Source organism: Vipera berus (genome assembly GCF_964194415.1).
Source record: "Vipera berus genome assembly, chromosome: Z".
NCBI lineage: Eukaryota > Metazoa > Chordata > Lepidosauria > Squamata > Viperidae > Vipera > Vipera berus.
This window is the reverse complement of record NC_138205.1, coordinates 46,710,992-46,825,339: the sequence shown is the minus strand read 5'-3', so window position 1 is coordinate 46,825,339 and position 114,348 is coordinate 46,710,992. Positions and strand designations below refer to the sequence as shown.

Sequence of the window (114,348 nt, the reverse complement as noted above, 5' to 3'; positions counted from 1 at the left end):
TACCCAACCAAGACCAAAGCTAGAAATGCATAGGCTACTATGTATTTTTATTTCATTCTTCTTCCGTGTTAGATCAAATTTTAGACTGCCAGAATGAAGCCACCATCTTGGCTTGTCATTGGCAAAAATAAGTCATTATCAATTGATATTTCTTAGTAGCCAACATATCAGCAGATGGGCCAAGCTCTGCATCTCTCCACATTCACACAGCATGTTGCTATCTGCTAAGAGGGTCCTCCAAGTAGTATAAGCAAGGTCAAATGCTTCAGCCATATCCTCCTTTAATGTTATTCCTTGCTTCTTGATCTCCTTCATCCATCTTTTAGTTTGATTTTGTTCTTGCATACCTTCAAGAATGTTTGTCCTTTGCCATAAAGCTGTTCCTAGATTGGAGTCAGCTGGCTTGGGGCACATGTCAATTCAGGATCATTCTCTTGCTTAGCTCTCTCAGCATCTATTGCTACCTCAATTGGGCTCAGGTGGGCAATGCCAGCGAGAGGGTATATTTTCTCAATTTTTTTATATTGTGTACTTTATGTATTTTGTTTTATTATAAGCCATGTAGGATCAATAAATGGGTGGCTAAATAAATAAGCAAGCTTTTTGCTGAATAATTATTGCTAAATGAAGGTTATAGAAAGAAGGAATAGAGCCAAAGCTTAGCAGCAGACCTATAATTATAGCTACATGGCTCAATCCTCGTTATCTCTAGTTAAAACTACAGCTTTGGTAAGAACAGCTGATAATGGCCGCTCCAGATCCTAAACAAATGTTGCAATCCTAAATAATTATGGAATCCAATTCAATAAAAGAGAGTTTTGCTTGAATTTTTGGCCTCTATTTTCAGATGGAAAAATATCACTAGCAAAATTCAACAATAGAAGTAACATTTTGAAGTGGACCCATTGGCCTTTCAGTATAATTCTGAATGGTACTGGTGGAAGGAGAGATTTCTTTCATTCCCACATATAGAAATGAAACCAAGAATTAGACCCAGGCAGGTATATTTCAAGACATAAAAAATATTTATTCTCTTTATTCCTACATCAAAACCTAAATCAGATGTCCAAAGTCAAACTTTGATGAATTAGGGATAGCAAGAAAGATGGGACTTTATACATTTGTACCTCCTATTAACTTTAACAGGACAGTAAATGTTCTCTTATATTGTTGAGTTCTCCATCTTTCACAATCCAAACAGTATTTGGCAGTAAAGAATCACCATGCTACCACTGTGAGCAAGCTGGATTATTAAGTCACAATACAGTTGGAATGGAAGAGACTAATTTTTTCCCCAATCTTTCAAGCAGCTTGGTATTGTTTTAGAAAAAGATAAATTAACACTGGTTACAGATTTTTTTTTCTAAAAAAAATTGAACACAATTGAATGGGTTTGAAATTATGCTTTTCCAACATAGTAAATCGAGTACATGAGCACAGCTCAGTTCTTTAAGGGAAGGTACAAAGCCTTATTGAAGAACGAAGTAGGATGATCGTCAAAGTGGTTTGTTCACAACAAAGCTGGGATCTGCTCTTATAAAAATTGGTATGCCAAAAATCTGTCTGGACTATGGGATAGTAGCAGAAAGAATAAAACAGTGTTGCTGGGAACATGCTACTATGTGAGAGAGGAGGAGGAACTGAGCCAAATCCAGCATAATCACATGGGATAGTTCAGTACCACATCCTGTTTGGCCAATTCCAACAACATAGGGTCATCGAAGAACTTGCTGATGCTCACGTCCTCACTTAGACCCTGGAGGAAAAATAATGAATGGTGATCATTACATGGGGGAATGGGGAGAAGGCAAGAGTCTGAATTCCATTGCAGTGAAAGAACTGCAGAAATCAAGAGATAAATTGGCTTCTCATCTATATCTTACCTTCCTGCGTCTAGTTTTGATCATAAATTCTCTGGCCAGATGGGGGGCTGGCTGTGGCTCAAGAGGTCTGATCACGATGCTCTTGTCCAGGGGATCACCTGGCACAATCTGTAATGTCAGGCATATTTAGTAAATGTTAAGCTGAATTTCCAAATCATGACACACATAAAATGTTCAAAATCTTCATGCTGGAATATTAATAAAATAATAATTTAATGTTTACCACATGTGTTTCTACTGAATGAATGAATACACACATGCAGACTTATATATATGTGCATGTCTGGCACTAAATGAATGCTTTTTAAAGCATTCCAAAAGAGTCATGTCCACATCTCAAAATCACAGATATGCATTTAAAACATATTTAATGGACTACCTATAGTTCATAGATCTCTTCTACCATTGTAAAAAGTGTTTATAGATCTTTCTTTCTATTGTAGTTGTAGTTAAATATGGCAACCATGGAACAGGTTTGTAAAATGTTTACTGTTCAAATTCAGAAGGAAACTCAATATTGACTTCTTAATGGCTTAGGCAGGAGATGTTATAGAAAAAAAGTTAAAAAGGCTGAATGGATATCCCAATGACCAGGGATTTAAGGTTATCAAGCAGGAATCTTCTTCTACATTAGCAAAATTTCTGCCTTTCCCCTCATACCAAAAATAGAACTTAACAAAAAAACAAATATATCAGTAACATAGCATTCAGAACATGCCATTTGACCTCTTCCCCTGTAAAAGCATGTGGGATAATTTATCAATTTATATACATTTTACAAGGTCTCTTACATAAATCCATGGCACTTCTTTAAAGAATTCTGCCTGGCAGGCTGTGAATTCTAATAAAAATTTGAGAATTTTCGATCTTAAACTCTTTCTCATGTATATGCTTACAATATGCCTCCATACCACTTACTTGCCAGTGGTGAAAGACAGAGAGTGAGAATGCTTGTCCCTGGGTATGTGTCCTGAGGTCTGTCTCAAATCCAAATGAGTCAATAGCTGGGATAAAGGCTTTGATAGTATAGAGAGGGGATCCTGGGATTGGTGCATCTTGGGTCACATGGCCTCTGCAAAAATACAAAAAAGAAAGCAAACTCATTTGATTCACATTTGACCCAATTCTGAACTGAGAGATATGTTTGCCTCAATGTGACACAAGGAAACAGCCAAGTTTTATTATACAGAAAAATTGGTGGGGTATCAAAACATAGGTAGGGGTGGGGGGAAAAGAGAACAGATCAAGTGGGATGTGTGTAGTTTCTGAAAAGGAAAAAGGAAGAATGTAAACATCTGTCTTGGCAAAGACAACCAGCTCATTGCAAAATGAATAAACAAGGCATGATGGAGATAAATTTCTCATCTGTCTTCAGAAGCAGATTTCAAGTCAGAACCATCATTACAAAAAATAAAAAATAAAATAAAAAACAGCATCAGCTACTTCTTCATAAGAGGAGGCAGAAAAACTGAGCATATTCTAATGCTTGTTAATATTATTGCCATATATAAAGTACCTATATTTCCAGGTTCTCCCAAGCATTTCATCTTTCGTATTGCCTGATGCAAGCATCATAATGTATAATGTTGCAAAATTATATGATAGAATTCATGATCAGGAAGATGTTGCTCCCAAATGTTGCTAACAAATTTGTTTTTTCCTGAGCAAAATATCCCCCCTTCTTTCTAAAAACTTTTCGGAAGTTATTTTTATATGGTTTTTGGTTTTGGTTGGGTATTTAAGATTCACTTTTTAACGAACTGATATTTTCCTATTTTATTGTCTTGTATCCTTTTATATAAAAATAAAATTTTATAATATATAATAATAAAAAAATAAAATACAAGATAAAAATTTATTTTATCTTGATTTTATCCATTTCATCTCTAATCAGGATTTAGCTTGTCTAGTATATATTCTTATTGCTTTGACTTTTTACCATTTTGGTTTTTACCATTTATTGTAGCAGTTTTAACTATATCCTCATTGGTTTTGTGTGTGTGTGTGTGTGTGTGTGTACGTATACACACAAACACACATTGTGCGCTATGCTGATTTTTGCAATAAAAAGTTTCAAGTTTCAATATCAACAATATGTAATTATTGGAGTGGTGAGCCCTTTGTGAATACTTTTAAAAAGAACTATATATCCCTGGACATGACTGTAGCCTGAGATGGAAACAGAGAAATAAACAGTGCATAAATCAACAGTTGCCAAGAGACCAGTTCTTTTATCATTCTGGTACTTCTTTCCCATTTCTTTTTTCTAGTGAGAAAATACCTAGTTTGGTCCTAAAACAGCAGTGAGAAGTCAGCCTGGCCAATATCAGAGATGTTCAATAGAGCCCTTCCTCACTCTTACATGAGAAAGGACAGTCCCTCCCCTCCTTTCAATCCTTCCCCTCCTTCCCCCCCCCAGAAAAGGTTAAAACAGTGCCTGCTGCATTATGAACAATCTGCACTTCAAATACTAAATTCCAAGAAACTATGTACCATGTTTAAGAAATATGTCACCAGAGAGTATTTCAATTAATATTATTTTAAATTTTAAAATAGCTTAAAATTGCCACTTACCTACGTCTGGCCAGGACAGTGTACACTGCAGAGACACAGTCAGCAGGAGCCTGGACCTCTACGAAATAATATGGCTCCATTAACCGTGGCGTGGCCTGAGGAAAACACCATGCAAGAGAGTTTAGCTGGAGATAAATGCTCTCCAAAAAGTTCATCAGTAGTAAGGTTCTGTTTCTCCAAGACTGAATATATAGTCCCCATATGGTTAAGACTAACTAAAACATAGCTTAGTGTGTCTTGCAAATCAAGTCACTGAACCAGGATAGTTAGTGTTTGTTTCTATGTTAGAAGTTTCTTACCATGAGGAAGGCAGAATACACCACCCGACGGGCTGTTGGAATGATCTGTCCACCTCCCCGATGTAGTGGTTCCTGAGCAATAACAGCATCCAAGATCTTAAATTTCACATTGCGGATCACTAGCGAAAAAGGGAGCACAGAATATAATAAGTAAGAACAGATTTGTTCATACGATTAAAAATGCAGTATTAACTTAGGAGGCTGGGAGAGTAAACAAATATTCTTTCTTCATATAAACAGAATATATCACATTGTTATTCTCAATGTACTTGTATCCCAAAATGTACACATTTTATATACTGGGCTCCAACAAAGGCTTTGAATGTCATTCATATGTTGACTCACAACCATAAAAGGGACCATAATTTGTTGTTAGTGGTTGTGGTCGTATGTTGAGTTGGACCGAACTTTACAACAAATTTTACAGTGGTCACTAGCCAAATAACTGCAGTCATTAAGCAAATCTAGCTTCTCCAATGGACAATTGGTGAAAAAGTTTGCAAATCATGATTATGTGACTACAGAATGCTGCAACTAGTTTTAAGTGTGAGCCAGTTGCCTAGTGCCCTAATTGCACTCACATGACTATGGGGATGGTATGACGATAGTATACAAATGAATACAGATCATAAGTAATTTTTTTCTTGTCACTTTGCACCATTGTTAAGTGAATGATTATAGGTTGAGAATTATCTGCAGGCTCTTTCAGTTGCTTGAATTAACTTTTGACTCTGAATAAAAAGAACCTAAAGCAATGGATGCTAATGGAGCATTCTGGCCAATTGTCATGGTTCCGACAGATGAAACTCTTTGAAGAACTTCGAGGTATTGTTTACCTTAAAGAATCTTTGAGTAGCATAGCATGGGCACTAACATAATCGAAGCCAAAAACTGAATTCCCCTCCCCTGAGCACATAGTATCAAAGCACAATTCCCTCCTCCAGTTAACAGTCATAAATCACAATTAGTTTAGAGCACGGGCTTCCCCTCCAAGCCTGCCATTTATCATCTCTTATTTCAACAACCTTGGTTCTCACACTAGGTCCAGTGTTATTAGAAGATAAAAATGGCTGCATCTCCATCTGTTGTCAATGCAAAAACATCTGATGTTAGCAGCATTGACACCAATATTATACGATGGATATTTTCTAAGACTTTGATTCATCTGAAAAGTGGTAGTGATGATAAGATAATTTTTTTAAAATATCTGAAGAAATTCCCTGAGATGTTTTTTCCTGGAAAAATATTGTTTGTTAAATAAATGAGTAATCTACACTACTGAGCAGAAAACCACAGTTGCACAGAGTAATCAAGAGTGTGGGAACTTTCTGAAGAATAGTAGTACTGGGTATTCCACTCTCACCAGGACTGCGGTAATTTCTGATGCATTAAGATGTGTCGCTTTATGAGCTGCAAATATACTGTCAGCAGAATGGGCCTGAGAACATTGAGAACAGCTTGGTTGTTTTGAACACATTTACTTACATTCATCACACAGGGGCCCTTCCCTTGTCCCCCACTGGAAGCCTTGCACAATACTGTCCTTCACAGAACCTAAGAGGGTTTTGTCAACCTGAACAAAAGAAGCAGCAGAGAAATCAGTCTATTGTATATTAAGCCCACAATATGTTAATTAATCTACGTGGATTACATTATGCATGGAACAGATCATAAGGGATTGTTCAACAAGCTATGGTGAAATGAAACTGTGATCTACAATGTGCGAATTCAGTTGGAAACACATTCCCAAAAGCAAATATCACAGCATTATATTTTAGAGCTGGAACAAAGTGATTCCACGCTTTAAAGCTCCAGATTTCTTTTTCATGACACTCCATGTTACTAGAAGTGTAGACCAGGATCAATTTTCCTACATTTATTCATTGTGACAGCAAGAAAAACAGTGCCTTCAGACAGTGGAAGGTTTCAATATATCTTGCATTTTGCTTGTTTAGTTCTCTGTTACCATAATTTCCATTCCATATTTCAGAGATACGGGATTACATATTTGGACTATACAATGCTTTGATTCAGTTCCAAAATTTTGCTTTGCAATGTCTGATAAAATGTAGCACGTATCTTAACTTTTTAAAACAACCATCTCTTTTCTCAAGATTATGTGGCAGCAATAGCATGATCCAAGGGAAAAAGCAGCTATTTCAATGAGTTTGCTGCTGAGTGCTATATTCATACTCCTACAACTGAGCATCTTTTTTTATTTAAAATGGGCCTGTTTCCTGAATATTGCATAGCTTTATTAAATATTCCTAGATATGAATATCCACTTGGGATGCTTATCTCTCTTGACACCTAAAGTGGTAAAAACGGAAGTAAAGAAGAAAAAGAAGATGCTGATCACAAGCTCAAAACCATCTACTGTAAATAGCTTCTGCAGAATCCTTACCTCTGAGGGTAAAGTATCATCCACCAAGATGTTTGGTCCAGTAGCATCTGGTCCAAAGGCCCAGATAGAACGAGCAGCCAACAAATCCCAGTCATATTTTGTCTGGAAAAACTCACCCAGCTTTTTCCTAATAGGAGATATATAAATATTGATGAGCAAAAGGGAGAGAACGGTCAGACAGCTTAATATTCTTCTCCAACATGAAAATACACCATAGTTTTTCTGACAGATATTTGTCAATTCCTCCTTATATTTTTTCAAAGGAAAGACTGCTTTTCTTAGCATCCTGGCATAATCTCTAGGCCTCTTAAAGGATGGGCTTGTTTTCTATAACAATGGTTTATGGATTGAATGGCTAAGCATTTTAACCACATTTTTGAAAGAATTAAAGTGGCCTTGACACATCAAACAAAGCTGCAATGGTAGGGTAATGCCTATAGACATAAACATATTTTTAAAATATGACATTTTTAAAAAATGGCTCAATTTATTCACAGCAGTGTAAACAGGAAATGGAACTGGCAGGTGTAATAGTAGAACCCTTATGAAAACCATAAACTCACATCTCAAGTGGTAAAGCTGGACCACTGGGCCAAAATTAAAGGAATTATTTACTTCATGAATTCTCCCACCTTGGCAGATCTCTAGAAGATTCATACCTGTTCCATGTTATTTGCACAACTTCATTCTCAATGTCTTCAGCCAGGCCCTTTTCTAGAGGCTCAGCAATCATTGTAATCTTGTTTCTGAACAAAGATACAAATGTTATTTGGCTGACAAAGGAAAACAAAGGGTAGACGAGATAGTTTCTAAAATGAAGGCATTGATTGATAAATGTCAATTTGGAGCTTCTTTACTCAGAACTGTTTTCCCATTTGAAATTATTATAATAAGGAAGAATCTAACTTAATTTTTACTCAACTCTTGGAACCTGCAGGTGAACTGGGGTTCTTTATCTGGTTGAAGTCTTTTTGAGTTTAAAAAGTAGTCTGTATTCCTCAAGCTACACATATGCATTGAGCTAATTAGAAACAATCACTTTAAACTATATCAATTCTTCTCCAGCAATTTAGTGAGAACAGAACAATGGGGAAAATGACAAAGAGATGGCACCACAAAATGTGGCTCTCAATAGATTATTTGCAAACCTATGCAGTCGTTCTCTTTTTGAAATTTACTGAAAGGAGTCAAATAACAACTATGAGTAAGAGGGCCTGTGGACATTTCAGAATACCTTACTCTACTTTTTTCTAGGCAATATTATACTTATATTGTTGAAAAACTGTAAAAACTGGAGAGAAAATACTTTGACCCAAAGAAGGAACAGAAATAACTTACTAATTTGGATAACTGTGACGACGGAGGATTTAAAATGGTTTTTGTAGTTCAATGTATAGGCCTCCAAAAATACTTTTCCAAATCAATTCTTTCCCAATTCATTTGAGGGATTTTAAAGACAAGAAACATAAATAACTAAGTAATTAAGTAAATGGCTTCTTGAATGTTTCCAGATCATTTTGAGCATAACAAACACTACTCTTTATATTGACTCATTTTTAAGACTCTCATCAAAGATCTTACTTCTTATTGGGTGTCTCAGCAAAACACTTCAGGGAAGATGTTTCCACAACTGTCTCACAGAATGTGACCACAGGATCAGCTACCTTTGAAAAACAAATTATGAGAATAGGTAGACAGCCCATAATCCAATTTCCCAAACTCATTTTAAATGGAAAGACCCAGGAAAAACCACATATTGAAGTCAAATTCAGGGGTAGTATTAAAAAGGCAAGCACCTTTGTATCCCCAAGTATCTATAAGAGAGGAGATTAAGAGGTGTATAACAATGTCATCATGCTGGTGCCACCATTCAATACAGATGTTGAGGTGTGAGTGACATTTGCAGGATTACATTACTGTGCACATGGTATCACTGTATTTTGCTGTGGGTGCATTATTAGTACCTTGATATCAATCTCTGAATACATTTTCCGAAGATCATGCATTACACAGTCAAGATAAAGCTCTCCTGTTCCCAAGATCACATGTTCCCCAGATTCTTCCACCTGAATAAGGCACAGATAGAACATAAAATATAAGAAAATAAATAGATTACCAGCCTTACCTAGCTATAGTGACAGAAAAAAGATATGGAGATTAAATATTTACCAGTTTCCCAGATGCATGGACTTCAGCTCCCTGAGTTCTCAACTGTAGTCATGCTAAACGGGGAATTTGGGGAACTAAAGTTCCCACATTTATGTGACATGCAGATTAGTGAGGGACTGTATAGACAGCTAAACTTTTCAACAGCAACATATATTTGAATGATGGAACGGCTATTAGTGATAGCTCATACAAATTTTAAGAAAAGATCTAATACACAGAAATGTCCAATGTTAAAGGCCCATTAGTAAATTTCAAATGGCAAATGGCCATGGCAAATCTAGACAGCACACTAAAAAGCAGAGACATCACCCTGTCAACAAAAGTGCGTATAGTCAAGGCTATGGTCTTCCCAGTTGCAATGTATGGCAGTGAAAGCTGGACCATAAGAAAGGCTGAGCGCCAAAGAATTGAGGCCTTTGAACTATGGTGCTGGAGAAGACTCCTGCGAGTCCCTTAGACTGCAAGGCGATCAAACTGGTCAGTCCTAGAGGAGATCAACCCTGACTGCTCTTTAGAAGGCCAGATCCTGAAGCTAAAACTCAAATACATTGGCCACCTAATGAGAAGGAAGGACTCACTGGAGAAGAGCCTAATGCTGGGAAAGATTGAGGGCAATAGAAGAAGGGGACGACAGAGAATGAGGTGGCTGGATGGAGTCACTGAAGCAGTAGGCGTGAGCTTAAATGGACTCCAGAAGATGGTAGAGGACAGGAAGGCCTGGAGGAACATTGTCCATAGGGTCGCGATGGGTCGGACACGACTTCGCAACTAACAACAACAAGTAAATTTCAGAGAAAAACCAGTTACTGTTGCTGCACACAAAGCATGTCCCAGCATTCTGACTTTCAGTATGATGAGTGTGTCCAGTAGAAACATACCAGAAACAAACAAACAAACAAAAAAGCTAAACTGCCACAAGACCTTTCTTTGCCACAGGCTTCCCATGTTAACTTCTTATTGAAACATATTCCAAAACTAAGTCAATTTAACTATTATCAAATTAGTTTTCCAAGTATTAACATTTCTTCATTGGAGCAGGAATTTAAATTTCAGGATACAGATAGTCCTCACTTGATGATAATAGGGACCAGAATTTCTGCACTGCTTGATAGCAATCCTAGCAATGCCTGTTGCTGTTGTCAGGTGAAAGTTGTCAGTTGCTAAATGAGGGCCTCAGATGCAACTTGGGACTTGCAATTTTCTGCCAGCTTCCCCAGAGCAACGGAAATGGGAAAGCTGGTTGGAAATTACAAGTATATGATGATTCACAAGCAGGTCGGAGGCTGGGTGAGTACTAGGGAGTGGATGGGGGAATGCTGTGCGAGTCCATGCAGGCTGGAGAAGGGATGCTGAGTTACTGCATAAATGTGTGTGGGCTGGAGGCGGGCTGCTGTGGTGGAAGTGCCTTATGGAGTACAGGACCCTTGGGACCACATTCTTTATAGGGAGTTCCATGGGAGAAAAAGCAGCAGGAGCAACTTATCACCTTCCTTCCAGGTTCCTCATTTATTTTGCTTGTGGGAAGCCTCCAAATGGTGAGCTGATGACTATGGAATGCTGCAAACATTGTGTGAGCTGGTGGCCAAGCCAGCAGATTGGAGCACATGACCAATGGGGTAGTGCAATGGCCAGAACTTTGAGATCAATCGTAAGTTCCACTTGTTAGGTGTTGTTGCAACTTCAAAGAGTTGTGGAACAAGGGGTTATTAATTGAGAACTACCTGTTAGCTAGTGAATGTTACAATCTGCCATTTTTTTAACATTTCCCATTTACTGTTTCCCCCCCCCCCATCAACTTTCTGAACTGAACATGTACCTTGGTAGTGAGAGAGGGATAGCTCTTATTGACTTTCCGCAGGCCATCCAACATTTTGGGCAGCTCAGATGGATTTACAGGCTCCACAGCTATTTTGATCACAGATGTGGTGTTAAACTTCAAGGGACGAAATATTTGAGCCTGAACAAAACAGGTAATTATTATAATTCATCACATTTGAATTCCCCCAAAGAGCTTTGATGGTAAATATTTACCTCCCAATTCTCCAAAAACATTGTGTATTTTTTCTAATTGTAAGAACATGGAAACTTGGACCTTCAAATAACATGAGACTACAATGCCCATTACTATATCCACTGGCCTGATATGTCTGGAGACCAAGGCTTCCCACTGTGTCCTAGGACAAATGAAATCTCTAGAGAAGATTTATCATCTTATAGGGTAGACATGTCAAACTCGCGACGTCATGTGACATTGCACAATATATCAGAGCTTTTTCCCCATTGCCGGGAATGGGGTGGGCGCGGTTTCCTCATGATGCGTCTGGCCCTATGTTATAGGGCAATAATAACCTATAAGTCAATTTAACTATTATCAAATTAGTTTTCAAAACATCAAAACAAAAACAGAGCAAATCCTTCCCACAAGGTATCAGATTTCTTCACTCAACCCTTTCCTAAAACATTGGGGAGGAGAATCAGGAGTTTACAATCTAGAAGATTAAAATAATAGAGGACCCTTGAATCTCAGATGGAATATTATTTCACAGGGCTAGGATGACTACAGACAGTTCAAAGTTTGCTTCAACATTTCTAGAACTTCTGTGCCTTTGGTCAAGAATAGTTCTTTAAGAAAAAGGCTTGTGAATTTCATCTCATGGTTCAGTGTTCCATGCAAAATATTGTAATTTTTTTCACCCATGCTCTCCACCAAAACAACTTTTCCAAAGGGGGAGAGCTTTAATATCAGAATGAAAAGGCGTAAAGACTGGAGCTAATTGTAGCTGGAGGAAATGGGAAATGATCATGGAGCTAAAAAATATTATGTATTATGTAGACAGAAAAATAGACTATATTTTATTTCAGTTGTATCTAACCAGCTAACCAAATTATTTACTAATCCTCAATATCTTGCTTTACTTAATATACAAAATGCACAGCAAAGTTGATAGTTTGTTACATTAAGCTAAAAATAGTCATGATGAAGGGACAGGCAAATGAGTATCAGGAACATTGTTTTTCTCGCTATCTATGATAACCACTTTATATTAACTTTGATACCTCTTCATTGCCCCTGGGCTCAGTGACAGTGGCTGTCTTCACAATAGGCTGGTCTACTCCCTCAATAAGCACCCAGTTACCAGCTGGCACTCTATTAACTTCTATATGGTACCTGAAAGAAGACATTAGTTAATGCATCTCTAATATTCATTGATTCATGATCACAGAGATACTTTAGCAGACTTTCTTTGACTAGAAATTCCAAACTCTCTTAAAAGGGCTAAAGAGATCATTATACAATTATATAACTTAAAAAAACCTGCATGTGAAATCTTCAAAAATAGATTCTTAAGTAAATAATTGTTGTAATTGTATCATTCTTGGTCTTCCACGCCAGGCTCCAAGAACATTCAGGAAAAAGCAGGAGAACATCCCTTACTGCTTGAAGGGGGAAAACCCTAAATATAATAGGTAATATTGAAGAGCACCTAAAGCTGTGTGGGTATAGGTCAGGAAACACCCAGAAAAACATAACAAAACTTTTGTTCAAAAGCAATTTTCTTCCTTTCAGAAGTAAAAAATTTAAATTGGCTGAATGAAGGAAGAGAGTCTTGAGAATGATGCTCAGCAGTAGGTCTGGATTAGTCAAATACTACTAAGGACACACTAAAATTCTCAACCACCATTGGAAAGCTTGATATAATTATCTATCTACTCTATCTATCTATCTGTCTATCTGTCTGTCTGTCTGTCTATCTTCTATACTACCCATCTCATCTAAGTGACTGTGGGCAGTTTATTACAGCATAGTAGCAATATAATAAATTCTAATGTGGGATACAAATAAATAAAGAAAAAAAAACATTTCTAAGAAATATTTACCTTGCTACAGAGATCCAAAGGCGACCCACAGTGCAAATCTGTGAATCTTCTTCATCTTCTAGAGTGTAGTTTTCTCCAAGTACCTTGACAGGTTGTTCTGCATGGATAGTTCCACTTAACACCCTGCCAAATGCATGGAATTGGACCCCATCGTCTGTACTATACATTTTTGTGGTGTGGCACATAAGTGGACCCTTTCAAAAGAACGTTTATTTTTAGTAAAAATCACCTTTTGATTTACCATATATAATTTATTTAAATATCATCATCATCATCATCATCATCATCCAAATCTTGAAACCAATAGTCACAGTGACATTTTGGTTTACTGAATCCCAAGGCTGCATCTGAGAGGTTTTGAATGGCCAATGCTCATTATCAAGGCTGGTATCACTTCAATAGCCTATTTATCTTATGGGATTGTAGCATTCTGAATTGAAGGAACCATTTGTGAAAGAAGCCTGGAAACTGTAATCCTGTTAAGTCTGGTGGGAATGGTCCTTTGATACACAAAACGAGCCATACGTTGATGTTGGGATAATGCTTCCTTTTAAAAATATAAATACTTGGTACAGCCATACCTTTCTTCAGGATGGAGTCTAAAAAAAAATCCCCGGGCATATGCCTGTTGCAGATTCCTAGCAAATCATAGCCTCATTCACTCTTCAACAATCCCTGCATCCTGATCCTCTTTATACATCACTAGAACAAGCATGTGACTAAAATTTGCTACCCTACATAGCTGTTATAGAGACTCCACGTTTCTGAGAGAAATAACATGCTATACCTGAAGCCAAGGCATTTAAAATGGACTACTATAAGCCATCTCTGCCCAACTGATCCCTTAGCAAAAGGATGAGGTAGAAAATGCTGACTGGTAATTTTCAGCACTTAACACAGTTTAAAACAATTTTTGCACACATCCCTCAGAAAACTGATTTCCCAATTGTAGATGCAGCACATATACAACTTAAAACACTATATTTTAGAGCAGGGGTCCACAACCCCCAGTCCGTGGACCGGTACCGGACTGCAGCATACCAGCAACTGGGCTGCACAAACAAGTGAAGCCCCATCCACTGGATGCAGGCAGCACACAAAAACCACATTCCCTCTAGTCCGTGGAAAAATCTTTCTCTGCAGAACCAGTCCCTGGTGCCCAAAAGGTTGGGGGCCTAAGCTTTAAAGGAGCAATGAATTACATGATATTTTGCCAGTGAGATTCAGCAATTCTATTATCTATCTAATCGCAAATATTTTACATAATTTGCAATGGAATAAAAAACTGCTAAAGTGAAGCAAGCAACTTACACACAGCTGCTTTGAGAAAGGCAATGCTTCAGTTTAATATCTGCTTCCCTTTTCTTCTGTGTTATTTCTATTTTTATTTAGTAACAATAGTGTATTAAAATAAAATAAACAAAATGCTACTCAAGCACAACTGCACAAACCAGACTGATGCTAAATACAAAGGAAGAGTAAATAAAACTCTTACATCAGGGTCACATTCACTCATGGCCTCTCCTAGATCAGAGTCAACTCCACCGGTATAAGTATGCTCAATCTTGGTCTTTGCCCCTATTTTAGGGGAGGGGATGTGTTGCACACACATATCCACAAAACCTGGAAGAATAAAGGTAAATGAAACAGCAATACATCCATATTTGGAAAAGGCAGATGGAAGCTTCTGCCAGTTTCTAATTTTCCATTGGATTATAGTCTCTTATACCCACTATATTCAGCTGTGTGATTTATTTATTTTTACACAATAGCATCTGTTCTAGAATGGCAACTTAATCTTTTTCTTCTTTAAGATGAGATTATATTGTTTATAATTTATAAATTTAAATTTATAATACCTTCCAGTTTATAAAACTGGAAGATATCAGTTTATAATGATGTTTAGGACCAACTGATGTGTGGATATAAAGTTCTAAAATTATCTAAAATATAAATAATTGAGGATGCACCTCATGTCATGCCAGTCCATTCCCTGCATAGTTTTCTGATAAGATTCATCTTCAGATTCTTTGATTAGAAGAGAAAAAACCTTCCCTACAGTGAACGCATTTATCCTTTCTCAACCATGGAATACTGGAGGCTAAAACATACAAGGAACGGCTGCTGGAATTGGGTATGTCTAGTCTAATGAAGAGAAGGACAAACACTGATAGCAATGTTTCAATATATCAGGGGCTGTCACAAAGAAGAGGGAGTCAACCTATTCTCCAAAGCACCTGAAGGCAAGACAAGAAGTAACGGGTGGAAACTAAGCAGAGAGAAGCAACCTAGAACTGAGGAGAAATTTTCTGACAGAACAATTAATCAGTGAAACAACCCGCCTCCAGAAGCTGTGAATGCTCCAACACTGAAAGTTTTTAAGAGACTGGACAGCCATTTGTCTGAAATGGTTTAGAGTTTCCTGCTGAGCAGGGGGTTGGACTAGATGACCTCCAAGGTCCCTTCCATCATCATCATTATTAATAGAGGAGTGCATTCTTGGCACCTGACAATCTTTCCAAAGTAAAACTAAATTGTTTGTGTTCACCTGGGCATTAGTCTCTTATGTATGAGTTTAAGATTAAAAGATTTTGACTGCAGTAGTATTCTGTATTTTAATGAATCATAAATAAGAGCTGTAAATAGAATAAGAAATAAATCAACATTCATATTTAAAGAAATCAGAAATTAAAACAGAAATGCAGAGGATTCGATATACACAAGAGAAATAACACTTTGCAGCATATATAAATTGTCTTGCAATATGTTGTATGTGTAGCATTTCAACTTTAAAAGAATCAATGGAAGTTTTCATTCCATTTTAGGTTAATCACTCTGCAGTGATTAGAAGTTTAGCACTTGTACAGTTCCTTTTAATATTCTGATTTGTATGTTATTTTTTAGTGTTTTAAAATCTTTTGAAAACTGTCGTATTCCGAAAGGAGCCTAATAGATTTTCGAATACATAAACTAACACAAGCAGTATAATGTTATTACTATGATGCCCACTCTAATAACAATTATTTTAATCTATAAATAGTGCAGTAATGAACAGACAATATAACTGAGACATCTAGGATAATACAGGTTATGTGCCAGTTAAATTCATGTTATCCTGAGAGAAAATGATTGCCCCAAGGGCACTTAATGAGCTAAAAACACTATGTAACATCAGGGATAGGCTTACATCCAAAACGAACTGCCTTTCTTTCTCCAGAAAAAATAAAGTAACTTACTCGGGAACATCTTTGCAGTAAAATAAGTATTGTTTCATTTCTCTTCATTCTGTTACTTTGATCTTTAATTCATAGCGTTTTATGTTAGTATGTCTCAAATCAAGGATTCTCTCTAGTGCTCTCGTCAGGTTACACTGAACAGTTATTGCAACACATGTTTAGTCTGGGAAGATTTAGGGAGTTAGGAAAAATAGAATTAATTTTACCTGTGAACTCTCCAAAAAATTTCTTGCACACAAGCCTCAAGAGGGGGCGGATATTTAATTTCAACTCTTCCTTGGTCAGATGAATTCCCAGTTCATCCAAAGTTCGAGGCAAGGTGGTATCTACATCTCCAACTACCTGTGCAAAATGGATGTAGAACAATAAATGAAAGATGCAAGTAGTGAAGATTATATTCACTGGAAGGAGTGACTATGTGATTTACACTGACAATACGAATATGACCCACACTTCCTCTCTTCCTGTTTCTGTAACTTTATTTTCTAAGCCAAGGATCAATAAACAATTATAGACTGAAGGGCTTCTGTTGTTCCAGCAAACCTATTAATTTGAAGATGATAACTGATGAAGTCCTCTAAGCTGTACTTGGTTACGCCATTTACCATTAGATAATTTCTTTTTAATTCATAAGTAAAGCTCAAGCAAGAAGACCCTGGACAAATTTTGAAAAACTGGTACTGAACGTCCCAGATTCATGTAAAAGTCTTGTTTCTAATTTATGAAACATTATGGAAAAAACTACTACTTCCTAATTGGTCTAAAACTGGTCTTAGAAAATGATTTACAATACAAGATTAACAAAATGATTATCAAAAGTGGAGTAAGGCATGAAATGGAAACCAGTAGCTTCTTATTTGGCCCAAGTTAAAGAATTTCTTCTGAAACTGTGTCATAGATGGCATTTGTAAAAAAAAAATAAACTATCAGGTATCAACAAGAAAATCTCTTTATGTTCGAATAGCTGTGCAGAAAATGATACATATTTCAATGTGTGATAGTTTTTTCCCCATTTATTCTGGGTTGTTCTTGGATATTTCAAAAGTTATGAATTAAATAATGTGTATCTACAGTTTGCTGAATATATTTCTGGGTTCAATGCATACAGTATATTCTGTTTAAAAAAATCAGAGGTATTTTTTCTGACTACAGACTGAATATCTATAACTAAACACTGGAAAGATAAAAATATATAACTGGAGCTCTGGTTTCAGAACAATTGGCACATAGAATAGAAGAGAAGAGAAACTGCCTTACATTCTTCCGCCTTCATGCTTATCAAGCTTTCTTTAATATATGGTCTGGTTTTACTTTTATGCTAATCAGGGAAACTGTGACTGATTTATGTCATAATGACCTGTTGTTTTTCTTTTTCACCTCCTTGCAGAGAAATTGGAGAGGAAAGGATTACAAGAGAATAAATAATTTTTTTTAATTTAATTTAATAATATTTCTATACCGCCCTTCTCCCGAAGGACTCAGGGCGGTGAACAGGGCAAGAATAAAAATACAGATTACAAAAGTTAAAACTAGATTAAATAAACGCCCACATACTAAAATACATCTATAAAACCTAATAAAATAACAATAAACCCCCCCCCAATCCCCTCATCAGGCCAGGCCAGCTTGTTCAAAAAAGTATGTTTTTAGCTCGCGGCGAAAGGAGCGAAGGTCGGGTGCCATCCGGAGCTCAACCGGTAGCTGGTTCCATAGCTCCGGGGCGCCCACAGAGAAGGATCTCCCCCTGGGGGCCACCAGTCGACATTCTCTGACCGGTGGCACCCTGAGGAGGCCCTCTCTGTGGGAACGCACAGGGCGGAGGGAAGTCGATGCCGGCAGCAGGTGTTCCCTCAGGTACTCCGGACCCCTGCCATGTAGGGCTTTGAATACCATTACTAGTACCTTGAATCTCACCCGGAAGGCAACTGGTAACCAATGCAGCTCACGGAGCAGAGGTGTAACGTGGGAGTATTGGGAGACTCCCAACACAACTCTCGCGGCTGCATTCTGTACCAGCTGGAGCCTCCGGGTGGTCCTCAAGGGCAGCCCCATGTAGAGAGCGTTGCAGTAGTCTAGTCGAGAGGTCACGAGCGCATGAGTGACCGTGAATAGGTCATCCCGGCTTAGATAGGGCCGCAACTGGCGCACCAGGCGAACCTGGGTGAAAGCCCCCCTAGTCACAGCTCCTATATGGTCTTCCAGGGTGAGCCGTGAATCTAGGAGGACTCCCAAGTTGCGAGCCCTATCTACGGGGGGTAATAATTCACCCCCCATAGTAAGAGGTGGAATGTCCGAATAAATCCGGGATGAAGGTATGCAAAGCCACTCGGTCTTGTCGGGGTTGAGTTGAAGTCTGTTCCTCCCCATCCAGACCCGAACCGCCTCCAGGCAACGGGAAATCATGTTGAGGGCATCACTGGGGTGGTTTGGGGTCGAAAGGAAAAGCTGGGTATCATCAGCATACTGATGATACCCAACTCCAAAACCACGAATGATCTCACCCAGCGGTTTCATATAGATGTTGAACAGGAGAGGCGAGAGGACCGACCCCTGAGGAACTCCACAAATGAGAGACCTCGCGGTCGACCTCTGCCCTCCTGCCAACACCGACTGCGAACGTCCCTGGAGATAGGAGGAGAACCACTGTAAAACCGTGCCTCCCACTCCCAATCCCCTGAGACGCCGCAGCAGGATACCATGGTCGATGGTATCGAAAGCCGCTGAGAGGTCTAACAGGACCAGAACAGAGGAATGCCCCCTGTCCCGAGCCCTCCAGAGATCATTCACCAGCGCGACCAATGCCGTCTCCGTGCTGTACCCGGGCCTGAAACCCGATTGGTACGGGTCTAGATAATCCGCTTCATCCAGGACCAGAGGGAGCTGATGCGCCACCACACTCTCAACAACCTTCGCAAGAAAGCGAAGGTTGGAGACAGGACGAAAGTTGTTCAATACAGCTGGGTCCAAGGCAGGCTTCTTGAGGAGAGGCGTCACCACCGCCTCTTTCAAGACGGCGGGGAAGCTACCCTCACTCAAAGAAGCCGATATAACTGCCTGGAACCAGCTGCGTGTCCTCTCCCGGGCTGCATAGACCAGCCAGGAAGGGCACGGGTCCAGTAAACATGTGGTGGTGCTCAGCCTCCCCATGATCCTGTCCACTTCCTCCAGAGTCACAGAATCAAACTCCTCCCAGGTGATATCGACAAGACCGCCCGCGTCCTGCTCGACAGACTCTGCCCAGTCAGAGTCCAGACCGGTCCGAATCCGAGCGATTTTGTCCGACAGATGCTGGTTAAACTCCTCGGCACGACCCTGCAAGGGTTCCTCCCTCACCTCCTGATTCAGGAGGGAGCGAGTCACCCTAAACAGGGCGGCCGGGCGATTATCTGCGGACGCGATAAGGGTGGCGAAGTGGTTAGACCTCGCCTCCCTTATCGCAGCGAGATAAGACCTAGTATAGGTTCTTAGTCGCAATCGGTCGGATTCAGATCGGCTGGATCTCCAACCGCTCTCTAGGCCCCGTCTCCGACGCTTCATCTCCCGGAGTTCCGCGGAGAACCATGGAGCTCGACGGGATCTGCACCGGGTCAGGGGCCGCAGGGGTACAACTCGGTCAAGAGCCTCAGTGGCTGCCCTTTCCCAGGCTTCCACTAAGGCGTCTGCCGAGCTGTGAGCAAGGGAGGCAGGTGGGGACCCCAGCGCCGCCTGGAACCTCTGGAGATCCATTAAGCGTCTGGGGCGGTACCATTTAATTGGTTCCACACACCCACGGCGGGGGGTGGCAAAATGGAAGACCAGCCGCAGGAGATGATGATCGGTCCATGACAGGGGCATAACAATTGGGGAGCCCCCACCAAGATCATCTAACCACCGTCCAGATAAGAAAACTAGGTCAAGAGTGTGGCCTCCCTCATGAGTCGGTCCCGAAATTACTTGCGTCAGGTCCATGGCCGTCATGGAAGCCATGAACTCCCGAGCCAACTCAGATGATCCTCCCAGCGATGGTAGATTGAAGTCCCCCAAAACTATAAGTTTCGGGAACTCAATCACCAACCCAGAGAGGACATCGAGAAGCTCAGGCAGGGCTGCTGCTATGTGACTAGGCGAAAGGTACACCAGCAGCAAGCCCAACTGCGCACCAGGGCCGCATCTCAAAAAGAGAGACTCACACCCGACTATCTGGGGAACGGTGGCCTCCCGCGGACATAAGGACAAATAGTCACACAATGGGGAATATACATAAGAAGCAATGCACTTGCACTGGTACTCCATGTACATACTCTGTTTTCAGCCAGAAAGCACAGTCTCTGTCAATTCAGCAAGTTGCCAAATCCAATTGTGGCTGCTACACCAGGACTGCCTCTATATGTATTTGTTTTTTAACAAAAACAAGAAAAGCAGTTTTGTCTCTGAGAAGAGACAAAGTAAAGGGATAAAGTATCTAAAATAACTGAAGGAATGTAAATTTGTTTACATTCCACCCCCGACCTTCGGTCCTTTCGCCGTGACCTGAAGACATGGATGTTTCAACAATCAGGCCTGGACTGACTATGGTTTTAAATTTGGTTTTATGGGGTTAAATTACTATGTATTGAACATATCTACTGTTTAATTCTTTTTTAAATTTTGTATTTTCATGTTCTTTTTTAGTTTTTATTGTTGTGAGCAGCCCTGAGTCCTTAGGGAGAAGGGCGGCATATAATCAATCAATCAATCAATCAATCAATCAATCAATGAACTTGTATACCAAAATCCTCTTCGGAGGGTCAGCTCTGACTACACTTCCTGCTAAAATGCAACACGTGGCTAACCAGGTGTAGGCCTTTTCAGTATTAGTCTTCTGACACAGTAATGCCAACCCATCTGAGGAATACCAGCATTATCTTCATTGTCTTGTCTGTGCTTGTAAAAGGCTCTTTATTTATCCCAGGCATTTTAATTCTGTCATTTTTTTAAAAAAAATTGCTGTGGTTTTTACTGTTATTGCTTTTACTGTATTATTTTCAGGCATATTTAATACAATGTATGCTTTTGTCAACAATTTTAACCTATTTGAAAGTACCTTATATTTGAATAGTTTTATTACGGCTATAAATTGTTTTAAAATAAATATATATTAAAAGAAACAGCCTGTCTTCTAACTTCCTCTTCCACCCAGATTGATGCATCCTCTCAAATTTGTTTGCTACATTGCAGGTTGTCTTAGGTTGTCTTTTCTGCTGCTCTAGAACAATTCTCCCTCAGAACATTTAACTACTTGCCTTATTAAAAAGCTTTGTATATATCTTCCTACTCACTAGCTTATCCCTCACTATAGGAAGCAATATTAGTTTTTGAACTAAGGAAGAAAAACAACATTTTACTTTCTGAAGTTTATGCAAACAGGACAGATGTCAGATAAAGAATCCCAGAGCTAAAAGGGTTTTTGGAAGTCTCCTCCCTAGATATAACCAGACAACTGCTGACAGATGGCTGTCATATTGCTGTTTTAAATACATATATCAAAGTAAAGTATACAACTGCTTGAGGCAAATATCCCAAATGTTTTATTCTTGGAAATGAAGAAGTTTCTTTTCTGCTCCATCTTTCTTCTTGAAATGACATGACTCCCATATTGTAAAAATAGCGCACAAACAAAAACAGGAATACGTTTTCCAGAGTTAACAACATACCTGGGCCAGTATTTTGTAAAGAGGCTCAAGAATAAATTCCACAAAGCTTCGCTGGGAACTACTTGTTGGTGCTTTTTTAGTAAATTTTCTCCTAGAATGTACAAAATTATACATAATTGAACATGCATGACAGTTAAAAATCCTATTCTGGTGTTGTACTAAGAGTCTTAGGAACATTCTAGCCACGTATCGAAGTAACTGGAAATCAAAACTCAAAAATGCCTCCATTTTATTCTCCCAACCATACCAATCAGAGTAGTAGTTACAATTTCATTTTTTCCCCCTCTTGAATATCAGATGACTGAAATTGGAGATTAGATGCAAGATGGAATGCAACCACAGCTATCAAAATCTCTCCTGGAATGACTTAGGTTCTGAATACCTGAGAAAGCAGTTTGATTTGCTTGCCAGAATAACCAGAAATGCATTTGTTCATATATATATATACCTCAATAACTGTCTGGTTTGGCACAGCAACCAAACAGGACAGGTACAGACTTCAACGGATAGTTAGGACTGCAGAAAAAAACCAGCCTACCTTCCAGTAAGGACCTCTACACTGCAAGAGTCAGAAAAAGGTCTGAGAAAAATATCTACATCCTGGACATAATCTATTTCAACTTCTTCCCTCAGGACACTACTAGAGAACACTGCATGCCAAAACAACTAGACAGTTTTCCCCAGTGCCATCACTCAGCTGAACACTTAATTCTCACAGCACTGTCTTATTTCTCGTCTTTTCTCATCTTTCCTACTATCTTCTCCTATTGGTTTCTTATGATTTATTAATTGTTGTTTGTAACTTATGATTGATTGAAACTATGATTATGACCTATGACATTACTTGCTGTCTATATGTACACTGTGAGCTTATGCACCGGAGACAAATTTCTTATATATCTGATCACACTTGGCCAATAAATAATTCTATTCTGTTCTGTTCTAATTTCTATTTCTGTTAATATATTCCACCCCAAATCTGCGTGAATGTGCATTTACAGAAGAGAAAATCCTTTGCTCCCCTCATAGACCGAGATATCCATTCACCCTACTTACTCACCATGTCAGCAAAAATACCACAAACTATCTCTTGCCAATTGTTTCTACCTTCTGGTGTTGTACCAATATGTTTAGAAACATTATAGCCATGTCTTAAAGTAATGGGAAAGCAAAAACTCAACAATGCCCCCATTTTATTCTCCAATTCAATCTACCAGGAGAAATACACTCAGTTCTATTCACTAAGAAGTCTTGAACTGACAGGGCCCAGAACACAGCATTTTTTTGCTATGGCACTCAGTCTCTGGAATATCATCCCGCCTCCGCCCCGCCATAGATAGATTGACCCTGTCTCTATTGGCCTTCTGTAAAGCCTTGAATACTTGATTCTGCATTCAAGCTTGGGGCCACAGGTGCGTAACAAAGCCTATTTGTTGGTTGTGTTGATCAATTTTTTAAAAAATTTCTGAGTTATGTTTTATCTTTTTCTATGTTTTTAATCATTTTTAACATTGTTCATTGGTCAATATATAAATCTAATAAATAAATAGATAAATAAAAAACAGCTGCTCCTTACGTCTTAGTATTGAAATAGATATCTCCCCACAGTCGCTTAGCAAACTCCTGGTAATTGATGTCCCCTGCAACAAGCAAAAAGAAATGGAATCTCATTTCAGTTCTAACAATCTTTACAACAGCCAGTTTCTAGTAGTTTCTGTCTCTGTTCCACTCTAATGTAATGAGAAAATGAAGCAGAACTTAATGAGGTAGCTGCAATGAAAATGGAAATGCTGTTGCCTGAGGATTAAAACTCTGAAGATACCATAGAATTCAAATTCTTCTTATGGCTACCTTGAAATTTCTCCCTCAATAAGCAATTGGGCAATTTGCAAAAAGTTGCAACCCTTCATGATGGATGTAACCCCTGACCATTAATGAAGGAAGTAACCTGGAATTAAAAGTCTGTGTGTTGTCTATATTTTAAAGCATCCCATTCGAGTCTTTTTTTACTAATGGCCCTTCTCTACTCATCACAACCTGAAATACTGTATTACTATCTGAAACTGAACATAGCAGACATGTATTACAACTCCAAATGTAAGGCTGCTTACTGATCAGAACTGGGAGACTATGAAAGTTAGGTATGTAGTCTGGATGACAAGTGAAGGAACAAACTGAGAGGATGCTAAAATGATTTCATAAATGAGAAAAAATAGAGAAGAGTGTGACAATGCAAAAGAGACCAACATACGAAGGTGCAGAAGATCATAATGGCCCAAGAGCTTATATTTGTATATGTGCGTATCATATACATCAGAGGTCACCAACCTGTTGTTTGGTGGACCGGAGTAAAAAGGAGGGGGAAGCATTTTATATGCGTGCATGCGCACACGCACTGGGCTGTGAGCACATGTGCACCTCAAAAGGGGCAGGCTAGTGCCCGTGCGATACTCGCTAGCCCTGCCCCATTCTTGATGGCGCATTGCTGTTTTTGTGCCCCATGGCGTGGTGGTGGCCATTTTTGTGCCTTGCAGCACTGCAGTGGCCCATTTTTGTGCCCTATGGCGTGGCAGTGCCCCATTTTTGCACCCTGTGGCAAGGCGGTAGCCTGTTTCCACGCAGCATCTATTTTTGCACCTTGAAGTGCGGGAGCGGTCCAATGGTGCCCATTTTTGTGCCCTGAAGCATCGTGGCAGCCCATTTTCACGCCCCAAGGCGCAGAAGACAAACTCAGGATCCAAAAAGATCTTGACAAATTTGAGCAATGGGCCCTATCCAACAAAATGCGTTTCAATGCGGGGAAAAACAAAGTTTTACATTTAGGCAGGAAAAATCAAAGGTACAAGTACAGATTGGGCAAGACTTGGCTCAAAAACAATAACTGTGAGAGGGACCTTGGGGTCCTAGTGGACAACCACTTGACATGAGCCAGCATTGTGCAGCAGCAACCAAAAAAGCTAATGCAATCCTGAGTTGTATAAACAGAGGCATAGAATCAAGATCATGCGAGGTATTAGTACCGCTTTATAAAACCCTAGTAAGACCACACCTGGAATACTGCAGCCAATTTTGGTCACCCTATATCAAAAAAGAGAGTTTGGGAAAAATTCAGAGAAGAGCAACTAAGACACGGGTCGGCAACCCGCGGCTCCGGAGCCGCATGCGGCTCTTTGAGCTGTCTCCTGCGGTTCCCAGCCACCCGGTGCGCGCGCACCTCTCCAAATGGAGTGGCACCGCCCATTTGGAGAGGTGCGCGCGCACCTCTCTGAATGGGCGAAGGTGGCACGCACCTCCGCGCGAACGGGCAGCGGCGCCGCTCTTTGGGAAAGCTGCGCTGCTGCCCATTCCGAGAGGTGCACGCGCACCTCTCCGAACGAGTGGAGGTGCGCGCGCACCTCCCCAAACCTTTGGAGAGGTGCTTGCGTACCTCCACGCGAACGGGCAGCAGCGCCCTTTGGGAAAGCTGTTGCGGCACGTTTGCAGGCTGCCGAAGGTGGTAGCTTTGCAAACGGGCCATCGCCGTCGCGCAACCGGGAACCGGTTCCATCACACATTTTAAAAATGGCAACTGCGTGCGTCTGCGCATGAAAAACCGTTTTGCGCATGCGCAAAACATTTTTTGTGCATGCGCATGCATGGACGCACGCACGCGGCTCCCACTTTTTTATGTGTGATGGAACCGCTTCCCAGTGGCTCTTTTCCTTTTTCAGGTTGCCGACCCCTGAACTAAGATGATCAAAAGGCTTGGGGACTAAAACATATGAAGAATGGCTGCAGGACTTGGGTTTGGCTAGTCTAAAGAAAAAAAGAAATAGGGGAGACATGATAGCAGTATTCCAGTATTTGAGGGGCTGTCACAAAGAAGAGGGGGCCACCAAAGAGGGAAGGATGAGAGACAATGGTTGGAAACTGATCAAAGAAAGAAGCAACCTGGAATTAAGGAGAAACTTCCTGACAGTGAGGACAATTAACCAGTGGAACAGCTTGCCTCCAGAAATCATGGGTGTTCGATCATTGGATAGACACTTTTCTGAAATGGTATAGGTTCTCCTGCCTGAGCAGGGGGCTGGACTAGAAGACCTCCAAGGAACCTTCCAGCTCTATTCTATTTTAAAATATTTCAAAGAAATTTGGTGACTGTCCGCACAAGTCCCTGGCTCAAAGTTACCTAGCTGGCTTCTTGCCTGAAACAGGACTAGAATTCACTGTCTCCTGCTATCTATTCTTAAAGCATTACACCAAATGAATTTTCCTGTTTAATTACTCACTGTAAGTCTGGCTGAGAATGTACTTTTACATTTTTCAAAATGCTGCTTCTATTCAGACTAGCATTAGAGATACCTTGTTGAAATTCATGCTCATTTAGTTTGCCAGTTTGTAATGCCTGGCCTGAGAAATTGATTGGCACTGACTTTCAAATACGGAATTTCAAGGATTTTTTTCTACAAGTAGCTTTTGCATATGGCATTGTGTCTAGATTTATCAACTATGGAACATTGCCACATGGCCTATATCAGAGGTCCCCTTTTGGGCAACAGGGACTGGTTCCGTGGAGAAAGGTTGTTCCGTGGAATGGAGGGAGCATGGTTTTGTGTGCTGCCTGCATCCCACAGATGTGGTTTTGCTTGTTTGTGTGGACTGGTTGCTGGCATGCTGCAACCCGATACTGGTCCATGGACCGGGGGTTGGGGACCCCTTGCCTATAAGGCAAATTTCTGTTGAACACTGACAATATATTGCCATTTTGACAGCATACAGAACCATCCTGGACAACAAAATGGGATGACTCAATGCTGCTAGCTTGGCGTGGCCAGCTGGGGACAGCCTTCTAAGCACTGTCAAGTTCCCTCTGCCAACTTGCTGCACCCATTTCTTCGCAGGACATCTCAACACCAGAAATTTGCTGTGGGGATAACTCCCTGTGGCTGCCAGATGGAGAGGGGGGCAAGCAAGCAGGTAAGGAAACAAACAGGCTGTCAGAGGGGAACAGCAATGGGCAGAGTGCTGGATGGAGAGCCGGGCGGGTGGGCAAGCGAGCGGGGTGTCAGAGGATGGCTGCAGTATTCCAGGTGTGGTCTTACTAGGGTTTTATAAAGCGGTACTAATACCTCGCATGATCTTGATTCTATGCCTCTGTTTATACAACTCAGGATTGCATTAGCTAAGAGAAAATCAAGCAAAGCTACTGTGTGGATTATAGATTATGGAAACTAATAGTTAGTGATTGTTTAATATAAACCCAGGCAACACGCTGTTTACCAAATATTATGGCGATTATGTTAAATAAAATCAATAAAATATATTAAAAAAAGAAGTTCTTATTCAATAATAGTTCTTTAGGTGTTCTCACATGGGATGCAAAGAGTTAAGGGGAAAAAGATAATAAAGAAAGTCGCAGACGTACAAAGGAAAATACTTCAAAAATCATTTGGAAAATTTAATATTCTATTATTTTGTAATCAATTTAATTTAATTTAATTTAATAATTTGATTTCTATACCGCCCTTCTCCCGAAGGACTCAGGGCGGTGAACAGGGCAATACACAATAAAAATATTATACAAAAATTAAAAAGTCATTAAACATTATGCCCTTAAATTAATACATATTACAATTAAAACTATTTATAAAAACCCAACCCCATCCCATCAGACCAGGCCAGCTTGTTCGAAAAAGAAAGTTTTGAGATCGCACCGGAAGGAGCGAAGGTCGGGGGCCATCCGGAGCTCAACCGGTAAGCTGTTCCAAAGGTCTGGCGCGCCCACAGAGAACGCTCTCCCCCTGGGGGTCACCAATCGGCATTCTTTGATCGGTGGCACCCTGAGGAGGCCCTCTCTGTGGGAGCGCACTGGACGGAGGGAAGTTGACGCCGGCCGCAGGTGTTGCCGTAGGTAATCCGGACCCATGCCATGAAGGGCTTTGTAAGTCATCACTAACACCTTGAACCTCACCCGGAGAGCAACCGGAGAGCAATTGATCTCCAGTTTGAAAGATTCCCCAAATCTTTGCTCAGCAGCTTTTGGAACCTGTTTTTCATTTTAAAATATGGACAGATGGACAGCTAGTTAAAAGATTCTGAACAAAATAGCAAGACCTTGTAAATTTTAATACAGAGATGAACTTCTGAGAACACACTGCTCACTAAGTGATGAACAGAATCTCAACACTGTTTCTCAGGGAGCATCATAGTGAGGAATGTAGGCCATGGCCTTTAAAATCTACATGTGCTAAACTTTATGGCAATGGAGGAATGTACAAGGATCATTTATTTATTCAAGTAAAGTTTTCCTTCAGAGTTATGATTGGAACAGCAAACAAACCAGATTCCTGTTTCTGCTACCTTCAAGTTATACAGCTCTATTAACAATAGAAATCTTCTACTGCTGAGCTTGTTGAGTGTGATGCAAAATTTCCAGCTGGTAAATCTAAATACATACAGACAATCCACACATCAACACTGAAAAAAATAAAAATGTAACAAATATTTACTTGGATAAAGAACATCTGGATTTTGCAATTGCACTTTTGGATAAGAGGTTATCTTTACATAGTTGACAGCTATTTTGTCCAACACTTACCATACATGTCAGCATAAATTTTGGCAAAGGAACCCAGTGTGAAACAAATGCTATACTGAGAGCTGGCAAAACAGACATTGCCCAAAAGAGGTGAAAGGATCAGGTTTTCATCTGTGGAATACATGCTGAAAACAAGAAAATATAAAATCAAACAACTTCATCAAGAGAAACAGTTAGATATGAACCTACATTAAAGCTTTTGCCAAAAACTTTTTGTTTTGAATTAATTAGTATCGTTGCCAACTAAGAGACAAGTTTTAATCAACGAAATTGAGATGTAAGAGCAATTTTTACAGCAATAAGAAGTAACATTATATGACCATAAAATGAATTACATTCTAGGTGTAATTTTAAAATCATATTTTTTTAAAAAAACAAACATATATTTTAAAATAGAATCTTCCCAAATTTAACATTTAAAAAGTTTGATGTTTAAGGAAGATTGTTGTTCTGAATTGATAACTGTATTAAATGTTGAGGCAGCAGGATTCAAGCAGTATCTATTACAAGCATTTCTGTACCTAATTAACCCATTGACTTCATCCACTATGTGCCGCAGCTTATAATAGGCATCAGTAGGTGGCAGCTTCAGTTCTAATATCAGCCGGTCAATCTTGTTAATGCACACTGTCACTGCCAATCTTTCCTGCACTGCATGCTTGATTAACCGCTCAGTGTTGAGCATGACCTAAAAGGAGACATAATAGATGAGGACATCAGGAAGGACTTGCAGAATAAAACAGTGAACCTTATCTGATAGAGGAGCAGCCTACATAACAAGTATGCTCAACTATAAGCTTGCCTGGCTAATCTATGTATCTATCAATCTAATATAAATATTAAAATAAAACTGTTCATTGTAACAGACAATGACTTTTCACAAAATAGATCTCTATACCACATAAAAGTCAGCCAGTAAATGATGTAATGGTAGTGCATTATATTTTATAGTACACTGACACCTAAGCCTATGCAAATATAGGAAAAAAAGTCAGAAGGATGCCATTACAAAAAAAGGCTATTAGTACCATCTTTCTATTTTTGCCCTGGGCAATCTTTACGCTTGGGTAAAACCTCATGTTTAACAGATTGAGCTACCAATTCAAACAACTCAATAGGAAGAGGAAGAAAGACACTTGGCTCTGTAGTCTCCTTGAAATTGTGAGAATAGAGATTTTAGAAACCATCTTGAGGCTCAAATGCCTGATTACTTTAAAAATTCCATATAAATTTTATTAACATAATTCAAATGGTTCAGACTTTCTTGGCTCAAGATACCCTTAGTGTCTTAGTAATTTTTTCTTAGTTCCCTAGTTCAAAATTGTGAATGATTGTATCTCAAGCTGAAAGTTTACAATCTTGTGAGTGCCCCAGTGCACCGTGATACAGTTTGGGAACTGTAAATGTAACATGTTTCTTTTCCTGATCTGAGTAGATATTTGAAACAATAACAATCTCCTTTTCATTTTGTATAATCATTTAGGCTGGAAACATCCTTCTTTCAGAATTTGGAAAGAAATAGCTGTGCTGGCTATAATTTTTAACAAAAGAACTTCCTTTCTGTCTAGACAATCTGTGTACAGCTAGTCCTCGATATACAACAGTTTATATAGAAAGTTACAACATTACTGAAAAAGTGACCATTTTTCACATTTACCACCATTACAGCATTCCCATGGTCATGTAATAAAAATTCAGATGCTTGACGTCTGACTCATACTTAGGACAGCTGGTGTCCTGGGGTCATATGATCACCTTCTGAAATGCCCGATTCACTTAACAAACATGTTGCTAACTTAACAATTACAATGATCCACTTAACAACTGTGGCAAAAAAGTCATAAAATGGGGCAAAACTCACTTAACAAATGTCTCACTTAGCAACAGAAATTTTGGGCTTGAGATTGTAAGTTAAGGACTACCCGTACTTGTTTATCTGCAATAGTGTGTCTTTTTCCAATGGAAAAAATCGCAGCCTAACAGAATACACACACTTACCCCCTCAGCTGCATCAATGAAAAGTACCACGCCATCAGAAATGCGAAGACCTGCTGTGACCTCATCGGAAAAGTTTACATGGCCTTTAACAGTTAAAAAAAATGAAAAACTCAAATTAAAAAATAGAAAATCAGTACATTTTTTTGCTTAGGAAATTAGGTTAATTAGAACATGAGAAATCAATCTACTGTGCTTCAAAGCTTTGAACATTACAAGTCAAAGGCATTTTTTACATCCCACAGTGAAACAGAGAATACTGTTGACATCAAAATATTATAAAAGAGTGCTGATTTTCAGTGTCCAGAAATTCATGGAAACATGTCCCCCTGGATCAGTAAACCTGAAAAGGGCTTGGCTTGAACTTGTAGACAGAAATTTGTAGCTCTGTGATAGAATATCTGCAGACTTCATATAAGTACAACCTATAATATCCCTAAGTAGGTTTAGGAAAAAACACATTTAAAATCCTGGACACCTTTATTGTACCTTCATGTGCTAATGAGTAGGGCTACACCTGTACCAAAAATTTGGAAGATCTTCAAACTTTGTCCAAGCACAATAACTCTCTGCCATTCATTAAAACTGAACTAGCCTTTAAAAAATGCCACTATTTTAAGGAATCAATTCTTTAAAGTAAATGCAAGTCTCAAAGTAGTAGCACCATTTTCTTTACGCTGGTCCAGAAGCCTGAAAATTATGATCATGTGAAATCCAAACATTTGTACCGCGCTTGGCGGCGGCGGCGGCCCGAGTCTGGCGGCGACGGTGATGGCGGCATGCTTTGGATGCTCTTGGAATTTAACAGCTGACGGGTCGTTTCTGGGGCCTGCTTTTGGGCCGTTTCCATCGGCACCGGCGTTTCTGGGACTGTTGCCCCGTCTGCGGGGGCCGGCTGCTGGCTTTGGTGCTTTTTGGGCTTTTGGCCCCTTTCGCCGGCAGTGGGACTCCCATGTTGCCCCAGGCCGCCTTGGGCCGCTTTCGGCGGTGGTGTCGCCCTCGGGCCGTTTTGGCGGCGGAGAGGGCGACTATTATTCATCTCGGTGGCGATGGTGGTCTCTATCCTTGCTTTGGGCCGCCTTTTGCGGCAACGGTGTCTTCGGGCCGCTTTGGTGGCGAAGAAGACGACCGTGGGTCATCTTACTGGAGCAAGGACGACATGGGGCTCCTGCATCGCCTTTGGACTGCTTCTGCAGCGACGACGGCGACTTTAGACCATCCCTACTATCCTGGCCTGCCTACCCTTTTTGCCTTGGACATACATACTTATCATCTGCCTGCCTACCCTCCCCCCTCTCCCCTTGGATTTTGGACACACCTGGGTACCGGCCACTGTGGGAGAGTGGCTTGACTTTTCCATTTGCAGCCCCATAGAGGTGCGAGCTCTATGGGGTTTGCCTACCCAGAGGATATCTGGTCCACCCCCAGGAAGAGTCGCAACCCGTCGTGAGAGGGCGGGGGGCGGCCCGTCTCTGGGGGCACCCAACTGAGTGGCAGTGAAGTTGGGTGGGGACCCAGATATCTGTCTCCATGTTCGATCCTCCCATGGACAACTAATGGGATGCCTATCCTGGACTTCCTAGACTGAGGCTCTTGACCGAGTTGTACCCATGCGGCCCCTGACCCGTTGCAGATCCCAGTGGGCTCCATGGTTTTCTACGGAGCTCCGGGAGATGAAACGGCAGAGACGGGGCCTAGAGAGCTGTTGGAGATCCAGCCGATCCGAATCCGACCGATCGCGACTAAGGTCCTTTACGAGGTCTTATCTCGCGGCGCTAAGGAGGGCAAGGTCTAATTACTTTGCTGCCCTTATCGCATCCGCAGATAATCGCCCGACCGCCCTGTTTAAGGTGACCCGCTCCCTCCTTAATCTAGAGGTGAAGGAGGATCCCTTGCAGAGTCGTGCTGAGGAATTTTGCCAACATCTGCTGGACAAAATCGCTCGGATCCGGACCAGTCTGGATTCCAACTGGGCAGAGTCTGACAATGAGAACATGAACAGTCTTGTTGATGTTATCTGGGAAGAGTTCGATCCTGTGACTCTGGACGAGGTAGAAAGGATCATGAGGAAGCTAAGCTCCACTACATCCTTATTGGACCCGTGCCCCTCCTGGCTGGTTTATTCGGCTCGGGATGGGACACGAGGCTGGATCCATGCAGTGGTAACTGCTTCATTGAAAGAGGGCAGTTTCCCCGCAGCCTTGAAAGAAGCGGTGGTGAGACCCCTCCTCAAAAAGCCTTCCCTGGACCCAGCTGTTTTAAACAACTTTCTCCCGGTCTCCAACCTTCGCTTTCTTGCGAAGGTTGTTGAGAGCGTAGTGGCGCATCAGCTTCCTCTGTTCCTAGAAGATACTGATTATCTAGACCCGTACCAATCGGGTTTCAGGCCCGGACACAGCACGGAGACGGCAATGGTCGCTCTGATGAATGATCTCTGGCGGGCTCGGGACAGGGGTCATTCCTCTGTCCTGGTCCTATTAGACCTCTCTGCGGCTTTTGATACCATCGACCATGGTATCTTACTTCGGCGTCTCAGGAGATTGGGAGTGGGAGGCACTGTTCTTCAGTGGTTCTCCTCCTACCTCCTGGAACGTTCACAGTGGGTGTTGGCGGGTGACCAGAGATCGACCCCGAGGCCTCTCATTTATGGAGTTCCTCAGGGGTCAGTCCTCTCACCTCTCCTGTTTAACATCTATATGAAGCCGCTAGGTGAGATCATCCGTGGTTTTGGAGTGGGTTATCATCAGTATGCTGATGACACCCAGCTTTTCATCTCGACCCCAAACCACATCAGTGATGCCCTTGACGTGATGTCCCGTTGCCTGGAAGCGGTCCGGGAATGGATGGGGAGGAACAGGCTTCAACTCAACCCGGACAAGACTGAATGGCTGTACATACCGGCATGTCATTCAGAGTATTCCATCCCTTAATATTGGGGGCAAGTTACTGCCCCCCGTAGATAGGGCTCGCAACCTGGGTGTCCTCCTAGATTCACAGCTCTCCTTAGAAGATCACATAGGAGCTGTGACTAGGGGGGCTTTCACTCAGGTTCGTCTGGTGCGCCAGCTACGACCCTATCTGGACCTGGATGCCTTACGTACAGTCACCCATGCACTTGTGACCTCTCGTCTTGACTACTGCAACGCTCTTTACATGGGGCTGCCCTTGAGAATCACTCGGAAGCTTCAGCTGGTACAGAGTGCAGCTGCACAGACGCTTTTGGGGGCTCCCCGATACTCCCATATTACACCTCTGCTTCGTGAGCTGCACTGGCTTCCAGTTGCCTTCCGGGTGAAATTCAAGGTGCTAGTGATGACATACAAAGCCCTACATGGCATGGGTCCGGAATACCTACGGGAGCACCTACTGCCAGCGTCAACACCCCTCCGTCCTGTGCGCTCCCACAGAGAGGGCCTCCTCAGGGTGCCACCGGTCAGAGAATGCCGGCTGGTGACCCCCAGGGGGAGAGCATTCTCGGTGGGTGCGCCAATCCTCTGGAACCGCTTACCAGCCGAAATCCGGATGGCCCCGACCTTCGCACCTTTCGGCGAGATTTAAAAACCTATCTATTCCAGCAAGCCGGCCTGGCCTGATAGATTTGGGGTTTTATTTGTAGATCTGGGGTTTTATTTGTTTTATTGTATACTTACTTTGCTCTGTACACCGCCCTGAGTCCTCCGGGAGAAGGGCGGTATATAAAACGAATAAATAAATAAATAAATACACCAGCACGGACTTGTACGCCCTCAGGGGTGCCCCCCTCTCCTGGGTGCGACCCGCCTCCTTAAAAACTCTTAACCTCGATGACGGACCCGAGTTTTGGGACCCTGAGAGATGGCTGGGCAGGGGCAGGGGCCGTCAATACAAATTTAATAGAAGGCCTCTGATTAATTTTTATCGAAATTTTTTATGGGGTTAGGGAGAGGGGTGGGAGATAGGGGTTGTCTGGCTATGGGGGGTGGCCAATCAACCATGGCTCAGGCCAGACTTGGGTCCGACCGCTCGGGGGGAGAGCGGGGTGTGGTTGTCTCCGGGGCTCATGAGCGGGTCGTGGGATTACCGATTCCCACGACGGGGAATGGCAGCAGGTGGATAGACAGAGGGCCGTATCGTTACCGGGAGGGCCGTCTCTGCTATTTGCAAGCGGTGAGGCGCTCCGACCCTCTGCTTCTTCCCCGAGGCTCCGGGAGCGAGGATGTGCAGCCTCCTGAGCTCCGGCTGGTGTACCTGAATGCCAGGTCCGTGGTTAACAAAGCTCCCTTCGTTAGGGATTTAGTTGAGGGTGAGCACGCGGACCTGGCTTGCATCACGGAGACTTGGTTGGGCCCAGAGGGTGGGGTCCCTTTGGTTGACCTCTGCCCACCAGGCTTCCGGGTGCTACATCGGCCACGAGCTCATGGTAGGGGTGGGGGTGTGGCGGTGACTATTAGGGAGACCTTATGTCCGCGGGAGACCACCGTTCCTCAGATAGTCGGGTGTGAGTCTCTCTTTGTGAGATTTGGTTCTGGGGCGCAGTTGGGCTTGCTGCTGGTGTACATTTCGCCTAGTCGCGCAGCGGCAGCCCTGCCCGAGCTGCTCGATATCCTCTCGGGGTTGGTGGTTGAGTTTCCCAAACTTATAGTTTTGGGAGACTTCAATCTACCATCCCTGGGAGGTTCATCTGAGCTAGCTCGGGAGTTCATGGCTTCCATGACGGCCATGGACCTGATGCAAGTAATTTCTGAACCAACTCATGAGGGAGGCCACACCCTTGACCTGATTTTTTTATCTGGACGGTGGTTGGATGATCTTGGTGGGGGCTCTCCATTTATTATGCCCCTGTCATGGACCGATCATCACCTCCTGTGGATGGTCTTCCGTTTTGCCACCCCCCGCCGTGGGGGTACGGAGCCAATCAGATGGTTCCGCCCCAGACGCTTAATGGATCCTGATAGATTCCAAGCAGCGCTGGGGTCCCCACCTGCCTCCATTGCTCACAACTCGGCGGATGCCTTAGTGGAAGCCTGGGAAAGGGCAGCCACTGAGGCACTTGACCGGGTTGTACCCTTGCGGCCCCTGACCCGGTACAGATCCCAGCGAGCTCCATGGTTCTCCGCGGAGCTCCGGGAGATGAAGCGTCGGAAACGGGGCCTAGAGAGCTGCTGGAGGTCTAGCCGATCTGAATCCGACCGGTTGCGGTTAAGAACCCATATTAGGTCTTATCTCGCAGCGATGAGGGTGGCGAGGTGTAATTACTTCTCCACCCTCATCGCGTCCGCAGATAATCGCCCGGCCGCCCTGTTTAGGGTGACTCGCTCCCTTCTTAATCAGGAGTCGTGCCGAGGAATTTAGTCAAAATCTGTCGGATAAAATCGCTCGGATTCGGACCGGTTTGGACTCCAGCTGGGCAGAGTCTGGCGATCAGCACACGGGCGGTCTTGTCAATGTTATCTGGGAGGAGTTTGATTCTGTGACCCCTGATGAAGTGGACAGGATTATGGGGAGGCTGAGCTCCACCACATGTTTATTGGATCCGTGCCCTTCCTGGCTGGTTTATGCAGCTAGGGAGAGGACACGAGGCTGGCTCCAGGCGGTTATATCTGCTTCTTTGAGTGAGGGTTATTTCCCCACCGTCTTGAAGGAGGCGGTGGTGAGACCTCTCCTCAAGAAGCCTGCCTTGGACCCAGCTGTATTGAACAACTTTCGTCCAGTCTCCAACCTTCGCTTTCTTGCGAAGGTTGTTGAGAGTGTGGTGGCGCATCAGCTCCCTCTGGTCCTGGAGGAAGCGGATTATCTGGACCCTTACCAATCGGGTTTCAGGCCCGGGTACAGCACGGAGACGGCATTGGTCGCTCTGGTGAATGATCTCTGGAGGGCTCGGGATAGGGGATATTCCTCTGTCCTAGTCCTATTAGACCTCTCGGCGGCTTTCGATACCATCGACCATGATATCTTGCTGCGGCGTCTCAGGGAATTGGGAGTGGGAGGCACAGTTCTTCAGTGGTTCTCCTCCTATCTCCTGGGACGCTCACAGTCGGTGTTGGCAGGGGGGCAGAGATCGGCCCCTAGGTCTCTCGTTTGTGGAGTTCCTCAGGGGTCGGTTCTCTCGCCTCTCCTGTTCAACATCTACATGAAACCACTGGGTGAGATCATTCGTGGTTTTGGAGTTGGGTATCATCAATATGCTGATGATACCCAACTTTTCATTTCGACCCCAAACCACCCCAGTGATGCCCTCGCTGTGATGTCCCGTTGCCTGGAGGCGGTTTGGGTCTGGATGGGGAGGAACAGACTTCAACTCAACCCTGACAAGACTGAGTGGCTGTACATTCCGGCATCCCGGGACATTCAAAATGTTCCATCCCTTTCTATGGGGGGTGAGCTCTTACCCCCCGTGGATAGGGCTCGCAACTTGGGAGTCCTCCTAGATTCACGACTTACCCTGGAAGACCATATAGTAGCCGTGACTAGGGGGGCTTTCGCCCAGGTTCGCCTGGTGCGCCAGTTGCGGCCCTATCTCGACTGGGATGCCCTATGTACGGTCACTCATGCGCTCGTGACCTCTCGCCTAGACTACTGTAATGCTCTCTACATGGGGCTTCCCTTGAAGACCACTCGGAGGCTCCAACTGGTACAGAATGCGGCCGCGAGAGTTGTCTTGGGAGTTTCCCGGTACTCCCATGTTACACCTTTGCTCCGCGAGCTGCATTGGTTACCAGTTGTCTTCCGGGTGAGGTTCAAGGTCTTGGTTATGATCTTTAAGTCCTTACATGGCATGGGTCCGGGATACCTCGAGGACCACCTGCTGCCGGCGTCAACTCCCCTCCGCCCTGTGCGTGCCCACAGAGAGGGCCTCCTCAGGGTGCCTCCAGTCAGGAAATGTCGACTGGTGGCCCCCAGGGGGAGGGCCTTCTCTGTGGGTGCCCCGGCACTATGGAACCAACTGCCGGTTGAGCTCCGGATGGCATCAGACCTCCGATCCTTCCGTCGCGGGTTGAAGACCCACTTGTTCGAGTTAGCTGGTCTGGCCTGAAGGGGTATTTGGGTTTTTTAATTGGTTTTATTATTTCACTATTGTTATATTTTAATTTGGGCATGGTTTAATTTTCTTTTAATTTTTGTATACCTATTTATATATGCCCTGTGAACCGCCCTGAGTCCCTAGGGAGAAGGGCGGTATAGAAATCCAATAATAAAAAAAAATAAATAAATTTTAAAAGATGTTAAAATTTTAACATCTATATGAAGCCACTACGTGAAGTCATCCAATAGTCTGGTGAAGTATCATCAATTATGTTGATGGCACCCAATTTTATATTGCCAGCTCAGGCAATATGGGAGACTGTCAATATCCTGTCCCAGTGCTTGGAGTCTTGAAGGATCTGGATGGGACTATAGTTGAACTTTAATGAGATGGAGTTACTGTTTATACAAAGGGGTTCTCTCTGGATGGATAGGCATTGTCTTAGAAATATCAAATCCATTGTAAGAGGAGTGGCAGAATCTGGAGGAGTCAAAAGAAGAATCAACCTAGAATCTCTATATAGCCACAAACAGATTAAGCCTTGAATTCCATTGTCCCTCATCTTACATTAAGATAGTGCTAACATTACTTGAGTAGATTCTTGTACATAGATATGGCTAATAATAAATCAGTTTTATTCCAAAAGTTTAATTGGAACTTCACATTTGGTCCTGATTTTTTGTGCCTGATATTTATCATATGGTAGTCCTCTTGGACTTATTGTTTATACTAGGAGAGCAGATGGAGGCCATAGCTGAGGGACCTTTCCTGGCTTTGCGTAGTGCAGCAATAGTGACCCATTTGGTGTGATAGGATTTAGCAATCTCCATTTGATTGGATTACTGCAATGTACATTACATGGGATTGCCCTTGGAAGAAAATTTGGAAACCACAACTGATCCAGAAGGCAGTGGTTTGCATTCTTATTGATACCTGACACTGGCAATTTGTAACACAAACACTGCAACTGATTATGTTTCTGAGTGTAAATTAATATGCTGAGATTAACCTATAAAGACCTTCAAGGCATGCCTTGGCTCCTGTGTATCTACAGGACTCCCTTCTCCCAATTAAACTGGCCAGGCCTATCAGTTCTTGTAGGAAACAGTGAAGAACACCAACACTCGGCAACACTGCTTTTTTGTATCAGCCCTATTGTTTTGGAATGGCCTTCTACTAGAAATTAATCTCACCTTCTCTTTAATAACTTTAGGAAATGATTAAAAATCAAATTATTTCAGAAAGCATTTTCATAATCTTGCCAATTTAATTTTGAGTTACTTTTATTATTTATTATATGTACTCATTTATTTATTGTACTTTATGTGTTTTCTATGTAGATGTTTAAATTGTCATTTCGCTGCTTTCACTGAAGCCTACTAAGACTTGTTTGAATATGGCTGATTTATTTAATACAGAACTTCAATAAATGCAGATGTCAAGAACTGCATGTCATTAAGTATAAAAAACTGAGGTTGTTGTGTGTCATATACAAATGTACCACCATTTTAAAATATTTTCTTTTTAAATAAAAAGGGTCAAAACTTACTAGGCCAAATTTTTGCTGTTTTCTAGGACTCTTGACGATTCAACTTACCAGGTGTATCCATGATATTGAAAAGAAATGATTTGCCCTTGGTGTCTGGGAGGACAATGGTCACTGGTGTGCTTTTAATCCCAACACCCCTCTGAAATGAAAACAAGATCATGATAGGGATGGAAATAACTCTTTAATATGAAACCAAGGATCACAATTTAGTATAGTGGATAGGAAGAAATGACAAGAGAATCAGCAAAAATCTGATGTCTGAGACTATAGCACTAAAGCATAAAATTAGAGATATCTTGTATGGTATTTGAGAACATGAAAACCCTTGAGCCCCAAGGTAAATAAAATTATGAGAACTTGGAACTTTTCCTCTAGATTTTTGTGCCAGAATTGAAGCAAAATCTATTGTCTAAAATACGGTATTTTAATACCTCAAGACATAGTAGGAATATAATGAAACAGTTAATTCAGAACAGTATGCAAGAGGAAAAGATGAGGGTGAAGGTTCGTTGTCCGAGTTTGTGTGTTCGTTTTATGAACGTTTCATTACCAGGCTAAGTAACAACTTCAGTGGAGTTTAGGGAATCCCTAAAGTCCACAGAAGATGTTACCTAGCCTGGTAATGGAACATTTGGAAACCAACCCACAAGCTCGGACAACACAACTTCACCCTTTACACCTGAGCTACAGACATTCACCACTATTGTAAGATGAAAAGAATCACAGATATAACTTTCAAAAGACCGTAAATCAATATGTATACCTAAATATACTTACCTCTTGCTCAGTGAATAGAATATCTGTATAGCAAAGCTGAAAAAAATAAAATAGAAATAGCATCATTCACACTGGATTAACTGAGGCAGAATATTTTCATCAGATATCTAAGTAAAAGTTGTTTCCTTTACTTCTGCTTTTCCAATCTATCCTCAATAAGTGATATAAGACAGGGGTCCCCACCCCCGGTCCTTGGACCAGTACCTGGCCATGGCATGCCAGCAACCAGTTCACACAAACAAGCAAAGCGGGATGCAGGCAACTCACAAAAACCCATCCCCTCGGGTCTGTGGAAAAACCTCTCTCCATTTAACCAGTCCCTGGTACCAAAAAGGCTGGGGACCTCTGATGTAAGAGGTCTCAGTCTTGTGAAGCTGTGCTGTGTGAGAGAGAAGGGCCCAAAATGACCATCAAATTTCCATGGCAGAGGATAAACTTGAACCCGTGACTTCTGGTACAAAAATCCCAAGGCCTGGATTATAATGATGTACTTGGACGACTGATTACTTTTATATACTTTATATGCTTTTTATATATAAAATGTTTTATATGCTTTACCATACACCTATTTCCCACAAGAAATGAAACAGCATCATGGAACTTACATCCTGGTCATATCGCTTCCTGATCTCAGGATGTGTCTGTTCTATCAGGCAATCCACAAAACAAGTCTAAAGGCATTAGAAAAGGAAAAAAGAAATAATGTGCCAACTAGTTAAAATACACTGTCCAAGAAATATAAAGATGTGGTTAAATGGCTCTTTTTACAATTAGAAACAAGATGACCCGATGTTCTGGGAGAACTACTAAGCAGCATGGGAGCGGGGAGTGTTAAAAAAGTCAAGATATTATTGGGATTATCATTTTCAATTTTCTCTCTTTCTCACTCATTCACAGGTACACACACAAATATTCTTTAGATACTCTTGTTCCATATATTTCAGAGGTATATTTTTTATTTTTATTTTTTTTATTTTAATTGCATTTATATCCTGCCCTTCTAAAACCTATTAAAATCTCTTCAGACTTTTCTATTTAAGCATAATGTGTATACCACTAATGTCCAAAGCTGTTCTCAAACCCCATAATCGTTAAGAGATGGAAGGAGGTATTTAGACCATTAAGTTCAACAATACAGGAAACCAGTTTACAGTATCTTCATTGGTCTATCTGTCTAATAAAAAGGAGCTTTTCCTTTCTCTGTTTCTACTAAAAAAAGGCTTTCATAATATTCAAAATGTTATGAAAAGCAATGTAAGCTTTTACTAAATTATTTAAAAACACACAATTCATTTCAAATTAATTAAAACCCCGAGACATCAGATTTAACTCTATGATGAATAACAAAGCTTAGAATGATTTCACAGATTCTTTATTACCTTTATTAAATAAACTAACCGACCCTATGAGTGAACATTTTAACTGATGCTCACCTTGCCATGGTGTAGGTGTCCACAAAGTGTAACATTCCGGATGAGTTCTGAGTTGTCCATCAAATCTGCAAGAAAACTTAAGAGAAAAAGATCAAAGAGAGGAAAAATTGTTAGTGATGATCACTGCCAAGGAAAAGTTCCTTACAGATGCATTGATTTCCCACTTCATCCTTGTCAGAGATGGAAATCATTACAGCCTTATCAGTTTTTGAGAATCAATATTTTGCAGTTGTGTATTTAAATGAACCCCCAATACTGGAGTGATAAGGATATGTTTCCCCAAAATCTCTTCACAAAGTGGAAGCTTTTCTCATATTAAAATGTACACAGCAAGATTATTGCCCTATGAACTGAGATGGGAAGAGAGCAATATGAGCAGCTGGATATTTTCTATATTAATATTAATTAAAGTTCAGTGAAATTTGTCTGTTTCTAATATTTTAACTTAATTTATGTTGACAGTATTCTGCATTTCCTCATTTCTCTTTCATATTACTGGCCTCCTGCAGCAAACATTGAGAGTAGGGAATAAAATCTGCTACAGTGCTGATTGTAAGTTCTGCATACTGAGATAAGTAGGAAAGAGTTAGTATATGGCAAAGAACTGATGATTGGTAAACAAAAAATGAGTACAATATAAAGGATAGACATTAAAACAATGTAAGCGTGATTACATAAAACAGATTAAGGGGCTGATGCTTAGAAGAGTACTGCAGTAACACAAGAACATAATACAAATTAAAATGGATACTGTAACAACTAAATCTTTCAGTGGCCAATTTGTGAAGAAGCTGTGCAGAAAAGAACAGAACAGAAAGAAGCAAAAACAGTAGTAAGTGTTGGAGGGAAAAGAAGAGGGAAAACAAACAAATCCAAAGTTTTACTCACTCCATTTCATATACAGTAACTGGCAATGTTTGCTCCATGAGGGAAAATTTCTTGGTCTTCACTGGTTTAATAATAGGTTCTGTAGGAAAAGAAAGCATTGAAATAATACTGTCTTTAACGGGAAAACAAGGCATTTCTAACTCAGTGATCAGTGAGAAAAGATTCAATAATGCACGTTTCACATGCCACAAATTTTAAATTGAATTCCATGGATTTCTGATTTATGCTTGACAAATAAAAAGTATATTTTTTGCTTAAAAAGAGGCTGGGAATATTTACCAAATATCAAATAGTGAATGTAATTAATAGCATATTAGATAGAACAATATATTTGTCTTAGTTCTCACTGATGTATAACATCTGGCGTAAAATATAGCATGGCAAATCATATCCATATATACTGTTCTGTGCAAAAGAATAAATACAAAACAGATCTCTTGATCAGGGTTAATATTAGAACTAAAATATAGCATTATATATCAGTATCAAAATACGCTGTTCTGTGCAAAAGAATAAATATAAAACAGATCTCGATATGGGTTAATACAACAACCTTTATTATTGTTAACTAGATATCCATGATATCTAGCTTCACATGTGGTAGAATTTCATATAGTTTTTTAGGCCAGGAAGATTTACTTAGCAGTTCTATTTATGTCTCTTTAGTATCAGGAGGTTTTTTAGGTTTTTTTCTTTTTAAAAAGTGTATTTTAATACTCCCCAAAGAAGCAAAAAATATTCTTTTATGCCAGTTGCAACATTTAAATTTCTCACCTGTAAGAGGCTGTGTATCTTCTTCCTGCACTATAGTTTCTACTTCTGGACCATATACCTCCTCAGCTGTTGGATAATATTTCTTATCCTCATGCAACACTACATCCATCCCAGGGTGGTCTTCATCATGGTCTCCCATATCATCGTCATCATCATCATCATCAGGCTGAAACCAAAACAAATTGCCCTCAGCCAACTGTTAATAATAAACTTCCACTTACAGAATTTAGGGCTGATATCTACATTCAGTTATAACTTGCAAACGTATGTGCATATTGGATAGTTTGTAAAATGCTGCCAAAAAAGAAAGTACTTTCTCAGCCTGTAGTTGATAGCTACTCTGAAAATTAAGGCTCTCACTGTTTTCAGGACCAAGAGTTGCAAAATATCAGCTTAATCTTTAATCTGTTCATTACAGAAACTGAATTACAGAAGCATATAAAAAACTAAGGATGATCTTAAGCATGAATATTGTTTGTAGCAGAAGCATAAAATCATACCTCATCAAGATCTTTTGATTCACGACCCATTTCATCATCATCATCATCAGAATCAAGCTCTGGACCAATATAATTTCCAAATTCATCATACAAGTCTGTATCCATGTTGCTGGGTCTTGAATATAAAAATAAATAATTAAATAGAGCTAGTTTGATTTCTGAAAATATTACTTTAATATCTGATTGCTTTGCTATTTATTTAATGTGCCTTACCCCTGCTTACAGGATTCATATTGGGATACTTTTCAATTTATTATCTTGATACCTTAATTTTATTGCAAGCTTGATACTTTATCAGCATTTAATACTACTCCTTTAAATAGCTTATTCCTTGTTCATAGTTTCCATTTTATTTTCAGGTTCTCAGCTATAAGCTATCAATTCATTAGCTTTCTGTCAGTATTAACCCAAGAGTATTTTTTATTCATCAACCCTAACAACTTCCACAATTCTCCCTGATTTTAATTATCAGGTATAATTATCAGGCATGAGCTTAAATGGACTCCAAAAGATAGTAGAGGACAGGAAGGCCTGGAAGAATGTTGTCCATGGGGTCACAATGGGTCAGACACGACTTTGCCACTAACAACAATAACTTGCAACTCCTTTTAGCCACAATTGCCCTCATTTCACAGCATTCACCTTATCCAGAATAAGAAAAATTATTCTTAAGTATTAATCTTTCTAATTCAACAATATCTTTTTTAGAATTGTCAGTTGCAACTTCTAGTTTTAGAATATGATAGCTTTCTGTTATAAGTTAAACAAAAAACAGCATCTTATCAGAATTCACATGGTAGCTGTAGCTTTATTTCCCACAACAAACCTAGTCTATCTTAATGCCTGTGGTTTTACTGTTGAGTCCTTTTGATTTCAGAGGAAGATTAATTATATATTAATCTCTTTCGTACTGCAATTAATAAAGACAGGGACGTATGTTTCAATAAAATTTTGTCTAAGATGTATAGACATTTATTCTCTACAATTTGAAACTGTAAAGTCTTGTTTTTTTAAAAAAAAATCCCTAAATCTGTTTTCCCATTAGCTTCCATACGGTAGGTAGAGTTCTCTCAAATCTCTAAGCGTTGCCATATCCGCTTATTCGAATTCCAGCACGTTCATTCAAAATATGAAGCGCGTACTTTAAAGCCTACTGAAAGACATTGTGCGATCTAGCGGCCGTTTATTGCTTTAAAAATAATAATTTTATTTTATATCGTAAGGCTTTACAAGAAATAGTAACGCTCGCACACATTTACCTCTTTTTGTTCCCTTCTCAGGAAGCGCGCGTTACTCGAGACGTTCCCCTTGGTGGCGCACAATGCGACCATGGCACAAAAAGTCCCTTCAATTTCCTCCGGATAAAGTTGTCCATTTAGCAGCCTGATTGATTTTTCACACTTTTCCCTCTGTATGATGCTGTAAAGTGAGAGAGATTTAGAGATTCGGTTTGGATTCTTTTCGGGCCGTAGAAAAATTGAAATTTTTCATAAGCATTGACCGCGCTCAGGCTTATATTATAGACTGCCCCGATCGCTATGGGTCCATCTCGCCATTTCGTTTTTTAGTTGTTATGGAAACCTAACTGACGCTTAATTGCTATAGAAAGTGGAGGCCCAGGCTAAAAAAGAAACAGTCGAACCCCGTTTCCACAAACGTGGAAAAATCTTCCCTTCTATTTGGTAACGGTCGGGTTAGCGAGAGAAATCTAGAACAGTTTTTGCGGTATGTATGGGATAGTAAAATAAAACATAAACCTGTAGAATCCGTCGGCACTGAGTATGGAGTGGCCAAAAGTTTATTAGTTCGGGACGACTTGTTTACCATTTTCTGGGAGAGTTGGTTAATATGTTCTTGCTTTCTTTTTTAATATTTTATATTGACGTACTTCTTTTCCGTCAGTGCCTGATCCAAGAATAGAATAGAACAGAACCTTGGAGGTCTTCTAGTCCAGCCCCTGGCTCAAACAGGAGAACCTACACCATCTCAGACAGGTGACTGTCTTGCCTCTTTTTAAAAATCTCCAGCGATGGAGCGTGCACGATTTTTGGAGGCAAGCTGTTGATTGTCCTCACTGTCAGGAAGTTTCTCCTTAATTCCAGGTTACTTCTCTCGTTGATCAGTTTCCAACCATTGTTTCTCGTCCTTCCCTCTGGTGCTCTGGTGAACAACCTGACCCCCTCTGCCTTGTGGCAGCCCCTCAGATACTGGATTACTGCTATCATGTCTCCCCTATTTCTTCTTTTCTTTAGACTAGCCAAACCCAAGTCTTGCAGCCGTTCTTTGTATGTTTTAGTCTCCAGGCCTTTGATCATTTTAGTTGCTCGTCTCTGAATTTTTTTCCCAAACTCTCTTTTTTGTGATATGATGACTAAAATTGGCTGCAATATGCCAGGCGTGGTCTTATTAGGGTTTTATAAAGAGGTAGTAATACCTCACATGATCTTGATTCTATGCCTCTGTTTATACAATCCAGGATTGTATTGGCTTTTTTGGTTGCTGCTGCACGTTGCTGGCTCATGGTTAAGTGATCATCCACTAGGACTCCAAGGTCCCTCTCACAGTTACTGTTTTTAAGCCAGGTCTTGCCCAATCTGTACTTGTACCTTTGATTTTTCCTGCCTAAATATAAAACTTGGCTTTTCTCCACATTGAAATTCATTTTGTTGGATAGGGCCCATTGTTCAAGTTTGTCAAGGTCTTCTGGGAAGTTGGCTACTCCTGCCAGTTTGCTGTCATCTGCAAATTTGATAAGTTCCCCTTCAATTCTGTTATCTTCATTGATGATGATATTGAAGAGTACTGGGCCTAAGATGGAACCTTGTGGTATCTCGCTGCTTACTTCTCTCCATGTGGATGTAGTGCTATTGAGGACTACTCATTGAGTACAGTTTGCGAGCCAGCTACAGATCCATCTGGTGGTGATGTTGTCTATTCTAGCTTTTTCTAGCTTACCAAGGTGTAGGTTGTGGTCTACTTTATCAAATGTCTTATTGAAGTCGTAAGTATGTTATATGTAGAATGTTTTAAATGTGTTATGTATGTGTACACTTTGAGAGGAATCAACAAAATTTCATTTTTAATGTGTGCCATTGTGCCCACAGGAAAAAATGACAATAAAGGTTATCTATCTATCCATCTATCTATCCATCCATGCTACTTCCACAGTATTTCGCCGGTCTATTTATTAGTTTACTCACTTTGTCGAAGAATGAAATAAGATTGGTTTGCCATGATCTGTTTTTAACAAACCTGTGCTGGCTACTAATTATAACTTCGTTTGCTTCTAGTTGTTCGCAGATCTATTTTCCCAGGTATCGATGTTAAACTGATTGGTCTGTAGTTTCCTGGGTCCGTTTTTTTCCCTTACTTCAAGATGGGAACCACATCAGCTCTTTTCCAATCCTCAGGTACTTCCCCAGTGCTCCAGGATTTTTGAAAGATGTGGTATAATGGTTCTGAGATAACATCTGCCAGCTCCTTCAGAACTCTGGGATGTAATCTGTCAAGCCCTGGTGATTTATATTTGTCAAGGTTGGATAGGTGTTCTCTTACCATTTTCTTGCTTATTTTAATTTTTGTTTCTGGAGAAAAAAATGACCCACAAGAAGGGTGCATTCAATAGGAAATCTCTTATATGTCAGAATCTACTAGCAAGGATGTAATGGTTGAACTGACTCTAAAAAATTTATAATCTACCAATCTATTTATTTTGACTGATTTTACTGAATATGTTGACTCACCAGCTTCATAAGAAGCTGATTCTTTTTTCTTATGCAATTATTTGAGAGAGATACATAGTTTTTCAAATTAAATATCTAACGTATTGGGTAGCTGTGTTCTTCTTAGGTTTCCAAAGTGGAAGGCATGATAGATTTCAATGCTTTGGAGAAAGAGCTGGAAGAAGCTATTGCCACAGATGAGAAATACCAGAGAGAAAATAAGGCTAAATTCCGAGCGGTGCATCAGAAAGTATCATCTTATGAAGAATTCAGGTTTCTTGATTTTCAGATTCCTTTATTGATTTTATGCATATTCTGATGCAGAATATGCATAAAACATTTAATTATCCATGAGGGCAACTTCCTTTGAATTTAGGAAATTTATAAACATATAATAATTAAATAAATAACACTTACATATAAGTATTATAAGTCTGGTTATTTTTAAAATCTGAATTTTTCTATTAATTTTCATATTAACAGTTATTCTTCAACTGCCTTCCCATTGTTCTATTAGTGCTGAAAAAATCATTTATTTTATAGTAGCCTATTGGTCTATTAAAACTGGAGAATAATACTTGTCTCATAACATTAGTAGTTCTTTAATGTTTATTTCATTGTATGTAGAATGTTGGATGATATAGTACACATTGAATAGCAACTTAAATGTTAATCATGGAATATAGACATTAGAAAGCAATCTAGGAGACTTTCTTGTCCAGTTCTTTTATCTTGTGCAGGAAATGTAGTACAAGACTGCAGAGATATTCATTTCTATGATATATGATAGCAATATAGTGCAGCTTCCATCACCTTCAATTTTAACTTCTGCATACCTGAGAGAAGGGAGCCAAATAACTGACAATGAGTATTTGGTAGCTTTAAACCAAGTTGCTGTTGCTGAAATGGTTATCTAAATATATCTAGAACCTTCCTCCATTCTGTTTGCAGAGATATTGTTCTAGCCTCCCATTTGAAACCTCTGGAGAAAAAGGATAAAATGGGAAGTGGCAGAAATGTGTTGTGGAACTCTTGTGCAGTTAAAGCAAATCATAAACAAGAGAGTAAGATAGACTTGCCTCAGGTAAGAGCAATTCTGTCCATGAACTGAATTTTTTTTTAAATTAAATCTGTTTTATTTTATTTAGGAACTAGAAGATTGTTTTCTCAATATTTGAATAAATCTAATAATAATATGAAATTATTATTTTTCTATCCTATCCATCTTTCTAATTTTTATTGTTCTGTTCAAAAATTATATTCAAAAATGTACAGTGAGAGCATATATTTTAAGAGGTGATGCTTTTGTATTCTGATTCTCTCCTTTTGAGTCCTTTCTACTTCTGATTGCTCATCATTAATTAATATATTGTGCCATTGTTTTGTTTTAAAAAAATCAGTTTCTACCAGCCCTGTTTAAATTTCAGTTTCCATATAATATGCAATTAATATTTTAAAAATGAAGCTGAGTTCTTAATTGTGGAGCTGGAAAGTACAATAATATCTAGGTGGTGGGATTCTGTCATTTTTAAAAATTCTCTAGGAATTGGAACGCCTGCCTGAGACTTCTGCAGAGTTCTACAGAGATTGGCGCAGATGTATGAAAAACAATCAAGATCGCTATCTCTTCCTCCTCCAACTTGGATCCCAAAACTTGGGCCGCATCTTCCAAACAGATCTTGCTTTTGGCCTCTTGGGTGAATTTCTAGTGGTGCTGAATCAAAATGCTAACATCAAAGACTACAATTTTATCTTGGATATCTTGGAGAATTTATCAGGCACAAAACGTTTTGGACTAAACATTGAACTTCTGAGTGAGATAGAGAAAGAAAATTGCAAGCAGTTATTTGAAAAATTGCAAAAAGTAGAAACTGGCTTTGACAATTTTTCTGAATTTGAACAGATTTCAAATGAAGATGGTAAAGATGCTACTCAAATCCATTGTCAAGCAGGTAAAGGAACTGAAAAAAAAATGCTAAAACTGATCAAACTTTACCAAATGTCCTTGATCAATTCTTGACTTTATACTAGTAACTAAGGATGGGAACATTCTAACATAAAGAAAGGACTACCATGCTATTAAGAACATATCTATCAGCTCTTTAGTATTTATTGGAAAAACAGAAGAGCATATGAAAAATAGATACCTAGTGTGCTCGCCTCTTGCTTTTTGTCTCTCTTGCAATAAAATGTATCATCAGTTTAAAAGTATGCATTATTTGTTTTTTGAGTACTTTTGTCATATTTCTTATCACACATCTTGATTTTCTGCTTTAGTTACAAGGCTTAGTCCTGGAAGTATCAAAGGCACTACTGACAACTCGGATATTGGCATCTTTGAGTATATTTATTTAAAGGTTTTTTGACTAATAGGTAAGCATAGCAAGCAACTCAGCTGAAAACAGAGAGAAGAACTTTCATTTCAGACTGAAGAATCTGAAAGCAAGTATTAATCATAAACAGGATGTTATTAAGACAATGTGAGAGAATGCACTTTATTCTTTAGAGCTAAACAGCATCAGCAATGATAGATATGATAGATTGCTTGTCTGCTCTATTTCTAGATGCTCACCATAGCAATAATCCAATTAACAGTTTGGAAGCAAGCTTTTGAGTATCTGCAATATTCTGACATATTCTGTCACAGCAAGAATAGTATTGTATTTCCAGGCTCATATTAACTTGATACAATATTAGGTGAAATTTCAAATAACTTAGTCTTGATAGAGAAAATTTTAAAAAACTGTGTTATTCCCAGCAAAGCAATAAAATGTTTTGAAAGGAAATTTTAAAGAAATTGTTTTGGATCATGGTATCAGATGGAACTGTCCTATAGGACAGATGGAACTGTCCTAACTGTCCTATCTGGACCTACAGTATACAGTACTTTCTACTTACGGTAATCTTTACCCTATGTATTCTCTTTCATCCTTCCCATCAAAGATGCCACATATATAAGAGAGGCCTTAGCAAGCTGAGAGTACCTATAGCTCTTCATTTGTATTCATCTTCATTACTTTATTAAAGATTAATGTGCAGACTATGCATTGTCAGGAAAATTGCTGTTATTAAGTGGTCAAATTGTTTGGTCTGGTATCATCTTGGGTACACTGAGGAAGAAATGGCATTATAAAAAGATATTATTGTGAAAGTAGCAGAAAACAGCATAATGCCATATACATGTTTCAACCAAGAAGATCAGACTTTGGGGCTTAGCATTATCAGATGAACATAAGCAGATGAGCTGTAAGGAATGTTATATTATGCCAAAGTGCATATGTTTTTTTTATCTAGTTCAGGAGTTCCTTGGACTTTCGTTACAGCTACCCAGCCAGGGTTTGGTTCCAATTCCAATTACAACACTCACACTTAAAGCAAAAAAACAGAACAAAAACATGATTCTACCAGATTCACTTGTATCATTGTCTCAATCTCTAGATCCCTTGGTGTTCCATGAAAGAAATTGTACAAGATTCAGCCATCAAAAGACTATATTACAACTGCTCTAAGTCATCATAATTGTGATTAACTATTATATAATTTGATATGTTATAAAGTATCTAGAACAGACATGTCAAACACAAGGATCCGGCCCGCGAAGTGGTTTCATGTGGCCTGCGAAGCCATCCTGGAAACAGTGAGGGAACGGCCCCCACTGCCTTGGCCCTGGCCCAGAGACCCTCCTTCTGCCAGAGACCCTCAGATCTGTCCCACTTCTGCCCAGGCCCTCATAGGCACCCTTGATGCGAACGATGTAGAGCTGGCCACGCCCAACAAGTAGGCCATATGCACTCTAGCCACGCCCACCCAGTAGGCCATGCCCACCCTGGCCATACCCACCTGACTCCCTGAGGGCAACCGCAATGCTGATGCGGCCCTCAATGAAATTGAGTTTGACACCCCTGATCTAGAGTATGTTGTTATTAGCTGCGAAGTCGTGTCCAACCCATCGCGACCCTATGGACAACATTCCTCCAGGCCTTCCTGTCCTGTAGCATCTTCAGAGTCCATTTAAGCTCATGCCTACTGCTTCAGTGACTCCATCCAGCCACCTCATTCTCTGTCATCCTCTTCTTCTATTGCCCTCAATCTTTCCCAGCATTAGGCTCTTCTCCAGTGAGTCCTTCCTTCTCATTAGGTGGCCAAAGTATTTGAGTTTCAACTTCAGGATCTGGCCTTCTAAAGAGCAGTCAGGGTTGATCTCCTCTAGGACTGACTGGTTTGATCATCTTGCAGTCCAAGGGACTCGCAGGAGTCTTCTCCAGCACCATAGTTCAAAGGCCTCAATTCTTTGGCGCTCAGCCTTTCTTATGGTCCAACTTTCACTGCCATGCATTGCAACTGGGAAGACCATAGCCTGGACTATATGCACTTTTGTTGACAGGGTGATGTCTCTGCTTTTTAGTGTGCTGTCTAGATTTGCCATGGCTTTCCTCCCTAGGAGCAAGCGTCTTTTAATTTCTTGGCTACAGTCCCCATCTGTAGTGATCTTGGAGCCCAGGAAAATAAAATCTGTCACTACCTCCATTTCTTCCCCATCTATTTGCCAGAAATTGAGAGGGCTGGATACCATGATCTTGGTTTTCTTAAGTAGTAGTATAGTAGTATAGTATACTATAGTAGTAACTATAGTAGTAAAGAAACAAACAAATACTAAGTGGTAGATAGATGGAGGGAAAGAATCTCTGTTTGAGTCTTCTTCCCCCCACCCCCAAAATTCAGATGTTACATTAAATCTTGGTGAAATGAAACAATTAATGAAACAATTGATGGTTGAGCAATCTAAGACTGTTATGCAATTCTGTCAGATGATCGGTTATGGGAAGCTTGTAGGGGAAGGTGCATGCTCATTTCAGCCTGAAATACCAATCAGCACCTCTCTAATCACATCCACCCTCACTTTCAATGTAATGGGTGCAGTCTTTAACATTACAATAGTAAAATGGAGGATGTCTTATGAAATCCTTTCAATCATAGGCTGGGATTAAGATGAAAGTTTGTTATGAACCCTGACAAAACACAAACAAAAACGAAATAGGTTGCCGAATGTGTTAGTAGTTACAGTGAGGGCAAATGGGAAAATAATTTTGTTCCTCAACTGTATCAAATTCATTTAAAGAATTACATAACGGTGTTTTTTTTTTGTATTTTCTTAAAATGATAGGAAATAACACTAAAACTCCAGTAATTATGCTACAGAAATGGCAGTACAATCTGAAAATCTCTAACAACAGAACATGTGGTCCTATGTTTTCTGATAATGAGGCAGTTTCATTTATACAATCAGTCATAAAGTTCTGCAAGGGCTTAGATTTGTCTATATCAGAACTCAGTTGGCATTCTAGAACTCACAGAAGCAATTCCAGAGTCATTATTTCTTATGAAAGGATAATATGTACATATGATGTACATTGTTAAAAGGTCAGCTCTGAAAGAATTTGAACAAAACCAGCAATTCTAGAATGAAGGTTCTCTTCATTGATGTGCATAGTTGAAATGTAAACTCCAAAATTTGTAATTAGCTTCTGCTATAAGACGTGGAAACTGTTGGATAATGTAATATGGACAGCCATCAAATGGTGTCGGCAGGATGGGCTGTGATAGCTATGGTCATTGGCACTGCTGATGTTTTTCACGCCTTTGCTATTATGGAAAAAGAAGATGTATTCAAGAAGAATCCTTGCCCAGCTTTCTTGATGTTTGAGAATGCTGCTTACTTGGCTGATATGAGTTTTGAATTGCCCTGTAAATGTAAGCCAGAGGAAATAACTACTGTAGTTTGGTACTTTCAAAAAAGCATGGGCAGTCAGCAAACTAAGGTCTTGACAGATTTTGATGGCACTTTGATAGTAGACTCACGCCACATCAAGGTAGGCAGTGACATGCTTCGTCGTTTCAGCATTAGGATGTTTAGTCTCATTGTCTTCCGGATTCAAGTAGAAGATTCAGGGCATTATATTTGTGGTACAAAGAAAGGGGATTTCTTCTATGGTTATGATATAGATGTACAGCCTTCAAGGAGAATAGCTGTTGCCTTTGCAGATGAGGGTCAGCATCCACAGAATGACCTCCATGAAGCAAATTTCACAGTCTTCACCATTTTCTGGGACTGGACTAAATGCAACCGCTGTGATGTCAGAGGTGAGCAACGTAGAATTGGGCTTTGCTATATAAAAAGTCCTTCTCTCTTCAGGCGGTACCACACCACTATAGAAGAGGTGGCATCTTGTGGCTCAAAATCAGTCCCAAAGAATTTCTTTCATGGTATTCAGATGAGAAAGCCTGAAGTTGTTATACGAAGTTGCATGGTATCTTGTAAGAGGAAGATACCTTCAAATGAAGGCGAAGCATCCATTTCAAACATTATCTCAAAGCTTGGAGAAAAACCTTGGATTTCCAACATCCCTATTCAATTCCACAAGCAGTCCCTTGGCAGAGGATTGATCATTACTTGCCCTGGTACTAGGCCAGAACATGCTGTTGCTTGGGATAAAGATTCAACAAGATTATATCTCAGTAGGTTTCTCACTGGGGTTAATAAGACCATGAGGGTCTTCATTGACCATGGAAATCACCTCCACATTCGTTTTACCCAGATGAATGACAAAGGTATTTATTATTGTTGGCGAGAAGGAGAAATAGTTGCTGGATTCCGGCTATCTGTAGTATATGAAAGTCACCACAGACGAAGTCTTGATGATCCTGAAAGTCAGTATGCTATTAAGGCTATTATCACAAGCTATGTGCTCATCACCATCTTCTTTATCATCATTCACATTGTTCGCTGTTGCCTCTATGTGTTGAAATGTGCAGCTATGGAATAGCATCTCAAGAAAATGACCATCATAACTGATGATGATGATTTGTTTCAAAACTAATTTTATAATTAATTGAGCAACTGTTTTTTTATCAGTTAAATATTTCAATTTTAGAACACTGTAGAACCCTCAGTGAAGATAAATTTTAGACAATTAGCTCTCTTAAATATGAGAGCTAACATACAATGAGTAAGCAACTGTTAACAGAAGGCAAGGACACTAATATTTTTTTGTTACATATGGAATTGGTAAATCAATTTAAATTCCATATGTATTGAGAAAAATCCAGAAAAATAGTTAACTGAGCATTGTCAGTCTGAGATTCCTGTTGCTGAACTAGTACAGGTTCAAATATACTTGAACAATATACATATATTGCAAATGTATAGCAGTCACACATAGGGCAATCATTTGGTTGACACTGAAGGTAGATGGGTAATTCATTTCTTATCCAGTTTAATTGATGTAACAAAAAACAAGCAATTGATTTTGTGCATCTTTTATCTTATTTCTTTGTAAGCCACTATGAGAATTCTTTGGAGAATATCAAATAAAGAAACAGAATGAGCAGTGAGAAACTGAAACAGAAGCAATTATTGATATAATGTTTAATTGTAAAAGAAATATAATAAGAAACAAGTTTGCAATTTTAAATAATGCCATTGCTATAGCCTCATTGTACTTTTAGTTTCTGTTAAGCATTTACATCCAATCCTCTATAAAAGTATAATTTATTACTATAAATAAATGCTTAATCACGTTTATATGATCCACATTGCTCGTGTTAGTACAGTTAGTTTTACTGGAAAATAGATAAGCTGTGTGTAACACTTTGTGGTGGAAAATGATGAGTTCCACCATATTTCCTAGTTTTATTTTTTAAAAGAAAAATAAAAGTTATGCCATTTCTTCCACAGTCACAGCTATTAATTTAAACATAGGACATTGAACAAAAAGAAGAGGTTAAGCATAAACATCATTCAGTATACTTTTCCAAAGTACCAGTAAAAACAACAACAGCAGCAAGTCATGTAGTCCATGCATAAGTGCGTGCAATGCAAGGAATCAAAAGTGAAAAATGCAATTAGCACTATTTGTATAACAGCAGTAGATACTCTAAGTGACAGCATTCACACAGCCATCTAAACTGGTCATATAAGAAATGTATGTCCCTAGATTTATGTATTATTTCATTAAGCAGGTTGATGTCTTGAAATTATGCTTGAACATGTAGCTGATATAACAGGTGCAAAAACCCAGTCATTCTTCAAATTCTGTTTCCCCTCAAATTGTGTTCATTTGGTTGTGGGGCGGGGGGGAAAAAAGAGTTTCTCAATGCTTCTTACAGGCATGCTCTGTGAAAGACATGTTGCCTCTTCCTTCTTTCCTTGTCAACACACCTTGGGAAACCCTAACTTCTGTTACCGGCTTAACTTTCTGCTCTGCAATTGAATTCTGCTTTGCTTTAACCTGAAGCAATGATAAAAGAATAACTCTCTGAGCCTTCAGCACAGAGTGGATTGTCATTTACAGCTAGGGCAGGCATTAGCCATAATTCTTAGGAAAGCTGGAAATTGTCATTCAGTAACCTTCAAAGTGCTATAGGTTGCCTAACCCTGATTTAGAGCAATTGCTTCAATATTTGAAATCATTTCAATTTTTAACTTTTTTATTTCTTCACTGACTTGATTAAACCAAATGAAATTCTATCAAGCGTTTTCCTGCCAAACCTCAAATCTTACAGGCATCTTGTCACTGCCCTTCAGAAACACCTAACCTTTCCTCCTCTATCTTCCTCTCTTTTGCCACTTCGTCTTTTGATGTTTTTCTCATCACTTCTTCTCGTCATTCTCTGCACACCAGGTTGGGGGGACTATTTACTTTCTTTGTATAAGATCACTAATTGTATTATACAACTTGGAACCTCTTTACGGCAAAGTGGTCTCTAAAGTAGGAGTAGACGAGCAACATCTTTTGATCTGCACATAGCCATATATTTCTCTCTCTTTTTTCCCTATGGAATTTTTTTAAACATGTGATTTGAATAATCCTATATTTTTATCTCCATTTTCACTGATTTTTGCATGCAATTTCTTAAAACTAAAATGGTATTTTTATGTTTTTCCTTCCCCCTTTCTTAAAAAATAAAATATTTTATTTCTCTCTTGTGAGATTGATCTATCTCTCAAAGAGGAAAAGGAAGAAGGGCTTAGCTAAATGTGCTAAAGACAAATTTCATTTCCCCCCCTCATTTTTCCCCTCTTGTTTTTCCACTACCAAGCACTACTCCAAAGAGGGAGGTTGAGCTAAGATGTGTAGATTTATAAGCCTTCTAGGAGAAAGATTTTTTTAAAAATAAAACTTGCCTCCTACTGACTAGGGTTCCCTCTTACAAAGATAAAGGAAGTCATTTGGGAATCTTTGCATATTTTTCCTAGGAAAGAAGCTATGCCTTTAACATACTAGCTAAAACTTTCTCATTGTAAACTCATAGTAGGATATTTTGCCCCTCAAATTTCAGTCTGTTATAAATTTCTTAAAATCATGACTGTTTTACCAGAAAATGGGAGTAATCCCAACATAGATGCCAAGGTGGGAATGTTTCATGCATCAGTTCCCTTGTCCCTTCGCCAGTAATGTATTTGATTTCATTACTAAAAAATAATAGATCTAAGCTTGACAATCCATGACATATATCTTCAGTAAAGAAGCTTCTTCTAAATTATACTCCCTTTAAGTCAATGATTTTCACACAGAAACATAATCAGCACTTTTCTGTAATCAGTAACACAGTAACATGATTCCTATTTATTTATTGGCTCTAATGAGAAGCATCAAGTTATGGCTGTTAAGCCAGCCCAGAACAATTACTTAGCAAACTATAGCCAGGTCTAAATACTGTGCTATTTGGGACACTCCAAAAGTCACTGCAATGGAAATATTGAAGATAAAAATGAACTCAAAAAAGCCATTATAGTCAGCTGAAGCACCATCTATTGAGTAATTTGGTTATTTTCTGGCATGGTAATTAACTTTGCATATTTCTTATTTTCATGGTTGCTGCAGATGCAAAACTGTTTCTGTGTCAAGGTTGACGACTGGAAGGATGCAAAGCTCTCTTAGCATCCTAACTTAGAATTTTTTTCTCATGTACTAAGATCTGGTTTTTACTTCATGCCACTTCCTTCTGTTCTTGGGTGGACTCCTTGATCACCTACAGTGTGTGGAGAGAATTGAAAATTATATCAATTGGTGTTTAACCTATACATGCGACATTTCTCTTCATTTTGTCCAGACAGGTGCTTCATTTTGCATTCTTTAAAAAAACACAAAATAGTTCTCTACCGATTTTAGATTAAATAGAGTTTAAAATATAGAATCATAGAATCTATGACATTGGAGATCTTCTAATCCAACCCCTTGTGCAAGGCAGAAAACCTTATGACATCCCAGACAAATGGTTATGCAGTCTCCATCCACAACTCTGTTCCGTTGAGTAATTATTCTCAGGAAGTTTCTCCTTAGTTTCTCCTTTGTTCCAGGTTAGCTCTTGCACTGACTAGCTTCCACCCAGTGCTCTTGTCCTGCCCTCAGATGCTTAGAGAATAAACTGACACCCTTCAAACATTTGGTTTTCACCCATATTTTTTATCATAACACTAGAAATTAAGCAATTAATCCAGCTCGCTATTGAAACAATACCTTCATGTATTAATTTAGCTAATGGTTTGTAATATACATGCCAGTAGGAGTATGTAGAACCTGTCACCTGTTAATAGAAAGTGATACCTACACATGCAAAAAGAAAATTTTAGCTAAGAGATTTTAATCAACTGTAATCTATCTTATAAACACAAGAGGGCACTTGAGATTCTACTCAATTCCAGTTGAGGAAAAATCTCCCATAGCCTATTTACATTGTTGTTTTATTTGTTTGGCATTTTAAAAAGTAAATGTGCATCTTGGTGGATAAGGTCTCATCACTATTTTCTTGATTAAGAGTCTTCCTTCAGTCTTCCTCCAGCTCTGTTTTTTTTTGTTTTTTGCTGTTGAGTAAATGACAAATTTGTAAAACACGTTAAAGGGGAAATTTAGCCTTAGCTGAAAGATCTAGTAAATTTCTATGAGCAAAATCCTTCTAACAATTTCACAACAGCATCATAGGCGTTTCTGAACTTATGAAGATAGGGCCATTGCCACAGGCCTTCCAGAGACTGGAATCTGTGCTCTTCAGCTCCTGTTTTCCTGGAAACACTGCAAAGACCAATTTCAATATTTCCTTGATTTGCTGGGTGAACTGTTTCATGGCTTCTCAAGTTTCCTCAAGAAAGGTACAGTGATGTCTTGCCACTATTATCCCATCTTTGTTTTCTGCTATTCTGTGAGGCAGTTTTGCAATGGCTTCCAATGCTCTGTTTTTGTTTACTGGCAATTTTAATAAGTGTTTCACCACACAGTAGTAATACAGTGCTGCTTATGGTTGGCAGGCAAATTAAATGCAGGAAAAGGACATGTCTAGTTTGGCCTAAGAGTTATTGATAGAATATTTGTGGCTCAGGGTGTGGGGTCCTCAATGTTCTCTGAACTTGGTAATTTTCTTGCAGATGTTTCATTACCAAACTAGGTAATATCATCAGACTAATGATGTTGCCTAGTTTGGTAATGAATGTCTATAAGAAAACAACTAACCTCACCAAGGATCCCTACCTAAGACATAAGGCAAAGAAACATCCTGAAAAAATACACAAATGCAGAAATTGTAGAATTCTTTTAGCACATAACATTGGCACTGTAACTGGTAATATATTGTGCAGCCTTCACATGGGGTTTGTATACCAGTTTATCACTTCCAGAGTATTCCACTCTCACAAAGTTGGTTATAATGAGAAACTAAATCAATGACTTGCTCCTCAACCAAATCACAGCAAAAATGATCTTTTCACTAAGTATTATAGCTCTGTTGAGCTTAGAGGTCGCTTATTCTCCCCTGGCAGACTGTATTTTATTCTGCCTCTCATCAACTTTCTTCCTCCGCCACCAGAAGTTCAGCTGCTGTAGCATTGTTCTCAGCTTTCTGATATGGCTGGAAGTGAACATTTCAAACTTCAGTTGAGGTACTGGGGGATGGGAAGTCCCCAGGCAGACTATGGAAAAATGCTTTTAAGCTATAAAATAGGAAATGCTTCTTTTGAGTGAGCCACCAGATTAAAATGAAGGTGATTTATCTTATAAAGGCAGCTTAAATACTGTAATATTCATAAAACCTACAGTGTACTCCTAAAGATGATGATGATGATGATGATTCTAGTATAGTTTCTGCATGCTGATCCAAAATGATCAGACTTAGGAGGTAAGGCAAAAAAGTTGATTAATACTCTACAATCTGCTGCTCATCATATTTTGTGATGTATAAATTAAAAAACAATGATCTTTTCTGAATAGCTGAGCATCTCTCTATAGTAAAACAGGTCAAGCCACAATCAGCATTTTCAAAAGAACAATTAGTTTCCATAGTTCCATTTCTATTCACTTTCAGAAATTGTTTATTAACTACTTTTCAGCTATTAGAAATATTTGGATTGACCTGGGCAAGTCTGCTGTCAATCCTTAATGAAAGAAAATTTTTGACTTCAAGTTTAAGAACAATGTTATTAAAAAGATAAACAGCAAAAAGCTAATTACAACTTTGATTTTAGAAAGTTATAAATGGTTAAATTTCCAGATAAATTTGGAATAAGTTTTTGGAATTAATTATAAAGAATTCTTCCTATGGGAAAAGTTGATTTGTTGTAATTTTTTCCTATGACAAAAAGACAATCCATTTTTAAAAATGGACACTAGAGGGAAGTAAATGTTTTAATTAAAAATAAACCTGAATAGCAGATACAGAATGATGTAAAATATTATAACATTGAAAATATTGAAGGATATTTTTAACAAATTGAATCTGAAGTTAATATCAACAATGTCAGTAGTGATTTTTACTTCTGTGGATAGACTGTCTAAAAGATGTTTTGGAACTAATGGCAGAACAGGAACAAGTTTTATCTAATAAGAAAGAGACTGAGTTGGCACTGAAGATGGATCTACAAATTACAGGCTATAAGAATGACATGGAATAAAGACGCTTCATTGGGCAAACAAAAGAAATCGGTTGATGCTTTAAAAATCAGAAAGGAATTTCAAGTAATAAATCAAGAGAGTGATTGATAAACCGTTTATATGAGGTTGGTTAAAGTTTAGATGAGAACAGGTAAAAAAGAAAAATAAATTTAGATCTACATTACTTGAATGGACTAAAGTTTAAGATTGTTAGAAGTAAAAGGAAGGAATATAAAGTCAGTTTATTTATCAAGGTTAAAGTAGATATGTTGTTATTTCTGGCAACAAGAACTGAAATATTAATACTTTTTGGTTTCTTTATATATAGGAGTTGGGACATGAGATGAAGAAATCATGGGTTGTTAGGAGGATAAAAATTATGAAAATTGTTTGTACTTGTGATGAAGATCATTTGCATTTTTTCTTTCTACTCTAATTTCATTTAGTTTATTTAATTTTTACTACTGCTATTATAATCTTTAATAAAATTATTTTAAAAAAATAATTACAGAATTATTTCTCCATTCTCTTCTAATTTCATTTTTCATACTCATCACCTAAATTGCCATACATTAAAATAACATTTATTTTTAATTGTGCACACTCCTATTTATAATAAAGGAATCTTATCAATATTTTCATTTGGTAAATTGGAGAACTAGCAAGAAAACAACTGCATGAAAACCAGAGTACTTTTAAATATGTTAAAAACAAGGAATCCCAGTACAGGAGGATGTGGGAACTGGCTAAAAGTATTATTATCTTAAAATTAGACAGTAGGACTATGATTGCAGTAATGCACAATGATATTTTTGTTATCATTTCAAGAAGGTTGGGGAAATTAGTTGTTATTGGTGACCTGAGAAAGAGATAAGATTTTTGAGCATTCTATTAACGATGTTCTGTTTATGATATAATTTCCATGCCTTTCCCCCCTCTTTTCTATGCTTATCAGTTTTGAGCTATATTGATCCCTTAATGCTGGCTATTTAAAGAATTGGTTTAACAAGTTAGGATGATAAACATTACTTTGTCTTACTGGAACTTTATAAAGAAGCTTGAAAGCTAAAAAGGATGGAGTCATTTACCTATTGATGGCAGAAAAAGAAAGAAACATCACAGAGTAATAATCTGTAAATTAAGAATTCCTTAGCTGAAAGGGAATGAAAAATAATTAGGGATGGTCTGAGCATCATGGATGCTGCAGATATTTGAAAACAACAGGTCAAACTAGATTTTTCATAAACATTGCATCAGATGAACTCTATGATAAAAAAAATTGGAAGGCTTTGAATGCATAGGTAGCTATTGCCTACCTCTCCGTCTCTAGCTTCCACTGTTCTGATCACAATGCTCCTCTTCAGACGAGCCTCAGAAACTGACTTTGTGTCGAGGCTGGTTTCTGGTAAAGAGGGAAAGAACAATTGGGTCACTGCTACTGAGTATAACTTTGACTTGGGAGCCATTGGTGATCTGTAGTGAGGTTTGAGACATAAAACCATAAGAGAAGTAATGACAAAGAAAATGCTGACTTTCTTGGAAGGGTGGGATGGGGAAAAAACACTTTGGTAAAAAAAAAACCTTATCTTTCGCTCTCTAATACTGCTTCATTGGATACCTACCATGAAAACATGGAAGAAACTTTGTTAGAGAGGGCTGCAAATAGGCTAAACAGAACTAATGTTGTTGGAAATAACTAATCCCTAATGACATTTTTAATGCTAGGAGACATTAAAAATCATTTAAGGTTGTAAGATAGTCTTTTGACTTTTTAGATTGGAATATTTTAAACACTGTTTCTTAAATTAGACAACAAAAAAATGTAATCATTTAAAAAGATATATAAAAGCCTACACAAGAACAGGTAGCATCTAACATGGTAATGCTTCTGTGCTTCATGGAGTTGATTATCAAAGATAAGAATTTTTAAATGGCTGGTTTGGAAGTCAGAAGCAGAGATTTAACAAGAGTTGCCTATGCCAAGATAAATAAAATTAAATAAACAAATAAATAAATGCAGTTTACTTTGTTCTAAGCTGGCTGAATGTTAGGATCTATAGTTTTTCTGTGCTGGATTGCAACAAAAGGCCTTGAGATGATCCAACATTCCAGTATCGCTGAACTTGATCCGTGAAGAGAAGATAATAAAGTTGCCATAGAAGAGTATATAATTTCTGTTATGTACTGGGCTTTTGGAATATCACCACATGCGTTGCTGGAGAACTAACGGTTCTCCAGCAACTCAGACAGGACTTCTCCGGTCCTGCCATTGGTCAACTTTGGGCAGCAAGCATAGCTTCAATCCGATTGGTTAATACCATAGGGCCTGGCTATATATTGAAGCAGGGTGACTGCAATCTCTCAGTACAGTTTCTGCTTAAATAAAGTATGAGTTTGTCTGTACTCATCTGCGTGTTCTCGTTCCTGCTCATCAGAGCCCACAACATAATAGTGGTGACGAAGGTGGGATCCTGCTTCACTGCCTGAGGGCTGAAGTCACGAGGGGACGGCATTACTCACTGGAGGGAAGAGGCATCTTCCCCCCCCATCTCGAGCCGGCTAGTAAACTACACTAGCGGCCGCGTGCTCAGAGGACGCGTTCCCTGAGTCTTGAAGCAGGATCCAACAGCCGCACAGGAATTGAGGAAAGATGCCAAAGGTCGGCAAACTCAGAGAGTTCAACATTAAACATCCAGAAGATTGGCCGTCTTACCTCTCACAAGTAGAGAATTACCTACGAGCTAACCAGATAGCAGAGGAAGGCCTAAAAGCTGCGACTCTGCTGTGCGTGTGTGGGCCCGCGACCTTTGATCTAGCAGAAAACCTCTTTGCACCAACGCCCATCGAAGCAGTATCTTTTGCTGACCTTAAGAAGCTGACCGGGCATTTCCAGCCAAAAATGTCGGTGATGGCATGGCGGTTTAAATTCAACCAATGAGTGCAGCTTCCCGGTGAGACAGCATCCAAGTTTATCACAGGCCGAAAGCAGGCCGCACATGTCTGCAAATTTTCAAGTTTAGAGGAGCGTCTGAGAGACCAACTCGTCTGCAGACTGAGAGATAGAACCTTGCAGCAGAGATTATTTGCCAGACCAAATCTCACATTCGCCAAAGTACAAGACGAGGTCATAGCTGACAAAGCAGCCAGAGGTGCAGTACAAACAGTACAGCACACCAAAGCTCCAAAGACAGAAGATTCTGTCCACCACGAGGTTGCCATATGAGGTGGAGAATCGTCAGAAGAAGAAGAACCCGAAATCAACAAGCTCCAGAGACAGCCAAGCACGGAAAACCACGGAAATCAGCAAAGAGAGAATAATTACAAGGCAGTTCTCTTACCTAGATGTAAAGGGTGTGGAGGCAACCACTCCCGCGCAAACTGCAGATTCCGTTCAGCCACGTGTAGAGCTTGCGGAAGGACAGGGCACATCGCGGTGGTATGCAGAGCTCGCCAGAGAGACAGGCCACCCAAGTACCAGTCAGAGAAACCGACTAGGAAAGGTACTGGGGCCCTGGGTTCAGTCAGTGTGGGGTTCTTCAAGAGCCAGAGAAGCATTTATCGCACCGGGGCTCGTCGTCCCCTTAAGCCTAAACTTAAGCTCTCAGTAGAGCTACAAGGAATTCCATGCAAAATGGAATTGGACTCTGTCTTGGTGGTCTCAATTATTTCACAGGACACATTCAAACTTGTGTGCAGACGCAGCAAACAGTGGGCTAAATTAAGACCGTCAGATATTATTTTAACAGATTTTCAGAATGCTCGGGTTAAAGTTAAGGGTGAAGCCACCTTATTGGTGAAATTTAAAGGGTTTTTGGGGCACCTGGATGTCATAGTAGTAGAGGGCCCAAGAACAAGTCTTATAGGATTTGATTGGTTTGAGGCTTTGGGCATTCAAATAACAGGCATTAACCGGACACAGACAGCAGACCTCAAGGCTGTTTGTGAGAAATTTGTGGATGTTTTTGAGTCAAAACTAGGAACTTATACTGGGTCACCCATTTCCTTTAAATTAGATCCTAACGTCGTTCCGATAAGAGTCAAGCCTCGCAGAGTTCCTTTCGCCTTAAAACACAAAATCGATGCTGAAATCGATAAGTTAGTAGAGCAGGGTGTATTGCAGCCTGTTGATGGGGGGGAGTGGGAAACTCCTATTGTAACCCCACTAAAGCCCAACAGGGAGGTTCACATTTGTGCAGACTACAAATGCATGTTAAATAAAGCCTTAAATCAACATGTATACCTGGTCCCGATAGTCAGCCATATTCTAGCCTCTTTGCAAGGGGGAACCATTTTTTGCTAAACTTGATTTAGCACAGGCGTATCAGCAGCTGCCGGTAGACGAGGTCACAGCCGCAGCTCAAACTATAGTGACGCATAGAGGAACATTCAAAGTCAAACGCTTGCAGTTTGGAGTTAGCGTTGTACCGGCCATCTTCCAAGGAATTATGGAACGCACACTTAAAGGAATTCAGGGTGTCTGTCCTTATTTTGATGATGTTCTCATTGCCAGGGAATCCCCAGAGGTATTGGCCAACAGGCTCAGGGCTGTGTTACAAAGGCTACGCGATGCGAGCCTCAAGTTAAAGAAAAACAAATGTAGTATTGGAGTTTCTTCAACGGAATTCTTAGGTTTCTGTATCGATGCTAGTGGGATTCACCTGGCTGAGTCAAAAGTTAAGGCCATCAAAATGGCTCCTAGGCCAAAATCAAAAGCAGAGCTGCAAGCATTTTTGGGCCTCCTGAATTTTTATCACACATTTCTACCTCATAAGGCTGCAATAGCTGAGCCCTTCCACAGGCTACTTGATAAAAAAGCCCATTGGAAGTGGACTGAATTACATGACAAAAGTTTCCAGGATCTAAAGGCCCTTCTTTCAGAAACGTCCACTGTAACTCATTACATTGAGTCTAAACCTGTATGTCTTGCATGTGATGCATCCCCCTACGGGGTGGGGGCAGTCTTAAGCCACATAGAGAAGAATGGGAAACAAGTTCCTATTGCATTCTATTCCAGAACCTTATCTGCTGCTGAGCGTAATTATGCTCAAATTGATAAAGAAGCCTTAGCCATAGTGGCTAGAGTAAAAAAATTTCATGATTATTTATTTGGCAGGGATTTTACTGTCTTCACTGACCACAAACCCCTTTTGGGCCTATTCACCACAGATAGGCAAACTCCCCACATACTATCTCCATGAATATTGAGATGGTGTAAATTTCTGTCTGCATACAACTTTAAGTTAGTTCATAAACCGGGAAAGGAAATGGGCCATGCAGATGGCCTCAGCAGACTACCACTGCCACTAATAGATCCTGATCCAGCTCCTGCTGCTAAAATATTGTCCATTCAGGACTTGCCTGAGTTTCCCCTCCATGCTGGGGATATTGCTGCTGAGACTGCTACAGATAAAATTTTGAGCAGGGTACTGTCATGGGTACACACGGGCTGGTTGGAAAAAAGTCCAGGCCCTGATTTCCAAAGTTATTTTGTGAGAAGACATGAATTGTCTGCACGTAAGGGCTGCATTTTATGGGGAAACAGAGTCATTATTCCCACATCATTGAGGGACAGAGTCTTACATTCCTTACATGAAGGCCATCCAGGCATTGTACAGATGAAAGCCTTAGCTAGAAGCTACCTGTGGTGGCCTGGCCTGGATAAGGCCGTGGAAGATCAAATCCATGGTTGCTATACCTGCCAGAGGTCTAGGCCTGAAATGCCCCAGGCCCCAGTTCATAGGTGGGAAGAAACACCCCCCCCCCGGTCTAGGGTTCATATAGACTACGCTGGGTCTTTCCAAGGACAGATTTTTATGATAGCAGTGGATAGCCACTCAAAATGGCTGGAAGTAGTTCCAGTCCCTAATATGACTACTACTAGGACCATCCAGGTGCTGAGAAATCTCTTTGCAACACATGAGTTGCCTGATGTTTTGGTTTCTGATAATGGGGCTCAATTCATTGCTGCTGAGTTTCAGGCTTTTCTCAGAGCTAACCTCATCAGACATGCTACGTCTGCACCATTTCACCCCTCTACGAATGGACAAGCCGAATGCATGGTGAGGACAACAAAGGAGGCGCTCAAGCGCATCATCACAGGTGACTGGCATCAGGCTGATTTCTTGCTCTTTCAACACACTACACCCTGCACAGCCATAGGAAAAAGTCCTGCTGAGCTTCGTTGGGGAAGGCGATTAATTACTAAACTGGACAGGTTTCATCCAGACAGAGTGGCATCCGAAGCCTCTAAACCAAAACCCCTGAGGGGGCTGCAAACAGGTGATTGGGTTTGGGCCAGAAACTATGGGCCTGGAAATTTGTGGGTTCCTGGTCAGGTGGTCAAAGAATCCAGAACCCTATCTTACAAAGTGGGGTTGGAGGGAGGGTGACTGGTCAGAAGGCATATTGACCAACTTAGAAAAAGATTCCCAGAGCGGTCACTAAGTGAGGACTATGGCACAAGTCCCTCCCGAGGTCCTCAAGCTGGCATCCAAGCCAGCTCACACCAGTCCCACCAGGGTTTTCCTTCCTCAGTGGAACTTGATCCAGAAGAGGAACATGGCAGCTCAGAAGTGCAACATAGACCAGGCAAACCAGCTGAATCTCAGTGACCGTTGTGCCTACTCTGCTAAACAGTCAGACTCTAGGGTGGGCCCACCTGGAGAGGCCAGCCAGAGCAATTCAACTCCCCTGGACACAGGAGCACAAGGGGACATGGGTCTACCCAGCCCACCAGGTAAGCTGGTAGACCACAAAGTGACTGGAACCCCAATGTGTTCATCCAGACCACATAAACCCCCAGCATATCTTACAGACTATGTTGTAAAATAAAGTGATATGTAATGTATAACACTGCCTACAGAAATTGGGGGTAAAATGTAACTGCTGTCAAGCATGTTCACTTAGACGTTGTTTTATCTCTTTGTAGTTTATTGCATTGACAAGCTATTCTTTAATATCTTTATAGTCCACTCTACAAGGCACGTCTGTAAAGGTTGTGTAATATCATTCTAACTATCTTGGGGAAAAACAAAACATTACAATTATTATTGTTATTTATTATTTTACTATTTTGGTTGTTGGGAGTGATTAATAAGCCTTGACTATTGTCAAGGGTATTATAGCCTGATCTTAGGAGGGAGGGGTGTTATGTACTGGGCTTTTGGAATATCACCACGTGCGTTGCTGGAGAACTAATGGTTCTCCAGCAACTCAGACAGGACGTCTCTGGTCCTGCCATTGGTCAACTTTGGCTGGCAAGCATAGCTTCAATCCGATTGGTTAATACCATAGGGCCTGGCTATATATTGAAGCAGGGTGACTCCAATCTCTCAGTACAGTTTCTGCTTAAATAAAGTATGAGTTTGTCTGTACTCATCTGCATGTTCTCGTTCCTGCTCATCAGAGCCCACGACATAATAACTTCCCTACAGATGCAAGAGTAAAGGAAAGGATACTCTGGATTCAGTTAATGATCTGAATAAAGAAGAATTTTGTTAAAAAAAATTCCAATAAAAATCTCAATGTTTGTGAAAGCTCTTCAGAATTTTTGGACTTAGGGAGAAAATGAATATATAAAAAATAAACAAGTTTATAAACCTTTTTACTTTGATCCTTCTTATACTTACTGTATTCTTTTTAATGTTTCGAGAGCTTTACTGTTTTAAGTTACTTTATAATCTAAGAACTTTGGTTACTGAAATGATTGGAAACAATAATAAGCATAATAATTATATTTCCATAAAAAGGCACTTTGTCATAGTTCCTTGTTCCAAAGACAATCCACTATTTAAAATCTTCTTTCTGTAGCCTACTGTTGAGAAAATAGGAAAGCAAAGCATTTAGTTTTTCAGAAAAAAAATAGTACTGACTCATGCAAGTGGAACCACATATTTGACCAAGAAGGAGAATGGATTTCTTACCTCGGATCTGAAGATTGGAAAAAGTCTGTACTGGGATAGTAATCCTGCAGAAATAAACAAGAAACAGTGTGGGATTGGGAATTATATACTAATCTTTTCATTTCCCCCTTCTTCTCCAGTCTCTGTCCAGTTCATCAGTTAATTTCAGATTGTATTTTAGACAAGATATAAGACCAAAGAAACACTACTGGGGAAAAAACCCCAATCTGACAAAGTTGCTGCTCAAACTGAAATGAAATAGTAAAACAACTGTTTTTTTCAGTTTCCGGGACAACAGTCAGGAGCTTTCCACACACATTTCATTTGAAGGAAATGAAGAATTTTAGCATGTGAATTTGGAATTTTGAACTTACATGGTAACTCAGTGGGACAAGGAAATGTTTTGTTTCAAACCTGATTGTATTGGATCCCTTTTTAAAATATTAAACTGTGGGTCTGACTAACAACAAGTCAACTCAAAAGTATATGTTTTATGTCTCTCATGATGTTCCATAATCATCTTCCCAGCTTTGGAAGGAGACCTGATCTCCATAACGGCAAAGAACTCTAAAGTGAGAGAATATAATTTTAAACTGTAGATGCTAATTAGTATCTACCGGTATTTATCTGACTATCTATTCACCCATTCATTGATCTACCTACCACTTGCAAACAGAAAACAGATTTTATTTATTTTTTAATTTTAATTCCATTTATATCCCGCCCTTCTCCGAAGACTCAGGGCGGCTTACAAGCTTAGCAGTAGCCTTCATTCTATGTATATGCCTGCTTATTAGGGCTTTCACACACACACCCAAGCGACATTATTACAAAGTCAGCTTATTGCCCCCAACAATCTGGGTCCTCATTTTACCTACCTCGGAAGGATGGAAGGCTGAGTCAACCTTGAGCCTGGTGGGATGCGAACCTGCACTAATTGCAGGCAGCTGGTGTTACTTAAGGAGGCATTAGCCCACTGCTCCAACAAGGCTCAAGATTGAAATTGTTGATAGTTTCAACTTAGTTAATTGGCAGTTAATTAGCAGGTTGGCTACCAGCTGGTAGTGCAATCCTTCTCCAAGCTACCGCCTAAGGATGTAAGGCTAGGCAACTTGTACTGAGCAAGGTCCTTACAGTCCTATGATCCACTAGAATGGGGTCCCCAACACCTGGTCCCTGGACCGGCACTGGTCTGCAGCATGCCAGAAAATGGGCTGCGCAAACAAGCAAAGCCCCACCTGTGGGATGTAGGCAGCACACAAAACCATGCCCTCTCTGGTCCATGGAAAAACCTCTCTCCATGGAACCAGTCCCTGGTGCCCAAGAGGGCTGCTGCACTAGAAGTTAACTTCCTGACCCTATCTGGTCCTCTATCTGCAGGTTTTGTCATGAGTACAGTAACCAAATTTTCTTGGAAAAAATAAAAGACAAACCTGAAAGAGGGGCAAATTGGAAAGAGGTTCATAAGGATTGTATCTTTCTTTTACAAAGGAAAATTCAAGAGCAAAATCAAGAAAATAATTGAGTTACATCTATCCAAAGTACAGCTTTCTGAAATAAAAAGATTGTCCCTGATAATAAAGATGTATGCTCACTGTAATTATGGGGCTGCTCCTCCTTGATTACTTTTCACCTGCCTCTTCTAGGAAAGTACCATGGGATGGGGAATAGTTGGCAATCAGACTTGTTTGGTTGGGTCACCACCATTTGGCTTCTTTAACGGGTCTTAATTGGTCTCCTACTTAACTTCCACAGAGCTTCTTCATAAGAATAGTCCTAGGCCTGTTTGCTTTTCCCTTCTGGCTGCACTTCCATCTGGCTTTGACATTGCCTGCCTTTCATAGTATCAGTTGCTGCAATTTCAGGCAAGCTCAGCCAGATGACAGTTTTCCTCGGACTTTTCAGATTTTCAGCCTATCTATTCTAAGGAAAAATGTCTGGCTCTTCACATGCTTTTCAGTCCAACTTCAAGAGCATGGAAAATATTTCCCTGATCTCTTGACTGGGCTTTAAATTATTTCTTTCAGCTTGCTGATACCATAATAATCTGCTGGGATTGTTTAAAAAAAATGAAGGAAAGAGACCTGCGGAGCACTTCTTTTTTTTGCACGTTATGCAGCCTATGCTTCCCTAGAAACTCAGCCAGCTCCTTCTTGTGCCAGTTTCTTGCTTGAGGGAATTGCAGGAACTTAACATAAGGAGAAATTTTAAAATATGATTCCAGTGTGATATGGTACAATTTATTCTATAACTTCAGGACATTAATGTCTCACTCTGCTGTATATCTAGAGCAAAGCTAATTTACAAACCAAGTCTGCAGTTTTCTGAGTGGGCAAGGCTGACCTCTGACAGGATTCTCAGCAATTTCACTGGTAAAGTTGTTGTGCAACAATGTCAGTACAAGAAATGGACCTGCATTTTACCTGCCCTCTTCCCCCTCCAAGAGTTTGCGGTAAGTAGCAATCTCAATATCTAATGCCAGCTTGACGTTGAGGAGTTCTTGGTATTCCTGGAGGTGACGAGCCATTTCCTCTTTTAAGTTCCGACTGTCGTCTTCCAATCGAATCACTGTGTCATGATAGTTGGTAGTCTCAACAGCGTAGCGGTCTTCTATCTCTCTTAGTTGTCTCTCTAAAGATTCATTCTGAAATGAAGAAAATGAAAAATGAAAATGAAAAATTTCCTGGTAAGGCAACAAGGCAATGATCAACCACTACTATAATCTGCACAGAGGAACAGACATCTCCTGACCACAGTTCACAGGAAATTCTAAGTGACATCAATGTTGACCACTCTATGGCCCCTAAAAGTAACCAACTCCCAGAATTACCCAGCCAACATGACCACTGTTGAGAATTTTGGGAGTTGAAGTTCACAAATCTTAAAGTTGCAAAGGTGGAGAAACACTGGTCTAAAAAGAATAGAGAGAAAAACAAAAGCAATTCAGATATTTAGAATTTTTGTCTAACGAAGAGACATAATTTTTCAGAATCTTTGTACTAACATAAATATTAAAATACAAAAAATATATAGAAAAAGGCAATTCTTGGAATACAAAGAGTAAAAAATACATGATGTTTATTGAGAAAGAAGGAATCAATAGGTTTAGGTTTAGGTTTATTAAATTTATATGCAACCCTTCTCCCTGAGGACTCAGGGCGGCTCACAACAATAAAAAGTTAAAAGATATAAATACAAAAATTAAAAGAGGATTAAACAATATAAGAAATAAGAACAATTTAAACCAATAAAAAACCAAATTTAAAAACTATGATCAGTCCAGGCCCGCTTGTTGGAATAACCAAGTCTTTAGGTCACGGCAGAAGGACCGAAGGTCAGGGGCCATCCGCAGCTCCGGGGGCAGTTCGTTCCAGAGGGTCGGTGCGCCCACAGAGAAGGCTCTCCCCCTGGGGGTCGCCAGCTGGCATTGCCTGGCCGATGGCACCCTGAGGAGGCCAACTCTGTGGGAGCAAACTGGGCGATGGGAGGTTGACATTGGCAGCAGGTGGTCTCGCAAGTACCCCGGGCCTAAGCCATGTAGGGCTTTAAAGGTGATTATCAGCACCTTGAATCGCACCCAGAGGGCAAACGGAAGCCAATGCAGCTCGCGCAGGAGTGGTGTAATATGGGAGTATCGAGATACTCCCATAAGCACCCGTGCGGCCGCATTTTGCACCAGTTGAAGCCTCCGGGCGCACTTCAAGGGCAGCTCCATGTAGAGAGCATTGCAGTAATCCAGGCAAGAGGTGACAAGGGCATGGGTGACCGTGCATAGGGCATCTTGGTCCAAAAAGGGGCACAACTGGCATACCAGGCGAACCTGTTCAAAAGCTCCCCTGGTCATGGCAGTTAGATGATCTTCCAAATTAAGCCGTGAATCCAGGAAGACACCCAAGTTGCTCCCCTCCCATCAGAAGAGATGGAACCTGTTGGACAGTACGAGATGCCGATATCCACAGCCACTCGGTCTTGGAGGGTTTCAGCCTGAGCCTGTTCCTTCCCATCCAGACCGTCAAAATAGGAAGACCGTCCTCACTCAGAGCTGAGTCCGCCCCCCAAACCCCTACTCCCCTCCCCACGACCGTCCGATGGTCTGGACTGCTGTCCGGATCGAACTCCCCCAAGTTCATTCCGGACCCCTAAAGCCTCCCCCCTCCCAGGTCCCCTTAAATTTTTATATAAACATGTTAATAAAAATCCCCTCAGCCTCTTCTTTGAAGCACAACTGATGGAAGGGCTTTTGAGGTTCCCCATATCACCCTCTAATGTAGTCATGTAGAATGGCCACTGATGGGGGAGTTTGGGGGCTGGGGGGAACAAATATGATTTCAACTGAGTTAGTGGAGAAATGCTCTGTTTTATCTCAAAATCTGAAGTAACTGAGGAGAGTTAGTAATTGCCCTCTGCTGTTCCATAAACTATGAGTTGGGACCAGCCAACCTCCTGTTAGCCAGATGTTTTCAACATGTTGGCTTTTCCCAACATCAGCTCCACCTACCGATCCTTTAAGAGACTCCAAATCACAAGTGAGGACTTGCAGTTGCCGGCGGTACTCGTTAGCTTCCTGCTTGGCTAGACGCAGTGCCTCAATGTTCCGTGCTGCAGCATCACTCAAATCTGCAAACTATCAGATACAAGTCAGCTGTTTTCAAAAGTTGCAACCAGAAAGTTAAATAATGTTATCTGACCTTTCCAATCCTGCATCTCCTCAATTCCTGAAAATGACCATTTAACTATACTTGGATCTCTGCCATTAAGAGAGTTTTTATCAATGGAAACCAAATCTGAATTCAAATGGGCAGAGGAGAGGAAAATCAGAAGTTCGCAATTTCCACATAGCAGGCAATGCAATACAGTTAATAATTTCCTGCTCTTTGTTAACTGGGTTTCAAATTATACTGTTTTTTTAAAAAAACAACTTTTAAAATAATAATAATGAAGGCAATGACAACAACAAATACAGTTGGAGGAGAACAAAAGAATCTTTGATTTTAGCCACATATCCCTGTCCTTATTCCTACAATCAAAATAAATGTGATTCATCTTCCCCTCAAAGGAGTTTCATTCATGTAGCAAAGAAGAAGAATGAAATATAACCTGCCTGGAGCCTGCTAAATAGGCAGCACACTTTTCTTGGAAATAACATTGATAGCCTGAAATTCTGACACCAAACAGAAACTTGCTGCTGTCCACCCTATTCCTGTCAATGTCCTACATCTTGATTAGCCATGTCATCTTTTTTTTAGTATCAGAAATGCTGCCCAAAAGATATTGGAACTTAGTTAGCCCTTAGTTACGCTACCTTCCTTAGTGGATAGTCCTTACTCCATTATATTGTGGCTATACCTTTGACTTGTACCATTCTTCAGTCTCTTGCATATTGTTTGTGGCCATGGACTCATACTGGATGCGGATCTCACGCAGGGCAGATGTCAAATCAGGCTTGGTCATGTCCATCTCGATGTGAACCTGCTGCTGCTGCAAATATTCCCGCAGCTCCCGCACTTCCTGAGAAAGCAACGGAAAGGTTTTTAAGCTAATAAAATCAGAATTGGGGCAGGGCTGGGTTTCCCTGAAATCAAATGAAGAAACCCTAGACTAGAGAATGTAGACATACAAATTCACACAAGTAGCATGGAAAGGATAACATGGTTCTTGCATGTGCCTTTATCTGGTACACAGGGATGGTTGTATCATTAAATGCTTTCATGTGTAACAAACCTTCTATACATTCCAAAAACAAACCTTTCCAGCAAAGGCACCTGATTTTTCTGGCACCCTTTCTCTCCCCTGCCACAAATAGCAAGTGCTTCAGTTCAAAACAGTTTTACGTTACCATTTTGCAATTGCTTGCATGAAAGTGGTCTCTCAAAGAGAGTGTTCTTTCCAAAGCATTGAAAATTCAGGTAGATTTATGACCTTTGAGGTTCATTCTTGACTAATATGATTCCCTATTGCCAGCTTTTAACACAAGGCTGTCTTTTTCCTTTTTAACTAACCACCCAGTCAATTTTGTTTCAGACAACAACAACAATAAAAGATGTCGTCTTAAATGACTGAATTCAAGAGTTCACAGCCTCTGACGTTTTCAAAGAGCAATCTTTTAAAGGTTTCCACAATGAAATCTTGAGCAGAATTTACAGGGGAATTGTTCCAAGTATGCCTGTAATGTCAGCATTAGTTTTTCCCAATTCATCTATTGTTCCATTATATACATGTTTGCTCATTTTTTATATTTATATTCCACACTTCTCTAGATGTTCAAAGTATTGTATATGGTGCATGTGATGGTCTTCCTATGTGGATTTTCCCAACAGTTCTATTGAGGTAGGCTGATAATGTCTAAAGATTCTTGGTCACCTATCTCACTCCATAGCATAAGTATGAGATACATACTTCCTAAATACAGAGGAACAATCAATTGCTAGAAAATTCATATGCTCGTGTTACAAATAATACTGTGTTTGTGTGTTTGTGTGTGTATACTTGTTGCTGATTTAGTCCTATTTTTTGTCAGCAAAGTAGATCTGAACTCTCCTTCCTGTGAAGAAAAGGATAACACTTTACCTGATTCTAATCTTCTTGGAGGTACCAAACTACAGCATTTCTTAGCTCTTTGCAAGTTACTCTTTAATCAGAGCACTATAAGATTTCATAATAATTTGTATCAGCAAAACCAATCCTAATCTATCTAGTAAAGATTTACTATCTCTATGGGTATTATTTTAATGGTATTGTAGAATGCATATTGATTTTATAGTGTTTTTTGAAAACTTTGCTTTTCTTTAACTGATAATTTTAATTGTGGTTGAGCCTTGTCCCGGAGTATTGGTGGTATTATACGGTAATTGTTATTGTTAAGTTTTAACCCTTTCTAAATAATTCATAATCCCTATAAAAATGTCTTGGCCTAATTTTGCCTGCTTGTATAAGCTCTTCAGGTAGCTTTCTCCTAGTGATATGGTAGAGCACCTAATGGAAACATCATTGCTTGAAACAACCATCATAAAACAAAATAGAAGAAAAAAATAGATTTTTGGAGGGAAATAATTTTAGGAGGAAGGATTGACATACCTTGTATATTCCATAAGTGAGGCTATACTTCTAGCTTTGGACTAAGAAATATAGGTGAGTCTCCATCATATCGGAGAGTCACGGAGTGATTCCTGTTCTGAGACACCAAATGATTTTTTTTTTCACTTCAGAAACTATGAACTTCAGAAACTATGAAACCACTTGTGGCTTAAAGGCTCCCAATTAGCTACAGCTCATAAGCAAGCAGAGAAACATGAATTGGCAGTTGCTTGGAAGGCTACGTTTGGCCAGGGGCTAAACAAAGGTGTTTTTTTTTTAAAAAGAGTAATGTTTCTCTTGAGTTGCTTTTAACTCCTAATGACTACATGGAGACACCTATGCAGTTATCCTGGCAACAGTATATAAGGCAGGGGTCTTCAAACTTGGCCCTTTTATGACTTGTGGACTTCAACTCCCAGAATTCCTCAGCCAGACACGCTGGCTGAGGAATTCTGGGAGTTGAAGTCCACAAGTCATAAAAGGGCCAAGTTTGAAGACCCCCGATATAAGGGATTGGGATGTTTTTCAATTTCACAATATAATCTCAGGCTGGGCCTTACATCTAAAAACTGATCACGTTCAACCCCACTTAGCATTCTGAAGATCAGCCCAAGTTGCCTTTTTAAGATGTTTTTTGCAGCTCAAATATAAATAAAGTGCAGTCTGTGGGTAAAAGAAATATGCCCATTTCCAATTATGGGTCTGCTGACTGGATTAAATCAGGGATATACAATTTGAGAATCTAGGGTTGCATGCAGCCTTCCAAAGTCTTGGTTTTTAATTTATTCCCATATTATAATTTAAATGAAATTGAATATTATAAAATATATGAATGGAGGATAATATTTTTTCTTGCCTGCCCATCACATGCTGCACAACACTACGTGGAGCTAATTGCATTAAAAATTATGTACCTCACGATTAAATAATCTCCTCAAGACACTTCTAGTCCAGAGATGTTGAATAGAAAGGGAGCAAGATATTTTGCACAAAATTCCTTCTAAGATTTTTGTAAATTAACTGAAGGTGATGAAATGCTCTTGACCAGAAGAATAAGAAGACTGTTCATTTGGATTGTTCATTTTTCCTCCCAAATGCACAAATTCAGATATCTTTGTAAAAAATAACACAATATCATCCATTTTTAGTTTTGAGGAAGGTTGAGATTAACAGTCAGGGAGCCATGCTGGAACTATGATCTACTGAAAGGTGAGCTATGAATGTTACTAATTTCTGTAATGTAACATTCCAGTGACCCCATTCTTAAAAGAAGTTAAACCAATTGCATTCTGGAATTCTTTTGGGCAGAGAATTGGAGTGGGAGATAACATTGAGTATAATAATGCAACAAAGGGGGAAAAAATTAAGAACTATTTGCACAAAGTAAAATAACCAGTTAATGAATCTGATGACAAGCAGGCTAGCACCACTATATTATGTATGGTAGTATTTCCCAATCTCTTCCCTTCCAGATGTGTGGGATTACAGGTTCCACAGTTACCACTCAACAACACATCTTCAGGATATCAGGTTACAGGAAGCTGCTGTCCAGTTTTCCTGTAATTGAAAACTGATCTGGTTCACACATTTGTGGATTAATGCCTAGTAATCAGGGTTCAAACATGCTAAGACAAAACTAAGCAATTATGACATTGTGCATTTTGTAAACCCAGCATGATTGTAGATATTAAAAAAAACGAGCACTGTCTAGCAAGTTAAATAACCTGAGTCTTCAATTTTCCTTCCATACTCAGTAAAAACAACAACAACAGAATGTCAATGGTGTATTATTGTACCTCATCATGGATTTTCTTTAGGAATGTAATCTCCTCCTGCAATGATTCAATTTTGCGTTCCAGATCAATCCGGACTAAAACAGCATCATCAACATCCTATGGGGACAGAGAAACCGGGTTATGAGAGGGAAAATCATCCCCATTCAATTTTTTTTAGTACCACAATGACTCATTTAGTGATCCTTTGCAGTTATGACAGTTACTTCCCATTACAACAATTACTTGCAGTTATATGATGAAACAATAACTTTGTGACCAGTCCTTGCATTAGTGATTGTTGCAGATCTGTATAGCAAGGGAAAACTCAAGTAAGATTGTAAGCATAGTTGTGATTTTTTTTTACTAATGAACACTTTAATAACTGAGTTGGTCCCAATAGTTACTGCTAAATGAGGATTAACTGCCCTTAATTTATGAGCACAGCTGAGACCAAGATTTCTGTTGCTAAGCATGGTATTGCTAAGCAAGGCATTAAGCGAGTCATGCCCAATTTTACTTTTTTCCATGGTTGTTAAGTGAATCACTACAGTTATTTAATGAATCATGTGGTCATTAAGTGACTCCAGCTTCCTCCATTGACTGCTTTTTGGAAGCTGGCTGGGAAGGATTGAAATGATAATCCCATGATCCCAGAGTAAATGCCAGTTGTCAAGTGGTTGAATTTTCATCATATGACCATGGGGATGTTGCAATGGTCATTATGAGGACCGGTTGTAAGTCACTTTTTTCAGTGCCATTGTAATGTTAAACTAAATAAATAGTTGTAAGTCTCAGCACTGGGCCTGTGCTAGACCCTGTTTTAATTCATTCATTGATTATATCTTTTGAGCTGAGTCACTAAATAAATAGTTGTAAGTCTCAGCACTGGGCCTGTGCTAGACCCTGTTTTAATTCATTCATTGATTATATCTTTTGAGCTGATCAAGAGGCTGACCCAACGTTAAAAATTTGTGCCCATTGTTCAACAGCACTTCATTATAGCAACCATACAAACTATTTAAACAGTCTAGGACTATTTAAATAGCAGGATACAAACAGTATAGGAACAGTTACAACAACAAGCTTTGAGAAACAATGTTTGAATGCAATTATACGCACCCCATATGTATTTCCTGAATAATTTTATTAATAAGACTTTATATCTTTTTTTAAATCCTTTTGTTGACAAAACAATATCTTATTAAACTACAGGAGTATAGACAGCAAAAAAGGTAGTTGACTGATCCCCTATTGAGGAATGACACTTTTCATACTCAGTTCAGAGAAGATACATTCCTGATGTGAATGTGAAATATGCCATTATTTCTCTTGGGAAATCTAATATGTGCAACTAAGCTCTCTGCAGAAAGGCACTTTGTTCCATCTGATCTCCTGTGGGGGAGAGGGGTAGGGGAACAAGACTGCTACTGCGCATGGTCCATTCATAAAAATTCTGTTTTATGCATAGGATATTTTTTTCTTGATTGCAAATCTAACCTAGTAATAAAATATATTCTCCGATTCTTACACCATCCACTGATTCTCAGTGGGAACTGGAACTGGTTAATTAAGGATAATTAGGAAACACAGGAGCAAGTGAATAAAAAGAAATTCATTAACTACTTAGAAAGAAAGAATAAAATAGTATGTTATAGATTTGTTTTCAAGCAAAATTGCACAAAATTGGTTTGGGGGAAAAGGAAGATAATATAGAAATGCAATACTACAATTTAGATCAGAGGCTGCATCTGCTATGGCCTTATTTGAGAATGCCTTGAATATATATATATAACTCTTGAGGTTTCCAAATTATAATCTTAAATGTAACAGGAAAAAAAGACTGGGATAGGTTATCACATTGTTATCAGTTTTACTATGTAGTTATCATATATGAAGGGACGTGGTGGCTCAATGGGTTAGGACGCTGAGCTTGTCGATCAGAAGGTCGGCAGTTTGGCGGGTCGAATCCCGAGTGCCGCGTAACAGAGTGAGCGCCTGTTACTCGTCCCAGCTTCTGCCAACCTAGCAGTTCGAAAGCACGTAAAAAATGCAAGTAGAAAAATGGGGACCACTACGGTGGGAAGGTAACAGCGTTCCGTGCGCCTTTGGCGTCTAGTCATGCCGGCCACATGACCACGGAGACGTCCTTGGACAAGCGCTGGCTCTTCGGCTTTGAAACGGAGATGAGCACCGGCCCCTAGAGTCGGAAACGACTAGCACGCATGTGCGGGGGAACCTTTACCTTACCTTTTATCATATATGATCATTTGATTTCTTAGACTTGACACCAGGCCTGGCCATAATTTTTGTTACTTCAGATACCCATTCCCATATTTCGAATCTGCTTTTAGGTAATGACCCAGGTAGGTAAGTCAGTTTACAGAATTGCATGCAACCTCTTACAACATTGCACAAAATATCTGCCTATTGCAGAACACTAAAATCTACCTGTTCTACCTGTCTTTCCAACTCCAGGATTTTTGTCCATTGTTTCCCAAACCTTGAAAGCTGGAGACATAATACTTTTGTTTTGCCTGAGAATTTCTGGATATCTTAGAAATTATGGTAGTCTTTCATTGGTGTAACCTAAAATTGTGTTTGTCTTTTTTGGGGTCATATCTCTCTACTGCTTCACATTCAGTTTCCAGTTGCATCCTATTGTAAGTTGTTTTTCACATGTACCCATATTAATGCACATATATTTGTGCATTTGATTTTATTTCCTAAGTGAAAATTTTGCATTTGTTTTGGTTAAATTTCATTCCTTTCAGCCCATTTTTCTAGCTTAATACAATGGTTCTGAATTTTATTTCCATCTTCTAGGGCAGGGGTGTCAAACTCAATTTCATTGAGGGCCGCATCAGCATTGCAGTTGCCCTTGGCGGGCCGGGTAGGTGTGGCCAGGGTGGGCGTGGCCTACTGGGTGGGTGTGGCCAGCTCTACATCATTCACATCAAGGGTGCCAATGGGGGCCTGGGCAGGAGTGGGACAGATCTGAGGGTCTCTGGCAGAAGAAGATGGGACCGGGGCAAGTGCCAAGGCATGGTCCACTGGAGGAGCCTCACTGTTCCTCTCAGGCCTTGGGGGGGGTTGGATGGTGGCGTGGACGTCAAATGCCCAGCCCAGCCGTCAAGAACCCATGGCACTAAGCCCAGCTCCACTTCCCCAAGGTGGCGCCCAGCTGCACTTACCTCCTCCTCAAGGCTGCTGTTGCTGTGCTTGCTCTCCTTAGCCAGGTTGCTCATGATGGGTACGAGAGCAAAGTCAAGAGGGAGGCCCACTCCCTCTCCATGTGAGGAGACCTGGCTTTGTATCCAAAGCTTCCTTAGCAATAGGATCGGAGACCCCCCAGGATAGGCCAGGAGGAGGGGGCAAGGGGATGGTGAAAGGGCAGCAGGGCAGGACTAAGGCAGGACTTCCCTCAGACCCTTCTTCTCCTTTCTTCCTTCCTTCCAAGAACAGAGTGGTAGGAAAATATTTGAGATGAGGGAGGGAGAAAAACAGGCAAGAAAGACAGCTGCGGAAGTGTCATCCTTCATGAGGAATGAAGAAATGCACCATTGCCTGGAAGTGGCCAGCACATGGCCCTCACCTACGTCACATATCCGGCTTGGTGGGCTCTGGGGGAGGGCATGCCATAAGCAGCATGAGAGTCGATGTTACGTGCACAGTGCTGCCCAGCCCCCAGCCTGCCCGGTTTTGGCAGGCAGTGGGGCACTTTCTTGACAGTGCCGAGAGGCTGAGCTGAGTGGCACGAATCTGAAGACAAGCGCAACGCTGCCCAGGCCCTAGCCTGCCCAAAGTAGGCAGGGTCATATGCTGGCCACTTCCAGGTGATGGTGCATTTCTTCATTCCTCACAAAGGGTGATACCTCCCCAGCGTGCGCCCCGAGGGCAGTGCCGATGTGGCCTGGGTTGGTCCCTCACTGTTTCCAGATGGCCTTGTGGAGCTAAGACTGAATGCATTTCAGCATAGATGACCACCACGAAATTGTACATTGGCTTCTGGCTGGCCTGGGCCGGGGCCAAGGCAGCGGGGGCCGTTCCCTCACTGTTTACAGGATAGCTTCGCGGGCCACATGAAACCACTTCATGGGCCGGATCCCCCGGGCCTTGTGTTTGACATGTCTATTCTAGGGATTGCTATCTCACATAATTGTGGGTCATCTGCAAATCTGATAAGTAGTTTTTCCACCTTCATCTTTAAAGAAGCTATTAAATAGTACAGAACCCCCAAAAGAGAGCAGCTAGGTATACGGTAGTAGTTAAGTCACTAGACTAGAAACAGAGACTGAGTTCTAGTGTCACCTAAGGCATGAAACCAACTTGCCTTCTTGCCTAACCAAGGAAAGGAAGCTATGGCAAACCACTTCCAAAATCTTGCCAAGAATTCTGCAGAACATGTCCTGACAGTCACAAGGAGTCAATACTGACTTGAAGGGATCAAAGTGAAAACCCAATAAGTTAGATTGTTCTTTGCTCTTGTCAAATCCATGCTGATTTCTGGTAATTACATTATTTTAAAGATTCTTTCAAAATGATCTGTTTGTAATCTGCTCAATAATTTTCTCAGGTACAGTATTAGTGCCAGATTGATAGTTCTGTAGTTTGTTGCAGTATCCCTTTTCCATTTGGAAGACAGTGACATCATTTGGTATCTCCAGATACTCGACATTTTGCTGATTCTTAACAATTTCTCAAAGATTAAAGAAGTATTCAGGCAGCCATCAATAAATTGTTTCTTCAGTAGCTAGGTATAGTTCTTCTAGCTCTGGAGATTTAAACCCATTCAAAGTAAATAAGTATTCCTTGATTATCTTTTTTATCAATTTCAGGTTTTGGTCCTGTCCCTTCAACTTGTTCTTCTCAACTTCCTGATGGAATACACACTTATTTTTATTGGAGAAGATTGAAACTAAATAGGAATTGAATAGCTCTGTCTTTCATTGTTTGTTAGCATTTGGTCTTCTTCATTGAGCAATTGATAATCTGAAGCTCTCCTTTTTCTTTTCACTTTGAACATGCTAGTCCTTTTTGTTATTTTTAGCATCCTTCACTAACCAACCATTTTTGCTTTCATAATATTTCTACTATTCTTTTATGATCTGACTCTTTTTCTGTTACTTGTGTGCATCTTTTTTTTTTACATATTTTCAGTAAGGTTTTTATTTGGTTACATGAGCCTCTTCTATTGTCCTCATTTTCCCCTCTTAACTGGAATTGTTTGAAAATGTGCTTTTACTAACTCCTTCTTTAGGAGTTAGGCAACTGAAATACTTCTCTGTGGAGAAGGAGAAAAGATTGGCTCCCACCTTAATATTCTTTTGAAACATGGTTTTGCCAATGGGCTTGGGGACCCCAGAGTGATATGGACCCATCAAATTGTTTTTTGATTGTTGTTACAGAGGGTGGGGTGATTGTTTATTGGGTTTAGATTTGGGGTTTTATTTCTGTAAGCCATCTGGGGTTACCATGAATGACTTGGGCGCTATATAAATTTTATAAATGAATAAATAATAAATATCTCATTCTCTTTTTCTCATTAGCTTCTGCTATGGGAATCTACTTATAATTGTTCTAAATTTATTCTATTCTGATTTTTGAACTGCAAAATACATCTTTATCAATCTATTATCACCACCACAAAACTCCATTGTGACTATACTCAAACCTATTTCCCCCAAATTTCCTATTACTTCTACCTCTTTAACTTCAGAGCTATCACACAGAGCTAGGCACCATTCGTGGTAGGGCATCCCATCCCTGTTCTTCTAGAACTCAGATCTGATCTAATCTGCTTATTTATTTTGTGTGGTATAGCAAAATACAGAGTGGTGCATTTTTATCTAATCAACTAATTTATATTGGTTAAGTATATATGGACATATATAGTATATGCGGGAGTAATGTCTATAGTTCAGAAAGAATGATAAAAGGTGTAAATATTCATTTGTTTCTATTTCTGAGAACAAATAATATTCAGGAGGCTAAAAAGATTCTCTTTATGACTCCCTATGTAACATGAGTTACCATATTAATCATATGTAATTTTAACTATGTAAACATAATTATTAAAATATACATGTGATTTGAATTAATGTCTAATTTTTATTTTGGATCCATCCATTAAATTTTGGAGCACACCTCTTGGCATGCAGTTCAAGTATTGCTCCTTGTTATGCCACAGTTGTGGACACCAAGTTGATGTTGAATTTAATTACGGCGGCAAGACTTTTGATAGGCCAATACTGGAAGAAAGAGGAACTGCCGACCATAGAGGAGTGGACTTTAAAGGTTTCCGACCTGGCAGAGATGGCGAAGATTTCGGCCTATTTGAAAGATCATTCGCAAGAACGCTATATTATGGAATGGAGAAAATGGATTGATTTTATCCAGAACAAGTATAGGGTTAAGAAGTTTTACGTAGCATTTGAATAAGTCTTCTTTCGTTGTTTTTTTTCTTTTGTTATCTTAGTTTTTTTTATACATACTCAATATTATTATTATTTGTTTCATCTTATATAAGCCAGAGAGTGATGGATTTTAGAGTTTATAATTGTTAGCATATGTTTGTTTATGATTGCTTTTTATATATATACCTTGTATTTAGCTCTGGGAAGTCGGGGGGGGGGGAGGGGGGAGGGGGGGAGGTAGGGAGGGGGGAGGAGGGAGGGGGAAGGGGGGATTCTTAAAGGAAAACTGTATTTTAAAACTCTTCAATAAAAAAAAAAGTATTGCTCCTTGTTCAGAAAAAGTGACATACCTCTGATTGATATTAAAACAGAGTGAATAAAGTATATGAAGTCCAGAATAAATAGGTAGTGTAGAAATATAATAGCTATCTGAATAGGCCAGGGGACAATGAATGCTAGATACTGAATTCCTGAATAGTTGTTTCTTTTTTGTTTAAAGTTTTACAAAAATTCCTTTAAACTTTTGTTTAAAGTTTTCTGAAAAAAATGAACACATTCAATGGGCTGCTTCAACTAACATGCAGGAGCTAATTTCAGCATTTGAATACTTCCCTGTGCAAAAGGTATTCACAGAGTGTCATGATGATTACATTATGATGACTACAACCATTTGATTGAAGCCTCACCCATTTTACATGTGTTGCAATGCACATTAAAAAGAGTCGGACTTTGATCACTTGGTTGCGACCACCATCTTAACTTTTTTGACTCCCTATCAGCAAATACCCCTGAAGTGAAACACAACAAAAAAAATCACCGTCTCAAACCAGGCAACAATTGTGAGGACTTCTTATATTTCATTTCCTTTGTTCCAAGACAGGATTTGTCATTTTGCCACCTTACCTGTCGGTAGGAAGACAAATTGCTTTCAGCTTCAAGGCGCAGATTAATCTCATCCTGTAATCTTAAATGAGAGTGAGAGAGAGAAGGGTGGAAAAGTAAGGTAGGTTTATTGAATGATCAGTACTCTTCCACCAGAGGCTACACTCAAGGACAAACATCAAGTTCAACCCCTCTATGGAACACTCAAACCTCTGCAAATCTCCTGCAGTTCAACAACACTCTGCCTCCAAACTTCTGCATGCAGTAAAGGGTTTCAAATAATAATAAGTATAATAACCTTACTTTTTATTAAGAATACACTGAAGGCCCAGCAGAAGTTGCAAGGAGGGAAATCAACTTTTCCCCTTCAATCATCTATTGTGAGGAAGGAAACTTGGAGAAGACTCCAGGTTTCTGTGCCTTTTGAAAGAGAGAGAGAGAGAGAGAAAGAGAGAGAGAGAGAGAGAGAGAGAGAGAGAGAGAGAGAGAGAGAGAGAGAGAGAGAGAGAGAGAGAGAGAGAGAGAGAGAGAGAGAGAGAGAGAGAGAGAGAGAGATGTCTGGAAATCTGACAAATATAGTGAGATGTGAATAATAGTTTTCACTTTTCATTCTCTTAATGTCAGGACTTTTAATTGATTTTAACACTTGGCTCTGAGGGAAGGCACTTTGGGAATATGCAATTCCCAAAGGAGAAAATAATGTGGAATGTTTTTATTTTTACATTTTTTCAGAACTAGCTAGTCTCTTATCTTGTCCCTACTCCATAATTTAATTGGTCAGCAGGACAACCCACATGTACAGTTCTTCAGAGCAGGTCTGAGTAAGCTGCAATATTGGGGAGCAAGGTGCTATAGGACCTACAGAGAGCCAGTTTGGTCTGGTGGTTAAAACATTAAGCTAGAAACCAGGAGATTATGAGTTCAAGTCTTGCCTTAGCTAGGAAAACCTTGGGCCAGTCACTTTCTCTCAGCCTAACTCACCTCACAGGGTTGTTGTGGGGGAAAATAGGAGGAGGGAGATGCGTTGTACATCTTTGATGCCTGGAATTATTTGTAAAAATAATAAAAGCAGGATACAAATAAATAAAAATATTTCTTATTCTAGGCAAGTTTCAGCTTAAGTCCAAAGACCAGTGTCTAGATTGTAACTCTTCTAAAAGCAATGTGTCACAGCAGCCTATAGAATGGAAAAGTCAAAGAAAAGGGGAGGTAGGAGAAGAAAGAAAATAATGGCCTTTACCTATCATAATAGGGAATATGAACCATGCCATTTTTTTTTAAAAAAAAAGATCCCCCATATTTGAGGGACAGTTCTGAGGCTGTTCTTAGGCTGCTATAACTGTCTTCCTGCTGGTCTGCATTCAGGTGGGATTTTTTGTGATGTTGATATGTAGGCATATCATATGTAGGCTCTCCTCTATCCAAACTTCTGAAAACTGGCAATGCAGTGTACTGCCATTTGGGGGCACAAAATATATACACATTTTACTGTAAACCATAAGGTAAAGCCGTTTCCCCCCAAATTTCTATGAATATATATTTCTTTGCTCCCTTTCATACTGGTCACAGTCCCATCCATTTCATATCATTGTCTCCCTCACCGTAGGCTTTTCTTTTCCAATAATGGTCAGTCCAGCCCAGCATCTAAAGTCTGTCTGCCATATTTTACAATCAAGGCTCTCCTTTGAAAAATTCAGGCAAAGTCATGTTGCTCCCTGGCCCAAAGGACAAGGTTTAGACCTTCTCTTGTTCCACATGCAAGGAACAGAAGTTAAATCTTCACTCAGTCCTGGTAATGCCTGGGAAAGCCTTCCTTTGTACTTGATTAAAGATTACACAACAAAGCAGCTGAGGTTATTCATGAATGATAAAAATCTTTTGTCATCTCATCAACTGCCAATTGAGGCAAATAGTTCCTTCTGTCTAGTAATGGGACCAGCACTCTCTTGATTTTGAGAATTATAGGGTTTGCTCTTACTATAACACCTGTAATGCTCTTGTTTTAAAGGTAGTTTGAGTTTCAAGGCAGGACAGTAGCTCCACTGAATTGAGGGTGAAATAACAGAACATAGTAATGTTCTGCAGTGCCTCTGAAAGTTGACAATGAGTTGTAATTTCAATTGTGACCAAAGGAGGGAATTTTATTAGGTATTTTGAATAAATACGAATTGTCTAAAAGCAAATTTAATTTCTATACTGGCTCTGCTGGCTTGAATTATATGGTATAATGTTATTTGTATACTTATTTATATGTTCAATTTCTGTGGCCACCCATCTCAGTCAATGACTGGGCAACTTACAGTTCAGAAAATATATTACAAAAAGTTAAAAATTATCCCAAAATAATAAAAAACATTCAAAAACAAAACCAGTAAAACCAGTAAAGAACATTAAAAACATCCAGTTCAAGTACACAAGAGCAAGTTATTTGTCCCATTAGAAATATAACCAGGAAACAACTCATTCAGGCTTGGGAACATAGGTTTTTAGGGCCTTACGAAAGGCAAACAAGGTTGGGGCCACTCTAATCTCCAAAGGGGAGAATGTTTCATAGAGCAAGGGCTATTGCAGAAAAAGCTTGCCTTCTGGTCCCCACCAGCCAATATATACAAATGATGTATATATACAGTATATATTTCCTTGGGTTTCCTATCTAGTTGAAATCTCCCAGGAATAAATGAACAATTATAATTCAGAAATTAAAAAAACAAATAATTAAAAGCTATCTCTGAAGTGAATTGTCTAGTTCCAAGTTTTTTATTTTCAGGAAAGTCTTTACATTAATTCATGCTCGGTTTATAAGGTATGCTGACCAGATTTCGCTATCAGATTGTATTACTGGGGAAAATATTTTCCCCAAAAATCTGCTGCTGCCTTGTACTGCAGGAAAAGATCAGAATGATTTGGAAATTATCACTAAGATAAGTCTACCATTATTAATTGTCTTGCTGAAGAAACAATAGATATCTGAAGAATCACATTTTGTGAAATTCTATGCTCTATGGAGCATCTTTCCTCAATGTGGAGTTTTTAGGATGTGCTGAAATTGCAGTTCTCGGAATTTTAGGTTATCAAGCTAAATGGAATTTTAGGGGTTGCTGTCTTATCATCTGAAAGGTCCTACTTTGGAGAAAACTGCTCTAGCCAATTCCATAGACAGGCAGCATAGGGCAAGGTAATGTAAGTATGTCCCTAAAATCATTTAACTAATCTGACCGATTAAAAAATTGGTTTCAAATACAGAAGATACAGATCTTGACTAAATTATCCCCAGTGGTCATTTTGGAAATCCTAGACTTAGACCATTTTAAATCTTAGTGTTCTCCAGCTTTCACCTATACTTCTGTATTTCAGTGCTCTGCCCCCGCCTCATGAAAACTGGAAAGCCTTTCTTACTTTTGCCGGAGATTGTTGAGATCCTCCAGCAAGTTGTCTCTCTCAATCTCCAACCTGGATTTAGAGTTGGAGAGTTGGTCTACTTGGTGACGTAGCTCCCTCATCTCTTCCTGGTAAATGTCTGCCAACTTATTGGGCTCCTTGTCTCGAAGTTGATTGAGCTCAGCAACAAGAACTTTGTTCTGTTGCTCCACGAAGCGAACTTTTTCGATGTAACTGGCAAAACGGTCGTTCAGCTCCATCATTTCCACCTTCTCATTGGTGCGGGTCTCTTTGAATTCATTGTTGAGAGCATCCGCCAAAGAAAAATCCACCTTGTCAGAGGAGAACTTGGGGCCAGAATGGAAACTGAGCCTGGCTGTCTTCAGCTTAGTGACAGAGAACTGGGTAGTGGGAGATGGAGGAAAGTATCTGCGGCCTGGCAAGAACCTCAGGGCATGGTGGACAGAGGTGGTTTGTGAGCCAAAGCGTCTTCCATAGGATGAGAGTCTATGTCCTTCCATGGTCAAAATGTTTTTGCAGGCTCTGCAAACTCAATGTTTTCTGTATGTGTGCTGCACTGGGTTTTATGCAGAAGGATTAACCATCCCTGCCTGATCATACGCCTGTGAAGGGCTGGAAGAGGGGGAGGAATAGGTTGCCTGCCAGGCCCCAACATATTTCATATTTACCATGCCAAGTGCCCTGGCAAAGAGAGAAAAGAAAGACATCAGGCAAGAGCTTTGAGCATTCTTGATCAAAAAGAGAGAGAAAGCACTTGGATGACTTCGCCTGTCTATGATGACCACCAACTCCTTGCAACTCACGTGTTAAGGCAATATGATGCTATCAAGAGTTAGATCCCCTTGCACCTCCCCCCCCCCATTGCAACCATTAACCACCTCAGTTACCTCGGTCTAAGAGAGGGAGGGAGTAGGAAAGCGTTTCAGATTGAAGAAGTACAGCAAACTTGAGCAATTTTTTTTGGAATATGAATAGCACTGTCTGTCTAATTCTCAACAATCTACTGCATTTTCTTTAAGTATCCAAATGCCAGGAGTCTGATTCATCTCATAAACAGATAGCTGAAAAATTAATTAAATCAGTTTTAAATTTTATTTTCAACTTCTGACTGACTTTCAATTCCAGCAGATCCTTGAAGACAGGGATGAGACTGATCTCCTATAATTTTAGATGTTTTTCTAATTCAAGTTGAAAAATGGTGCCATTAAAAGGGACAGAACTAACAGGATTGGGCACACAAGCATTCCATTATCTTAGTTTTATAAAGAGATATCAGACCAGAACTTGTTTGGAAAATACTTTTATATATATATATACACACACACTTATACTTATCCTTCCTAAACCTGATATTCTCAGGTTTTAAATGATAAATCCCATCTTGAAGAAAGTTGCTGTTACTCAAGACTAATTCGTTGTAATATCAGATGTGTCTGGCCTGAGATGGTGCTTGTGTATGTCAGAATGTTTCTCATGCTTGAACAAGATTAAGAACTAAATAGGGAAAAGTTTTACTTTAAATAACCACTTTACTTTTCTAAAAATAAAAAGAAGGCAAAAAGAACAACCAAGAACGAATCACATCATTACTGACATTAATTGGATTCTTGGTTTCTGGCCTTGCTGAGATAAGTGGGTGGACAGCAGACACAAGATTGGTTGATTCCAAATAATAAATGATTTTGCTCACCTGAAAGCACAAAGGATGTTAACAAAATATGAAGAAGATAATACTGCATTTTTTACATTATGATTGCTATCATTTACATTTTTTTAAAATCCTGCCTTCTGCCACCTGTGTACTAAAGAAAACAAATGCAAAAAGTTCTTGTTCAATAACAGTTTTATCCACATAAATCAGCTTTCTCCAATTTAGTTCTCCTTCTCTGAGAGATGGTAACTTAGTATTAGAGCATGTACTTTACATAAGGAAGTCTCAGGTTCTGTTCCTAATCATCTTTATGTAGGATGGACAAACTCTAGCCTGGAAAAATCATTGTCATTACGGTCTACAGTGCTGACCAAGATGAACCAGGTAGCGTCCTGTATTCCTATTGTGGGAAGAATCAAGAGAAAGAAATATTTTGGGGAATATTAAAAAGGCAGAATATATTTCCCCAAAGGAATAATGAAGAAGATCTTTTAAAAAACCCAGAAACCAGCTCCCAGAAACCAGCCCCAGCTCCTGTCCCCAAGCAGAAACTAGGCAGAGGCCAGCTTTTAGAAATGCAGATGTAATAATCCATTCAGGAAGGTTGGAGTCAGAAAGCTATTAGGAAGACAAAGACACCTAAAATCTACATATCCCCACCCAAATTCTAAGGACAGGAGACATAATAGGATTAACCCACCAACATCAAAAAGGCACACTCAGACTCAGGTCAAAGTACATGACACAGGAAATACAAAGCCGCAAACAGGAACAGGAAACAACCTCAAGAGCCCCAAAAGGTATAAAAACCCACCACTTCCTGCTACATGTGGTCAGTTTTCCTAGAGCCATATTCCTCTCTGGCTCTCCTCTTCAATAAACTACAACCTTCTTTCTAAGGCAGTCTCCATTTTGATTATTCCTGGCTTGGACTTGACCCTGATGAAGACTTTTTCTTTCTACACTATATTCCCAGTTGTATTGTCAGGCCCAAGAACCAAAAACAATATATGGAATTACTTCTGAATAGTTATTTTGTTATTTTTCGCTTACAAACAAACCAAAGCAATTATCTGCAATAACAACAGATATATTTCTGAGAATTGCTAGGAAGAGTCTGACCTTGCTCTCTTCCTGCCTAACTGACATTCCAAGTTCTACTGTCACTCTGCCCTCTGGGGAGGAGCCCCTCCCTTCTGCAGCTCTTGATCACATTTCACCACGTGTTAGCTGAGCCACCACAGCCATTTAACAATGTGGAGGGGACTAAGGTTTGTGAAAATCAATGTAAAAAGACATTGGTGAGTTTTTCATTTTCCTAGGAATCGGTCAAACCTACCACACAACTCCACCTAAAATCCGGGAGCAGGTGGGTCATAGAAAGATGCACAGGGGCTAGAGTAATTGAGCATGTTTCTGACATATGTTTGTTACTATGTTGTGGAAAGGCTAATTACAATGCATATTCATTTACGGTACTGGTCAGACCTTTCCCACCTCAGTATTATACAGTACCATTTTAATTGTAAATAGGCCTTGATGCTCCCAATTCTCTGGAAGTTACCCATGGCTGGGGAAAAGTTTGACTCAATTGCTTCTCTCCCTGACACACCCCTGGTCTACAGCTGTCTCATCTCATTCCAGTTCTTGCTTAACTACCATTCCCGCCACCCAATTTGTGTGCAGTCTTGGCTGACCAGGCCTTGCGTCCTTCTGGAGCCAGAAGCAGACAGTCCCACAAAGGGCCTTACTAATAGACCTGAGGCCACAGCATGAGCTCTTTTCTTAGAACAGAAGGAGCTCTGTATTCTATGCCCTGTCCCAAACTTTCCACTTTCATGCTCTTCATTACAAGATTGATATCAACTTCCCAGCTCAACTGCCATTGTCAGAAAAACTGAGAATTGCTGAAGGAACACAGTGTCCCCAGGGAAGAAATTGACAAAAACAAAGAAATCAAAATTAATGGGGTGTGGGGATGGGAGGGGAAGCATTATTGAAAACCTCTGTCAAAGAGAACTTTGTAGAACTATAGATGAGCCAAATGCTGCATGATTAAAGAACTACATGCCAGCAAAAGATTCCAAGTACATTTTTAGATCCTACATTGCTTCAGGGGTAGTGCTTTTACTTAGGCTGAAAGTCACGCTTCTGCCTTCCAGTTTACTACCTCTATACCAGGGGTAGGCAACCTCGGCTCTTTTATGACTCATGGACTTCAACTCCCAGAATTCCTGAGTCAGCATAGCTGACTCAGGAATTCTGGGAGTTGAAGTCCATGAGTCATAAAAGAGCCGTGGTTGCCTACCCCTGGTCTAGGGAGTCCACCGAGCAGGATCTCCGCAGACTTGAACCCCAGAGCCTTGCCCGGCCAAGGGGAATTCAAGGTAGAGCAAAATAAGGCTGGAAAAAGAAAAAAAAAGAACGACGGTGTAGCTACAGCCAGCCACGTCCAGGCAGCCTCTTCTCCGGATTCCTTACTCGGGAAAGAAGAGGGTGGACCAGATGACCTTCGAGGTCCCTTCCAGCTCTGAGATTCTGTTACGAAGGGGGACTTTAAAGAACTGCGGGCGGCGGGGAGGCGATGCCGGTGGGGCTGGACAACACCCGAGAGAGCAGCGGAGGCCCCGAGAGCCTGGATCAGGGGTCGGCAACCTCGGCTCTTTTATGACTCGTGGACTTCAACTCCCAGAATTCCTGAGCCAGCATAGCTGGCTCAGGAATTCTGGGAGTTGAAGTCCACGAGTCATAAAAGAGCCAAGGTTGCCGACCCCTGCTCTATACCATTCTAAATATCAACTGTCTAAACCAGAGGTGGGGAACTGGCTCAGGAATTCTAGGAGTTGAAGTCCACAGGTCATAAAGGGACAATAGTTCCTCATTCCTAGCCTAAAGTCACATGGTATAGGAACTGCAAGCCCAAACCATCTGTATTTGTTCTCATGAGTTTTTTTTTATAGGATATTTTTGTATCTTGTCTAGAGAGGATGGTTTGGTCCTTGGAAAGTTTATTCTGGCCACTCCTCAGTCAAGAGCCTCTAGGTTGTTTCTTCCATCAAATTAGTATCAGAAGTAGATAGTGTGAGGTAGTCTGACAATAGTCTTTCGCCATTCCTGGTTCAATTTGCAGATTTATCTTTTTATTATATGCATTTATCCATGACTTGATGACCCAGCTCAGAGATTTTTCATGTGAAAGCCTAAATAAGTTTATCCAACGGTAAAAATCAAATGAAGAAATATGGAGGAAGAGGAAGTCTTTTGGCTTTAGGGGAAGGGGATTACTATATTTTCAAATATATTCAGTTCTGTCACAGAAAGAATATGCAGGAAGCTTATGCTTTGCTCTATTTTCCATGTTCATTCTCAGGCTTTTGATTGCTGCTCCACTTAGGTGCAAAGGAAGATGGACTTCCAGAATTTAGAGTACGGTAACTACCCTTGATTTCAGTTTACAAAACCCTTTAGCTAATGCATCTCTTCAAACATTGCCCCACTTCCGCCCCTACTTGCCAAAAAAACAAACCAAGCAAGAACATCAGGTATAAGAATTTGACTTTACTAATATATTCTGAAGTAGGATAGAAACTGCTTTATATAGTGATGTAAACCAGACTGAACAAGTTTAGTCTTCAATATGTTGGACCAGTGGCGTAGCGTGGGGGGTGCAGGGGGGGCCGGCCGCACCGGGCGCAACTTCTGGGGGGGGTGCGCTCGAGGCGCCGGGATCCGGCAGGGCGGAGGCACCGGAGCCCCAGCCGGGAAGGGCCTGACGCCCCATGGCGCGCCACACACACACACAAACACACAACCACACAGCATGACTCCTCCTTCGGGCCGCTCCGCCTTCACTCCGGCGCTGGACGGAAGCCTTCTCTCCCTCCTCCCCCCCCGCAAAGGAGAAGGCGGCTCCTGAGCGTGCACAGAGCGCGGCCCTCCTGCAAGCCCGGGGCTCCGCTGCGGAGGCTCTCCCAAGGCGCTCCCGGGGTTGCCAAAGGCGGGGGGGGCGCGGCGGGGCTTGAAAGAGGGTGGATTTCCCGCGGGGGGGAGGATCGCTGCAGCGTCTCTCCGGGGGTCCCTGCTCTGGAACGAAAGCTGCGTCGGCAGGTTGCCGATCCAACCGTGCATCGGCGATCGGGACCGCCCCCCGACACATGTCGCCAGCAGCGAGAGTTTCCAGCCAGGCCGGCGAATCTTTGGGGTGAGGTGCCAAAGAGAAGGAGGCGGCTTGGCTTGGATAAGCAGCGTCTGGGCAGAAAATAGGTCGGGCGCCGCAGCAAGTATGAATTCCTGGGGTTCAGCCTAAGCAGGCAAAGCTGCAGGGTGGGTTGGTTGGCTTTTCCGGCTTTGGAATAACCTTGGGAAGCTGAGGCATTGTAAGTTGGAAGTCATTGTTTGTCGCCTAACATGTTGGGTCAACCCCACGCCACATGCTAAGCCATAAACCGTGGTTGGTATCCAGGGTTTAGGACAAGATGGAGAAAACTAGCCAATTGTGGGATCATAAATCTTGATGAAGCCCATCATCGCTCCATGTGATGTATGCACTCAATCTACAAACGTAGTCCAAGCCTATTCACATCTGTTGTAAGGTCATTCTCTCGTGGGGTTTATCCTGACGTCCACTAAGAGTGGAACAAACATGCCCCATTAACCATTTTCAACGCCATGTCCTCTCTTTGTCTCATCCTAAATCACAGCTGAGGCAACTTAAAGTTGCCTTGTTTCAGTGTTAAACTAGCATTTTCCCTCTTCTCCAGAGACCCTTTTTTGCCTTGAACCTAACTCAGGGGTAGGCAACCTTGGCTCTTTTATGACTCATGGACTTCAACTCCCAGAATTCCTGAGCTAGTGGAAGAGACTCGAGTGCTAAAATCCACAGGTTAGGGGGCGCAAATTACTTGCCTTGCCCCGGGTGCTGACAACCCACGCTACGCCACTGTGTTGGACTATAACTCTTGGAAAGTCTCAACTTGCATGTGGTTGATTTAAAGCTAGGGTGCAGATTCCATGTTATAATCTCAACCTGCTAAACCAAATCTGAGCTACTGTCATTTGTGGCTGGTGATAAAGAAATATTATAGTTGCTAGAGCAAGCAATGAACTTGTGGAAACAACACAGTCTGAAAAATGATTTTATTGCCTGATATTTTTTTAAAAAAGTAATTAAAGAGGGCATCTGACCTGCATTAGCTTCCCTCATCACCTTTATTTCCACAAATGCTTCTGCCCCCAAAGAAACCCATAAGCTTTCATAGAATATAAAAATAACACATTGTGATCCAACACTTGGTTTGGAGAGATCTAGAAAAATGACCGCATTGGAGTTAGATTCTCATAAACTGGAACTTTATTATCCTTAATATAAATAAAGAGTCTCCACCTCCATCTTTCATATTGCTAGTACACTGTACATGTCCCACAAATTCTAAATGGGAGATCACCAACCCCAAGAATTGAGCCCCCCCAATGAGTATATGACATTCATGCTCATCATCAACAATTTTAATGCCTCTCAATAGAGTTTAAACAGCTGAGATCTGAAATTTCAATACAGATAGTACTCAACTTATAACCACCACTGAATCCCAAATTTCTGTTGCTAAGCTAAACAGAGTTAAGTGAGTTTTGCCCCCATTTTATGATGTTTCTTGCTGTAGTTGTTAAGTGAATCACTGCAATAATTAAGTTAGTAACTTAACTATTGCTGTTAAGAGAATCTGGCTTCCCCATTGACTCTGCTTGTCAAAAGGCTGCAAAAAGGAGATCACATAACCCTGGAAAACTGCAACTGTCATAAATATGAGTCAGTTGCTAAGTGTCTGAATTTTGATCAAGTGACTGTGGAGATGCTACAATGTTCATAAATGTCGTAAGTCACTTTTTCAGTGCTGTTGTAACTTTGAACAACAGTCACAAACAAACTGTTGTAAGTCAAGGACTATCTGTACTAACTGCCATACTACAATACTATAAATGTTGCAGTAGTTGACCTATAACACAGGTCTGCAACCCACGGCTCCGGAGCCGCATGCGGCTCTTTCAGCCATCTCCTGCAGCTCCCAATCCTCTGCCATGTGCAATCCAAAAAAAAAAGTGGGACTAAAAAAGTTCAACCAATCAATTCAAATATGCAGGGTAGGTGCATATCTTGCCTTGGCTCCACTCTTCAGTCAAACCCTTTTCTGCGCATGCATGCATGTATGTGCATGTGCACACATTTTTTTGCGGCTCCCAGTTTTTCCTTTTGTGAGGGAACCAGTTCCGAGTGGCTTTTTCACTGTTTCAGGTTGCTGACCCCTGAGCATTAGGAGTCTCCATGCCTTTGCACTTACAGTCTTGCTGCCACATATTTATTGGTGCCCTATATGGACACCCTATCCTATATCATGATTGTCCTGTGCACTGAAACCCAGGCACACCCAAGTACCAAAGTGACTAGCTTGCTATTTTGGAGAAATTTACAACCATGTAATTATAGAACAGATTGTGGGTCCTCTTGTCCCTGGCTTATCTCCAAACTTAATTCCCCCTCTGTGCAAACCCCCACCTCTGCCCTGAATATGAAGGTCAAGGCAGTTGTTTGCCAGCTCCAGAGTCTTTTAAGCATGTCCTCCATTGGAACAGAAAGAAAAGACTGTTGTTTGGCTGTTGAGCAAGACTTGGATGCTGTGAATAGGATTGGGGGGGGGGAGTTGCCTGTGCATAGCAATTAAATCTTCTTTATCCCACATGACGGGGGACCTGGCTGTCTTTGAGGAACTACCTATAAAACTCAGTCAGATATTTCAGCCCTGCAAAGTTCTGGGAAACAATGCAGCTTCAGCAATAGAGGACATGGCTACTTTTAGGGGCATTGAAGACTCTTTGTACCTTTTCTTTTAAATGAGATTCATTGTAGTAAACAGGATCAGATATAGCAACTGGGACACACTTTAAGCTGATTGCAGCTGGGCTTGTTATATTTTGCACTATGCATTTTCCCTATCCTTCATTTATTACATAAATAGAGGCATCCAGAAAGGATGGTCAAAAAGGTCAAAATAGAAAACTGATTGTGCAGTTGAAGCTCCCCCCCCCCCCTTTAAAAATAAAAAAAATAAAAATCACATTGCATGTAAAAACGAGACGGGATTTCAATCACAGGGCTGCAGCTGCTGTCATGATGGTTTTGATCCTCACCCCATGATGACCCTGCAGGATAGCTGATTAAATGCTGCCACACTCAGGGTCAAGATGCGAGATGAAGGCAACATTATGGGGACCTGATTAAAAAAACTGCCAGTACAAATTCAAAATTTGGTGCATGCAGCTATCCCCTGTAGAATTCTGAAGCAGATACTGCTGATTGATAAGATTTATAAAAAAATAACACAGTGAGAATTCATGCCGGTAACCACAATAATAATGCATTAAACATGTCATTACTGTGAAAGTCACTGTGCAATTTCCAAGAAAGAATTTCAGAGTTATTATTAAAATGCTTTATAGCACGACTATCAAACTTGCCGCATCACATGTCGTGACATATTGCAACCTTTTTTGCATTGCTGGAGCTGGGGTGGGTGCGGCCTCCATATGATGCAACTTGCCCACGGGCCGGCAGTTTGACCCCCCTGCTTTATAGTATATCTCTGCAATGACATTATAGTAACCTATATTACACCTGTTCAACAATGCTTTTGGATGCCCCTAGATCTTTCACTCTGGGGATTCTATTACTGTACCGATGTATCTCAAAAAGAGCAAAGATCAGTTGCATAGTAATAATGGCTAGTTCCATAATACTACTAGGTTGTAATTATAGTACATTTTCGGTGATTTACTGGAAATGTAATTGATTTATTCACATTTTTTAAAAATCTCAACTTTATTATTTTTATAAGTAACTCAAGGTGGTGAACATACTTAATATTTCTTCCTCCTCTCATTTCCCCCACAATAACAACCTTGTGAGGCAAGTTGGGCTGAGAGAGAGTAACAAAGTCACCCAGCTGGTTTTTATATTTAAGGCAGAGCTAGTTTCTAGTTTGTGCCTTAACCACTATACCAGGGGTAGGCAACCTCGGCTCTTTTATGACTCATGGACTTCAACTCCCATGACTCAGGAATTCTGGGAGTTGAAGTCCATGAGTCATAAAAGAGCCGAGGTTGCCTACCCCTGCACTATACCAAAGTAACCGATCAATGTAATGGATCCATTGGCACTTAATACTGTATTACCAAGCAGTTTGTTTTCCCACAGACAAGACTTTTTATTGCATACATAGAAAAATTGGCCCCTGTCAAATTTAGATAAAGTACTAAAGCCTGATCTCTCATTTTCTGCTCAATATAGGTGAGGGATGACTGGTGAACTGATTTCTGTTTGACCCATTCATAATGCTTTTGAATTGGCCTTTAAAAGTTAATGTTCCTCAAAAGGGTGATTTTCTCTCCTGTTTTCCTTCTGATATTTTCTTTCAATGTTTATATAATTAAAACAAGAAGGTAAAGAATTAATAAAAGCCCACTCCTGCAGGAAGTGATATTAAGGGACAATTTAGGAATGGAGATACCTTTGGGGAAATTAGGAAGCAATTGATTTTATTTATTGGATTATTACTTACATTTATATCCCATTATGTCCAAGCTAATTGTAGGACAGATATATAATTTTATAACAAGCTTGAGAGCTTTTATCACAAGAATGAGAGAGGAATGAGAGCAAAAATAATGAGCAGAAGGATGACTTCCATTACTTTTTTTATGGTAGTAAACCTGTGGCCCTCTAGGTATGGCTGAATTAGAATGTAGAATACTTTTTTTGGCCAAGTGTGATTAGACACATAAGAAGAATCTCTCAATGTACATGCAAAGCAACAAAGTAATAATAATCATAATATGATACCACAAGAGGGGGTAGTAGAGAGGATGAGGACATCTCATCTACAGCCATACAACATGGATAAATATACTTAGAAATAAAACAATACTGTGATAATTAGGTGTTCAGCAGAGTGATGCACGAGGGAAAAACCTGACCCTGTGTCTAGTTGTTTTGGCATGCAATGCACTATAGTGGCGTCCTTAGGAGAGGATTGAAACAATTTATGTCCTGGATTTGAGGAGTCTGTAGACATTTTCTCAGGCCTCCCTCTGACCCATGCAATATACAGGTCTTCTATGGAAGACAAGCTAGTTGCAATTGTTTTTTCTATAGTTTTAACTATCCATTAGAGTCTGTACCTGTTCTGTTCTGTCTACTTGTACCAAACTAGAGAATTATCAAAGTAAAGATGACAGATTCAATAATTCCTTTGTAGAATTGTATCAACAGCTCCTGGAGCAGTCTGAACTTCCTAAGTTGATGTAGGAAGAACATTCTTTCTTGTGCCTTTTTAATGATGGTTCTAATGTTAAGTGTCCATTTCAAATACTTGAGATTATAGAACCAAAAACCCTGAAGGATTCTCCTGCTGATACTGTGCTATCAAATATAGTAAGGGGTGATAGAGTAGGAAGGCTCTTCCTAAAACCCACTTATGAGGTGACTACAATCTTAAGCATGTTCAGCTCCAAATTGTTCCGGCTGCACCACAGGATGAATTAATTGTTAAAGGTCCCATCTATATGCAGATTCATCATCATCTCAAATGAGACTAATGACTGTTGTATCATCAAAAAGTTTAGTACTTTAACAGAGAGATCCTTAGAGATGCAGTCATTGGTGTAGAGAGAGAAAAGCAATGGAGAAAATACACAGTCCTGAGGGTGCTAGATGTGATTTTCTCTAGCTTCACAAAAAGCTAATAATCCACCTACAAATATAGACAGGTATTTACAGTAACTGAATCAGTTTGAAGAATTTCTAGATTGAATCCCAAGCTGAAGTTTATGAAAATGACCCGTACATAGATACCTGGGGATTCAAGATGTTGTAAGATGTACTGCAGTGCTATGTTGACAGCATCTTCTACTAATCTACTTTCTTGGTAGGCAAACTGCAAAGGGATCTAGCAGTGGATCAGTGATGATTTTCAAGTGGGCCAGCACTAATCTCTCAAAGATCTTCATAACTACAGATGTAGAGCAACCGGTCTGTAGTCATTCACCTCCTTGATGGAGGGTTTCTTGGAAACTGGGATGATAGTAGAGCATTTGAAGCAAGAAGGGACATAGCTCATCTCCAGTGACTTATTAAAGATGCAGGTCAAGATGGGGCCCAGGTTTTCAAGCAAGAAGACTTTACTCTGTTTGGAGCTGGTGATTTTCCTATATTTTTTCTATGAAATAGGCCTTGCACATTTTTTTCTAAATTCACCAGAGATGGGGGGCCTAGAGGATTGGAGATAGGTGTAGGAAATTTGGTTACTGTTGGTGAATCTGAGGTGGGGAAGGTAGCAATAGTTGACAGTAATCTCCTCTCAAACCTACAATAGAACACATTTGGGTCATTTGACAACTGATGATTCTCCTCAATAAGGGAGGGAGCTCTGCTGTAGCTCTTCAAGCTTCCCCACACATTTGCTGGTACATTACCTGATAACTGATTCTTCAGCTTTTCAGAGTAGCTTCTCTTTGCTACCTTGATCTCCCTTGTTAAGACATTCCTGGCCTTTTTTCCCCCTCAGACGTTTCTCTGCAGCCTGAGTGGATTGAATTCTGATATTAGGTAACATTCCTGCTGGTTTAATACTAGAAAATGATAATAAAGTTTTTATCTATCTTATTAGCTGTGCATATACCTTGCCTTTATGACACAGAGTGAGCCAAAGCTCATTCATTGATTTAAAATAATCAGTTGCATGCTTGATTGAAACATCAGGCTAGTCACATCATTTTGTTGTACTTAATGGTGGAACAACAGGATCTTGTTTTCATTTTGGCAGTCTCACTGTTTCCAAGGAAGCCACTCTGGGATCAATTAACAATGGCTTAAAAGTAGAGAAAAGCAGGCACTGAGAATAACTCTCACAGTGACCTGCAGCTGAATTTGAACTGTTGACTTCACATCCACTTAACCCAGGATTGGAAGAAATGAATACAGCAAACTGGATTTTGGATAGTTTTTGAAAGAAATTCCATTGTAATACTCCTTTTGTGGGTAAGCTGACCATTGGCCAAGCTACTTGGAGCCCATATCTTATGTCACCTTTCATTGTTTAATAGCCAGAGAGCCTGGGGAATGTTATGACATCAGAATCAGTTGAACAGAATGGGAAACTCTAATGAGGCTACCGAATAAACATAAGAGTTTCTTTATTCCCAGTCAGTGATGTGTGTGGGGAGAGGGCATTTTTGTCTTTCCCTATTGAATAACAGAATTGGTGGGAGACCAGAGAAGTTGCCTGAAAAATAGGTGGAGTTCTGGAAACTGATGATTGAAGATGCTTAAGAATCCAGGTCATAGATTTGGAAAACAAGGACAAGAAAAGGACAGTAATATCCCAGAAGGACCACTAACTAGCTTATAAGTAGTTTAATAAGATCAATTAAATAAAAATGCATTTTACTCTTGCCAGTATCTCAACACAAAAGCTTCTTTGAACTGCTAAAGGCAGTAAAGTAAGAGAATTTACAGCTAGAAAATCAGAAATGAACTATTCATTGCTTAGTTTGCTTTTTCTTTCTCAATGACAAATATATAGCAGGACCACAATAGCCTAAACAGAGGCTAGAGAAAAAAACCAAATAGTTGCCACTGGGACCCAATTCTCAGCTTTAGCTGATTCAGTATGTACTGTTGGATGCTTGCGGCGGGTTTTTTTTTTAAAAAATAATAATTTGAAACCCAACTAAATGTTGGAAGTATACGATGCAACGAGGATGGGGTTCTGCCTTAGATAATAAAGGTCTTAAAACTGAGTGGAATGGGATCACATTGGATGTAGAGCAGGGGTGTCAAACTGGCAGCCCATAGCCTAGATGCATCACATGCAGCCCATGCCTACCCCGACTCAGCAAAGGTAAAAACATCATGATATGTAACAACAACAACAACAACAACAACAACAACAACAACAACAATAACAATAACAATAACAATAACAATAACAATAACAATAATAATAATAATAATAATAATAATAATGTTGGAAGGGACCTTGGAGGTCATCTAGTCCAACCCCCTGCTAAGGCAGGAAACCCTATACCATTTCAGAAAAATGGCTGTCCAGTCTCTTCTTAAAAACTTCCAGTGCTGGAGCATCCACCGCTTCTGGAGGCAGGTTGTTCCACTGGTTAGTTGTTCTAACTGTCAGGAAGTTTCTCCTTAGTTCTAGGTTGATTTTCTCCTTGACTAGTTTCCATCCATTGCTTCTTGTCTTGCTTTCAGGTGCTTTGGAGAATAGCTTGGCTCCTTCTTCTTTGTGGCGGCCCCTGAGATATTGGAACACTGCTATCATGTCACCCCTCACCCTTCTCTTCGTTAAACTACACATACCCAATTCCAGCAACCGTTCCCTATATGTTTTAGCCTCCAGTCCCCCAATCATCTTTGCTGCTCTTCTCTGTACTCTTTCTAGAGTCTCGACATCTTTTTTACATCGTGGTGAGCAAAACTGGATGCAGTATTCCAAGTGTGGCCTTACCAAGGCATTGTAAAGTGGTATTAGTACTTCACGTGATCTTGATTCTATCCCTCTGTTAATGCAGCCTAGCACTGTGTTGGCTTTTTTGGCAGCTGCAGCACACTGCTGGCTCATATTGAAGTGATTGTCCACTAGGACTCCGAGATCTCTCTCACAGTTGCTACTATCGAGCAAGGTACCACCTATATGTCATGTGACGTGATCGGGTTTGACACCACTGATGTAGAGGAATAAGCCAGCAAAAAATAAAAATAAATAAAGTCTGAAAATAGGCTGGGGCTGTGAAAAAGAAGAGCAGCTGGCCTTCTAAGCCTCCACTAGAAACACAGAGGGAAAAATTCAGAAAGAAGGGCACTGCTGAGGCAAGGCTCAGCAAGATTTTTGTAATGTAACAAGCTGCCCACTCTGAGGCTTCAAATTGCAAAGCAGTGTGCTTACTGGATTTCATCATGACAAAGAACTGACAAATATGTATAAAAGTTGCACCAATATACAAGATGCACATTTGGAAATTATCATTATAGTAGAAAGAGAAATAAAATGTAGCTTAATTGCAATGTGAATCACGAGAAGGAAAACAAACTGCAATGGGTATAATACGAGCCAAGTGATCTTTATTTCTGCTTTGTCTCCTTCATGAATACTTGGTGTTAATGAGCAATTTCAGAGCTTTTGCTGTCTTCTATCTTATCGTTCTTGAGTGGGCGGCATTATTAATAGAAGATATCTTTAAACAGGGAGTATCTTCTGGGAAGTAGGAAAATGTTCATCGTAAGAACATAGAATAATAGAAATTTAAGAAAAAGAATATAGAATAATAAAAAAACACTTAAAACTGCCCAGTGATGGAGCACCTGCATGTTCCAGAGGCAGGCTGTTCCACTGATTAATTGTTCTTACTTTCAGGAAATTTTTCCTTAGTTCTAGGTTGGATCTCTCTTTAATGATCTTCCACCCATTACCTCTTGTGCTGTCCTACAATAAAGAAATAAATAAAAATAAAATAAAATAGAGAAAATAAAGAAGCTTTCTATTGTCCTGAGTTTCTTAATAGCTCCCTTCCAAACTAGTGTAAAATACACTAGTCCACCCTAAAATACAAAGAAAATCCATAAGGATAGATATTTTATTGCTGTAACGTTTAAGTAATGAGAGATGTGTCCAACTCTTTAAACAAGCAAGTTACAAAACTTCTAAAGCAGAGGCAATGAGAACGTCCCAACCATTTGCTGGAATAAGAGAATTGCATAGGGTATATATGTTAGGTCCAGGATTTGTGATGGGAACTGAAGATATGGGTTCCAAGTAGCTGGGATCTTGCAGTTTTTTCTAGCCCAACTCTCCAGAAGACTTGGTATTCAGTCTCCAGCCAGTGTACATGCAGTGATTAGACATATACAAGGGAAATATCATATGGATGGAAAATTTTGTCTTTAGAAAGAGCAACAACACAAGGCAGACACAGACTTAGAAATAGACCTCTGTATAATATTGGCCAGCTTATTTATTTCTGGCTAGTTGGCCAGATGTATTAAACTGAAGCCAATGGAAAAGAACTGTGAACAAATAGAATAGGCTGGGCTTTGGAATGACACTAGATGGCAGCTATGAATTGCAGTGCTGAACATTTTACCTCCTTGGGCTTCAGGTCAAAGGGAAGGTGCCTGACAACAAATCAGATCTTTTATTCAAAAAATTGCTTATTAAAAAAGAGCCTCTTAGAAATTGCCGAACATGAAAAACAAAAAATGTAGTAAAAAGGATTATAGGAAACAGCTTATGCATCTGAAAAATAATATGAAAAGATAAATATTTCTAATTTTATTTTAGGTTTTTATTTAAAAGCTTGATACAATGCTATTCTGCCTAAACATAGACAGTACAGGTAGTCCTTGGCTTAGAATTGTTTGAAGCTAAAAACAGCATTAAAAAAGTGACTTATGGCTGATCCTTGCACTTATGACCATTGCAATATCTCCACAGTCATATGATCAGAATTCAGGCAGTTGGCAAACAGCATGTATTTATGACAGTTGCAGCATCCTGGGGTCATGTGATTTCCATTTGCAACTTTTCCAGCAAGCTTCTGACAAAGTCAATGAAAGAAGGCAGATTTGCTTAACAACAGTGTGATTCACTTAACAGTTGCACTGATTTATTCAATAATCATATCCAAAAAGTTTGTAAAATCGAGCATTACTCATTCAACAACTGCACAGCTTAGTAATGGAAATTCTGATCTTGAGTATAAGTCAAGGACTACCTGTAAACAATAAAACATTTTAAAATCATATAGCACCTTTCTATTGCATGTCTTATAGATAGATGGGATTTATTATTCCCATGCTATATTGTGTTGCTGGCATACAGTATGCTGAGGATGGACAAAGGTCACACTGCTCTTCCAATGGAAGGGGGAGAAAATCCATCCTGTTTTTTCCACTTTCTCAAACACTTTACAGCTGCTTTCAGCAGATGTAAGTTTGATATGGCAATCAAAAAAACTCATCAAGGGAGAGGTGATATTGGTTTGGGGGTTTGGGGCATTTTTTTATTTTTTAGTTTTTTGTATGAAGGTACAAAGTAGCACTAGTTCATTTATTTAAGTTAGTTTAACATAGAACCTTAACCCATTTTTTTAAAAATAAAATTTCCTGGCATTATTTCAAATTAGCAAATGAACAGAATTCTCCAGATGAACACTGAGACGCAGCGTGGAGTACCTTGAAACATGTATACATTACCATTGGGTAACAATCTAATTCAACAACCAGTCAAACTGCAACATTTTCCTCAAATTCTGAAAAGTATATTTCATTTAAAAAAGTTCCCTATAAGCTTGTGAGTGGCATGTCTGATAGCTGGGAGATTGGGAGGAAGTTGTGTCCCTTAGTGTCATAAGTATGGGCTAATTCATTTGTTTAATGATTGATCCAGAGTGGGCTCAACTTCCTAGCCCAGGGGGAGGTTTTAGAACCAAAACCTAACTATTATCAATTCCCCATTCAAACAATAAGAGAATGCTATGGATCCTTTCCCAAAATGATTGCCTTAGTGGTCCCCTGGTCAATCACAAAACAGCAATTTACAAAAAAAATGAAGTGGGTGAGATCCTTTCTTCTTCTCCCCCCCAGTATCTGTGCTGCTTCACGTTTATCTTCATCTTTTTTGTTGGGCACTGATCACATTTCCAAACAAAGCATTCTTGTGAACTGCAACCATCCATAACTTTCTAAAAATACCTCTGGAGCTTATGTGGGACCTGGAGACATTCTTGGTAAAAATAGATAATACTAGAACTGACACATTGCTTTGAGGCGTGCCAACTTTCAATGTATTTATACGTCTATTTTTAGCATTGGGAAAGAAATACAGTCAGGTGAAGTAGGTATCCTTGGTAAGTGTTGAGGAAAGGATCCTTGACAGATTGATCTCTCCCACTGCCATAATTTTCAAATTAAGCAATTAAAACTACATGAGGAACAACTGGACCAAATTGGTTAACTCTGATTTCTCTGTCACTCCCTCCCTCTTTTGCATCTGTGTGGCCAAATCTATCATCTCTGTGTCTGAGGTTGAGCATCAATGTGGTATAAACTCACTTCTGACAAGGTAAGAGGTATGTAAGGAGATGTCCATCTGCAATGTTAGTTTCAGTTATTGAGATGGGTTTGTACCCATCTGGAAAGGACCACCTCTACAATTTGGGAATATTCTTAGATCTTTTTAGTCATAACATTAGACATTTGAGAAGTCTTGGTAGTAAGAAGTATTTTTCAATTGTTTAATCTGCTGCACCAGCCAACATGAGCCAAAGGGCTGAGTTTCCACACATTGTGAATGTTGTACAAACTGTTAACTTATGTTATGCAAATTCAATCAATTGGATTAATTCAGCAAATCAAGTTAATAAGCTCAAATGTGTCATGCAAACACATTTCTTTAACTTTGTATCAAATTGAAGCCCCAACATATCAGAAAGGCACCAGATTTAAAAAAAAAACCAATGGGATACCCACATTTATCCATGTCTATTAAAATCCCCTTATGGCCAATAGATGCTGGATAAATAAATAATAAATAATAAATAAATAAACCTTTATTGTCAAAGTACAACATGTGCACATTGAGATTAGCTGAGCCTCCCCCCGTGCCCTCCCCCCCAACACACAGTGACAACAAACCTTCCATCCCACCACACTATGTGAACCAACTACACCACACACCGGCCTCCCAAGTCAATTCTGCATAAGATTATGTCCCATTTAAAAGCCTAACAGCCCACGGATAAAAGCTATTTTTCAGCCTGTTGGTACAGCTGGCTATATTCCTATATCTCCTACCAGATGGTAGGAGAGTAAAGAGATACCGTCCAGGGTGTGAGTCATCCCTGAGAATCTTCCTCACTCTTCCAAGGCAACGAGCCCTAGCGATGTCATCCAGTGGAGTCAGGGAACAGCCCACAATGTCTTGTGCTGTGCTCACTACACTCTGTAATACTTTCCTATCCGCGGCTGTCAGACCAGCATACCAAACCACAATACCATACGAGAGGACGCTCTCTATAGTAGACCGGTAAAAGAGGGTCATTAGCTGTTGTTCTACCCTGTTCTTCTGCAAGACCCTAAGAAAGTGAAGCCTCTGTTGGGCCTTTCTAGCCACCTGAGTTGTGTTAACTTTCCAGGTCAGATCTTCACAGAGGTAGACTCCCAGAAATTTAAAGGAGGAAACTCTCTCTACACAGTTCTCCCTGATGTAAAGTGGGGCAGGTTCCTCCTTTTTTCTCCAGAAGTCTAACACCATCTCTTTCGTCTTGCCAATGTTTAGGTGCAAGTTGTTGTTACTACACCATACGGATAGTTTTTGTATCTCCGCCCTATATGCTGTCTCATCCCCACCTGTAATAAGACCCACCACAGTTGTATCATCTGCGAACTTGATTATCGCAGTGGATGGGTCAGATGATACACAATCATAAGTGTATAAAGAGTACAGGTAGGGGCTAAGCACACAGCCCTGTGGCGTGCCGGTGCAAAGCTTCAGGGGGGTGGACAAAGCAGACCCGACCCTCACTGTTTGTAACCGATCCCTAAGAAAGTCTTGAATCCAATCGCAGATGGCGGGGGAGAATTTCAAGTCAGTCAGCTTCTCGATGAGAATGCTCGGCAAAATGGTGTTGAAAGCCGAGCTGTAGTCAACAAAAAGCATCCAGGCTTCTCGAGATGACTTGCTACAGAGTGTAAAGCAGTAGCTATGGCATTGTCTGTCGACCTATTTCCCCTGTAGGCAAATTGATGTTTATCAAAGTCCAGTGAGAGGCATGTCCTAAGATGTTGGAGAACCAATCTTTCGAAGCATTTCATGACTACAGTTGTTAATGCAATAGGTCTGTACTCATTCAGGCACTCAACTGCAGTTTTCTTGGGGACTGGGACAATGGTAGCTGCTTTCAAGCATGATGGTACACATGCCGTTTACAAGGAGATGTTAAAAATCCTTGTCAGGACCCCTGCTAATTGATCGGCACAATTCCTGACCACTATCCCCAGCACCCCATCTGGGCCTGCGGCTTTGCTGGGATTCACAGCCTTCAATACAGCTCTCACTTGGTGTTCACACAGGGTGAGTGGCTGAGAGTCAGAAGGCCGGCCAGCAAAGGCTATGGGGTCTGGTCTTTTAACCTCATAACGGGCGAAGAAGATATTCAGCTCCTCAGCCAACGAGGCATCGGTGTTTGCCATGCTCCTCGTGCTGCCCTTATAGTTGGTTAAGTACTGCAGTCCCTGCCATACTTGCCTCGGATCGTTGTTCGCTAAATGGTTCTCCACCTTTTGTTTGTATTGTTGTTTTGCCATCCTAATGCCTCTTCTGAGATTTGCCCTGGCCTCTCTGTATCTGTCCCTGTCCCCCGCCTTAAAGGCAGAATCCCGGGCTCTCAGGAGTGTTCGTATCTCTGCAGTCATCCAGGGTTTACAGTTCCCGTAAACTCTAATGCACTTATCTGTTGTTACACTATCAGTGCATGTTCTAATATAAGAGAGTACGGCATCTGTATATGAATTTAGATCTTGTTCTTCAAATATACTCCAGTCAGTGTATTTCTCAGTGTAACTGAGAAACCTAAAAAATGACAAAAAATGATCAACATATTCCTCATTGATTATAGAAAGGCTATTGGTTGTGTTGATCATATCAAGTTCCTCCAGGTCTAACAGTCCTCTCCTGTTTCCCTAATATACGGTATATTCAGCCTATGGGTTGAATAAATAAAGAGAGGCTATATAGACTTGTTCACTCCTTTGTCATTCTGGAAAAAGTAGATTAGAGTAGAGTAGAGTAGAGGTGAGTCCCCAAACTTCCCAGCTTGGTGGCCTGGCCCAGAGGGGAGGGCGTATGAATGGCAGGCTCACATGCACTGCCCCATTTGCACGAGTGGCAGGCAGACATGCCCTCCACTCATGCGAATGGAGTTTTGCACACAAGCTGTACCCATGTGAGCAGAGGGAGCTTGAGTGGAAGGCATTTGTGCTTGCATGCGAAGTTCCACTCACATGAACTCCATTCATGCAAATATAACTTCGTGCACAAGTGCCCTCCATTTGCATGAGTAGAGCTTTGTGTGCAAGCGCAAGTGCCCTCCGCTTGTGTGAGTGGAACTTTGCACATGCTTGCTCTTCTTCTGTGGCCTGGTTTCCAATGGGCCATGGTCCAGAGGTGGGCTGTGGCCCAGGAGTTGGGGACTCCTGGAATAGAATATTGGCCAAGTGTGATAGGACACACAAGGAATTTGTCTCAGATGCACAAGCTCTTGGTGTACATACAAACAATAAAGTAATCATAAGATACCAATAACAGAAGGGTTAAATAATGTAACCAAATGAAATTAACCGAGTTTCATTTCACCAAAAATAACTTGTTTATCTTTGCATTTTACTAATAAACCAGTCTTATCCCAGAGTATTAACAGGGCCTAGCATCATATCTGATCTGTCTCGGAAGTTACCTGGAAGGTATCCAGCTCAAGTGGCAGGGAGCTGGTGGACTGGACATTGTTGACCTTCTATTTTACATCCTCCTGAGTGACTATGGGACTGCCTGGCTGGATCTACACGAACAATGGTTTATTTGTCTTATTCAAGCACGGACTTATTTGCACTCAGGGGTGCCCCCCCTTCCTGGGTGCAACCCGCCTTTATTTCTACCTATCCTCTTGATGACGGGCCCAATTATTGGGACCCTGAGAGATGGTTGGGCAAGGACAGGAGCCTCTGTCATAAATTTAATAAGAGGCCCCTGGTGCACTTTTTAGCTCAATTTTTGTGGGGTTAGGGAGGGGGGAGGGTTTGCAAAAGGTTTGGTTGGAAACTGGGGGGGTTCCACCAACCGTTTCTCAGACCAGGCCTGGGATTGATCGCGCCGTGACGAGGTTTGGGTTGGGTACCTCCGGGGCCCCGGAGCGGGGTGTGGGTTTGTCTATTCCCACGGTGGTAGGGAACGGCAGCAGACATGCGAACAGAGGGCTGCATCAATATCTGGGAGTGCGTCCCCGCTGTCTCCAAGCGGTGATGCGCTCTGACCCTCTGGTTTTGGCCCATGGTTCTGGGAGCGAGGATGAGCAGCCACCTGAGCTCAGGCTCGTGTATCTCAATGCCAGGTCCGTAGCTAACAATGCTCCTCTTATACGTGATTTGATCGAGGAGGAGCATGCGGACCTGGCTTGCATTACGGAGACCTTGTTGGGCCCAGAGGGCAGTGTCCCTCTGGTTGATCTTTGTCCATCGGGTTTCCGGATGCTGCACCAGCCTCAGGCTCAGGGTAGGGGCAGAGGAGTGGCGGTAGTCGTGAGGGAGACCTTATGTCCACAGGAGGCCACCGTTGTCCAAATAGTCGGGTGTGAGTCCCTCCTCCAGAGATGTGGTCCTAGAGCTCAGTTGGGCTTGCTGCTGGTGTACCTTTCGCCTAGTCGCGCAGCAGCAGCCCTGCCTGAGCTTCTCGACATCCTCTCAGGGTTGGTGATTGAGTTCCCCAAACTTATGGTTTTGGGTGACTTTAATCTACCATCCCTGGGGGGATCATCTGAGTTAGCTCGGGAGTTCATGGCTTCCATGACAGCCATGGACCTGATGCAAGTTATTCAGGGTCCAACTCATGGGGAGGGTCACACGCTCAATTTGGTTTTTCTATCTGGACGGTGGTTAGATGATCTGAGTGGGGGTTCTCCAATTGTTATGCCCCTGTCATGGACCGATCATCACCTCCTGCGGTTAGTCTTCCATTTTGCCACTCCCCATCGTGGGGTTGTTGAACCAACGAGATGGTTCCGCCCTAGGCGCTTAATAGACCCTGAGCGGTTCCAGGCGGCACTTGGGTCCCCACCTGCCTCCTTTACTCACAGCTCGGCCAGTGCCCTAGTGGAAGCCTGGGAAAAGGCAGCCACGGAGGCACTCGACCGAGTTGTACCCATGCGGCCCTTGACCCGGTGCAGATCCCAATGGGCTCCATGGTTTTCCATGGAGCTCCGGGAGATGAAACGTTGGAGACGGGGCCTAGAGAGCTGTTGGAGATCCAGCCAATCTGAATCCGACCAGTTGCGACTAAGGTTTTTTACGAGATCTTATGTCGCGGCGATGAGGACGGCAAGGTCTAATCACTTTGCTGCCCTCATCGCGTCCGCAGATAATTGCCCGGCCGCCCTGTTTAGGGTGACCCGCTCCCTCCTTAATCAGGAGGTGAGGGAGGAGCCCTTGCAGGGTTGTGCTGAGGAGTTTAGTCAACATCTGTCGGACAAAATTGCTCGGATTCGGACCAGTTTGGACTGGGCAGAGTCTGACAATGAGGACGAGGGCAGTCTTGTCGATATTATCTGGGAGGAGTTTGATCCTGTGACTCCTGAAGATGTGGACAGGATCATGGGGAAGCTGAGCTCCACCATGTGTTTATTGGACCCGTGCCTCTCCTGGCTGGTTTATACAGCTCGGGATGGGACACAAGGCTGGCTCCAGGCAGTGATAACTGCTTCTTTGAGTGAGGGTAGTTTTCCCGCCGCCTTGAAGGAGGCAGTGGTGAGACTCCTCCTCAAGAAGCCTGCCCTGGACCCAGCTATATTAAATAACTTTCGTCCGGTCTCCAACCTTCGCTTTCTCACGAAGGTTGTTGAGAGCGTGGTGGTGCATCAGCTCCCTTTGTTCTTGGAGGAAGCTGATTATCTGGACCCGTACCAATCGGGTTTCAGGCCCGGGTACAGCACGGAAACGGCATTGGTCGCGCTGGTGAATGATCTCTGGCGGGCTCGGGACAGGGGTTGTTCCTCTGTTCTAGTCCTGTTAGACCTCTCAGCGGCTTTTGATACCATTGACCATGGTATCCTGCTGCGGCATCTCAGGGGCTTGGGAGTGGGAGGCACAGTTCTTCAGTGGTTCTCCTCCTACCTTCTGGGACGTTCGCAGTCGGTGTTGGCAGGGGGGCAGAGGTCGACCTTGAGGCCTCTCGTTTGTGGAGTTCCTCAGGGATCAGTCCTCTCGCCCCTCCTATTCAACATCTATATGAAGCCTCTGGGTGAGATCATTCGTGGTTTTGGAGTTGGTTATCATCAGTATGCTGATGATACCCAACTTTTTATTTCAACCCCAAACCACCCCAGTGATGCCCTCGACATGATGTCCCGTTGCCTGGAGGCGGTCCGGGTCTGGATGGGGAGGAACAGGCTTCAGCTCAACCCTGACAAGACTGAGTGGCTGTGCGTGCCGGCATCTCAGGAAATGCAGATTATTCCATCTCTTACTATGGGGGGTGAGTTATTACCCCCCGTAGATCGGGCTCGCAACTTGGGGGTCCTCCTAGATTCACAGCTCTCCTTAGATGATCAGGGCCTTCGCCCAGGTTCGCCTGGTGCGCCAGTTGCGGCCCTATCTGGACCGGGATGCCTTGCGTACAGTCACTCATGCGCTCGTGACCTCTCGTTTGGACTACTGCAACGCTCTCTACATGGGGCTGCCCTTGAGGACCACTCGGAGGCTTCAAGTGGTGCAGAATGCAGCCGTGCGAGTGGTTTTGGGGGTCTCCCGATACTCCCATGTTACACCTCTGCTCCACGAGCTGCATTGGCTGCCAGTTACCCTCCGGGTGAGATTCAAGGTGCTGGTAATGACCTATAAAGCCCTACATGGCATGGGTCCGGATTACCTACAGCAGCACCTGCTGCCGGCGTCAACTTCCCTCCGTCTAGTGCGCTCCCACAGAGAGGGCCTCCTCAGGGTGCCTCCGATCAGAGAATGTCGATTGGTGGCCCCCAGGGGAAGGGCGTTCTCTGTGGGCGTGCCAGACCTATGGAACCGCTTGCCGGTTGAGCTCCGGATGGCCCCCGACCTTCGCTCCTTCTGACGCGATCTAAAAACCTATCTATTTGAACAATCCGGCCTGGTCTGATGGGTTTGGGGCTGGGTTTGGTTTTAACGTAGTTTTTAATTATTGTATTATATTGGGCATAATTATATATTTTTTTTAACTTTTGTATTTTGTATTTCGATATTTATTGCCCTGTACACCGCCCTGAGTTCTTCGGGAGAAGGGCGGTATAAAAATTTAATAAATAAATTTAATAAATATCTTTTTGTTCTGTCATAAAGAACTGTAGCATTTAATTGCATCTTCAAAGAGTGAAAGCAGACAGGTGGAGAAGAGGATTGAACAATGGCAAGCATCTCCCTGTACTGCTTCAGCGGGCTTGTTATTTCTAAGGTGTTGGCTTTGCACCTGAGGAATAAAAGGCTCACAACTGAGAGTATTTGGAGTAACCAGCAAAAGAAATCAGTGAAACCTGCCCATCTGTTTTTGCTTTACCTCTGCAACAAAAGACAGGTTCAAAGCAGGCATGTCATTTGCAACTACTACACCCTAATAAAATAATCAAGTACTTTCTTCTTTCAGCAGAAAGCTATCCTTTCCCCATGACCTCCTAATGAGAGGCACAAACTGAAAGGCAATTGGAATTTTAATTATAACCTTTTTGCACATTGAGGCAGTTGTGCCCCAACTGCAAATCAATTTCTCTTTAAGACAATTCTTCCGTAATCTAGGTCAGGAACCATAGTAGGAGCACATATGTATGCCTCTTCCTAGAGGGAGAATGTTAAGATACTGCTTTTTTTACCAATCCTAAGGCTAGCAAAGATGGATGATCGGCTGTCAGAAGAGATTGCATCATGAGCCAGTACCCCTGAGAATTAGACTATTTAATGGGCTTAGGACAACCATCAGATTTTATAATAGAGCTGGGGTGGCAGGGATGAGAGACTTTCCTTCACAGCTTTTTTTTTTTAAAAGTGCTGATAAGCTCAAAGGCCTAACTTAACAGAATCTTTTTCCATAAATAAATCATAAATTGGAAGGACTGAAGTATCCTGCAAAGACTGATGATTAGAAGGTTTTGCACACGTATATATGGGGCACAGTTAGTATTTTTCACACAATCCTTGCCAGCTTTCATGTTTTCTTTTGCTGGTTTCATTACTCTTACATTTTATTAGGAAAGACCCAGCAATCTTTATCCACTGCCCAACTCAAAAAAGACTCCACACCTTTCCTGGTTCTGAATTGGGTAAGTTCTCGATTTCCAACATACTTTTCAACAACTCGTGACCTATTCTCTAATTCTAAGGAAGAAAAACAACAATAATCCACAACAATTCTTTAATCATACTTGATAATGCTAGGACTAACTTCTGGAAAAATAATAAAAAGAACTTGCAATTATGTTCTAAAATAATACCATTACTTATTGATCAGGTTAGCCCAGTGGTGCGATTCAAATATGTGAACAACCAGTTCTCTGTGTGGATGCCACTTCTGTAAGTCCATTCTGGGCCTGGGCAACAAAAAATTAGTTACCAGTTCTGCCGAAGTGGTGCGAAATGACTGAATCCCACCACTGGATTCGCCTTGTTTTCTGTTTGTGACAAAACAGAAAGAAGTGTTGGCTGAAGTATCTGGATTGTAAACCCTGAGAAGTAAATTGCTCTGTAATCTCTCCAAGGCTCTTGGGGTGGCTGAAAAAGTGAAGATGGTGGCTATGATAGTTGCATGATAGTTGCTCCATAACCTTTGCATGTGCATCACACAAGAAATTAAAACAGGGGTGTCAAACTGCCAGCCTGTGGGCTGGTTGCATCATTTGTACCCACCCCAGCTCCAGCAATGTGAAAAAAGATAATATGCCGTGACACGTCATGTGATACAACGAATTTGACCTCTGTGAATTAAAAGGAGCAGAGCTTTACACAGCTTGAGTGTTCTGACTCTTTTCCATGGATGCCACTGAACATTTCTATAACTCCCCCCTGACACTTGTTTCTCCCTAGGACAATCATGGCAAACCTTTCAGAGACTGAGTGCCCAAACTGCGAACTAAAACCCACTTATGTATCACCGG

General features: G+C 40.7%; 4 protein-coding genes across 5 annotated transcripts; 2 read left to right on the top strand and 2 right to left on the bottom strand.

Annotated features, from left to right (window-relative positions):
• Positions 1 to 1,006: 1,006 nt before the first annotated feature.
• On the bottom strand, positions 1,007 to 44,956 carry EFTUD2 (elongation factor Tu GTP binding domain containing 2). The gene is made up of 28 exons (XM_081343242.1): positions 44,872 to 44,956; positions 43,613 to 43,727; positions 43,113 to 43,278; positions 42,339 to 42,417; positions 41,451 to 41,526; positions 40,623 to 40,688; positions 40,018 to 40,053; positions 39,289 to 39,379; positions 30,692 to 30,774; positions 29,215 to 29,381; positions 28,694 to 28,818; positions 23,693 to 23,756; positions 22,117 to 22,207; positions 16,651 to 16,786; positions 14,704 to 14,831; positions 13,209 to 13,402; positions 12,387 to 12,498; positions 11,146 to 11,286; positions 9,125 to 9,226; positions 8,742 to 8,824; positions 7,820 to 7,906; positions 7,161 to 7,287; positions 6,242 to 6,329; positions 4,757 to 4,875; positions 4,458 to 4,552; positions 2,802 to 2,955; positions 1,884 to 1,991; positions 1,007 to 1,756 (listed from the first exon to the last, which is right to left on the bottom strand). The coding sequence occupies exons 2-28, from the start codon at positions 43,715 to 43,717 to the stop codon at positions 1,661 to 1,663; spliced, it is 2,919 nt and encodes a 972-aa protein (XP_081199368.1). The 5' UTR covers positions 43,718 to 43,727; positions 44,872 to 44,956; the 3' UTR covers positions 1,007 to 1,660.
• A 247-nt stretch (positions 44,957 to 45,203) lies between these two features.
• On the top strand, positions 45,204 to 49,536 carry DNAAF19 (dynein axonemal assembly factor 19). Of its 2 annotated transcripts, none has more exons than XM_081345398.1 (4): positions 45,204 to 45,337; positions 47,447 to 47,607; positions 48,286 to 48,418; positions 48,878 to 49,536. In XM_081345398.1, the coding sequence occupies exons 2-4, from the start codon at positions 47,480 to 47,482 to the stop codon at positions 49,352 to 49,354; spliced, it is 738 nt and encodes a 245-aa protein (XP_081201524.1). In that variant the 5' UTR covers positions 45,204 to 45,337; positions 47,447 to 47,479; the 3' UTR covers positions 49,355 to 49,536. The 2 variants fall into 2 exon arrangements, with proteins under 2 accessions (XP_081201524.1, XP_081201523.1); XM_081345397.1 differs by having other exon boundaries at positions 45,210 to 45,337; positions 47,462 to 47,607.
• Positions 49,537 to 52,910: 3,374 nt separating this feature from the next.
• Positions 52,911 to 54,158, top strand: FAM187A (family with sequence similarity 187 member A; the record flags this gene model as incomplete). The annotated part of the gene is made up of 1 exon (XM_081343925.1): positions 52,911 to 54,158. The coding sequence occupies one exon, from the start codon at positions 52,911 to 52,913 to the stop codon at positions 54,156 to 54,158; it is 1,248 nt and encodes a 415-aa protein (XP_081200051.1).
• Positions 54,159 to 57,324: 3,166 nt separating this feature from the next.
• Positions 57,325 to 88,198, bottom strand: GFAP (glial fibrillary acidic protein; the record flags this gene model as incomplete). The annotated part of the gene is made up of 9 exons (XM_081343358.1): positions 57,325 to 57,366; positions 61,571 to 61,656; positions 68,177 to 68,220; positions 70,579 to 70,799; positions 72,654 to 72,779; positions 73,502 to 73,663; positions 77,026 to 77,121; positions 84,321 to 84,381; positions 87,696 to 88,198. 9 exons carry the CDS (start codon positions 88,196 to 88,198, stop codon positions 57,325 to 57,327), a joined length of 1,341 nt encoding a protein of 446 aa, XP_081199484.1.
• Positions 88,199 to 114,348: the final 26,150 nt, after the last annotated feature.

Bases quoted from the DNA above. Each gene is read 5' to 3' on its own strand.
- DNAAF19 (XM_081345398.1), top strand. From the start codon at position 47,480: ATGATAGATTTCAATGCTTTGGAGAAAGAGCTGGAAGAAGCTATTGCC. The intron at 47,608-48,285 runs GTTTCTTGATTT...TTCTGTTTGCAG, and splicing joins TCATCTTATGAAGAATTCAG to AGATATTGTTCTAGCCTCCC. The intron at 48,419-48,877 runs GTAAGAGCAATT...AAAATTCTCTAG, and splicing joins GTAAGATAGACTTGCCTCAG to GAATTGGAACGCCTGCCTGA.
- EFTUD2 (XM_081343242.1), bottom strand. From the start codon at position 43,717: ATGGATACAGACTTGTATGATGAATTTGGAAATTATATTGGTCCAGAG. The intron at 40,689-41,450 runs GTGAGCATCAGT...TAATGCCTTTAG, and splicing joins GACACCTACACCATGGCAAG to ACTTGTTTTGTGGATTGCCT. The intron at 39,380-40,017 runs GTAAGTATATTT...TTTTCATTTCAG, and splicing joins TTCTATTCACTGAGCAAGAG to AGGGGTGTTGGGATTAAAAG.